This window comes from Mauremys reevesii, linkage group 5 (genome assembly GCF_016161935.1).
Source record: "Mauremys reevesii isolate NIE-2019 linkage group 5, ASM1616193v1, whole genome shotgun sequence".
NCBI lineage: Eukaryota > Metazoa > Chordata > Testudines > Geoemydidae > Mauremys > Mauremys reevesii.
The window spans coordinates 123,763,645-123,907,823 of record NC_052627.1 but is presented as its reverse complement, the minus strand read 5'-3'; the positions used below and the strand labels follow the sequence as shown (position 1 = coordinate 123,907,823).

At 41.1% G+C, this 144,179-nt stretch overlaps 3 protein-coding genes and 1 long non-coding RNA gene across 7 annotated transcripts; 1 reads left to right on the top strand and 3 right to left on the bottom strand.

Moving 5' to 3' along the window:
- The first annotated feature begins 49,601 nt into the window (after positions 1-49,601).
- Positions 49,602-53,962, top strand: LOC120405699. The gene is made up of 3 exons (XR_005598788.1): positions 49,602-49,736; positions 52,186-52,258; positions 53,816-53,962. It is a non-coding gene; the product is annotated as an uncharacterized LOC120405699 (long non-coding RNA).
- On the bottom strand, positions 53,778-83,204 carry RNF212 (ring finger protein 212). Its single transcript, XM_039539400.1, has 12 exons — positions 82,953-83,204; positions 78,613-78,674; positions 73,224-73,298; positions 69,901-69,957; positions 66,104-66,162; positions 65,091-65,155; positions 64,933-64,993; positions 63,597-63,642; positions 60,936-60,999; positions 58,199-58,271; positions 56,794-56,990; positions 53,778-53,938 (listed from the first exon to the last, which is right to left on the bottom strand). The coding sequence occupies exons 1-12, from the start codon at positions 83,062-83,064 to the stop codon at positions 53,901-53,903; spliced, it is 909 nt and encodes a 302-aa protein (XP_039395334.1). The 5' UTR covers positions 83,065-83,204; the 3' UTR covers positions 53,778-53,900.
- A 5,779-nt stretch (positions 83,205-88,983) lies between these two features.
- Positions 88,984-94,415, bottom strand: LOC120405698 (transmembrane emp24 domain-containing protein 11-like). The gene is made up of 5 exons (XM_039539401.1): positions 94,286-94,415; positions 92,999-93,099; positions 92,011-92,136; positions 90,298-90,444; positions 88,984-89,133 (listed from the first exon to the last, which is right to left on the bottom strand). The coding sequence occupies exons 1-5, from the start codon at positions 94,413-94,415 to the stop codon at positions 88,984-88,986; spliced, it is 654 nt and encodes a 217-aa protein (XP_039395335.1).
- A 14,882-nt stretch (positions 94,416-109,297) lies between these two features.
- On the bottom strand, positions 109,298-126,636 carry SPON2 (spondin 2). 4 transcript variants are annotated; one of them, XM_039541247.1, is made up of 10 exons: positions 126,556-126,630; positions 125,713-125,865; positions 125,074-125,181; positions 123,584-123,792; positions 117,180-117,243; positions 116,265-116,491; positions 115,664-115,887; positions 115,142-115,333; positions 114,453-114,627; positions 110,298-110,907 (listed from the first exon to the last, which is right to left on the bottom strand). In XM_039541247.1, exons 6-10 carry the CDS (start codon positions 116,485-116,487, stop codon positions 110,729-110,731), a joined length of 993 nt encoding a protein of 330 aa, XP_039397181.1. In that variant the 5' UTR covers positions 116,488-116,491; positions 117,180-117,243; positions 123,584-123,792; positions 125,074-125,181; positions 125,713-125,865; positions 126,556-126,630; the 3' UTR covers positions 110,298-110,728. The 4 variants fall into 4 exon arrangements, with proteins under 4 accessions (XP_039397180.1, XP_039397181.1, XP_039397182.1 ...); XM_039541248.1 differs by lacking the exons at positions 125,074-125,181; positions 125,713-125,865 and having other exon boundaries at positions 126,556-126,636; XM_039541246.1 differs by lacking the exons at positions 117,180-117,243; positions 123,584-123,792; positions 125,074-125,181; positions 125,713-125,865; positions 126,556-126,630 and adding exons at positions 109,298-109,343; positions 116,667-116,721 and having other exon boundaries at positions 110,690-110,907.
- Positions 126,637-144,179: the final 17,543 nt, after the last annotated feature.

Below are 144,179 nucleotides of genomic sequence, written 5' to 3'. Positions count from 1 at the left end.
AGTGCAGCACCTGGAACCGTACAATGCTCCAGCTGAGGCCTGACCAGTGCCAAGTAGAGTAGGACACTTATCTCCCACCTCGTACACACAGCACTCCTGTTAATACAGCGGTGAAGGGGTACACTCGCTGCAGGTGCACCTCCTTATGGCCAGGTGGGGTGTAGTGGCTCTCTCCCTGTATGGTGCCCCCTGCTGACGGTTGCTCCAGCATTGCAGTGGGCTCTTCTTCCTGCATGTTTTAGTCCACCCCTTCTGGAGTATCAGAGAGTCCAACCAAGCTATGACCTTACCGCAGATCTTTTGTCTGTCTCTGGGCTCTGTGGTCCTTACACCTCTTAGCTCAGGGGGTTTCACCCCATCTTCCTTAGTGGCTGGTAGGAGAATTCCAGCCCTCCCTCTACTCTGGGTTCCAGCCAAGGGACCCTGTAGCTGGCAGCCAAGGTCTGCTCTCTCAGGCTCCTTGCTGCCTCCACGGACTGCTTCCTACCTCTTCTGTCCCCCAGAGATTGACTGCAGACTCTCTACCAGCAGCTCCCTTGCTTTGTCTTTGTTTGGTTTTTGGCACAGTGGCCTCATCCCACAAGGCTACGACTACCACTTCCTTCATTCAATTTTTAGCCCTCCCACTTTTCTTTTTTTTTTAAATAGCCTTTCACTCACTTTAGTATCCTTAAGGAAAGCCCCCCTTTCTGCTACAACCCTCCTGGCTTTATAATCACCATCCAGCCATTCCCCAGCTGGGCCTCATTATCAATCAAACCCAGCTTTCTCTCAGGACCATGTTAACCCCTTCCAGGCCAGTGTGGGGTAGACATCCTATAACAATACCCCTTAATGATATTAGTCTTTTTAGCAACCACTTCATATTATTGATTCATATTTCTTTTGTGATTCACTGTAACCCACAGATTTTTTTCAGAAGTGCTGCCGCCTAGCCAGTTATTCCCCATTCTGTAGTTGTGAATTTGATTTTTGCTTCCTAAGAGTAGTACTTTCCACTTGTTTTTATTGAATTTCATCTGGTTGATTTCAGACCAATTCATCTATTTGTCAAGCCCATTTTGAAATCTAATCCTGTCCTTCAAAGTGCATGCAACCCTGCCAGCTTGATGTTAGCCACAAGTTTTATAAGCAGACTTTCCGCTACATTTTTCAAGTCATTAATGAAAATACTGACCTGTACCAGACCCAGAACTGACCCCTGCAAGACCACAGATGAATGGTGCCTCCCCATACTGGGAGGGCCCACAATCTAAAGGGGAGGACATGTGATCACCCCACATGTCCTCTGTCCTGTGACAGCCCCACCGACCTCTGCCCAGTCTGGGGACGCCATGCTCTCCCCGTTCTCTCTCTCCCTGTGCCTGCCCCCCGCACATTTGGCCACTCTCCCTAGTGGGATGGAGCCACCTCTGCCTGAGAGAGCCTGGCTGGGAGGCAGCAGCAGCCCGCAGCCTGAATGGGCTGTCAGGGACAGGGGCCAAGTATGCAGGGGACTCGGCCCCTGTCCCCAGCAGCAGGGCCTGGGTCGGGGCTGGCCTTCTGCAGCCCCAGCTGCTGGGGACAGGGGCTGGGTAAGCCAGATCCCCCCCCCCCCATTTCTGGCTCACTCATCCCCTGTTCCTAGCAGCCAAGCCCGTTCAGGGAGCGGGCTGCCGCTGCTTCCCAGCCAGGCTCTCTCAGGCAGAAGCAGTTCTGTCCCACTACCCACCCTGCTGCCAAGGAGAGTGGCGGAACGTGCCAAGGGGGAGGCACAGAGGGAGAAGGACAGAGCGCCTCTCTCTTTCCCGCCCCTGGCAGGCCAATTGGGGGGGGGGGGGGATTTGACCTTCCATGACCTCCAAATGTCACCTCTGCCTTGAGAAAGCCACTTCACCTCTCTGTGTTCCCCCTCACATCCTTTTTTAAAATCTATATAAAGTATAAACTCTTGTACTCTCTCTTACTCTGTGTTTGTACAGCACCTAGCACAATGGGGCCTGATCTCCACTGGGAACCTAAACACTGCTGCAATACAAGTTGTAAATAATGCAGATTTTTTTTTAAATGAACCTGGAGAGACCAACTTATTTCTTTACAACTCAGCCAGGCACCTGACAAGAAAAAAAATGGGGAAGAGGCTCATTTACATCTGTTGTCTGCACCCACAGCTCGTGTGTTTTGAGAAAAATGATGCTGCTTGTTACATCACTCTGAAATAAATGTTCAGCTACATTTTGGAGAATGTCTAGAAGTTGGTAGAAACCACTGTGTGGGAATGAAACTGGACTACATTGAAGGCTTTCTATGTATGGCCTCTTTCCACTTTCTCTTTCAGACTCTCTATGTTAAAGAGAAACCAGCCTGGTCAAGTTCTTTAGGACCACTACTACTTTAGGTAAAAAAGTGGCTAGAGAGACATCCTTTAATTTCCCCAAATATGGGCGAGTTACCCGTAAATCTGCTAGAAGAGAACATCTAAATGGATTCTTAGTCTTGTGCTTCAAGTCTACATTTTGCTGGAACTCTGCAAGCCTGTGAAGCATTCTGATCCTTAGAAGTACCTGTAGGTGCCTTATACACAGACCAACAACTAGAATCTTAGACCCACCTCAAACATTCAGTTTCTGTTGTTATAATGCAGAGGCAGTGACTAGCTTTTCTTGAGAAAACTATGCAGAGATAAACAAATGCGTATTCGTTACAGGAAAAATAAATACACAAAGAGAATTCTCTCAATTCAGATGGGGCTCTGCCTTCTGAAAAGCAGCAGCTCAGGCCTCCACAAACTGCTACAACTCTATGCGTCAAACTTGGCTTGAAGGGACTACTTCTAGGGGCAAGAGGCTTGTTAATCTTAATAACTCTGCTGGGACTGCTAATAAGAGTGTCAGCTATCAGATGTGGACAACTGTTAACCAGGAATTGACTGAGTCAATAAGCTACTAAACAGCCATCAGCAACAACTTTCAGTTAGTATCAGTCTGGGTTGGATTTGACTATATTCATCTGTTGTCTTTTGTCTTCTACTTAGGGTATGTCTACACTACGAAATTAGGTTGATTTTATAGAAGTTGCTTTTTAGAAATCGATTTTATACAGTCGGTTGCGTGTGTCCACACTAAGCGCATTAAGTCGGCAGAGTGCGTCCTCACTACTGTGGCTAGCATCAACTTACGGAGCGGTGCACAGTGGGTAGCTATCCCATAGTTCCCAGTCTCCACCACCAATTGGAATTCTGGGTTACGCTCCCAATGCCTGATGGGGCAAAAACATTGTCGCAGGTGGTTTTGGGTACATGTTGTCAGTCGCCCCTCCCTCCGTGCAAGCAATGGCAGACAATCGTTTCACGCCTTTTTTCCTGGGTTATCCATGCAGACGCCATACCATGGCAAGCATGGAGCCCACTCAGCTCACCGTCACTGCTGTTGTTGCATCAGAGAGGCTTTGAAAACCAGTTTCATGACTTGTCAGGCTTTGGTGTGACAGTTGTGCATGTTTCTCCTTGATGCAAACCTGCCCCCTTTGTTGATTTAAATTCCCTGTAAGCCAACCACCCTCCCCCTTTCGAAATAAAGTAACTATTGTTTTGAAACCATGCATTCTTTCTTTATTAATAAGAAAAAAATATGAGATAATGGACAAGGTAGCCTGGGTGGGGTGGGATGGGGGAAGAGGGAAGGACAAGGCCACATTGTTTATTGTAGCCACACTGAAAATCAAACTGTTTGAATGACAGTCTTCTATTGCTTGGGCCATCCTCTGCAGTGGAGTGGCTGGGTGCCCGGAGCCTCCCCACCTCTGCCCCGCATTCTTAGGCATCTGGGTGAGGAGGCTATGGAACATGGGGAGGAGTGTAGGCAGTTATACAGTGGATGCAGTGGGGGTCTGTGGTCTTGTTGACTTTCCTGCAGCTCCAACAGACACTTCATCATGTCCTTTTGCTCCCCTATTAGCCTCAGCATTGTGTCCTGCCTCCGCTCTTCGCGTTCACTTAATTCTTTCCTGGCCCCTGCCACTGAATTAAGCTGTGCCCTATCACTGCGGGAGGACTGCATGAGCTCGGAAAACATGTCATCGCGAGTGCCTTTTTTTTCACCTTCTAATCTGCGATAATCTCAGGGACGGAGATGATGGGGGGGATGTAGAAACATTCTACGCTCTACAATTTTGGAGGGACTGCATGGTCACCTGTGCTGCTGAGTACGTCACACTGACCAAACAAGAAATGAAATTCAAAAGTTCCTGGGGCTTTTCCTGTGTACCTGGCTAGTGCATCGAAGTTCAAAGTGCTGTCCAGAGCGGTCACAATGGAGCACTCTGGGACAGCTCCTAGAGTCCAATACCATCGATTTGCATCCGCACTGCCCCAAATTTGACCTAACAAAGTCAATTTTAGCGCTACTCCCCTCACCGGGGAAGAGTACAGAAGTCAATTTTAAGTGCCCTTTAGGTCAACAGAATGGGGTTGGTTGTGTGGACGCATTCATTTTTAAATCAACCTAACGTAGCTAAATTCGACCTAACCCCATAGTGTAGACCAGGCCTTGTAAACTCCATGGGACAGGGACCACCTTTTAGGTCTGTGTTTGTACAGCACCTTGTGTAATAGTCTACTATTCCATGACTAGGGCTTCTACATACAACAGAAACACTAATAAATAATTAACAAATAAACAAAATACTGTTTTCAGTCTCCTCCTCAAATAGGCTAGCTCAGGGAAGACTTGTGCAAGGTATCACACACAGAAAGCACAGGGCAGAGCTGGGTGACAAAACATACTGTTCTGACATCATATCCCTGCTCACACCATCTTTTTAAAAAGTACACATCTTTGTTATGCAACAACCTATCCTACTGGAGATTCCTATGCTTCAGGGAGGAGGAAATCAAGGGCCAAGCCTTGGAGTCAATGGGAATTGCAGATACTCAGCAACACTCAAGATCTGGCTCAGGGTGCATCAAAACAGTGACATACCCAGTCTTCCTTGAGATAGCCCAGCCTGACCTCCGCAGTGTCCAGAAAGTCATGTTGGCTTACTCATGAAATGGCATCCGTGCCAGTCTTGGAGGTGCCAGTGAAATCCAGTGATTATAGCAAGTCTTCTAGGAGTGAATAGGTATAAGAACCAAAAGGCATCATTAGAAACTATTGTAAAAACCAAGAAGATTTAATATTGGGAGTGAAATCCTTTCTAAAGAAAGTTTTTTTAAAAAAAGGATGTCATTCTTTATTAAATTCCACTGCCTGATTTAAATCTTTTCTAGAATTTAACAGAGTGTTATATCCTACCTATGGAATTCTGTAGAAAGGTTATTGCTTGCAATTACTTTCTGTAGGCCTAACCCATTTTTCCTTTGTTTGGTCAAACAACAGTTATGATGGAATTACTATGGGGAAGTGATGTTTGTGACAGTCTGTATTGCTATGTTCGCCCTTTTTGCAAAACTAGGATAAACGTTGTACAAAGTATGTTGTGTGAGGTATCATTTGAAAACTCATAATTTTCTGATCATTATTGTCCTGGTAAAATATGTGTTGCAACATTGTATGTAAAGTTATAAGATTCTACTATATAACATTACTGAGACATGTTCCAGGTTTAGAAAAGCAGGCACAAACCAGTTCCTCAGAGACAAAAGGCAAAACTGACGCCTCAGCCAGATGTCAACAAAATCAAATGGACTATCACCTGGTTAAGTGGCCATTCCTTGGCAGGAAAAAGGGTGTGAGCAAGAAATGTACATTTTGGCAAAGAAACAGCTGAAGGTTCCCGTCCCAATAGACTTTCTGACTCCTGAACCTCAACTGGAGATAATTTTCAAAGAGAACTATAAGAAAGGGAAAAGACAGCTCAAAATACTCCTCCCTTTCTCTCTGCCCATGGCATCAACAACACCTGAAGGACAAGGAAATTATACTGAACTGGGGGCTGGGTCCTGGCTGAAAGGAATCCAGACAGTGAGACTGCCAATGAAGCATGTGGTGAGCGAAACCCTTTCCTTTAAATTAAGTCAGCTTGCTAAATTAGGTGCTAATTGCATTTTACCTTTTATTTTCTTATAATCAATTCTAACCTTTATGCCTCATTACTTGTAATCACTTAAAATCTTTCTGTAGTTTATAAACTTGGTTTTTTGTTTGAGCTAAACCAGTGTATTTGGATGAAAGTGTTTGGGCAACTCCATTTGAGTTAACAAGATTTGTGCACATCATTTTCTATTAATGAGATGATGGACTTTATACGAGCCTGTATTGTCCAGGACAGAGCTGGGCAGTACAAGATGCACATTTCTGGGGGAAAGTCTGAGACTGGGAGTTTGCTGGTGTTGCCCTACAAAGTATTACTCATTTGAGAAAGCTGGGAGTGATTTACATGCTGGAGGCTGTGTGAGAGCTGACCACGAGTGGTTGCTTTTACAGCGAAGAAGTGTAAGAGGACCCCAAACTGGAGACTTGAGGGGACCCAACTGTCCATGTGTCCAGATTATCGCCTGGGTAATGACACAGTGACCACACAAATGATTCATTTTAGGATGCTTTGTGTCTCTCACTAGCAAAAAGCAGATTGCGGGGGAGGAAGAGGGGGAGGAAGTAATACCGCTGGTGAGTATCACATTTCTTCATTAGAATTTAACAAACAGAATAAATGACAAGTTCAGCATGATGACTGGACACACACTGGACATTTTTTCTTGTCATGAGGCTCTCGATACTATCACCGGTTATTAATATTATTTTCAGGTGCTTTCTTCATCTAGTGTAGTTTAAGAATTCATTACCATTTTGGAATGGGTCTCTAATCTCACATCAGCAGGACATGGCCTTCTGCTTCTGCACACAAGGAAAACCTTTGTCTATTATTTCTTTGTTCCTTGGTCAGAATGAGTGCACTTAGGGAAAGGTAATCAGAATATTCCTAGATGCCTTAAATACTTTAACATGGCTTTGCTCTTTATGGTTGAAGAACAAGGAAAACAGAGAGACGCAGAAAGGGACAGTGCATATTATGAAAGAGGCATATTAAGAACGGTTTTCTTTGCTTCTAGATTGCATCAGGAAATCAATCCCCAAAGTGATCATTGAGTGTGACAATGGAAGTAGGTGTATATATATATATATATATATATATATATATATATATATGAATGGAATGGCAGCTGGTGGCCTTGTACAGAAGCAGGTGCTTTCAAACAGTCTCCAGATGGCACTTATGCACCCTCTGCCAAACAGTATGTTTTATCAATTGCACCAAAGAAAGTGAACCTGTCATCATTCAAGTCACTCATACAGGGTTTCCTTTCACTGTCCTGGAATCATATGACTCCATTTCAGATAGGCAACAGTAAGAAAGCCACCATGCAAAGAGCAACTGATTTCTATCTGTCACAGTGGAATGGTTTGAACTCCTTTACTTCAGTTCCCTTGAAATGGTGGCACAGTGAGCGAATGGAAGAGCTGGCAGTCCATTCAGAGTAACGTGAAAGGTAATTTGCTGTATCTTCCCACTCAGATAAGAATAAAAGAATGGCATACTGAATCAGACCAATGGTCCATCTAGCCCAGTATCCTGTCTTATGATAGTGGCCAGATACTTCAGAGGAAGAAACAGGGCAATTATCAAGATAAGGATAAAAGATGAAATTCAGTCTTGGCATAAGTGCATACATCTTCTATTGATTTAAATAAGTGCATGCAGTTTGGGGAGAGGTGAGAGTGAGTGAATATATGAGTGAGTGCTTCTGAGGAGTTTGGAGATAGCATCTGAATAATGGGGGGGGGCATGGATCAGCATTCATGTCGTGCTCCCCGTCAGTGCCCGGCCCAGGCTGGGGAAGCTAATGATCTAAGCAGCAGACCAAATTCCAGGATGAATCTTGGTCATGTGCCAGCTGAGGCACATCGTATAGATGGTATGAAGAAAAAGAAGAAGAAGTAATGAAGTGTAGAGAGGTAGTGAATGTGAGTGATGGTGCTTTCTGGTTTGTGAGGAAAAAAAGAGGGTAGGATTGATGGGAGACTTGAGAGAACAGGAAAGATGGGAAACATATACTACAAAATCACTAAGTATTCAAAACCATTTCACCCACTAGCCATGCTATCTCTTAAGCAAAAGGAAGATATTAGTGCACAGATCAAAACTAGTAAGTAGGTAAAATGTTTCTTGAATTACGTGGTGGTACTCTGTACCTCAAAGCAGCACCCTGGAACCTCCATATTCACCCCATCATATAATTATGATATATTTCGTAAAAGGCATGACATGTAAGATATCATATGAAAGGCTATGATCTGCTGAAACTCATTGTTCTGTCAAAATATGTATATCATCAGTGTGTAGGAAGTTATGAGATTTTGCTGTATGGTTGTTACTGAATATGCTGTAAGCTTGTGAGTTGTCTACTGCCAGTTCTCCAGTGACAATAAAGGAGGTGATCCACTCCCAAGAGGGTGTTAAATGACCATTAATCAGCAGAGGAGTTGTAAACAAGGGGTTTACAAGGCTGTAAGAGAGCTATGCAAGCATCAAATAGTGAGGGATTGCTCAACTCTGTGACTCAGCAAAGCCCACCAGGACATGTCTGGACTACTGTTTTCCAGGCACCTGGACTAAGGATATAAAATAGCGGACAGTGGCATCATGCTTTTACCTTTCTCCTCCCTCACCTATGCTGGAAGCAACAAGAATGCTGGGAAGACAAAGACTTGAATTGAGGAGACAAGTCCCAGGATTAAAGGGGAAGCCTGTGTATTAAGAACTATAACCTGCAACATCCAGTGCAGTGAGAAAAACTGCTTGATCCGAATACTGCCTAGCCTAATAAGGTTTAAGATTTAAACTTTGCACTTACCTTTTATTTTCTTTGGTAACTATCTCTGACCTTTTGTGCCTACCACTTATAATCACTTAAAATCTATCTTTCTGTAGTTAATAAATCTGTTTTATATTTTACCTCAAACAGTGTGTTTTGGTTGAAGTGCTTGGGAAATCTCAGCTCAGTTTACAAAGGCTGGTGTGTGTCCTTTCCACATTGAGGGAGGAGCAGACTGGGTAAAAAACGTACATGGGTCAGGATTGACACGTGCAAGACGGTACAGTTCTGGGGTGCAAGGCTGGGGGTTTGGGAGATTTGCTGGTGCCTTTCTCTGAGTGATTCATGAGTGGCTCAGGGAGCATGCTTGCAATTTAGCTGAGTGTGGGGCTCCACATGCTATTGTGCTGAGTGATACCAGTGCCTGGAGGGGTTTGCTGCTTGTCACTATATAAACATTGTGAGAGAAAACCCAGACTGGACAATCCCAGTCCCAGGTTGTACCCTGGGGATCCCATCACATACACAAAAAAGGGGTTTTGTTTTATTTTCTTACTGAAACACTATACAATCTTGTAGAAAATAAGAAACTCATTAACCAAATGGCCAAGACTACATGGCTTAGAAGAACAGTGATAGGCTTTGTAATGTGTATAGTGAAGGTCATGGGATAATATCTTGAATGTCTCTGGTGACAGTACTAATCATGATACATTATTAGTGATCATTTATTTGGATTGGATAACATGAAAATTTCCAGTGGACCCAAACTTGGTAAGAGCTCCATTGTACTGGGTTCTGTACAAACACATGGTAGGATGAGGTTCCAGAGAGCTTACAATCTAAATAGACAAGATAGACAAAAGGTTGGCTCAGAGCGAAAGACAAACAAGGAACTCTGGTGAAAGAAGTGGCATCAGTTAACAGAATTTATCTAGGACGAAGGTTAGGAATTGTGAGGAGTGGAAGAGGGAGAGGTTGAGAGCAAAAAGGCAGGAGCAAGGGTGCAGTATATGATAGCTACAGGAAGCGGGAAGAGAGAGGAAAGACTGAGTGTGTTGCTTAAAGGAAAAGAATAAGTGAAGGAGGGGGAGAGAAGGGAGCAGCTGGAAGTGGCAGGAGGGGAGAAGCCTGATGCCCAACCCTTGTTTCATTGGGGATGATTTGGTGGAGAAGGGGACAGGATGACGGCTGCAGAAATGGAGTCAGGAATGGAGAGATCCAGGTTTCAGTGAAAGCCAGCAGATGGAGAGAGAGAGAGACATGAAAAGGCTGCGAATGGAGATGGACCCAGCATTCCAGAGGGAGGAAGAGAAGAGGAGGGGGATGGGATTGATGATGTGAAGGGAAAAGCTATTGGGACAGAGGTGGAAAGGAGGGGGATGGAGAGAGGGCCAGGACTGGACGAGATAACACCCAAGGATAGTAGGATAGATATTTGAGGGTTGAGTTGGGTCAGGGGAGGAGGGGTGAGAGGGAAAAGAAGGTGCTCAGATACCAATGTGGTGGGAATAATATAAAAATAATTGAATAGAGTAGGCAGAGTAGAGGGACCAATGAATGAGGGAAGAATAAAAAAGCTGGTGGGGAGGGAGAAGAGGAAGGAGTCAGTGATAGAAATGTTCTGTGATGAGCACAGTGGAAGGGTACTGGCAAACTGTTATCCAAATAGTACCAGAAAAACAGGAAATTAAAAAAAGGAAAAAGAAAGAAAAAAAAAAGACAGTGAATACAGCAACAAACCAGCGAATGATTGTAAAGCAATTTAAATAATAGGTTAAAACAGGCAAATGGTTATCTAAGTAGCCAGAAAAAGCATATTAATCTTAAAAGCACAGAAGCACATTAAAGACTGTTTCTCAGCAGGAACCATAGGAAAATAGGCCAGTTTTGTTTTAATGAACCAGCCCCAGGGAGCCTTTCATAAAATATAAAATAGAAATGTTGTAAGAGTATCTAAAATAAAAATTTACACAGGGTATGGTGCCTTTTATTTGCAAATGACCTAAATGATTATGTGCAATATTTGGCCATCTCCATAGTAAGTGCTGCATTATGGTTATAGGAACATGATGCCTTTGTATGGGAGGAAAAATTCTCTGAATGCAATTAAAAATTCATGTAACATGTCCTAAAAATATCCCCCCACCACCCCAAAACCTCTTTGCCAAACAAAACAGGAGAAGATATTTGCCTTTGACAGGAATATTGACCTAGACAATGTTCCTTCTCTTTCCCTCGCCTTTTTGATTTTTTTCCAACCATCTCCACAAGACTCATTCTTTCTGGTGATTACAATGGAGAGAAGGAAAGGTGTTTTCGGGGCAGGAGGAGGTAGGGGCATAGCACACCCCAGAACCCAAATGTTGTTAACTATGGTGTGATTCTCATTTACACGAGGCCCCTTTACACCACTCTGGCAGCATTAAGGGGCCTTAAGAGTGTAAACATATTTATGCTCACTTTAAGGTCCCTTTAAAACTGCCAGAGGAGTGTAAAGGGGCCTTAGTGTAAATGAGAATCAGAGTCATAGAGTTTAGTATTGAAATTCTTTCAGAGTATCCAGAATTTCTTCGATAATGCCTCACTTACATGGATATGGTGGAAGTCAAACTTAAAACATTTCTTCCTTTTTAAAAGATTGTATCCATCTGAAAGAGATGCTTAAAATGGGGAATGCCACTAGAACCAGTGATAGGTGTCCAAATTCACCAGTCCAGTATCTGCCTTGTACTGCTGCGGTGATGCAAAGCACCTGAAACCCTGGCTTAAAAATTAAGACCAGTAAATCTGGTCACTCAAATGCACCCACTGTAGCTGTGCTGTGAAAGCTAATTCAAACCACCTGGAGTCTCCCTACACTGGACATTGTTCGCCTCTTAAATCTGTTTTACACTGGTGTGTCTATTGATTTCAATGGATTTATTCTCAGTTTACATCATTGCAAGAGGAGTGCAGTATAAAGAGTATCATAAAGCTCTACTATTATTCCCTGTAGGAGATATGTTCCCATCAGAACAGCAACCGGATACCCAAATACTCAGTAAGAAACCAGGTTAAATTGTGAAATATAGAATGCTATGCCTCTGAATTTGAAGGAAGTGAATTTTGTGGCTAACTAGTGACCCCAATGATTGGTTAAGAAAGAGGATTGATGCATATTGGAGTAACATCCAGTCCTCAGTCAGGAGAAAGGAAGGCCATGATGAGTGAGCTGGATGTCTGAAAGAAAAACATTTGGTATCTCCTTATATATGGATAACAGCTCCCATATTGCTAAAATTGTGATTCCAGTAAGTAAGCGTCCAGTTTGGGTTTTGCTTTGGTACATGTTTCCTCAGTAAAATAACTTTGCTTAATAACTGTTAAATATTATATTGTGTTACTGCTATGGTGGCAGGGCTAGTTGCACCTCCGTCCCCTTTCATTTCTTGTCTCTCTGAGTACACCCCTTCAGGTTTTAGGCTTTGGGTCTTTACCCGTCCTGAGGTGGAAATTCTCCTACCCTTAGACTATGATGTGCATCCACATAAAAGGGCACTCACCTCTTAGGCACTTTGAGAGGTTGGGTGTGGTACCTTCTCTTGACCCTGTTGCCCCCAGGAGGCTGCCGGCCAACCGTAGCAGGTCTTCAGTGACGTGATACTCCAACCAAGCCATAAAGTTTGAATTAACCCTTTCTGGGGTATTAAAGAGTCCAATAAAAAGACAATCTATTTGCCCTCAGTAGGGTCTTCAGCCCCAGCCTTAACCATTTTAATGCAGCCATTTGTTCAGGCTCCAAAATAAGCCCTATCCCCTTCTTGGTGTTTACGTCACTTTACCTGTGGTCAATAGGGGAACCCAGTCCATGCACTATTTCAGGTTCCAACCAAGGGACCTTTTAAACAGCAGCTACGTATTACTCAACTGCAGTTCTCTGCAGCTATTTCCTTGGGCCTCTTCCTACCAGACTCTTATCTCCAGCCCTATCTCAGGAACAATGTATGCAGGTCCTTCTCTCTCTGCAATCCCAGCTATGTAAATTCAGCCAGCCATAAACTGTGTCTAAATGTTGGGCACCTTTGGCCAGGGAGAAGCACCCTTCTTCTCCTCTCTGATCCCAGCCAGGAACTAAACTCCTAAGGCCAGGCAGCTCCTTTTATCTGGCCCAGCTCCTCTAGCCTCTCTAGCCCTTGCAGGACCAGGTCTCTGTGGTTTCCCAAAATGGCTGCTCCAGAGAGTCCTCTTTAAGCAATCAGGGAGGACTCATATTCTCTGCTAATTTCCTCTCAACTCATTACTTCTTGGGGTGGAGCAGTAGGCCTGTAGGGTCCCTAGTAGGGAGCTGCAAAGGCAGAATGCACCCCATCACAATCCACTGTTCTTAACCTGGAGTTCCAACTGAGTTGTGATTTTTCCCTTGGGAAGTCTGTGCCAAGAGGTATACAGTGAAAGAACAGCCTTCTTAAAACAAACTGTTGTTTATTTAGCTGTAGGAACAAACGGTTAGCGAAAAAAGGACTTCAAAACAAACTAGAAGCATGTCTGTCTTGCCTAGAGTTCGACCATATCAATATGGTGACCTGTGCAGGCCTATCTTCTCCAGCCACCTCCAGCAGATTCCTGTGTCGAAGTCTCATTTCCCCCCCTCTCCCATTGACTCCCTCTCCTGCTGTGACAGTGTTCTTTAAACCCTGATATGGTTCTTTGTTGTCCTGTGTTTGGGGGATCTGCTCATAACCAGTTTTTTAGGTAGGTCGGAGACAGAGGCAGAATCAAAGCTAACAGTTCTGGCATTGTCCCATAAGAACTCAAAGTGTTTGCTGATATGTGGCTATCTTGAGCCATTCTTCTCCTTCCTGCCTGTATTTCAGACAGATCTCTAATGAGTTAAACCAGTATATTCCTACCGTAAACATCCGAATAACCAGATCAACATACAGTGTCAATATATAATCACAGGGCAGCTCCAAATCCATCACAATCACATTTCAATATTGTTTTTGTAGTGAAATGTCTAGTCATGAAATAATTTGTTTAAATATTAAAGCTTCTTACATTTTATTTATTTGGATTTCTAAGGACAGACAAAAAAGGGGCCTACTCTGAGTTCTAGGGGCTCTGCATGTCTATTTTAAAATACAGTCAATAAAACCTATAGACAAAAGCCAGCAGTAACCCCAACCATGCAGCGGTAAGTAACCTAACCTTACAGCAAAGGAGAAATGAGGAAGCAGGCCCACTCCTAACTAGTGACCCTCAAGCAACAAACCTTTCCCTGATCCTAAAATATCAGCTTTACCACGTGCCCAGAAGATCAAGAAATATTTGCTCTCTTAGACCAAGGGAAGAAGGTCCCAAATCAGTGGGTTTTCACAGAGAAAGCTGTCAGCAGGCCCTTCATCTTTCCTTATTATTTTTTATTTATTAGCAGATCTAATACATTGCTACAAAATCATTTTTATAAATCTAACTTTACAATTCCACCAATAATAGTCTTGGTGCCTATACAAGTTCCAAAATACAAACTGGCCTTCAGAAATCTGTAATACTAAGGTGATGGCCAACTAGTAAGGTCCTAGTTTAACCCTTTCTCCTATCCTTAGTATTCAAAGAAAGTTCTCCGATTGTGTGGTGAGCGATGATTATTTCCCGGGAGATTCCAGGTTCTAGGTAAGTATCCATTTTCCTTTGACATTTTCTAAACAAGGCATTTCAATTTTTTTATTTGAAATGACTTTTCATTTTGAAATTTTCTTCAATTTTCTTCAATTCAAAATATTTAAAAATGCTCAACATTTAAATGGAATGTTTTGTTTTGGGTTGAATGAAACTTTTCATATGGCCCCCCAAAATTTCTTTTTATTTTTCAATTTGCCAGAAATATCATTTTCAGTTTGACCCAAATTATTTTTTTAAATTTTTCAACAAATTGAATTCACAGAGCTCTAAACATTAATGTCTGGTAGCACCACTTCCCCTTTGGTCAACGTCGCTGTAGAGCGGCCTGTTTGACACTTGGCTTGCACCTTCTCTTTTCCAGTGTGGCAGCGCTAAATTGAATCCTCTCTGTCTGCTAATCTCAACTGTGGTAGTACGGAACAAGAAGAGAGGATAAAACTGAGTTCAGGCTGACGTAAGGTTTAGGAACCATCTTTGCTTCTTCTCTCTGGGTATGTCTACATTGCAAAGTTGTTGACAAAACTTTTATCTTTCATGGGTACTTAAAAAGCCCTCCCCACGAAAGACAATAGTTTTGCTGATGCAAGTGGCAGTGTGAACGTGGCTTTGTCGGCAGGAGTGCTCTCCTGCAACAAAGCTAATGCCGCTCGCGGGGCCGGAAGTATTTTGTCGGCAAAGGTGCCGACAAAGTATCGACAAAGAGCATTTACACATTCTGACTTCTAGCGACAAGGCTGTGTCCCTTGTCGCTAAAAGCTGCATGGTGTAGACAAGCCCAGAGTCTCCGTCACTTTTTTTGTCAGTCCATGGCTGGTGGGCCCTGTGTCTTAGAGCTCAGCTCTTAAAACAGCCTCCTGAAACCTTTCCCCTCTGTCCTCCAGTCCTGGGGGTTTTATTCTGTTTCCTTGAAGAGAGATGGGGGGAAATCTCTGGACTGTGGGTCATTAGGTGTGAATGTCCCAGCCCTGCAGGTTTCCATTGTCTCTTCTGGATCCTCCATTTACATGTGCAGACTTTATTCAGTTTGTTAATGACTCTGGTCTTCAACTAGGCTGGTATATGAATATACTACTTCATCCCTTCCCTTTATGCTCAGTACATAGCAATGTAAAGCACAGAGGGAAACTGAGGTATACATAAGAATCATAAAAACATTATCAAAATTCCCATGTTCCTCACAAAAGGCATGAATCTCTCACCAGAGAGTGAAGTTCTCATCAGAGAAAAAAGTCTGCTATCTCCTGGCATGATGAAAATGAAAAGTTGTCCTGGTTACTGCTGATAATTGACCATCAAACAATAATTGTGAATTAAAAAGGAATGAATCAATCTTTATATTATTTGTATCACATCTGTGTGTGCATTTGTTTTAAACAGCGAATCTTGTATGTCATAGTTATGTTACATAAAAACATCTATTGAGCCAATTAAACGTTTTTGGTTAAGTGAAAGGATGTAATATTCTTTCTGTGAAAACCAAGAAGCCTTTCCTGAGGATGGCATAATCCTTTCATGAACAAAATGTCAAAAAATGCAGCTGTTTTCATTGTACTGAATAGCAATTTTCACCCTGGATCACGTGTATAAGTATACCTCTACCCCGATATAAAGCGGCCCGATATAACACAAATTCATATATAACGCGGTAAAGCAGCATTCTGTGGGGGTGGGGCTGCGCGTTCCGGCGGATCAAAGCAAGTTCAATATAACACGGTTTCACCTATAACGCGGTAAGATGTTTTGGCTCCCGAGGTCAGCGTTATACCGGGGTAGGGGTGTACATGCAAATGTATTTTTCACTTGCAAATACTCACAAAGTGGTAGCTTTGCACAGCTCTCCTGAGTTCCTTTCCTCCATCCTCTCCATAGCAGCTGAAATAATAATCTTGTGGAACTAGGTATAATTAACACTTCATAAAGCTTATTTAAATGTGTTTCTTGCATCACCTTTAAGGACTGGAGGTATCTTTGCCTATAAGTAACGATTTTGTATTTTTTACCAAATACAGGGCTGTGCAAATATGTTTGTATGGTAGCTAATGGTCCAGTACTGCTTTTAGCTGGACTATGAGACCCTTTCTCATTATTATTGTATTCACCCACAAAAGGTGCCACAGGATTCTTTGCTGCTTCTACAGAGTATAAAGTTCCCAGTCTTACACAACACCCTCAAACTTAACCCTTGACCACGTAAGGCATCAGGATTGGGCCCCAAATCATTATGAGTCTGCTCCTGTTCTCACTGAATTTAAAGGGAGCAGGATTATGCCCGGTAGGTTTGTTTTCACTGCCACTGCATCAACAGTAGAGACTGAGTCCTTTACATTTTATAGCTTTTTATTTTTAGCTTTACTATTGGGTTCCTTATTTTTCTACATGTTGTGCAAGACAAGGAAAGAAGTAACAGCCAAGAGCTGCTAATTCAGGAGCAGTTTGCAATTTCTAATTGTAAAACAGTCTGTCTTTTTTCCTGGCAATATTAGTGTTTTGTGATTTTACATATACGTGAAATATCTCATGCACATGCACAGAAACACATCTTGTTCCATGATCCACCTTCAAATTGAGATTTCCCATAAATGTGAAGTAAAACTGTTCCACACAAGTGAATAAAGCACAAACACAATTGCAGCAATGTGTTTCTTACATTTTTCTGGCAAATTATAGAGGTCTGCTTATCAAATTTATGATGTTCTGCTCCTGTAATAAATAATCTGTGAAACCATTAAAACTCTGTTTCTCATATGTCATTTACTATGGATAGACAGAACACATGTGCAAACATAATCTCCTTCACAAAGCCAGATACTGTATATAAAACTTCATGGCTTTCATTGTTATCTGTTTATAGTATTCACTGAACCCAGGGAATTAAACTGTTTGATACATATTTGAGGCCTTGAAAAACATTGGTTTTCTCCAAATAGGCACAGTTCAAATAAGTTATCCTTTAAACAGATTCATTTGAATTTTGACACAATACCTCTTCCCATCAGATCTTCACTTGGAGCCTACATACCTGCTAACTAACTCCTTGCCACAAAAGCAAACAAATGAAACAAAACCACACACACTAGATTTTTAATTTGCATAACATTATATACATTTACATAAAGTGCTCTCTGTTGGTGACGGAGTTCCAGCTTCTCCCAAAATGCCAAATAATTCTGTTCCCCTCCAGCCTCATATCTGCCCGTCCCCTACATACGTCAGTTAATTATGCACCTCTAGCACTCCTGTCACCTAACCAATTTTACATCATCTAGCTCTCATATCAACTGTGCACTCCCATAAATAAACAAGGCAGACAAAGGATGAAAAAACGAAGAACAGCGAGATTAATTGACTTTCCCAAGGTTACATTGGAAGCCCGTGGTAGAGCCAGCAATAGAAGCCAGATTGCTTGAGTCCCAGTGCAATCCACAAACCATAAGACCAACCATCCTCTCTGCAATGAATACTGATGCTTTTGCAAATATTCATTAATTCAACCAACAAGAATGTTGCTCTTTCTGCCAGCAAATACCATGTCTCACAGCAAAAAACTGCAAAATTGCACTCTGAACAAAAATTGGCCATTTTCTCCAAACCAAGTTGCTGTCTCTCTCATGAAAGTTGCACTTCATTGTCATGAAAAACATATCTTCTTCTCTTGACCACATTAAATTATGAATTTTCACTGGCGAGAATATTTTTACCCAGCTCTATTTTTGACCAAGGTAGGAAGAAAGTTCTGTGGTATAAAAGCCTTTTAAAATCATAATACTCACTAATCTCTTGCTACATCAATCCAACTATTTTCCTTGGAGGGAAACAAACATTCTTGCAAGTACAACAGATGACATATGAAATGATAAAAGTGCCCACTGGGTAAATGAAAGATCTCCTTTCTTTTCTGGAACATGCAGCTTTATAAGTCTAATGTGAAGCTCCGTACTATGCCAGATACATTTGGAAAATATCCCAAGTATAATTTTGAAACTCTGCCTATTTAAAAGTTTTGGCAACTTTAATAATTGCTTACAAAAGCTTCAGCAAAATTGCCATTTTCATGAGGCTTGCTCTGCCAGGAAGTGACAAAGGCAGCCTATGCCGTCAGTTTACATCCTCCTGTATTTAATTTAATAATGTGAGCCAAACTTATAGCAATCAATATTATTTTACCAGTCTAAAAATACGTAGTAGGTCACTCTTGGGGTAACTCTACTGAAAAGAGTTACACATAGTGTAAATCTGACCCAATGTCTTTGGCCATGAAAAAAGACAGGAAAAATCCATCTCCATATGCAATTAATGCAACTAGCTTATGGCAAAGCTTATGATTTTTCCACACATATATTACAGCTAACTGACAACTAAGTACAGTTGTGGAACATTGTGAAGATAGCTGGAATCAAATGTTTGGGATAAGACCAATTAATAAAGAGATCATCTGTGCTCATATCATGTTCCTGCTGAATGCCCCCATCATATAGTAGCTAAAACAAATCAAACCAGGGATTAAAAGATTCCTGTCCTTAGCATGCCAAGTAAACATAAAATTTTTCCCCATGTTTCCCCCATATGGATTTCTGATGCAAAGATGCCAATTATGGTGATGGCTTCTGTGTTGTGTGTCTATGCATTAAGAACTGAGGCCACTGAGGCTATGTCTACAACAGGGATAAAAAACCGGCGGCTGGCCAGGATCAGCTAACTTGGGCTCACAGGGCTTGGGATTCAGGGCTGAAAAAACACTTGGACTGAAGCCCAAGCTCTGGGACCCTATGAGGGTGGTGGGTCCCAGTGCTCAAACTGCAGCCCAGGCCCAAATGTTTACACAGAGATTTTTCAGATATGGAGCCTAAGCCCAAGTCCTGACCCGGGCCAGCCACAGCTGTAAGGGTCTTTTATCCCTGTGTAGATGTACCCTAAGTCACTTCTCATAGGCCCTGAACAGCAACCCTTTGATCACTGCCAACCTATAAACACATTGGCAACAGTGCCTAGAAGTAAAATACTTCATTTCCTGAAGCATAGCCTCTGAAACATCCTGCTACTAGGCTGTTGGGTTTTTTTTAATGTTCTTGCTCCAAAGCTGTTTGTAGTGACAATTAATTTAGATACTTTAAGTCATGACTTAGTCCAGTTCACAAACCTATTTTTGAATATTACTTTACAAAAAAGGAAGAGAGAGCTCCACTGCAATTTATTATTATTTTTCAACACCTAGCGATTCAGTCAAGGTTTTCAAGTATGGGTTATAGGAGATAATATAGTCAGATTGTTACCAAAGCCTGTTGCTTTGGGGTACACTCATTTATTAGGGTTACTCTCCTGGGGGGTTCCTGTAATTCTATCAATGTACTGCTTGTGTCACTTGTGTTTTCATACAGAGCTCTACTTCTCCCTGCTTCAAGTTCCCTCCCAATGGAGCTATCCTGCAGGACCTAGGTTCCTCAGGGCTGGGTTCTTCCAGCCCCCCCCCACTAATACGGCGTGCCTGAGTGGACCGGGTCAATCAGCACTCCCAAGCTGACCCCTTATATGTCCCTGGACTCAGCAGGCACTACACTGGAATAGAGAACACCTGAGCAGGCTGGGACAAGCAGCACTTTTGATCTGCCACCCTTATATACCCCTGGGTCAAACAGCACTTCCAAGCTGCCACCCTCCTATGCCGATGTTCAGCACGTCCCTATCTCCATTTTCACATTACAATTGTTCTGGTAGTAACCCACTTGATGAGCAAACCCCACAGGATTTTTGGGCGCTGCAGGGATCTTTATCTTAGGTAAGAGGAGCATTGCTGCAGAGCAAATGGGGAAGCCAAAAACACAAAATGGTGGGGGTGTGCGTAACCAGCTTAACCATAAAAGTTATTTATTGCCAGGTAATAACCATACAAGGAGAGCTAAACAAACAAAACAGTTACAATCTAGCTTAAATTTGATTACAAAAGCCAGGTTTAGAAAACTATACCTGATCACACAAGTCAGCATTATAAAGCTATATCTAGAGTAGAAAAAAACAGAGAGAGAACGCAAGTTGGGTTCTCACCACTCCAAGAAGCTTGAACTGGTTGAGGTTCCCAGGTGGTGATGGCAGCTGAGGGTCCGGAGTGCTGGAGACAGGCAGAGTCCCCAGCATGATCAGTCAGGAGAAGATGAAGTCCCAATGGAATTGATGCAGATTGTGGATCTAGGCATCAGAACACTTACCTGAGCATGGGTAGTGTTTTTTTTTTGTAGGGAAACAACAGTGGTTTAAGGGAGAACACTAAATTTGTTTATGGGTAAACTGATGGCTCAGGGGAGTATACCAAAGTTGTTTTGTTCAGGCTAGACAATAGGAACTGATCATTTCTGGTTATGGGTGGTGTTCATTCAAGGGATGTGATAGACCCAGGCCAGTTGGGTATAGCAGAAGGCAGATATACTGGCCACTGGATTAACAGTTTTCTGTTCCCTGACTGACCAGAGCAGGGGCTGCTCCAGGCTAATGAGAACACCTGACTCTAATTAACCTGTAACGAGTCAGGTGAGGCCATTCAGTTAATGTGACCACCTGACTCTAATTAAAGCCCTGCTGATACTATAAAAGGGCTCACTCCAGTCAGGCAGATGAGAGCCAGGGAGCCAAAGGAGAGGAAGTGTGGCTGAAGGGCTGGTTACTGAAGACAACCTCAAACCATTGTTAAAGGAGCCCTAAGGTAAGGGTGAAGAAGGGAGAAGCAGGAGAGCTGTGGGGAAGTGGCCCAGGGAAATGTAGCAACTCTGGCAGTGAAAGGTTGGCTGCCAACAGCTGCTACCATTAGGGTCCCTGGGCTGGAACCCGGAGTAGAGGGCGGGCCTGGGTTCCCCTCAACCCACCACTACAGGAACAGCTCCTAGAAGGGGAAGTCAGGTCCCTGTCAGGACAGGAGGCTGAACAGAGACTGTGGGAGTTCTCTCACCAACCTCCTTGCAGCCTATGATGAAAAGGGCTCAGTAGACTGTAATCCTGGCCCTAGAGAGAGAAGGGCTACGTGGATGGTCACAGTGAGCCACTAAGGCTAGCATAAACTGCCTAGAAGCGCAGGACCCAGGGGTGCAAGGTCAGAGCTCTGCCACAGGGAGCTCACAATGCAATTAGGCTGCTTCAGTATTTTGGATACCAGTAAAGGATTTATTACTAGAATTGATCTGATAAGCATTGAGCTGAGTGTGTGCTGGCGGGTTCATTAACATCTGGAGCAGAGATTCCCCATCATGCAGTGCTTCCCTGCTTTTCTGGTCCCAGAGTTCTGTGCAGTTCTTGCCTTGGAATTTCTGTTCTCCATTCTGTTTGCTAATGGAAATGTCTCCCTGTCCCATCTTTGAAGCAAATGTGGCTAGGGAAGTTGCCTTAATCCTGTCACCCTGGTCTGGAGGGGTTTAGGTGTGTCTCCCACTGCCTTTTTGTTGCTTTTTGTAAGGCTTTCTTCTGATCAGCTTTGGTTCAAGCAGAGGCTTAGTGAGTCAGACGGGCTGGATACTGTGCCTTGGTTCCCCAAGAATACAGAGCTGACAGATAATAAGTCTGCATGTCAGAATACTTAGGCCCAAGTTCAGTGCTTCATTGGTGAAATTTTTAGAGGGTGTAGAACCACAGAATAGTAACAAACCTGCAGATTAAGACAAATAATTGTGATATTTAGCAGGTAGTAATGAAAACCACGGATATACAGAAGAGGGGAAAATAAATTCTGTAAGATTTTACTGAATACATGTAGCATTTGGAAACAGATAATTTGTGGCGTGTAGCGAGGTAAATTTCCCTGGTTTCTCCTCAAATAGATAAATCACTCTCCACATTTTGAGAGTTAAATATAGGGTTACAACTGATATTCTTCAACATTCAAAGACATTTTTGGCTTCACTGGTTGATTGCAGAAGTCTCTTTAGACATGATGGTACTTGGCTAAGAAACTTATTTCAATAAGGTGTTAGCCCTCAGAGCAAAATGCCTTACAAACTCTCCTGCTTTTTGCAGTTTCATATACTACTTGCTCAGAAACTAGTTGTGATCTTTTCTATCTGTCTTATTGTGATGAATATGACACAGTGGATTAACGCAATAATTTTCCATCTTTGGGATCATGAGTTAAGTTATTACTGTCTTACTCCTTGTACATGTAAGCAGAGTCAGGATGAGCACTAACTTGACATCTGGTGGTGAATTATGGCGAGTGTGGAAAAGAACTTAGGGGACTGATCTTGTTTGCATAGGCACACCCACTCCACCTAGCATGAGTCTACGGCAGCCCAAGATGGTCCCTTTGACAGCTGTGGGATCCCTAATTTCTCAGTTATTGGGGTAGGAGGAATAAAGTGTTGTTACCCTGATTATGTGAATGAAGGACTATGAGACTGTTTTATGACAGAAGGTCTCACCATAAACTAAGTAGCACTCGCTAGACAAGGGACATGGGTTTCAAAACCCAGTGAATTGAGAGAGGTTGGAGACAGTTGTGTTTACCTGATGGTATGGGCCCCTTTTTGAGGGCCTAGCACACCAATTGCACCTCCTTCCTCTCCACTGTTAAATAGCAGAGCTAATTTTGATTCCATTAGGAGTCTAGCTAGAGACTGCTGAGCTGAATTCACTTTGGGCCAATGGTGCACCAGCACTAGAACTCCCCTACTACAAGCTGAAATCACTAAGAGCTGAAACCACTAAAAGAGCTAAAATTACTGAGCTGAGATCACTGAGTGCTGTGTTAACTAGTGGGGGAGCCTGAAGCTATATTGCTAAGCGGCTGGCAGAGCAGTTTGCAGGACAGTTGGAGTGGTAAGCACAGCGGAGTGGAGCTGAGCAGTTTGCAGGAACAGCCGGAGTGGTTCATGGGATGGCTGGTGGAGTGGAGCAGCTTGTGGGACGGTTGGAGTGGCCCACGGAACAGCGAGTGGAGCGGAGCAGTTTGTGGGGATGGCTGGAGAAGCGGAGCGGCTGATGGAGCAGAGCCGTTCGTGGTGAAGGCTGCAGCAAACCTCCACGGAGAGGCGGGGCAGTCGGCCTCACCCATGTAAGGTGCCCCTTAATACCCCATGTGCCCCCCCCCAATGCCACCAGGCTGGGGGGGGGGTGTAAAACTCTGCAGATGAACTTTTGAACTCTGGGGTGGCACTGACCAGGGACAGAGACTTTTGGGTTGTTGGACTTTGGGGTGATTTGGGACTTAAGACCCTGAGGGGAAAAGGACATTGCCAAACTTACTTGGACTTGGGTCTTTTGCTCATGGTTTGTGTTATGAATCCTGTTTGTGGTGTTTCCCCAACGTAATGGCACATTGTTTCCCCCCTTTATTAAAAGGATTTTGCTACTCTCAGACTGCGTGCTTGTGAGAGGGGAAGTATTGCCCTCTAGAGGCACCTGGAGGGGTGGAATGTAATTGTCCCAGGTCACTGGGTGAGGGCTCGAGCTGATTTTGCATTGTGTTATTGAAACGGAATCCCTGGATACTGAACCTGGCCCTTAGAATCATAGAATCTCAGGGTTGGAAGGGACCTCAGGAGGTCATCTAGTCCTTGTTGCTGCCAACTCAGAGGGGCAGAAGGGTTACATACATATCACTAAACCGACACAGAATTTTGCACAATTGATTATGGCTGGCTATTTTTTATGCAAAGCCCAGAAACAATAAGCAGGGATGTACTATACTGAGCAACTGAGCTCCATTGGCACAGCTAGTTTTTTACTACTATGGACTATCATATTAATGAATACCCTCCCACCCCAAACTCACACATTGGGCCATCTTCTATTCTGTATTTCTGCTGTAATTCTAGAGTACTTCCATGGATTTAACTGGAGTTACTTACTTTGGATTTACATCCATTTAACTCTATCAGAATCTAGCCAACTGTCTGCGGGTTTGTTCAGAGTATAAAAGAGGGCAGAATCTGGCCTACTATCTAACTGTCTGTTTTTTAATTAGACAACTCTCAGCCTCTCTGTATTACAAAGAATACACTGTGCTTGTTGATCAAACTCTTAGAATGTCTTACTTTTTAAAAACAAGACCCTCTTTCCTGGCATGTCTGATTCTTAGGTGCCGGTATGAAACTAAGCTTGGATGTCAATAAATGTTGCCAGTATTTTCTCCCCATTTAATGCCCAGGTTCAGAAAGAGTTTAGAGATTTAATTTGTCTTGCTCAGTTCATATTACAGTTAAACTGGTTCCATCAATGCATTGTGTTCCATGCATAAAATGGTTTAGGGTTTAAATTTAAAATTTGAATGAGCATCAGAAATCACAACACTTCATATCTCAGACTAGATTAGTTCAAACTTTGCTAGGCGATGAATACAGGAACATGGCAACTACCATACTCTTGGCCAGAACTGTCAGTGGACCATCTAGTTCTGCATCCTATCTCTGATAGCATTTAACACTAGCTGCTTCAGAGGAATGTGCAAGAAATCCTGTAGTAGGAATTATGCAATAATCTGTCTGCAGGGAAAGTTCCTTCCTAACCCCCAATTAATTAGAGATTAGTTTACGCCCCAAAGCATGAATGTTTATATTCCTTCCAAAACTTTTTTAAAAAAATTCTTACTACTATAACTTAGATATTTGTGTTACCCATATGTACCCTTTCCCCCCTAGTGGTGGTCTTTTCATATCTCCCTATTAACTGGCATGACCATGTGCAGTACTAGCTGGACCAGTAAAAGATATTACCTCCCCACTTTGTCTCTCTAATATCTTGGGAATGAAAACTCTGCATACAACATACAATATGTTAGTACTATCACGTTCTTCCTCCTTGCACTGACACAACACGTCCTTCTCCTGAGTAATCTTCTATCACTTGTTAATCACTGCTAATTGTATCAGAGGGGTAGCCATGTTAGTCTGGATCTGTAAAAGCAGCAAAGAGTCCTGTGGCACCTTATAGACTAACAGACGTATTGGAGCATGAGCTTTCGTGGGTGAATACCCATTTTGTCGCATGCATCCAACGAAGTGGGTATTCACCCACGAAAGCTCATGCTCCAAAACGTCCCTTAGTCTATAAGGTGCCACAGGTCTCTTTTCTGCTAATTGTACTTTTTTCCTTACTCTATTGTTGTGTATTAAGGTCTGTTGAACTACTTTAGTGTCTGGGCCCATCACTTTTCTTAAACCACCACTCCCCAGTGACTGGGAGGGTGGCTGTGAGCAGTGGCAAAGAATGGGAGAATCAGAGAGGGGTTTTTGGGGGGAAAGATACTAAGGTTAATGTGTACACTACACAGCTTTTAGCGACACGGCTGTGTCATCACAGCCGTGTCGCTAAAAGTTGAGCAGTGTAGCTACTGTTTGTCAGTTCTCCTGCTGACAAAAAACTCCTACCAATGAATAGTGTTTGCGTTCATAGAATCATAGAATATCAGGGTTAGAAGGAACCTCAGGAGGTCATCTAGTCCAACCCCCTGCTCAAAGCAGGACCACTCCTCAACTAAATCAGAGAGCGCTCCTGCCGACAAAGCCCTGTTCACACTGGTGCTTGTTGCAGCAAAACTTTTGTCTTTTGCGGGAGGGAGGGTTAACACCTCTGAAAGACAAACGTTTTGTCGTTCAATTGCCGGTGTAGACATAGCCTAAGTTTATTGGGGTTTTGTGCAGAATGGTGTTGGGAAAGAGTGTGAGGGAGCAACATTTGCCAATCAATACTTAAAAAGTGAAGTGCATGTTACTGATAATGTTGATAATAAACACCTCTCTTTGTATATAGTAATACAAAGGTCAATTAAAATCCATTCATCTTAATACCCTTGACACAGCTGCTAGACCTATCGTTTCTAACATCCATAAACAAGTAAATCTATATCGAATAAGCATGTCACAGCCTCATAACACAAAATGAGGTTTAAGCCAAAGTAAGTTTGATTTAAAATAACAATGGGCAAAACTGCTGCAATTATGTTTAATATAATTATTTATTATCACTAGTTAGATCCTAACCAATATCCATATTTAGCAGGCACAGAATGTCAGCTTGAACTTTAATAAACTTTCAGGGACTGACTCATCAGTGGATTTATCCCAGTGTAAAACTGGAGTAACACAGCCGTGAATCAGGCATCATTCCATAGTATGGGCCAGGCCGTCAGCTTGTGTAAATCTGAGTAGCTTCAGAGACTTCAGTGGCTATAACAATTTATACCAGCTGAGGGCCTGGCCCTTTATCTTTTACTTAATTAGAGTAGACATCAAACATTGTACCAAAATGGATTTTACAGTGTGATTCTCTGCTAAACGAAGGTCTAAAGGTCTTTAATTTTCAACTTGCGTTCAGTCGCTTACATGCCTGATAAGCACTGGGAACTATTTCACAATAATTAAACAGCTTTTGTGGGGTTTGTTATGATAAAGAATGCAAAGTCTCCCTCATATTATGATAAGAGTACACCTATTATAACAAATGACATTTAATATCTAGAATGACACAGCCGTGAATACAGGGAATATCGTATCTACCAGATGGCTAAAGGGTCCTACTGACATGAAATTAGCCACATGTGCCAGCTTTGCAAAAAAGAACACTTTGTTTCTGCTTGGCTTTGGCACATTTTTAATCCTGGCTAATTTAACATTAAAGCTACACTAGTTGTCTCAGTTCCCCATTGTTAAAGCCAGCGGGATATGCCAAAAACTGTAAAGAGAGAAAACTTTTGCCTAAACAAATAATACTGTCACTTTGCATAAGGACTTAATCTTGTTAATGAGCAACAGGTAAGGCGACTGCCCTGACAGAATAAATTTTTCAGAAACAATTACATTTAACATATTGCATGCTGATATCCAATACAAGACGTGCACTGAAATCTTAACTTCACTATTATGCAACAATTCATACTTAGCTTATGTTTTGCCTTTACACTGATTATAACAGTCAGTCTATTTACGTAACCATGTATCAAAATTGCATGGGGGTCACTATAGGTAAGGTTGCGTCATGATATCTGTTAAAATGTCAACATTTCAAGTCCTCTAAAATCAATATGCTGAGTCAGATTTCTTTGAAATTAGTTGTGTGTCAGGAGGGATCAGAACAGCGTTAATAACCCAAATTTGGAGTCATTTGAGCCAAGGGTTCCAGAGATGTAAGCCCCACATAAAATAGCCATTTAAAAAATATATACATGGTGGGGTTCTGGTGTTTTTTCATTTGTTTCCCCAAAGCTAGAGATGGCACTATTGAGGTGCTGTGGGTTAAAATGGCATCAATCTGCTGAGTTTTATCTAAGGTATTGCGTGGCACTCATTAAATCTTTGGGGGATCCAAACTGAGAATGGTATTAAAGAAAATGTACACTTCTACACTCTGCATGCTCCAATACAGAAAAACAGCTAGATGGTTTCCATTGCCACCATTTTAGATGCTTTAAAGCTTGACTCTTGCAAGTGCTCTACAATCTGAACAGTTAACTTGATTGCTTTGAAATTTGGTATACCTCATGGGGGTGCAAGGTTGCATTATTGACTCAAATTTGGCATCATTTGACTAAGGGGTTCCTGAGTTACAGATCCTCCCCCCAAAAAACAATTTCCATCTACGGCCTTGTACTGTTAAACTGAGAGGTCCTAATGACTGGATGAATCGTGATTGCTGTAAGCTCACCCTTCAATTGACTTAACTAAGGACAAGTTAATCACACACCACCACCTAAGAGAAAGGAGTTGGCTGGATGTTGCTACAATTTGTGAATCATGGGTGACATATTTTATTTTGGTGCGAATATAATCAACGTCTTTAGTGGAAAATAATTAGACACGTGAATGCTTCCTGGGAGGGGAGGGATGGTCAGTGGACAAATAAGAGTTTGGGGATGCAGTGAGAGGAGGTGGATTTATAGAGGGATGGATATAGAGGAGGTGAGAGAGGGTAGGGGCTCAGGTAAGGGAGACATGGCACACCTCAGCTCTGCCAGCTCACCCCAGTACCCTATGCATTCCACAGCTTTGTCAGGGCACCCCCCCTCCAGTTCTGCTAATGCTCCCCAACCCCCATACACTCCCCAGATCTGCCAGTGCACCCCAACTACCCTGGATGCCAAGCACCCTGCAGCCTCAGCACTGCCAGTGTATCCCGACCACTCTGCACCACAACTTGCCTGCATCTCCAGCTCTGCCAGTGTACCCCAACCTGCCTGCACCCCTCAGCTCTGCCAGTGCACCCCAACTGTTCACCCCAGCCCCTGCACCCCAAACTTCATACACCCTATAGCTCTGCCAGTGCACCCCTGCCCCATGGCAGTTAATGCAGAATTAAGGTTGCTTGGTGGTATGTCATACCCTTGCGGAACATTTTGTTGAGCAACGTCTGAAATCCAGGAAAGACAGTTAAAGTTCATTCATTCTCACCTACAGGATTCCATCCAACACCATTAAAGGACAAAAAGGGGAAAATTAAGCTTGCCCACACCACCTTCCCTCTGTTCCCCTGGAGCTGAGAGTAGCCTGTGAGAACTATTTGGATACACTTTACATGTAGTCAGTGTGTCAGGTGTAGTGTACCTACACTAAATGGTGGAGGCAGTAGCTGGGCCTGCTTGGTAAAGGTGTGTTTGTGATACGAGGATGTGCGGATTACTTTGGGATGTGTGATAGCTACGATTATGATATGACGAGATAATGTTTTGCATTCTCTGATGTGCGTGAGCAAAGGAAAGAGCTGCGTGTCTACCTGCAGGCTCCAGTATGGAGCATTTAAAGGTGGAAATGTGCACATTATATAATTATCAGGGCACCAGAGTTTTTCAGCAACTGTGTGTTAATGTGTTTTTTGCCATTTAATTTATAGTAGAGATGGGTCAAGGAAACAGTGTTCCAGTTAGTTTATAACAGGATTTTCAGTTTGGGTTCTAAAATGAACCAGAACTCAGGTTCTGGCTCCATGATGTCAAAATCTTGTAATCTGTTCTAATGAAAATTCAGTCTAAATGATGGAAATCTTGCAAGATCAGCTGAGTTTATATGATTCTGCCACCTGGAATATTGGAAATCTCACAAGATCATCTGTTTTTGCATGATTTCTTCTACACTGGGCTTCGAATGAACTGGATCTGAAAATCTGACTCCTTTTGGTTTTGGGTTTGGCCTGGATCCAGAACTGTAGGGATGAGTTAAGATGTGTGGTGTATAAAAGGAAAATTCTGCAAAACACATAGTTTGTGGAAAAGCTCTGCTCCATCTTATTTTTAAATAGGAGGCATTATGTAAAACTATCACTGAAAATGAGGTACAATAGGTAAGTAACATTATTTCAGCTTCTTAGATCAGAATTTGTAGTAGCATATGAACACAGTTTTAGATTTAACAGCTTAAATGTAGGAAACTTATTACAGAAAAGCTACTTGTTTTAATTGTATATTTTTATTTTTTCTTATTTGTATAGAACCAGCAATATCGTATGTGCATAACACCTTCAAAAGATGAACCTGGGAGCTTAAATTCATAATCTTTAGTGGACTCAAAAGAGACACTGATTTTATGTCTCATTAACAACCTGATCTACTAACCCCCCTTTGTTCTATGACTGCAGAGATGTTAATTGCCCACTTCATCTTGAAAGGTCTCTTGCAATATGTGTTAACTCCTTATGATTAATAATCTGTTCCACCTTGTATTTAGCTGTGGCTTTCTGATTACCTTTCCCAGACCTGAAGAAGAGCTCTGTTGGGTTCAAAAGCTTGTCTCTTTCACAAACAGAAGTTGGTCCAATAAAAGACATTACCTCCTCTACCTTGTCTCTTACAATGTATAGGAAGTAGTGGTGGATTAGCCACTGGGCCAACGGACCCCATGCCCAATTGGAGGGTCCCGGAAAAATGGGAGCCTCTGTGCCCCAACATGCTCCACCCACATGACACTTCTTCCAGGGAGTGGGGTCGGCGTGCGGGAGCTTGCCTCACTCCACCCACCTGAGGAGCAGGGTCGGGTGCAAAGGCTTGCCCTGCTCCCTGGGAGTGGCAGGAGCACCAGGCAGCAGAGCAGGGCAAGCCCCCACACCCCGACCCCGCTTCTTGGCTGGAGTGCCAGGGTGGGGAGCTGGGGTGGGGGGCGGGACTGCAGGCAGAATGGGTGGGAAGGGGTCCCCACTTGCTCTGGCCCAGGGCCCCACAAAACCCTAATCCATCCCAATAGGAAGATAAGGTCACAACATATTTATTCATTTCTCTTGGATGCACATGGCAAAATTTTGCTCTCTGTGTTGCTCCCATTGAAGGCACATTCCACATCACATTTTGCCTGTCTAAGTGCATGTCTACACTTACAATGCTGCAGTACCAGTACAGCTGTACCACTGCAGCACGTGTGGTGAAGACACTCTGTCCCAACGGGAGAGAAATCTCCCGCAAACATAACACTGTTAGCACTTATGGAATATTCATACCCCCGAGCAACATAAATTTTGCCGACATAGGCAGTAGTGTAGACATAGCTGTAATTTCCCTTACTTTTTGAGGCGAGGGATGGAGAAGAAGAGATAGAATATGTGTGAAAGAGGTATCCATAGGCTATGTCTACACTACCACTTATGTTAGTATAACTTATTCAAGAGCATGAATAAGTCAACCCCTGAGCAACATAAGTTATACCGATGTAAGCGCAAGTGCAGACAGGTCTAGATAACACTTACTCCTGCCATGAATGCAGGGGACTGGACTAGATGACCTCTCGAGGTACCTACCAGTCCTATGATTCTATGACAGTGCTACATTGATGGGAGAGCTTCTCCTGCCAACATAGCTACGAGTACTCATTGGATTCATTAAGCTGATGGGAGATCTCTCTCCTGTCATCTTAGAGCAGCTACACTAGAGAGTTTACAGTGGCACAGCTGCATCTGTGAAGCCATAGCCATAGAGGAGAAGGCAGCTTGAGGCACCCGGCCTACAACTTCTATCAGTTAACTTTCCAAATATAATTTTTCAGTTCTTAGAAAAAAATAATTTTTTAGCTGAAAACCAATAACATTCTGGATATGGGATCTTGAGTTTTTTTCACAAAAAGTAAAAAAAAAAACAAAAAAAAACCCCCACAACAAACAGATTCTTTTCACTCAAGAAATTCATTTACTCAATATTCCAGTTTCTGTTGAAAACAAGTTTCACTTCCTTAGCACCTTTGAAATCCCTGCTCTAATTAACTTTTTTAATTGCAGTTCATTTTAAAGTAATAATTAACAATAGCAATTAAAAAAAAGTGAAATAGAGATATGTGGGATCTAAGTATATATGACAGACTAGGGCCCTAAGTAGTGTAGATAGTTGGCACCTCAAGAAAGGATGTTCTACTGCTACACCTTAATCTAATTTTCTTCTAGCCTAACTAAGTCATTTTGACAAAATTACAGTAGATCACTCTTTACCCAAGTAATCAGCACCAGATTATAAAGATATAAAGATATAATCAGACTTTTTGGAAACATTTCAAATGTAAGCTCCATTAGCTACCAACTCACAAATGTTTATCTCTCTTGTTATAAGAACCCAGTTGCCAGAAAATTGGTTAATTATAAAATTATCTGGCAAGATGTACACATACATATCTGGCTAGATGCCAAAGTCCACAGTGTTCTTAGATGCAACTAAAACTGACTCCCATGGTTCACTCAAAAGTGACCTCTACAGAAATTAATGTTTTGGATATTATAACACATTTTTGTTGTCCTTTAGTAAAAATAATTGTTAAGAAGCAAATAAATATACACCAAGCATTTCTGCCCAAAGAGTTCACATTGAGTAAAATTCACCCTTTGCAGAAGGCCAGTACAAAGCCTATGCAGAGAACCAGCAAAAGGCCCATGCACAACTTTTGTCGCGCGCAATCTCTATTTTGATGCTTGCGTGGGAATTAAGTGGTGCATATGCCTTTTGCTGGCATTCTTTCCTTGAGTAAATTTCATTTTCTAGGTATCAGATCCTCACCTGGAATTAATTAGCAAATCTTTATTGACTTTAATTAAACTACACTAATTCTCACCATCTAGCCCTGAGTGTTTAATAGAACAATTTAAGTGGTTGGTCTTGTATTCTTTGCTCAGCTAGAATGTTCACTCTCTTGGGCACATGTAGAATTCAGGACTGACTTCTATGTAAAACTGGACAAAACACAAAAGAAATTGCAAATGATCAGTCCAGGGAAAATATATAAGTAGTATGGTGATGTTTCATTAAAAGTGGTCAAAACAGTAAGATGATGTTATATCTGGCATGTTTAATAAATTGAATACCCATTAAGTAATCATTTAGGTAAAGCAGAAGAATACTGATTAGCATTTCATGAAAAAAACTCAATGTATTCTACTTAAACTTTTGTTTTTTATTAATGATCTTAATTAAACTTTTTGGAAACAGGCAGTATTTATGATTTTTGGAAACTAAATGAAACACAGCAGGGATCCCAGTTTATTGCCTACAAAACTATTACTCTTTTAAATGTTCTGACAGGCACAACTAGGTCTTATAAAAGCTATTTCCCTCCATCACCACCTCTCAAACTTTCTGTTACCATTTTAACAACCAATTTAGAAGACTTGCAATTACCTCAACAACACATTTTTAGAAGGCCAATTTTCTAACTGATTTTCCTTCAATTTATTGTCAAGAAAATTGTTACTATGTGAGTTACAATTTCAACTGGCAGACAAGTTTTCATCCTATATATCTGTAGTGTTTACTTTACCGCTTACAAGTGGATGAATAATGTTTGTAAGTCTGTCATCTATTGCAATAAGATTTTTAAGGAGAGAAATATTTTAGAAAAGAAAATTGACACAAATAAAGAGTGGCTGAGTTGTAATTTAGTGAAATGTTTGTGCATATGAACACTAGTTATGAAGCCATCCTTTGGTCTGGTTTACAGAACCTGAATGGGTGAAAGTGTTTTCACTACTTAAAGGCTGCAACAATTAGTAGTAGGACTTAGGCCTTGGCTACACTGGCGCTTTACAGCGCTGCAACTTTCTCGCTCAGACATGTGAAAAAACACCCCCCTGAGCGCAGCAAGTTGCAGCGCTGTAAAGCACCAGTGTAAACAGTGCCCCAGCACTGGGAGTGTGGCTCCCAGCGCTGTAAGCTAATCCCCTCGGGGAGGTGGAGTACCTGCAGCGCTGGGAGCGCTCTCTCCCTGCGCCGGCGCCACAACCACACTCGCACTTCAAAGCGCTGCCGCGGGAGCGCTCCAGCGGCAGCGCTTTGGAGTTTCGAGTGTAGCCAAGCCCTTAGAAAGCCTATCTTGAATGCCGGGGAAAGAGGCGCAAAGGGGTTTTAGGCACCACAACAGAAGAATGCAAAAGAGGCATAGGCGGAAATGGCATTCTGCTTCACAGACAAATCTCTGCAAAGTTTTCAAAACAGCTGCCTTTCCACTGGCTAGACTGAACTCTTTACTCAGTGAAACCAATGGGTCTAGTTGAGAGTAACTGCTCATCGATACGAGGAAAGCATTCATAGTTTGGATCCTTATTAGTATTTTAAAAGGTTTGGGGTGTGGGCAGAGAGAGCTTGTGACCATGGACATATCTCTTCTGATTCCCTACCCTAAAATGCAATCTCAAGTATGCCACAGTCATGTTGTTCAAATAGTTACTCCAGCACACTTGCAGGAGCAAGTGAAGATATATGCCTGTAGTGGCCACTAGTGAACAGGATGGGGATGATGGATACCAGTTGTTCAGGTGTTTGTCTTACACACACACACACACACACATCTTCGGCCCTGAAACTGCGCATGCATGAAGTATTTGAAAAACAAAATTATTTAATTTGACTGTGTTTATTTTATAATTCCACCTTTTCTGTCAAATGTGAGGACTGCATGTTATTATTATTTCATGTCAGATTCACTGACATGAGAATAAAAATGAGAAGATAAAAGGAATACCATTAAGTATGCATGTATCCATGTAAAAAGTTTCCCTACATTTTATTCACATACTTCCTACAACAGTTAGAAAAAAAATGAAAACTGATAAAAGACCAACTAAAAGGCATATTTCATGAATACAGACGCTAAAGTTTTCTTTAAATTTCACTCAGAGTGCTGTGTCAAAGAACTGACATTGTTATACACGGGTAATTTAGCACTGAAAATATAGTGTGAGTATTCAATACTACAGCCACTTACCTTATTAGTTTAGAGTTACAGTTACACCAAAAGCAGAGAATATGAAGGAAGCATACAACTGGCAAAATGGTTCCTTCCCCAAAACAGATAAAAGACCCTGTATCTAAGAAAAATATGCAAACCAAAGTACGGTATTAAAGGCTAGAACCTTGCTAATTCACACTTCACTAATCTAGGCACCCTATAGTTCTCACACACACACAAGTCACGGTCACATCTCAGCAAAAATTTAATAAGCGTATTGTAGTGTCATAGCATTACTAAGGCTTCGTTGTGTTTACAAAATATATGCCATCCATTCACATGAATTGTTACCATAAATAATGAAAGCTAAACGACACTTGTGAAAAAAACTCAAAGTCCTAGATATGTTGAGGTGCATGACCCTTGCTTTTTAGCTCTGTCCATTTATTCAATAATTTGCAAAATTCAGTAATTTGCAATAGGTCTCCTGGCCATTAGTGTGAATTAGAAAGGGTCTCCTGTTCAGGGGTATGTGGGAAGATGGAGATAACCATTCCAGAGCTCAAATGACATCAGAAAGTTTGGTGTTTTCATGTGAAACTCCCTTTGAGCTACAAAATACCCAATTACATCTCCACTTGCACGGGTGCAATTCAGGGGTGAAAGTAAGTTAAAGGAGTTACTGGTACACCGGAGTCCTGAGCAGGGGCATGGCCCCAGCTGGAAGAGGCGTGACCTCAACCAGAAGAGGCGGGGCCTTTAAATCAAGATTTAAAGGCCCCAAGGCTCTGGCTGCAGCTGGGAGCCCCAGGGCCTTTAAATCACCCCTGGAGCTACCAGCTTCAGAGGCGGCTGGGAGCCCCGGGACTCAGGTGCGATTTAAAGGGCCCAGGGCTCTGGCAGTGGAGCTCCGGGCCCTTTAAATCACCGCCAGAGCCCTGCTGCTGCTACCCCAGGGCTCCGGCAGCAGGGTTTGGGAGGCGATTTAAAAGGCCCTGGACTCCAGCTGCTGCAGGGAGCCCCGGGCCCTTTAAATCACCAGCCTGGGGAAGCCAGTCCAGTCTGGCACGGTGTACCGACTCTCGCTGGTACACCATACCAGACCGGACTGGCTTACTTTCACCTCTGGTGCAATTCCAACAGATGTCACTTGGAGCTGCACTCAAATAACTGAGGGCAGATTGGGGCCAGAAGTACATCAGATGCCTGATAGGACACAGACATTAACCTGAAAATATCAAATACAGTAAGAACTGTAGTCACTGTTAAAAAGTCAACATTGCTATATCTAATGAGAAATAACCACAGTATCTGATACCACAGTGTGGCTGGCAACCATTACAACCATTTTATGCCTGAAAAGGAAGAACTGGTACTACTGCCCTGATAAAGAGCAGGTGTGAAACCACAGAAAAATCTCTTTTCTATGGAATGGATGAACAGACCCACACATGGGCAGAAGACAGGATTAAAAAAACAATGCGATAATCCCAAAGCATATAAAAACAAAGTTCATGGCCTATGTGGATGGCCTCCAACTAGTCTCTGAATCACTGAAACCATCTTTCTTTCATCCTGGGACCTAAAAGGGCCTGTAGCGGGGTGGTCACCCACTCCTGCCCTGAGGGGCTTAGAACAGCCCAGCAGAGGGCTGTGGCTGGGGCAAGCCGCTCCCAGGCTGATTGGGGAAATAGGCACAGCTGCCTTCAGAGAGAGAGGGGTCTTGCTGCTGGGAAGCTCAGGATGCCTAGAGTGAGGCAGGGCTGGGGAAAGGCCAGAGGGGCTGGGGGAGCTCCAAGCTGGCAACTCCCCAGGCTGCAGGGCCTTGTCTAAGGCCCCATAGAGGCAATGGGTTGCAGAGAGAGGCAGCAGGTCCAGACCCAACCTTGCCTATGATGAGTGGCTGACACTGCAGTCTGCCCCAGAGCGCAGGGGCAAGTTGGTGACTGGCAGTAGCCTATGACTGAGGTGAGGTAGGAATAAGGGGTGGGGTTCCCCTGGGTGGGGAGACTGAGGGGTGTACAGCCACAGGGCAGCACCCTGATAAAGAGGCACCAGAGTCAAGGGAGGGACATGGGGGGGCCAAGCAGCAGCGGGATATCGGCCTGCAGAGGGTGCTCCAAGGCTGAGAGAGCTAATTCCCGAGCCGACCAGCAGGAGGCGCCACAGGGGTGAGTCCCGCACCGCTATAGGGCCTAACATAGACAAATGGACTATTTGATTTGGGAGCCCCTTGGAACCATAATTCTCCAGGGATGATAAGATTTAGAAAGTTGAAAGGATTCAAAGTAAAGTAAAAAGTGTCTCTGACCTGAATATTATCAGCCAATATCTTCTCCTTTTAGGAACTCTCCTGTTGCCAAGAGGATTAAGGGAAGCTAAAATTATTTCCTGGCCTTGGCCAGGGTGAATGGTGGGAGTGGATTTATTAGGAGACAGCTTCTGTTTAAGTCTCTACAAGAATAGGAGGCCAGGGCTAAAGGCACACAATGCTGATGTGCAGGTAGAGTACTCTCAGCCCATTTTAACTTTTCTTTTATCCATGTTGGCCTGGGGAAGAAACAAAATAGAGTTCTGCCTCAGAAACCATGGAAGGAGTGAACTACTTCTTCAGATCAGAGGCAGATTAAGTACTAGCTGAGAAAGGGAGTGTGGATGGATGGTGCCAAAAAATGCTGCATCCTGTTTAGTTACTCTCTTTTATCTCTTCACAAGATTGATAAAATCTGGCAGAACCTGAGAGTACTGGCATGACTGGCAGAACCTGAGAGTACAGAAATAAGCGGTGGCAATTTGGCATCTTAATCAGCTTGATTGTACAAAATGCTACTTGTCAGTGAGTTAACACTTGCCTAAACATTTGTCTGCTGCAGACTTCCCCTCTATTACAATAAATAATTGAGAGGATGCCTTATATGGTATAAGAGTGTCATTTTGTGAGAAAGGTAAGTGAGAAAACTACACACGGAAACTCAAGTAATTTGGTGCAGACACTGCAAATAACTGCTCTACCTGTAGCACAAGCAGTAACCCCAATGACATCTATTAGCTCATGATATGTCAAACTAATTTCTTATAAAAATAATACTCTTTTTTGTTTACATGTATTTTAAACACCCTTGGTTTATTGGAACTTTCCACCAAGTGAAAATGGATAAGCACCCCATCATTCCTTCCCAAGAGAGTGGGTAAAAGGGGAGGAAAACTCTATAAACTTCTTTAAGAGTTTACTCCCCGCTTGTTCTATTGGGGGAACATGGCTCCCCTAAGATTACTGGGAGGTCTGGTTCCAGGCTGGCTGTGTGACATCCTCGGCCCCACTCCCTTAGCAGTGCTCAGTGTAGCCATGCTGACAAGTCTCAGGCAGTTGATAGCTGCTCCTGGGAAGTGGAATCTACCTTAAAGGAAGATTCTCCAGTACAGAAGACATGAAAAGATAGCACAGCTGGGGGCCATATTATTTTTCTGTGTGTCACTCTAGGGGGTTGATGGGGACTGCCTAGCCTGGCCACTCCCCCCACAGATCCCCAGACCCATGAACAGACTGCTATGGAAAAGATTCTGTGGATCACAAGTAGGCCCTAAGTTTGGTTTTGCTCTGAAAAGTGACCCTCTAAAACTGGCATGGTGCAGCTCCACATTTATCATCTGTCAGCAAGCTCCAGATCAAATTTTCTTGGTTAACAAGTAAAAAAGTGCTTTTTTCTAACAGTCAACCTGCAAACTCTACCTGAGACTGAAAACTCAAGCAGTGTTTTTTTCTGGCTTCTGCATCCTCTACAGTACTAAAGTAATTTAGTTAACAATTCTGCTGATAATATGCAAGGCAGAATAGAGTCAAGCTCTTGCAGCTGCATGACTAACAGGGAGAAAAATGGTAAAACTAAAGATTTCAGTAAAGAAGCAGATATGCTTTCCATATATAGAGAGTTCAGATCTGTTGATTACAGGTTACTCACCTGTAACAAGTTGTTTCAGATAAAAGCTTGTACAACTCCACTTGGGTACACATGCACTCTCCATACTTTGCTAGGATCCTTGGGTAAGCTTTGGCTCTTGGCGCTGCGTATGGGCTTCCTCATATTACCAGATATTTGTGGCATTGCTTGTTTGGACCTGAGTGTATAAAGAGGTGTGGTGCTATCCTGTTCCACTACCTGGAAGTCCATTACCTAGACTGGCATGGGGGACAGGGCAGGTCATGTGGATCTGCACATGAAATCAACTAAAAAGCCCTCAGGATACAGGTGAGTAACCTGTTCCTCTCTACTGAGTATTGCCTGAACAGATCCCTATTTTTTCTTTGTTTCACCCACATTACATCTTGTCTTAAGCTAACGGCCAGCCTTTTAAAGGTATTAGGACCCCTAGAAAGGCAGGCAGATGCCTAGTGGGATTTTCAGCAGCACTTAGGGCCAGGTTCTCTTGAAATCAGTGGAAGTTAGGCTCTTGGGCCGGATGTTTACAGGTATTTAGGTGCCTAAAGATGCAGTAGGCACCTTATGGGACTTTCAAAAGTGCTCAGCATCTAGTCCCCTTTGATTTCAATAGGACTTAGGCAACTAGGCAATTTTCAAAATTTCACTCCTACTGCATCTTAAGGTACCTAAATGCCTTTAAAAAATCTGGGCCTCAGATCTTAAACTCTGTGGGAATGGTCATTTACTATATATCTGTCCAGTGCCTAGTATAATGGGGCTATTGGTGTAACTGTACAAATACAAATAATAAATATTATGCAAAGGGCACCATTTGAAACTTTTTACTAGGGCTGTCAATTAATCGCAGTTAATTCACGTGATTAACACAAATTAATTGTGATTAATCACAGTTTTAATCGCACTGTTAAACAGTAGAATACCAATTGAAATTTATTAAATATTTTGGATGTTTTTCTACATTTTCATATATATTTATTGTGTTGTAAATGCAATCAAAGGATTTTTTTTATTACAAATATTTATACTGTAAAAATAATAAACTAAAGAAATAGTATTTTTCAAGTCACCTCATACAAGTACTGTAGTGCAATCTCTTTGACGTGAAAGTGCAACTTACAAATGTAGATTTTTTTTGTTACATAACTGCACTCAAAAACAAAACAATGGAAAACTTCAGAGCCTACAAGTCCACTCAGTCCTACTTCTTGTTCAGCCAATTGCTAAGACAAACAAGTTTGTTCACATTTACAGGCCCTCTTCTTACAATGCTGCCCTCTTCTTATTTATAATGTAACCAGAAAGTGAGAATAGACACTTGCATGGCACTTTTGTAGCCAGCATTGCAAGGTATTTACGTGCTAAATATTTGTATACCCTTTCATGCTTTGGCCACCATTCCAGAGGACATGCTTCCATGCTGATAACACTCATTAAAAAAAAATGCGTTAATTAAATATCTGACTGAACTCTTTGGGGGAGAATTGTATGTCCCCTGCTCTGTTTTACCCACATTCTACCATACATTTCATGTTATAGCAGTCTCGGATGATGACTTGTTCATCTTATTCATTTTAAGAAAACTTTCACTGCAGATTTGACAAAACACAAAGAAGGTAACAACGTGAGATTTCTAAAGATAGCTACAGCACTCAACCCAAGGTTTAAGAATCCGAAGTGCCTTCCAAAATCTGAGAGGGACTAGGTGTGGAGCATGCTTTCAGAAGTCTTAAAAGAGCAATGCTCCAAGGAGGAAACTACAGAACTTGAACCACCAAAAAAGAAAATCAACTTCCGCTGGTGGCATCTAACTCAGATAATGAAAATGAACATGCATCGGTCCACACTGCTTTGGATTGTTCTCAAGCAGAACCTGTCATCAGCATGGATGCATGTCCCCTGGAATGGTGGTTGAAGTATGAAGGGACATATGAATCTTTAGCACATCTGGCATGTAAATACCTTGCAACGCTGGCTACAACAGTGTCATGAGAATGCCTGTTCTCACTTTCAAGTAACATTGTGAACAAGAGGTGGGCAGCATAATCTCCTGTAAATGTAAACAAACTTGTTTGTCTGAGCGATTGTCTGAACAAGAAGTAGGACTGAATGGACTTGCATGCTCTAAAATTTTACATTTTATTTTTGAAGGCAGGTTTTTTTGTACATAAATTTTACATTTGTAATTTCAACTTTCATGATAAAGAGATTGCACTACAGCACTTGTATTAGGTGAACTGAAAAATACTTTTTTTTTACAGTGCAAATATTTGTAATAAAAAAAATATAAAGTGAGCACTGTGCACTTTATATTCTGTGTTGTAATTGAAATCAATATATTTGAAAATGTAGAAAACATCCAAAATATTTAAATAAATGGCATTCTATTGTTTAAAAGTGTGATTAATCGTGATTTTTTAAATCACACAATTAATTGTGATTAATTTTTTAAATTGCTTGACAACCCTAATTTTTACCTTACTGGATTGTTCCACTCCAAGTTTTTATGGGAAGTGCCTGTGGCATCATCAAAACTAAAAATAGAGTAAAAAAAAATCAATAGTTGAACTTTACACTCTACCCTAAACTATACTACAGTACATAAAGGAAGAAAATACACGCAATAAGATGTGTGATTGAGAGAAAGCAGGAAGAGGAAGCTGGGGAGGTTCTGATCAGATGCTCCTGTCTCTCAAAGAAACTGAAGGACAAGGTAGGGTTGTGGCTCTTGAGATCCACTTGAGCTCACACCTTTGTTTGAGTACCTCAGATAAGTATGAGACTTCAGAGAACTGCCCATGCAAGTCAAGTTCGTTCTTTTGTGCAGGGAGCAGCTAAAATCCTGGATGCAAGGCATAGGGAAGTGTTGGTACCAAGAGTAGCACTATAATGGTGGGTGTAAAAAAGAGTACTTTTTTTTTTCTGCTGATTGGTTGGCTGAGTAAATTTGCTCCTGTTTAAATCGTTGTTTAAATGTTGCTGGGTATATTGTGCTGTTTTAAAATTCACTTTTAAGATTTACTTACATCAAAATAAATACACATCCAAAAGGAGTTGGAGTGAGGTTAGGGCCATGCCACAGGGTATGTCTACACTATGGGATTATTCCGATTTTACAGAAACCGGTTTTAAAAACAGATTGTATAAAGTCGAGTGCATGAGGCCACACTAAGCACAGTAATTCGGCGGTGTGCGTCCATGTACCGAGGCTAGCGTCGATTTCTGGAGCGTTGCACTGTGGGTAGCTATCCCATAGTTCCTGCAGTCTCCCCCGCCCATTGGAATTCTGGGTTGAGATCCCAGTGCCTGATGGGGCAAAAAACATTGTCGCTGGTGCTTCTGGGTACAGCCTCACCCCTCCCTCCTTGAAAGCAGTGGCAGACAACCGTTTCGCGCCTTTTTTCCTGGGTGAACTGTGCAAACGCCATACCACAGCAAGCATGGACCCTGCTGAGCTCAAGACAGCAATCATGGAAGTTTTAAAGACCTCACGCATTCTCGTGCAGTCTATGCTGAACTGGGACCTGCAAAGCCAGGCGAGGAGGAGGCGGCTACGGCAGAGTGGCGACGCGAGTGATGAGGACATGGACACAGAATTCTCTCAAACTGTGGGCCCCTGTGCTTTGGAGATCCTGCTGGTAATGGGGCAGGTTCTAGCCATGGAATGCTGATTTTGGGCCCGGGAAACAAGCACAGACTGGTGGGACCGCATAGTGTTGCAGGTGTGGGATGATTCCCAGTGGCTGCGAAACTTTCGCATGCGTAAGGGCACTTTCATGGAACTTTGTGACTTGCTTTCCCCTGCCCTGAAACGCCAGAATATCAAGATGAGAGCAGCCCTCACAATTGAGAAGTGAGTGGCAATAGCCCTCTGGAAGTTTGCAACACCAGACAGCTACCGGTCAGTCGGGAATCAATTTGGAGTGGGTAAATCTACTGTGGGGGCTGCTGTGATGCAAGTAGCCAAAGCAATCACTGAGCTGCTGCTATGAAAGGTTGTGACTCTGGGAAATGTGCAGGTCATAGTGGATGGCTTTGCTGCAATGGGATTCCCTAACTGCGGTGGGGCGATAGATGGAACCCATATCCCTATCTTGGCACCGGAGCACCAGGGCACCCAGTACATAAACCGCAAGGGGTACTTTTCAATGGTGCTGCAAGCACTGGTGGATCACAAGGGACGTTTCACTAACATCCACGTGGGATGGCTGGGAAGGGTTCATGACGCTCACGTCTTCAGGAACACTACTCTGTTTAAACGGCTGCAGCAAGGGAATTACTTCCCAGACCAGAAAATAACAGTTGGGGATGTTGAAATGCCTGTAGTTATCCTGGGAGACCCAGCCTACCCCTTGATGCCATGGCTCATGAAGCCATACACAGGCAGCCTGGACAGTAGTCAGGAGCTGTTCAACTACAGGCTGAGCAAGTGCAGAATGGTGGTAGAATGTGCATTTGGCCGTTTAAAGTCAGCACATTACTGACTCGCTCAGACTTCAGCCAAACCAATGTTCCCATTGTTATTGCTGCTTGCTGTGTGCTCCACAATCTCTGAGGCCTGGTCTACACTAGGACTTTAATTCGAATTTATCAGCGTTAATTCGAACTAACCACTCAACCATCCACACCAGGAAGCCATTTAATTCGAACTAGAGGGCTCTTTCACCCGGCAGGTGGTGTGGATGCTAATTGAACTTAGTAGCTCGGAGCTATCCCACACTGCACCACTCTGTTGGCGCTCTGGACAGCAGTCCGAGCTTGGATTCTCTAAATGACCCGCGAAAATTTGAATTCATTTTCCTGTCTGGGTGGTTTGAATCTGACGTTCTGGTTGCACATCACCTGCAACGATGCAGAGCTCTCCAGCAGAGGAGTCCGGGCAATCCCAGAATAGAAAGAGGTCCCCAGCATGGACTGACAGGAAGTCATGGATCTGATCGCTGTGTGGGGCGAGAGTCTGCGCTCTCGGCTGCACTCCAAGCAGCCGCGGCAGACCTTCGAGAGAAGGTCAAAGCCATGAAAGAGAAAGGATACAGCCGGGATGCGATGCAGTGCGCGTGAAAGTGAAGGACCTAAGACAAGGGTATCAAAAAGTCAGCCCACCAGTGACGGTGGACTCCGAGGCGGAATAGACAGTTCCTCCTCGATGTTCGATCGCCATGGGGAAGATGAGGAAGGGTCTTTTGAGGACGGCGCAGGCGCACAGCGACCCCTCCTCCTTTCCCTGACAGCCAGGATCTCTTCATCACCCTCACAGAGATGACTCGGAATCAGGGGAAGGATCAAAACATTTATTTTTAAGAAACAGGTATATAAAAATAGAAATACTATATAAAAATTTTTAAATATCAAACTATACAAAAGTAGGTCAACACATATAGGAATCGAGCAATAATCCTCTGGGGAACAGTTCAAAAGCTCTCAGAGCAGCTGGAAAAGCCTCACATGGCAGCATATGGTCCTGGTCTGTGCAGGGCTTCTCTTAGCATCCGCTCAGGGTAATGTCGTTCTGGAAGTGCTGCATCTAATTAGGGAATTAGTGTACTGTTACTATTGTGAATGGTAGACTTTTACTTTGCATAAGAATGACCTCGCTTAACAGCCACGTGTTGGAGGCCACAGAGGAAAAGCATACAGTGATCTTTCCGTGCACTGGGCGGGAGGGGCTGCAAAGGCTCATCCTTTCTGCTTTGCACATTGCCTTTAGCAGGAGAGCACAGCTAACCACTAACTGATAAGCAGTATGTACTGTAAGGCTTACCAGGACTTTGTGCAAGAGGATGCAGCTGTCTTTATTCGAAATCTCGGACTAGTTCTGAGATCTCCTGAGACTTGGTTCCTCTTTGGTCTTGTTAACTGAAACTGACTAGACTGTGTTTACTGTTGGCAAACGTATGTGTTCAAGAAATCACCTACAAAAGACTAGGGACGACATGTTCCAGGAACTGATGGCCTGCTGAGGCAGCAGAGCAGAGACTGTGGAGGAGACCCTGTGTCAGCAGCATCACACACACATGGAGGGGAGGATAGGTGGCGGCAGGAAGACCAGCAGGCGACTGTAGATGTTCTGCAAGACCGCAGGCAGGAGGAGAGCCCCCTGCAGTGCATCTGCAACCGCCCTCCAACGCCAGAAGTCCTGTCCTCCCTCACCCAAAGTTACGCATCAACCAGTCCCAACTCCAAGTTTAAACCCCCACTGTGTACTACATTATTAAAAGCGGTTTGGTGTTACTCACTGTTTGTCAGAAGACTTTCTGTGGGTGTGTGTGTAGTGCATAGCCCACAGTGCCATGGTACAGACTTGGGTGCAGGGTCAACTGCAGGGCACACACAGACTGCAGTCACTAGGCACCAGGGACAGTCTGTGTTTCTTTGATGTGTATGCTTGTCCAGGGTCCTGGTGCCTGCCATCCCGAATGTAAAGGCAGCTTTCCTTCACATGCACTTCCGACCGTAGCCAGATCCTCCCGGTGCCCCCCCCCCCAAAAAGAGCCCTCATCCAGGGCAGATACCTCACCCTTCCCCACCCCTCACCCCCCCCCCCCCAACCCCCCCACGTCCCCTATCCAATCCCACCCCTCATCCAAAGACCCCCCCCTGCCACAGACCTATGTAGGAGCAGGAGGCTATCCGTCAACCGTCCTCTTTTGGACAAGCGGTCTGTACATCAGTGCACACTTACCCAGCACAGAATGCTTCCATGTTTTCAAAGAAACAGAAATGCAAAGTCAACGAAAGATTTATTATTAATTACTGAAACATGTCCTTAGTTTTAAAACGTCCTTTGAAGTGGAAACTTGGTTTGTGATCAGGCTCTCTTAAAATCAAGTGGACAGTCACAGGTTACCCTGCTCTGTCTGGCTGATCGTAAACAGCAGCCAGGCGATTTGCTCAACCTCCCGCTCTCACAGAGATTGTGGAGCACACAGCAAGCAGCATAACTACGGGGATATTCTTTTCGCTGATGTCCGAGCGAGTCAGTAAGCTCGCCATCTCCCACCACCATTCTGCACTTGCTCAGCCGGTAGTTGAGAGTTCCTTCTTCACTGTCCAGGCGCCTGTATAGGCTTCATGAGCCAGGGCATTGATCACTGTAGGCATCTGCACATCCCCAACCGTTATTTTGTGGTCCGGGAAGAAAGTACCTGCCTGGGCGTCTAAACAGACCAGAGTTCCTGAACAATGAACCTTGCCCGCCCACCCGCGTTGATGTTGGTAAAACATCCCCTATGGTCCACCACAGCTTGCAGCACCATTGAAAAGTAGCCCTTTCGGTTAATGTACTGCTGGCCTGGTGGGCTGGTGCCAGGATAGGGATGTGAGTCCCATCGCCATCTATGATGACCTGGACATTTCCGGAGTCACTACCTTTGAGAGCAGTTGCTCAACGATTGCGTGGGCTATTTGAATGACAGCAATCTGCACACTCAGGGCTGCTCGCATCCTTGTGTCCTGGCGCTTCAGGGCAGGGGACAGCAAGTCACACAGTTCAAGGAAAGTGCCCACTCTCTGTCATCCCAGACCTGCAGCACTATGCGGTCCCACCAGTCTGTGCTTGTTTCCCGGCCCAGAATCGCGTTCCACACCATGAACGTGACCCATTGCCACCATGATCTCCACTGCCCGGCGTACCTGGTTTCTGAGAGGTCTGTGCCACTCTCCTCATTCTCAGCAGCTGACTGTGGAAGAGGTGGGCGATAAGGTGCGAGGAGTTGACAAGGGCAACGATAAGGTGTGCAGCGATGATGGCTCCATGCTCGCAGTGCTGTGGCGTCAGCGCTGTAACCCCGACAGACAAGGCGCGAACAGATTTCCAGGAAGAGAGGAGGCGTGATTCCCAGCAGGCATTGCGAGCTCTACCCAGCATTCCAATGGGCAGCGGGGACTCGGGAACTGTGGGATAGCTTATTTGTGTATTTAGTATGGATACACAAATTCGACTTATTAAGGTCGAATCCACAAATTCGACTTAAGTAGATTCAAAATAGTCCTGTAGTGTAGACAAGGCCTGAGAGTAAGGGGGAGACCTGTATGGTGGGGTGGGAGGCTGAGGCAAATCACCTGGCCGCTGATTACATGCAGCCAGACACCAGGGCGATTAGAAGAGCACACCAGGAAGCGGTGCGCATTAGAGAAGCTTTGAAAACCAGTTTCATCACTGGCCAGGGTACAGTGTGACTGTTTGTTTCTCCTTGATGAAATCCACCACCCCTTGATTGACTCATTCCCTGTAAGTCACCCACCTCTCCACCCCCCTTCGAACACAGCTTGCTTTCTAAGGAAATAAAGTCACTCTCGTTTAAAAATCATGTATTCTTTATTAATAAATTATAAAAAGGAGAGAACTGACAAGGTAGCCCGGGTGGGGTTTGGGAGGAGGATAGGAGGGAAGGAAAAGGCCACTAAAAAAATTTCATAATAATGACAGCCTTTTGGTTGGGCTGTCCACTGGGATGGAGTGGGCAGGTGCACGGAGCTTCCTCCCATGCGTTCTCACTCGTCTGGTGGGTGAGGAGGCTAAGGAACATGGTGAAGGGGGAGAGTGGTTATACAGGGGCTGCAGCGGCACTCTAAGATCCTGCTGCCGTTCCTGAAGCTCCACCATACGCCGGAGCATGTCAGTTTGATCACGCAGCAGCCCCAGCATTGCATCCCACCACCACTGATCTTCCTGCGACCACCCCTCATCTCGAGCATCTCTCCTTTCATCTCGAGCATCTCTCCTCTCCTCACGTTCATCCCTCCTGTCCTCATGGTCACTGGCATCTTTCCTGTACTTTGATATCACGTCCTTCCACTCATTCAGATGAGCTCTTTCATTGCGGGTCACTTCCATGATTTCCGAGAACATTTCATCTAGCATCTTTTTTTCCCACCGCCTTATCTGAGATAGCTTTCGGGACGGAGTAGGGAGGCTTGAAAAATTTGCAGCTGCATGAGGGAGGGGAAAAAAGGGAGAGAAGTATTTAAAAAGATGCATTTTACAGAATAATGGTTATACTCTTTCACGGTGAACAACACTATTAATCTTACATAGCACATGTGATTTCACTATAAGGTCGCATTTTGCATCTTAATATTGAGTGCCTGCAGCTCTGGTGTTAAAGATCTCACAGACGCAGGTCCAGGCAGCAGAATTCGGCTTGCATGCGGCCATGGTAAGCCATTGTCTTTTCATCTTCTGCAGCTTTCATATATCCAGCGCCCTCCTTTCCCAAATAGCAAGCAAAGCCCGTTGAGTGCTGCTTCTTGCCTGTCAACGTGCAGCAGCAGAAACCAGCCCCCCGATCCAATTATCTGGGATGATCGCTTTACCCCTCCCCGCACCGCGTAGCTGGTATCATGGAAGATCACAGCTAAACACCCTCCTCCCCTCCCCCACTGCGTGGCTGGTAGCAGGGAAGATCCCTGCTAGCCGAACGCGAAAAAGCTTAGCGCCAATCACCGCCCCCTCTTCCCCTGCTTGGCTACCTCCAGGGAAGGATTTCTTTTAAGCCACAGGCAAACAGCCCAGTAGGAATGGCCATCTCTGTCCCCTTAATTAAATTCCTGAATTTCAACCAGGTTACCATGAACGATATCACTCTCCTGAGGATAACACATCGAGATAAAGAACGGATGTTGCTTGAATACCAGCAAACACTGGGACCATACGCAGCTAGGCTTTGTCATGCAATGATACCAGATTACTTGCTACATGCATGGCGTGGTCAAGTGTCCTACCATGGAGGACGGAATAAGGCTGCCCTGCCCAGAAACCTTCTGCAAAGGCTTTTGGAGTACCTCCAGGAGAGCTTCATGAAGATGTCCCTGGAGGATTTCCGCTCCATCCCCTGACATGTTAACAGACTTTTCCAGTAACTGTACTGGCCACGAATGCATCCCAAGTCCTCAGGGCAAATTAATCATTAAACGCTTGCTTTTAAACCATGTCTTATATTTACAAGGTACACTCACCAGAGGTCCCTTCCATGGCTTCATTGTCTGGGATAGTTGCTTGGGATGGCTGGGAGGTAATTCCGTCAGGGTGAGAAAAAGCTCCTGGCTGTTGGGGAGAACGGAGTGCTGTGTGCTCTCTGAAAGCTCTTCCTCCTCCTCATCTTCCCCGTCCGCAGAATCCTCAGGCATGGCTAAGATTACCCCCACCTCGGAATCCACGGACAGGGGTGGGGTAGTGGTGGTGGACCCCCCTAGAATTGCATGCAGCTCAGCGTAGAAGCGACATGTTTTCGGCCCTGCCCCAGACCTGCCATTTGCTTCTTTGGTTTTCTGGTAGGCTTGTCTGAGCTCCTTAACTTTCACATGGCACTGTACTGAGTCCCTGGTGTTGCCTCTCTGCATCATGGCCTTGGAAATTTTTTCAAATGTTTTTTCATTTTGTCTTTTGGAACGGAGTTCTGTTAGCACGGAATCCTCTCCCCATACAGCGATCAGATCCAGTACCTCCCATGCAGTCCATGCTGGAGCTCTTTTTCGATTCTCAGGAGACTGCATTGTTACCTGTGCTGATGAGCTCTGCGTGGTCACCTGTGCTGGTGAGCTCTCCACACTGGCCAAACAGGAAATGAAATTCAAAAGTTCGCGGGGCTTTTCCTGTCTACCTGGCCAGTGCATCCGAGTTCAGATGGCTTTCCAGAGCGGTCACAATGGTGCACTGTGGGATACCGCCCGGAGGCCAATACCGTTGAATTGCGGCCACACTGACTCTAATCCGACATGGCAATACCGATTTGAGCGCTACTCCCCTCGTCGAGGAGGAGTACAGAAATTGGTTTTAAGAGCCCTTTATATCGAAATAAAGGGCTTCGTTGTGTGGACAGGTGCAGGGTTAAATCGGTTTAATGCTGCTAAATTCGGTATAAACGCGTAGTGTAGACCAGGCCTCAAATACCCCATCCTATATTTAGTAGAAAAGGAAGGCCAGTGCTGGAAAAAGTGCACGTTACACTCCTTTTAAAAAGTAGTGGAGCCACCTCAGGCCTGGTCTTCACTGGGGCGGGCGTGTGGGGGGGAAATCTATCTAAGTTACACTACTTCAGCTATGTGAAAACCGTAGCTGAAGGCGAAGTACTTAGATCTACTTACTGCAGTGTCTTCACTACGGTAGGTCGACTGACACTCCCTTGTCAACTCCGCCTATGCTTCTTGCTCTGGGGGGAGTACCGAAGTTGAAGGGAGAGTGCTTGGCAGCCGATTTATCGCGTCTTCACTAGTCGCGATAAATCGACCCCCGCTGGATCTATTGCTCAGGAGGTAAGTGTAGACATGCCCTCAGAGTGCTCACAACTGCCACTGGATGTTCCTATGGCTAGTACAGTACATTTTCTCACACACACGATTGCAATTGACAACTGAAACTCAAAAAACCACAGTTTAGCCCTTTTGTATAATTTGTATTTAAGTAAGGAATAAAGAGCTGAAATACAAAGAATTGTAGCTAAACAGGTCAGACAAAAAACCCTTAAGTAATTCAGGCTGACCCCTGCATTTTTCAAGACTATACACTACATCATTCACACCAACATCTTATCTCATGTATCCTTGAATATCCACAGTGATGGTGCCTTGACCCTATCCCCTGGGAGTCTACTCCATTGCCAAATTATTCTGTTAAGAATGTTTTCCTATATCTAGCCTAAATATTTCTCTCCTTCAGGTCATTGCTCCTTGCCCTACCAGTGTCACTAATTCTCTGCTTCCATTACTATTATTACCTTTAACGTATTTGAAGACTATAGATCATGCTCTCTCAGAGTATTTTTTCTGAATTTAAATATAGTTCCTTCAGTCTCTTCTTGTATGTTTTAACTTCAAAGCCTTGTATCATCATGTTGCCTTTCTTTGTATAATTTCGAACTTTTTCTAAACATTCCCTGAACTGAGAGGACCAGAACACTTCACAGCTTTTATACTAGCTAGCCGTGAATTGCCTACAAAAATCTGATGACTGAAATTATTTTGTTTAAAGGTAATTTAGCACCCTCTGGTGTACCATTGCTCTATTGCAAATTTCATTTTATATGAAGGAAAGTGAAATCTCCAGAGCAATAATACTGTATAAGTTTTCATGTTAATGTTTGTGAAGCAATAGTTATGGGTGGTTCAGCAGTTTTATTATTTATATTTGTATTTAGGAACTTATGGCTCCTTGGAAAACTGCTCAGGACTGCAACATGTGGCTAAAAGTTAAACTTCCATTGACTTCAATAGGAGATGCTTAAATATGAGCATAGTGTTTGGACATTTGTGTACAGTGTATTACAGAGAACACTTCCTTTTTTTTTTAAAGAAATTCTTTCAAATATTTTAATCATTTTTTTGTTGTACAATGCTTAAAAAAACACAAACAAAAAATGACAACATGGGAAGTTAACAACTTTAAAATACTCCTTTTTTCTTTGCTTATGTCACACATGGTTTCCATTTAAGAAAATTATTTTTGCAAGTAATTAGTCTGTACTGTAAATTAGATCCACTATGATGTTTTCTTTTAAATTTCATATGACCTAGTTATAAACTCTTGAATAATGCACATACACAGTTTAAGTTCTCCTCAATCTTGAACCAACAGGCACCAATCAAGAATATTTCCCAAAATTTGCAGTCTCTCTATCAATGCCATTTATTAATTTTGACTCAAACTGGATTTCCCTTTCCTCTCCCTCTAAACTCATTACCACTGCTGTAGGTTTCAGGGTTGGATTGGCAGCCACCAAGTGGACTAGATAGCTTTTGACCAACTTACAATATTGAGTATCAGAGGGGTAGCCGTGTTAGTCTGGATCTGTAAAAGCAGCAAAGAATCCTGTGGCACCTTATAGACTAACACGTTAGTTAGTCTATAAGGTGCCACAGGATTCTTTGCTGCTTTTACAATATTGAGCAATTTGCAGCAGAACCATACATAATATGAGCACCCCATTCTATTCCCAAATCCCTATCAATGTCAATGTAAAAAAAAATTCCCAAAACCTTACCCCAATCAGTGTTTTGATTTTGAAAAGAGAGATGTTCCAGGAACTCCATGAAGTCCAATAGGAACTTAGCTATTGCTATTGACTTTATGTGGAAGGCACCCAGATACGTCAGGACGAGCAGCAGTATAAAACCCTAAGATAGATACTACCTTAGTAAGGGACCCCAGACTGTTAAAGTCTTTTGAAAATATCCTATGCTTGCCACTTGGTGCAATATGGCACATTTCATTAAATTACTTTTCAGAAGTATTAGTAAGCTCAAGAGATAAATTCAAACTGTGTGGGTGAGCATTCCTATAGAAGTTATGCTGCTGCCTGGGAAAAGGAGTGAGGAAAGAGAGGACCTCAGGCTGCCTCCTGCAGGCTGTGTGTTTGTTGGGAAGGGGAACTTCATGTTGTGCACCAAAAGTTTTGCTGCTGCCTGAGGGGAAGAGAAGGCTCACAGGCCTTCCTCGCTACATGCTGCCTTTTAACAAGTGGGGGCCAAAGAACTCTGAAGGGTAAGAAGATTCACTAAAGGAAACCAGTAGGGCTCTAGTGCTACCATTCAAAAGGTACAGGGGGACAAGCTCGGTTGAGGCACAGTTTAGTTAGTTTACTTTTATAATGAAAAATGACTATGTAACTACGGTACCTTCCTACTCACACAATCTGCTCCCTGTGTGTATTCAAAGTCAAGCTGATTATTTTATGACAAAGTTTTTACTATTTTTAATTACTGTCAGCTCTGCAGAATCAACAGCTCTAAGAGTGAACTGGATTCTTTCCAGGTGTGTTCAACATCAACAAAACTGCCAAGTAAGTTCCATTTGAAGAGCCAACTGTGCAATGTCATTGTGTTCCATTCTGCCCTCAGTTGCATCTGTACAATTCCCCAGAAAGCAATGAAGTTCAACAGTTATAACAAAGGGCAGAATTTGGCTTTCAGAAGCCAGAAAGAACATGCTTGACTTTCAGATCCCAGGATGAGTTGGCAGTGAGATGAGATGGCAGTTCAGAAAAATATATTTTACTCGTCATCTGAACTAATCCAATGTGGAAATCATTGAAACCTATTTAGTATGGAAGCTTGCAATGACATTTTTATAACTTCACCTCTCAGAGGTATTGTAAGCAGATTGGAAGGATGTACATTAATTGTCATTGTAATCATTAGTTTTAGTGTTAATATCTTTCCAAATCATTCACCTTGGGATAAAATCCTGACTGAAGGTGAATTATTTGGGAATCTTTTCTGCTATTTGTGTTAGAGGAGGGTGGGGACAAAATTTTCTACTGTAAAATAGATTAACATAATATTAAACACACATTTCTGAACATGTCTGCAATAAAAAAATTCTTAAATGTGTAGCTTGAAACTTGCTATGTACATAAGCCTCAATGAAGCCTTTGCTTGGTTTGAAAAAATGTTTTTTTAATGTATCAGTTATGAGCAATAGAAAATTGTGTATTGAATTGAAATGTGTTGACCCAGATGTGCTTAAAATTGGATGCTGTCAAAGTTGGAATTGAGATTTTTATTCAAACCAGGATAGCAGTTTGGATCCAAATTCAGCATCTGAACTAAAATGGTGGAAATTTCATAAGAACAGTGTCCTTCCAAGACCAAAAACTGTTCTCAAAAGACCTCTATCACCCAGGCACCCTGCTGGTCTCCAGACCCCCATTCATTATTGCTGTGTTTTATCAGGGTAGCAGACAGATCTCCAGTCTCTTCATGAGAGTAACTGCTGCTCTTTACCCACTTTACTCTGTCTGGCAAGTGGGGAGTGCCAACCAAATCCAATGGTGGACTTTGTGGAGTATTGAATCTCTTACTTCATTATACTCATGGGCACAGCAGTGTCTGCCAGAATTTAAAATCCCAGAAAACTTGTTCATTTCTCTAGGGGAAGCCAACAGTGTTCTTTTGAATAGGAATCAAGATCTGGTATCCTGGATTCAAATACCACCAAAGATTAAGATGTTAGGATCTGGAGTTTTGATCTAGACCCATCTCTAATACAGAGCCTGCACACAATAGTGTATACATGCACAAACATTTAAACAAATATGCACTTTGCAGCTACTCATATACATGGCTAGTTTGGTGATTCAGAGAATTTATAAGCTCTCACCAACAGAAGAGTACTTTAAAGATGTTCTTATTGAATATGTAGTCATGTTAGTCTTGATGCCTGGTTACAAAAGCGTGAATAATTATGCAATAAATTTTTGGTCAAAGATTTTAAGAACAGTAAAAAATATTCCATTTCCATTTAAAAGAACTGTGGATGTTAATTAGCAATATTATTTTAAGAGTGCTTTCACCAGGGTGACCTGTTTGTTGTTTTATTCCAATATTACATTTTACAGATATTACATGTACTCCCCGATGTACACAAACTAGTGGAGGGTTTCTCCAGATGCTTATTGAACAATACAGATTGCAGACATTTGCTTATCTTTCTACTGAACGTCCTCCAAGATTAGCAGATCCTATAATAAGGAAGATTTAAAAATATAAAGGTATAAATTTTTTTACATAAAGTTAAAGAATCATTTCATTCACTTGTTTAAGTGCTTTTAGAAATCTATTAAGAAAAATAAGAATAAAAATAAAAATGAAAAGATTATAAATATTAATATAAAAACAAAGGAACACATGTTGTTGTGAGTTTTGGCATAGCTGTTTCTATGTATGCAAGTGCAAATATGGTAAATGATTTTACAGGGAACATGAAAATGAGTCAGTGTACTTGTGAGCAGGATTGAGCCCCATACTTAGAATTAGGATTCTAATTGTTTAAAAGACGCTAGGGTAAGACTCTCAGTTATACTGGCATAAATTCAGAGAAACACTATTACACTACATTTAAATGACTGGATTTACACCAGAAACTGAGATCAGATCCTTGTTCCTATAGTTGAACTGCAAGATATCTTTCCATTATTACAAGTCCAGTTTTCTACCCAATCCTCTATCACCCATTTTTCCTGAATCCATCAAATGCATATGTCATTTCACAAGCCAGATCATAGCCCATGGAAGACATTTCTGGGGCAAATTGCATAATGCCTTTGGAAGATATGGGGATTCAAAATTAAGGTGAATTTAATTCCTCTTTCTTTCTTTTTGGCTTGTCATATTTCCAAAACTGCTTGGCCTACAAACTCCAAAATTTTCTGCCTATTGGTCTTGGGACAGAATAGTGCTTCTTACTAGCTTTGGGAAGGAAGCTTGCAATTTTACATGAGAATTGCAATTTTTGGATATATCATAAATAGGGCTGTCATGCGAATAAAAATTTAATTGCGATTAATCATTGCAATTAAAAAAATTAATCACAATTAATCACACTGTTAATAATAGAATACCATTTATATATATTTTTGGATGTTTTCTACATTTTCAAATGTATTGATTTAAATTACAATACAGAATACAAAATGTATACTGTTCACTTTATATTTTTTATTACAAATATTTGCACTGTAAAAAAAATAGTATATTTCAATTCACCAAATACAAGTACTGCAGTGCAATCTCTTTTTATAATGAAGTTACAAATGTAGAATTATCTACAAAAAATAACTGTATTAAAAAACAAAACAATGTGTCCATGCTGATGATGGGTTCTACTTGATAACAATCCAAAGCAGAGCTGTTCATTTTCATCATTTAAGTCAGATGCCACCAGCAGAAGGTTGATTTTCTTTTTTGGCAGTTTGGGTTCTGTAGTTTCCGCATCGGAGTGTTGCTCTTCTAAGAAATCTGAAAGCATTCTCTGCACCTTGTCCCTCTTAGATTTTGGAAGGCACTTCAGACTCTTAAACCTTCAGTCGAGTGCTGTATCTATTCTTAGAAATCTCACATTGGTACCTTTGCATTTTGTCAAATCTGCTGTGAAAGTGTTCTTAAAACGAACATGTGCTGGGTCATCATCCAAGATTGTAATAACATGAAATATATGGCAGAATGTGGGTAAAACAGAACAGGAGACATACAATTCTCCCCCAAGGAATTCAGTCACAAATTTAATTAATGCATTATTTTTTTTAAAGAGCATCATCAGCATGGAAGCATAACCTCTGGAATGGTAGCTGAAGCATGAAGGGGCATACAAATGTTTAGCATGTCTGCTATGTAAATACCTTGCAACGCCGCCTACAAAAGTGTCATGCGAACTCTTTTTCTCACTTTCAGGTGACATTGTAAATAAGCAGCAGTCAGCAGTATCTCCCGTAAATGTAAACAAACTTGTTTGTCTTATCAGTTGTCTGAACAAGAAGTAGGACTGAGTAGACTTGTAAGCTCTCAAGTTTTACATTGTTTTGTTTTTGAGTGCAGTTATGTAACCAAAAAAGCCCTACATTTGTAAGTTACACTTTCATGATAAAGAGATTGCACTACAATACTTGTATGAGGTGAAATGAAAAATACTATTTCTTGTTTATCATTTTTACAGTGCAAATATTTGTAATACAAAATAATATAAAGTGAGCACTGTACACTTTGTATTCTGTGTTGTAATAGAAATCAGTGTAATTGAAAATGTAGAAAAACATCCAAAAATATTTAATAACTTTCAATTGGTATTCCATTGTTTAACAGTGCGATTAATTGCAATACATTTTTTTAACTGAAGTTAATTTTTTGGAGTTAATCATGTGAGTTAACTACAATTAATTGCCAAAAAGGTCAGTGGTAGTAACTTCTTATTCTAGTTTTTTGCCTTGGAATAATTACAGATTTCAAGGGATTAACTAAGGGAAAAAGAAATACATTAAAGTTGTCATCACAATAGCAACAAAGAGTCCTGTGGCACATTTTAGACTAACAGATGTATTGGAGCATATGCTTTCGTAGGTGAATACCCACTTCGTCAGACTCATGTAATGGAAATTTCCAGAGCTCTGACGAAGTGGGTATTCACCCACGAAAGCTTATGCTCCAATACATCTGTTAGTCTATAAGATGCCACAGGACTCTCTGTTGCTTTTTACAGGTCCAGACTAACACTGCTACCCCTCTGATACATCACAATAATGTCTACTAAATTATTATATAGATTGAATTTTTCAAAACTGGGACTTCACTTAAAAGCAAATATTAAAATTATTAGATTTAAGATTTTCTATATCTTTATTATAATATGATTATACAAATTAAAAAAAAAGGTGTATTCTCAACTACTCTAAATATTGTATGGAAGGCTCACATTGTGTTGATATTATACCCCAAATTTTCCAAAATTATAACTTGTTCATTGCATAATCAATAATTTATATTGTACCTAGAAAACTTTTCAAGGCAAATAATTTAATTTTGATAATTCATAGAATTTACTTGCCTACATGTTGCCTCTGTAGAAGACTGGAGATGGTGATTGGATGTCTTGTTACAGATGCCTGTGAGGAAGGTGGTGTACATGCGTACAACTGAGGAGTTCTGAAAGCAGGAGTATCCCATAAGCCTATTCTAGTACTTTGTGAGCCAGATGATGAAGAGAACGAATGTTCGTTATGTGGTATTCTTACTGGTGTTGACCTGTTAATGCAATCAGTGCAGTTAAAAGATCTGAGGTATTTTTATACTTCAATAGATTTCAAAAATTGTTGAAGAAATTCTCAAAGTTTACATTTTAAAGGAAAAATGTATTATCAGTTATTGCACACTACACGTGTATTATTTATCAGAATGTTAGACTGTTAGGTGAAATTTTTTTCAAACAACTGAAAGACAAGACAAGGGAGAAAGTGATGAAAGAGGAAAAAAAGACATTTTTATATTTGTATTATGTATTTTAATATCAATCTGAAAATGTATAATAATATGAAATTAATAGGTAGCAGGTTTAAAACAAACATAAGGAAGTACTTCTTCACACAACGCACCTCCAAAAATATAACTGGGTTCATAAAAGAATTAGACAAGTTCATGGAGGATAGGTCCATCAATGGCTATTAGCCAAGAGAGTCATCTTCTGGGGTGTCCTCCAAGCCTCTGACTGCCAGAAGCTGGACTGGATGACAAGTAACAGATCACTTGATAATTGCCCTCTTCTGTTCATTCCCTCTGAAGCATCTGGCACCAGCCATTGTGGGAAGACAAGATACTGGGCTAGATGGAACATTGGTCTAACCCAGTATGGCCATTTTTCTGTTCTTATGATTCAAAACTATGGATGCAATGCACTTGCATGGTCTGGAACCATATCACATTGTTCTGTGATTTCCACAGTTCATGCAAGTTAAAAAAAATGAGGCTTGTCAATACAGAAACTTCAAAGCGAGATGTAGGTGCTGCAGGAAGGGGTTCAGGTGATTCAGTGGGTAGCACTGTTCTCTCTGAGTAATTACAGAAGCCATATCCCAAGTATAATGAATGCAATATTGTGCTGGTGGAAGTGTTGCCTTTCAGATGAGACATAAAACAAAGATTTTGGCCACTTTGTTTACATTAGAGACAGATTTTTGTGTGAAAATACCATGATTGAAGGTGCAAACAGCTATATATGCTCTAACTACCTGTGCAAATTTTGGAACCCATAGTTTCAAAATCAAGCCCTCCAACAAGAATAAAAACATGTATAAATTACAGTTAGCTTGCACGATATCTTTTCTTTTTTGGAAAGGCAAAATACACAATACAGCCTTTACACTACATAGATTTATTATGAGGAAAGGCAAGATTTAATTTCATTCTCTTTAAAAAAAACTGTAACATCTTGAAAAGCATGAGCTGTATCTAGTTACCTTAGAGATCCTGCTATGCTATTTTGACTTGCTGTTAGTCCCGATGATTGATAACCTTTATAAGAAATACTACCTATAATGAACAATAGGTTTAAAAACAATATTAAAAATTATGTTCTTATGTCCTCCCTTTACTGAAGCTATCCTTTTTGGGGACAAAGGTAAGAATCTTAGTTTATATACTTTGGGCCAAATTCACCACAGGTTTATGCCAGGTGGAGAGCGCTGATGACAAAAAGTGAAGGATAGAGGTAGGCAGTTTCTGGCTGCAGAAAGTGACCACAACTAGTATGTGTATGAGGGAGTAACACAGTCTTAAAATTGTGTAGAGCTGTGTGAATAGCTAATTTTTCACTTCACTAACTATATCAAAAATTTAAAACAAAATTTTATTTCAGTTGACCAATTTTTTTTTGCAGTTTTTCAGTAAATAAAAAAAAGTTTAAGGGTTTTTTCAATTGAAATAATCTGAGAAATTCTACATCAATTTGTGAAATGTTGACCAACCCAAATCTACATATTTTGGTAAAAAGACGTTTTGGCTGAAAAAATTGGCCCACCACTTTTGTTTCTTTTTCCTGCTGTTGTTAATTAAAATATTAAAATAGCATCCACCAAGCTGCTAACCCATTAGGGGCTCTAAACAGGAATACTCCCCCCACCCCTCAAAACAAATAATAAAAAGCGAATCGGGCTCCCCTTGAGCTGCTCAGGGCCACAAGCAATTGCTTAGTGTGCTCATACCTAGTGCTGATTCTGATTTACATTTATGCTCAGTTTTATTATTTAATTCATTTCATGCATTTATTTATATTTAAACATCATGACAAAATGCTTATCCAAAGCTCTATACCAGGGGTCAGCAACCTTTCAGAAGTGGTGTGCTGAGTTTTCATTTATTCACTCTAATTTAAGGTTTCGCACGCCAGTAAAACAATTTAATCTTTTTAGAAGGTCTCTTTCTATAAGTCTCTAATATATAACTAAACAATTGTTATATGTAAAGTACATAAGGTTTTAAAATATTTCAGAAGCTTCATTTAAAATTAAATTACAATGCAGAGCCCTCCCGGACCTGTGTCTAGGACCCGGGCAGCGTGAGTGCCACTGAAAATCAGCTCGCATGCCGCCTTTGGCACGCATGCCATAGGTTGCCTACCCCTGCTCTAGACATATAGACATCTTGAAAGGAAAAATGTAGCTTCGGAGGATCTGAACATTTAAATAAAATATTAAATAGATTATAAAAATCATTATTGATTACTGATAAGTAGAAATAAAAGTATGTGTATTACAATTACAAAATCATGTGTACTGCACACAAACTAAGGACTCAATCCGGCAAGGTGCTGAACAATCTAGCCCTGATCCTGTGAAAAACTTAAGCATGTACAGAACTTTAAACATATGAGGAATGCCATTGAAGCCCTGGGAGTCTTCACCTTTGCTCCAGCTTTTTTACATCATGTAAAATGGCTAGAGGAGTGAAAAGGGCCCCTAAAAATTCTATATCCAGCTGGTGGAGGATTACCCTGGTGCAGGAACTGCAGAACCCAGCCGTACGGCTGCCTCCTGAGGACTTCCCCAGAAGCTGTGGTATAAGGAAGCATGCTGGGGATAAGGCTGGAGGTGAAAGGGGCGTGCTGGAGATGGGTCTACAGGACACAGCACTGTGGAAGATCTGGGAAACATAGCATACCCCAGGAAGGTTTCCATAACATAGACATGCCTCCAGGGTTGTCCAGTTTACCTCAGGGACCTCCCCAATGCCCAACCCCAGAACAACCCAGTATTGGGAAGCTGCAAAGGTGACTTAAAGCCACCATAGCCCAGGGCTGCCCAGAGGGGGGCAAGTGGGGCAATTTTCCCCAGGCAATTTTCCCGCAGGGGCCCCCACGAGAGTTTTTCGGGGCCCCTGGAGTGGGATCATTCACTTGCTCCGGGGGCCCCAGAAAACTCTAGTGGGGCCCAGACCCCCGGAGCTTCCTCCGCTCCGGGTCGTCGTCAGCAATTCGGCGGCGGGTCCCGCTTCGGCGGTAATTCGGCGGTGGGGGGCCTCCGCCATGGGTCTTCGGGGCATTTCAGCGGCGGGTCCTGGAGCGGAAGGACCCCCCGCCGCCGAATTACTGCCAAAGCGGGGCCCCCCCGCCGCCAAAGACCCCAGGCCCCCTCAATCCTCTGGGTGGCCCTGCCATAGCCATTCCCCATTCTCACCTCACCCTTGTGCTAGGAGAAATCAACTCTTTTGAAGCTTCCAATTTGGACTGTCTTACTTTCATTACCAAGCTTCATGTTTTCCTTTTCACATCAAATATCTGTACTAAGACAATGTTAATCTGTAATAACTAATAAGACATTATACTAATCAAGTAAAAGGCTGTGCATGCACCACAAGTAAATCACTTCTGTTTCTGAGCACTATATTAGTTTAATTGTTCTCCAACTATTAACAATGGTTATTTAGCAAACATTACTTAGTTTAAGGGAGATCACCCACTGGCCAAAAAAGATAAGTACTGAGCAGACCACTTCATTTCTGCTTCTTAACTAGCTCCTTCTTACTGGACTGATATCTCCACAATACCTTTTTTACAGGTCAGAGGGCTCAAATCAGCAATCCATCCCTATTCAACAAATCACTCAAGCATGTATTTAACTTTACACATATGCTTAAAACTAAGCATTATAGATATATAATACATTATGTCTAGTCAGGTACTTAAAAAAAAAATCTTACCCATACGTCCATCACGAGGTGGGCTTATCAATGACAGTCTTGTTGGACCAGTCACTGTCTCAGGCTAAGTGCATGGAAAGGTATTAATAATAGAATAATACATGTGCTATTTATTAATGCACTTTAACAATAAATTATAGATATTCTATAAAACATTAGGGTAAAACATTTCAAATATTTTGATAAATATTGCTCAAATGTGAGACTACGCTTCATGCATAGTGACTTAATGCATAATGGTACAGGCGTATGCAGCATTCATGTAGTTTGAATGTAGTTCAGCACATATATATGCTGCCTTCATTTTCAAAATGATACCCATTCAGTGATTTCTATTTCCCCTCTATGCCTCATTTCTCTACTCAATAGCCCTCTCAGAATCCTTTTCTGGCAACCAGCATTTACAGTAATTCAACAAAATAGCTCTTTTCAACTGGGCATCAGAGATATTTTCATTTGACATATAAGGCTATAAAGCAAAAACTCTCAGACAAAATACTGGAGATAGGGTTGATAGTATATATTAATAACTTAAAGATAAAAAAATTACAAGACTGTTCAGCCCTTATGTAAGATAAGAACAAGGAAAGATTGGAGGCTAGTGCCACTACAGCAAAAAGTTAAGGTTGTCTAGCTGTCTTAACTGCATTTGCATCCCTTAAAATGTTGAGATTTCTTTTAAGTGTAACCTTAACTCTAAAGTTCCTGCATAAGGATGATTGAGGATGATTACAACATTCTTGTAATGTTAACATATTGGGATTCATTTCAGAACAGACTTCAAGCATTTTGCTATATAACTTGGCAATGGCATGATGTGGCTAAATCCCTAATTATTGTATTCAAAGGATGGACTATTAGAAACTAACTGCTAGAATTTAACAACTAGTGCTTCAGAAAAACATCCTTGTTCTGAAAAACATGCAAGCACTTAAACGTGCTGTGATAAATTGGGGGTGGGGGGAAGTAGCTCCCTTTTATGGACACCCAGCCAGCCAGTTAGCTATAACATTCTTCGTGGTAGCTGCTCTCTACTTGCTTTACCTGTAAAGGGTTAAAAAGTCTGACTGCATTCATAGGAGAGCATTCTGCATTCTCCCGGAGAGCAGGAACACGGCTGGAACAATGCTGTAAGAGCTTGCACCAGGTATGAAAAATCATCAAATCATACCCAGAAGCTACTTATTTGAAATCCCAGATATGTAAGTAGATCAGGAAATGTCTAGAAAGATGCAATTAGGTTTATCTCTTTTCATAGAATCATAGAAGATTAGGGTTGGAATAGACCTCAGCAGGTCATCTAGTCCAACCCCCTGCTCAAAGGAGGACCAACACCAACTAAATCATCCCAGACAGGGCTTTGTCAAGCCAGGCCTTAAAAACCTCTAAGGATGGCGATTCCACCACTTCCCTAGGTAACCCATTCCACTGCTTCACCACCCTCCTAGTGAAATAGTGTTTCCTAATAGCCAACCTTGACCTTCCACACTGCAACTTGAGACCATTTGCTCCTTTTTCTGTCATCTGCCACCACTGAGAACAGCCTATCTCCATCCTCTTTGGAACCCCCCTTCAGGTAGTTGAAGGCTGCTCATTCTTCTCTTCTGCAGACTAAACAAGCCCAGTTCCCTCAGCCTGTCATGTACCCCAACCCCTGGATCATTTTCGTTGCCCTCTGCTGGACTCTCCCCAATTTGTCCACATCCTTTCCGTAGTAGAGTGGGGGATCAAAAGTGGACGCAATACTCCAGATGTGGCCTCACCAGTGCCGAATACAGGGGAAAATCACTTCCCTTGATCTGCTGGCAATGCTCCTACTAACACAGCCCAATATGCCGTTAGCCTTCTTGGCAACAAGGGCACACAGCTGACTCATATGCAGTTTCTCATCCACTCTAATTCCCAGGTCCTTTTCTGCAGAACTGCTGCTTAGCCAGTTGGTCCCCAGCCTGTAGTGGTGCATGGGATTCTTCCTTCCTAAGCAAAGGACTCTGCTTTTCCATATTGAACCTCATCAGATTTCTCATGGCCCAATCCTCCAATTTGTCTATATCACTCTGGACCCTATCCCTACCCTCCAGCGTATCTACCTCTCCCCGCAGCTTAGTGTCATATGTTAACTTACTGAGGGTGCAATCCATTCTATCATCCAGAACATTAATGAAGATGTTGAACAAAACCGGCCCCAGGACCAACCCCTGGGGCACTCTACCTGATACTGGCTGCCAACTAGACATCAAGCCGTTGATCACTACTTGTTGAGCCCAACAATCTAGCCAGCTTTCTTCCACCTTATAGTCCATTCATCCAATCCATACTTTTTTAACTTGCTGGCTAGAATACTGTGGGAGACCATATCAAAAGCTTTGCTAAAGTCAAGATATATCACGTCCACCACTTTCCCCATATCCACAGAGCCAGTTATCTCATCATAAAAGGCAATCAGGTTGGTCAGGCATGACTTGCCCTTGGTGAATCCATGTTGACTGTTCCTGATTTTATTTCTTTATGGCTTGTGGAATCAGCCTTGACACATGCTTAAAAATAAGCATGTACTCAAGCATTTTCCTGAATCAGGGCCTGGGAGTCTAAGAGTTGCTTTATACAATAATTATCAGAATATAGGAGAACTCAGGTTTGTATACATAGAAATGAACTCACTTTCCTCATTGGGGAAGGTACAGGGTCAACCTCCATGGATTCTATCCTAGTAATGCAAAATAAATGTGCATGTTGTAATAATAAATAACAAATGTATTCTAATTAAAATAATATTATTTAAAATTATGTTATATCCTCACATTCATGAATGACAAATAATATATTATTGCAGTATTTATTTTACTATTTTAGTTAATATAAATAAATTAATTTACAGCTCCTTCATTTGTATAGGCAATAATATTATTCTGAAATATGAATAAAATGTGTTGTTTTAAATGATATCAGTTACAGGTTATGAGATATGCTCTGCTGTGAAAACATGGAGAGTTATGATTGGGATTTTGAAAAGAGCCTAAAGGAATGAGGTGCCAAATCCCTTTGAAATTTAATGGGATTTGGGCACCTAACTCTTGTAAGATCCTTTGAAAATCCCAGTTTGTGTATAAATGAGAGGAAAGCAGATTAAAAACAGAATTAGAATCAGATATGAAAAATATGGCCAATATCTTAAAAAGTGATTAATAATTTGAGGTTCCTAACTTGAGACACATTAAGGGGATCCTGATTTTCAGAAAGTGCTGATCTCCCACACTCTGAAAATCAGACCTCTAAGTCACTTCAAATGGACCTCCAAAAATTAAGTGTCTCAAAATCAAGTGACTCCACTTTTGAAAATCTTGATAAACTTTTAAAGAAATTAATGCTCATTGTATTGTCATGTACAACTTATATATTAGAAATGCAGATTCTGACATGATATTGGTCTCTCTCCGACCAAAATCTTCTCTGAATTATAAGTTGTGCAATTCCATTAAAGACAGTGTGGGGTTTGCACTGAAATAAGTCCATAAAGAATTTGGCTTTAAATTATTTTAAAGATTGAAACGAAAATATAGGTAGGAATTATGGTCCCAATTCAGCATGGCTTAAGTAAATGCCTAACTTTAAAGATGTGAGTAGATCCACTGAAATCAGTGAAACTACTCCGATGCTTATTGTTGGGCATATGCTTTAATACACTGCAGAACTGAGACCTATACCAGTAATACAACAATATTTAGTATTTAGCAGATTAAACTAATTGCATCCTGAATTCATTGACTACTGTACCATAAATAGCTGTTGTTCTCATCAACTCTTTAGTCTCACTACTGAGGAGAGACTAGATACTAAAATTAGAATATATATTAGTGTTTGGGCTCATAGCCAACAAGACATGTACTCTTCTAAAGTAATAATACAAAGTAAATATAAGAGGCTTTGGACAAATACTAATTTTAAACCTCTTATTGTTCCTAAGGTTTTCAGTGATAATTAATAGATCTGTACCTACATTTCTGAGGTTGATGGGCAGTTGGGATGAAGTATGTATGGAGAATATCCATTCTGTTTTGCTGAAGGAATTAAAGTAATTAAACTGAATGTTAGAGCAGTGTTACAATCAATGATACATATTTCATAGTTAATGTTTTAAACTAGTACTTCTCTTACTGGAAATGGGATTTCTAACTGTAGAGGAAACTGACGGTTGAGTAGTTTGTTGGGGAGGCCTCATGCTAAATGCAAAACAAAAGTTACAATAAACATAAATTAAACAAAAAATATGTTTGAGTTATATAACTACCATCTATTGCTCTTTTAACATGCCAAAGTTGCTCATAAAAATGCATACGATTAGCTATAAAGTCTATTGTATGTGTATTATATTGTCCACACCAATCCCTCTATGCATAGCAATATCTACTTATGGTAACATCTGGCAGACTATCTTATTAAAAGGCCCAATATTAATGTACAAATAATTGCAATTAACTCTGCAACCTTAGTTTTGTGAATTTCCTTAGGCTTTTTAAATAAAGTTTTCAAGAAAAAATATTGACATGCATGTGTTTATTCATTAACATATCATCCTGCATATGGGATGCAGGAGGCTCTGATGTTAGTGTTTCTGAACTTCTAATGTCCACTGGAATCCTTGTTGAGTACAGAAGCTTTATTCAAAAAACCATAAGTCACATGGAAAACTTGCCAGGCTCATCAGACTTTTTGCAAACATTTCTAGTTAACAAGGTGAAGTTTTAAAAATTGACTTTAAAAGGCCACATCATATAAAAATGCTAGTCTCATAGTACAGCAAGTAATTTTCAAATGTACATCCATTTAGATCTGAGTCATTACCTGGTACAAGCATAAGATATGGACAGCAAAAAAATGTTAACTTCTTAGAATACTTATTGATTTTAATATTAAAATAAGAAGCTTGTTTCCTGTCATGTTATGTTCGTGTGGGAAGAGGTAGGATAACAAAAAACATCCTTCATTCATTCATTTCTAGAAAGCTAAATAATAAATTAATCTACTCACGCAAGTATGCATCATAGGAGAGAGAGGCAAATAAGCATGATTCTTTTTGTATTTTAATTTATATAACTTCTTGTTAAACATGCAGTATTCCAAATACAAAGCATACTTCATACTTATCTTTGCTATGCTAAGCCTCTTACCATTGAATCTGATGTATCTGTTGTGTTGCCTTCTTAAGAGATTCTTCTAATTTTGCAATCTATATGACATAATCAAAGATTTATAGAAATTCCACAATTTGATTGTCAAATACATATTTTATAGAGAGTTTACTGACTGAATCACATTTATTCTTAGATACTATTGCCATACCAGTACACGGAAAGAGTCAGCATAGTAGTGAGTATATGGATCTATTTTATTTCTAAAGATCTACATGTCCGTGTTTTTTGACCGACATAAACTTAAATTTTGATTCTAGAATGCACTGACATGTTACAAAGCTCTTGTAAAGTGATACTGAGAAGAGAGTTTAAAGGAAGTTTGTTTCTATCTTTCTTCTAATTTTTGTCCCTGATATAAAATTGGAGTGAATAAGAATGAAAATAACTGAAAAGGCCCAATATAAAAGTCTTATCATAGATTTCCTTTCTGAGATCTGAAATGCAATTAGCTTTTTAGAACAGGGCCGCCCAGAGGGGGGGGCAAGAGGGGCAATTTGCCCCAGGCCCCGCGTCCCGCAGGGGCCCCCACGAGTGTTTTCTGGGGCCCCTGCGGTTCTGGTTGAGCTCCCGCAGGCATGCCTGCGGCGGGTCCACCGGAGCCGCGGGACCACGGCACCCGCCGCAGTCACTCGTCCCGGGCTCCGGTCGACCTCCCGCAGGCATGCCGGCGGGAGCTCAACCGGAGCCAAATGCCGCCCCAGGAAAGGAGCCGCCCAGCGCCTGCTTGGCGCGCTGGGGTCTAGAGCCGCCCCTGAGCGGGGGCCCCCCGCCGCCGAAGACCCCGGGCCCCCGGAATTCTCTGGGCGGCCCTGTTTTAGAGTCCTTCTTTGTACTTTGACTTGATTCAAAAAGAATTTTCAAGAGATACAATAGATTGTATTATACGCACAAAATACATTAAAAGAACATTATTAAGGTTTGCAAAGTCAAGCACACTAAAGGTTACAAATCTGCTAATGAACCATGTGCATGTAAATATATTTTTTTCAGTTTGCTTTTGTAGATATCTAGGAAATCAAACATTCAATAAAAACTATGATAAAAGAAAATTATTAAGGCCAGGGGCCTATGGAAAAATAGTATATAATCAGGTTAAGTGTGTCAGGTTAGTCACACAGAGACAGAGGAAAAATGGACGTGAGCAACAATAAAAAATTTATTGGTAAAAAAGAAATGTAGAGTGTCTCCAGCCTTCAGTAAAGATGTGCTGCAGTATTCTTAACACAGCACCACTTATTAATTAAACATTATAATGCAGTGTAAGCTTTCCACCACAACTACCCTTATTTTTTTCTTTTTCTGCTTTTTAACCATTTTAAAACCATGAAACTATTTTTTAAAACCAACTACAAATTTCAACGTGTCCATCTGCTATTTACTGTCCATTCTTAAATCATACTGTTTGTTTTAACTATACAGTCAGAACGGGTAGCAACTTGGTGACTAAGCTGCCTTTTATTTGCAGCAGTTTTCTCTGGCAGCTCTGGAATAGGTGAATCATCTCCTCCTGGTTCTGCATCTGCAGCTTGTAGAGTTTGCTCTGTTGATTGTTCAAACTCTGGAACAAACTGAAGATGTCGATAATTTCTGTTGAACGCCTCACTATCTGACTCAACAGAGTATGCCAGGGGTCGGCAACTTTCGGCACGCGGCCCATCAGGGTAGTCTGCTGGCGGGCCGCGAGACATTTTGTTTACATTGACCATCCGCAGGCCTGGTCCCCCTGCAGCTCCCAGTGGCTGCGGTTTGCCGTTCCAAACCCGTGGGAGCTGCTGGAAGCTGTGAGCCGCAGGTACGTGCTGGCCACCGGTTCCCAAAGCTCCCATTGGCCAGGAACTTCGAACCACAGCCACTGAGAGCTGCAGACAGTCAATGTAAACAAAACATCTCGCAGCCCACCAGCAGATTACCCTGATGGGCTGCTTGCTGAAGGTTGCCGACCCCTGGCATAGACTAAGACCCTAACCTGCATCTCCCCATTCGCCTTGTGGAGTTCAGCTGGGATGAAAAATCATGCACACTGTTTCTTCCAATATGATGGTCTGTTAAAGATGAAGCTCTCTCATGCATGAGGAATTATGATGAAATTCTGCAGTTTCTACTGTTACTCTGACACCACGTCAGCTTAGTCACACGGAGACAGAGAAAAATGGATACTAGCAACAACAACCTTATTGTAAAAAAAAAATGTAGAATGTCTCCAGACTCGAGCACTCAGAGATGTGCTGCAGTAATCTTCAAACAGCACCACCTAGTGACTAAGCATGATAATGCAGTTTAAGCTTCCATCACAATCATGTAATTAAAGATTCTATCATAGTTTATATGCATAAATAGGTTGAATTAAGGTTGTACAAACAAGCTTAATTCTGGCATTTCCTAACTTTGGAGTGTTTGACTTGCAACCTTAATGATGTTCTTTTAACATAGTTTTTTGTATATAATTTCCCAGGTTTCTATAAAAGCAAACTGAAAAAACCTCTGCTAATGGAATAACTGGTAGCAATAGCAGGTTATCCTCTGTGACACCCTATACCCTATGTGACACCCTGTACCTCTTTTATATGGTTATTATGATATGTTTTGTAGAAAGTATGCCTTGTGAAGTATTATTTAAAAACTCATAATCTGCTGAACATCATTGTAGTATTAAGATGTGTGTAAAATCACTGCATTTACAATTATGAGATTTTTAATATATGATTGTTACTGAAATATACTGCAGTACTGAGTGACTCCCACAAACTATTTTCTCAGAGAAAAAGGCACACTGGAAAGCCAGCAAGGTGCTAAAGAGCCATTGCTTCCTTAATCAGACATTCCCTGTGGCGGAAGGGAGATGTGAACAAGAAAGTTACAATTCATCTGAAGGAAATCTTGGAGTTCACGTACACAATGGAACTGCCTGGCCCTATGACCCAGCAAGGATTTTTCCAGCACAAAAGAGTTGGAGTATAAGAAGGGGAAAAATTCCTCTAGCCACCTCTCTTCTCTCCACCTTATATCACTCTGCTCATAACATCAATGAATACCCAAAGAACACTGAAGTAAGGGGAGTGGTCACAGGCTGAAAGAAAATCCAGCCTGTGAACTGAGAACTGAGAATTGCTTGCAGCATCTGGTGGTCCTCAGAGTTATTCTTTGGAGAGACTTTTGGGAAACTGGCAGATTATAACATCTCTGCTGCCATTTGGAATTATAGACAGTGACTCACCTGTCCATATATTATACCTGCTTTGACCTCTCAATAACTCTCATTTCCTTTTCTTAGCTAATAAACCTTTAGTTAGTTTACTATAAAATTGGCTACCAGCATTGTCTTTGGTGTAAGATCTAGGGTACCAACTTATCTGGGTAAAGTGATTAGTTTATTGGGACTGGAAGCAACTTGACTGTGGTGTGATTTTTCGTGTAAGTAACCATTTCATCACAATGTCCAGTTTGTTTAGGTGGCAAAGTAGACTGGAGAGTCTCAGGAGTCTGTGACTCCATTGTAAGACTAATATAGTGAGCCAGCAGTTCACATTTGTTACTGGCTTGGTGAAATCTAATTATAGACTACACTGCCAGTTTGGGGTGTCTGTCCTGTTTTCTGACAATCTGCCCTGAGGTAAGCATTCATGGTTGTGAACCACTCCAGACACCATGACAGGTGCTAACAACTCCCTCTTAATAAGTAGGAAAGTCCAATCAAAATTTGTTTTCTAAATATAAACAAAGAAATAAGGCACACAAAACAATCCTCTTTCTCACCCAAAGTCAAGCTTAGTTACCTTTCCTCTGTAGTATGCTAATAAGCGTCTTCTGTGTTTTTCTTGAAATTCTGAAATCTAAAAATAAAACTTGTGTAGTAATGGTTTTCAACTAATCATATGGACAAGTTGAAATCACTTCAGTTATAGTAGATGACATTTCTACAAGATGAAGGAAAAAGAAACTGAAGTAATTCCCATTTTTTAAATTTTTATATGTATTTTATATAAAACATTTAGGTCCAGATCCAATAAAAACACTCTCCAGTTATACACCAGGGTGGCAACTAAAAACTTGTAAAATGAATATGTTTGAATTTGGAGTGGCCTGCCTAGAAGATGGTGGCCTTATTTTATTGAGTTTGTTTTTAAGACCATGTTCAATGACAAGGGAGAAAAAGAGGAAGTGTAGTTTTCCTACAGTGTTTGCCCAAAATGTATTCAATATAGAGTTAAACACAAACAAATAAAATGGCAATATAAAACATACTATGTCTTGTAGCTTGTCTTGTTAAAATATAGTCCGAGTGTGATGCATGGCTAGAAAGGGTTTAACATCCTACAAAATAAATAACCCTCAAAAGACATGTGGGGAGATAATGTTTGTGTTTTTGTGTATTTACATATGTATGAATAGGGTCAACAATGTAATCAACAGTCCTGTCTTTGCTGTATTCTGATAATTCGGAGATCAAAAGAACATCCTATCATTTAAATGAATTGTAAACATGGGATCTCTCAGTATTCATCTCTCTTTGAAATGTACTGTGAATGGTGGAGGAACAAGTAAATGGCCTTAAGTTAATTCGTATAGCCAAGTACCAGTGATGGACTTCTTTCAAAGTCATCCTAATTACCTTTTGTTCCCTGAGGAACTCTAACTTGTCAAAAGACATGAAATTGTAAAAAAGATCTTTGGGTCCTGATTCTGTCATCTCAGATCTGCTCAGGCTTCATCAAGGGAAGTTTGAGTTGCAAGGCTGAGGTCCCAGTTATGCTGCTCCACCCTGAATGAGATATTTGGACATTGGACTATAACCTATGAACTATTTCTAAAAGAACTCTTTGCAACTACAATTCTCACCACCTCTCCTATGGATCTGTACCTAAATGAATTGAACTCATGTCTGTATGTATATTGATCTTTTAACCATACTCTCTCTCTTTTGTTTTTTAATAAAGTTTAGTTTAGTTAATAAGAATTGGCTGTGGCATGTATTTGGGTAAGAGCTGGAATATTCAATAACCTCAGACATAATGTGTCCGATCCTTTGGGACTAGTAGAACCTTTTATTTTATATGATGAAATAAAGATTTTCATAAATTGTCATATTTGACTTAGGTACCTGGATGGAGGCCTGAGACTGGATCACTTTAAGAGAACTGTGTTGTTTGGACTTCTGAGTAACCCATGAAGTAATAAAGAAGATGTTTTATGATGGCTGGGTAAATCTAAGTATTGGAACATCCACCAGCTTTTTGGCGATTGCCCCATTCTTTGCAGTTCACCCTAATTGAGTGACCGTAGTTGGCCCCCACTAGGATCCTGGTCACAGTGAGACATCCTACTTAGTTGTTAATACTACTTTAGTCAGTAGTAACTCTTGCTGAACTCAAAGAATAATTTCAAACTACTTGGAAACTGGCATATTGTGGCAAATCTCACTAATATGAAGTATCAGAGTATAAATTTACACACAATAGTATCAGTTTTATTTTTACAGTTGGGTTAAACACATAATATATTTTTCCAGCAGCTGGAAAACTAGGCCATGCCAGGTATATGTTGTTTTTGCTTTCAGAACTCATTAAAAGGCAGTACAAAGAACACACAACCTAGCAGTGAATTTCACAATCTTTTTTATTAAAATAGCATTTTATTTGGGGCTTGACAAATCCGATTGTCAAAATACTAATGTGGCTAGGATGTGATCTGTAATGGTCAGTGCAGACAGCACTTCTATCGTAGGTGGAAATGTATCTTTATCTTAGGTTTAAGTTGTCTTATTTTTATATTATGTTGTTGTCATAGTTGTGGGGGAGGGGCAGCTAGGAGGAAGTTCAGTCCTGTCTCTGTGTGCTGGAGTTGTTACTTGCAGTGTTCCAATAAATACTTTTATTTCTATATTACAATGCCTAGTCTGTGAGGCCAGGCTCATGGTGGGAATGGGTGTAAGATAAACTGTTAACTGTACATATCAGCTGGGCTGGAAGAGAAACAAGTGACTATATGCTAATTTTTTGTGACCGTGTCAAAATGGCATGAGGTGTTTTGGCAGTAATGTATTAGGCACAGGAAAAAACCAAAGGCTTCGGTTGCTGATCAAATGTTACTGATAAAGAGACTGTGAATATAAAATAGAGGAGAAGCAAAAATAACCAACCTCTCTGTGCCCCTTACAGGGAAAAAAGAAATATATTGTACAATAAAAAACAGAATTCTAATATATCCGGATCTTGGGCTCAGTACCAAGGCCATGTGCCATGTCCTAAATGAAACTTGGATTTTGTCACATGAAAATTCATTTTCTGGGAAATTAAGAAAGCTAAGAGTTTACTGGAAACTATTGAACAGACATCTGAATGACTGTATTTTGATTCTGACTGTAGTCTTGAAAATTTCTGAATGGATTCTGAATTATGCACATTGAAACATTTTCTATAGACTATTCATCTAGACAGCATCCAAATGCTCACATGAGTTTCTACATCATATTTTCCTTCCCCATCCCTTTGAAACATTTTTTGGTTTGTATTTTTTTTTTTAGCCATAGCATATGGAGCCAACAGTGATTTAAATTTACCTGTTTAATTTCTGATATAGCTAATATTTGATACTTTTGCATTGCAAATATTTATGTGTCATTAAAATAACAAGAAGTAGTGATAATTAGTATGAGATTAAGACATAAACAGTAGCTCTGATGCTTTCTTAACCACCTTGGAACTGTGTACTGGAGAAAGAAAATGTGGAAGTTGAACTAGTCATACAATTTTGCCCTTTACACTGAAGTTAATAGAAGCTGCAAGTGGTTAGCACTTTGAAAATCAGGCCACAATGAGTTGGTCAGTCCAAAAATGCCCCAAACCACAAAACGGAACAAAAATCAACTAGCTAAACAAACAAAAAAAAAACAGAGAAAAGAAATGAGGAAAACTGGAACTGCTAGACCAACAACTATATTGACAAAGGGGAAAAAATGGGTTAGGAATGAAGAGAAGTCAGTTTCTAAAAAAGAAGAAAAAGCACACCTTTTATTTTATATGATGAATCCACAAAAAAATCTGGATTCTGATTGACAGATGGCAATCAAATCTTGCAAAACAAGTTTTGTAGGACTCACCTGTGTAATTTCTCTTGAATATTTTTTGCATAACATATCTATTCCCATAAACAGTGACTGAATTTCGGGATTTGTCTGCAGAGAAAGAGTAACTAAATGTTACCAAAATTAATGTCTACAATATAGCATTGTAATTTTTTAAAAGACAGAATTAGTGGCTGAAGAAAATGTAGTGGATATCATAATTAGGGTAAAATTTTCAAAAATATCTTTATGACTAAGGAACTTAGGTTCCATTTTCAAAAGTGACTTATGTACTTAGGAGCCTAAATTTCATTGACTTTTAATAATTTTACCCTTGGTACTTAGAAAAGCTTTAAAATATAGCATTACATTAAATGTTCCATAAACTGATTGATTGAACAGTTGTACATGGATAATAAAAGCTAATGCAACAAGTTGTAGGGTGGTATCCAGTAGGAAGATGCAGGGATTAAGTCTGGTTTCATTCAGTATCTTTTTAATATCTGGAAGAATTTTTAATAATATATTTAAACACTATAGATAATCTATTAAACAAATGTGCTTCATATATCTAAGAGTGAAAATTTAAAAGTGAACATTCATGGAGATTAATATATGAAGAAGTGACAGTTTTCTTATCCTAGAATTTGTAAGTGAGGCCCCTAATATAACACAATGGTTTCCTGACATTTTAAAATATGCTGCATAATTGTGTTCCATATTTTAAGCTCTCATTCAAAAAGTAAATACCTCCATATGGTGGCAAAGAAAACCCTTCCTAATTGGAACTGAGTTTAAAACTGATGTCTGAAGAGCCTGAAACAAGAATTCTGAGAGAAGTGTGAAATATTTTCATTCTTCTGTAAAGGGTGCTGACTCTGAAGCCGAAGGACAAATGGCCTACATAGCCATATGAACTATTTCGGAGCTGAGCATTTCAGCAGAAATTACAAGCTAATGTGACTATCCACTATTGTTGGATGCAGTAGCATACATTAAACATTTTGTAGTGGGACAGCTACTTGCTGAGGTGGGTAACTTCTCCCCCAAATTTTAAGTCAGCTCTGCCCCCAAAAAGTTGGAAAATTAGAGTTCTATACATTCCCCAGTAAGAAAATCTCAGCTGTCTCTTGAATGCCAAAAGAAAAAAGCCACCTCTCACAGTTACTTTGGTGCCAAAATCTCCAGCTATTCCCTACTCCATTATGAAACCTCCTGAATTTTACTAAAAAACATCTACAGTGCAATTAAGTATTTTCTCTTAAGAAAATGTGGTGCATTTTAAAATTTGGGAGTAGTGTAGAATAAACTGAACTTAATATCAAAATAAATAACAATACATGATGATAGCTTTCTCTGAAATGTTTCTGGTTCTGTGTTCAGGGACAACTAGACAGGATTTCAATTCATGGATGAATAGTTAATATAAAGAAGTGGGACTGTAAATTTATTAGCTGTTGTAACTTTTTAGGGGAGAGACTAGTCTGAACAGAAACATAGTGGAATGACAAATACAAGTGGGATAATGGAGCACTTGCCTATCAAATATAAATGAAAGACAGACTAGATTGTAGAGGCTGGTAAGTAGTGCTATTAAAGAAAGATTTAATAGACTCTGAGATATAATTTCTTTGATAAAATGTTCTTTCCTGAAGCTTCTGCTGGGGCAGTGCCCCTCCACACTGCCTCCTAACATAATGACGTGGTTGACCCCCTATTGTTTTACCATGTAAATTATGAAGCAATTATCTAGTTCTCATTGAGTGGACATTTTGTATACCTATATAAATATAAACTAATGCACTCTAACCTATCTTTTATTCAAACTGAAACCCGTGCTAGCAAATCTAAATGACCTTTATTCACCAATATAAGAAAATAAAATTTCATCCAGTGAGCAACCATCGTATTCATACAAGTGCAGTATGCGTATTTAAAATGTATTTTATGGACAAGCGATACAATTTATTTGAGGTTCTAGCAAAGAGAGAGGTTCTTGAATTCATGCTAGAAATCTATTAAAAGATATGGACGCAAATGAAGAACTCCACTAGAAAGAGATTTACAAACCATCAAAAATAAGGGTTTCTAACAAATGTTTAGATTATTATTGTATAAAGCAATATTGGATGTTTTTATAATATCCCAAAATAATAAACACTGAGGCTTTGATTCAGCAAAGTACTTAAGCCTGTTCTGAAATAATGACCAGTTTGGTGACTGAAGTACAAAAATAGTAGAAATGTAAAGCTATAAATGACAATCATGCACTAATTGAAAAATGTGACCCTTCTACTACCCCAAATAAATAATGTAATGAGGAGTTTTAGAACATTTATAGGGTCCTATTTTGATTTAACTGAAGTCAGTTGGGAGTTTTGTCCTTAATATCAATGGGGTCAGCATCATACCAATAAAACTTACTAGCCGTTTTTCCTCTCAGGTCCCTAAATTATGGAGCTCAACCATTTTTTTTTTTGGTGTGTGGATGCTTAATTATCATTCCCACTGATTTACTTAAGCAAGACTTACTGATCACCACTAGTACCTTTTTAAACGATACAGTAATTAGCTACCTTTCAGTCCTCCAATACAGTAGCAGGTTTTAATGAAACAGTTAATCCTTTTGTTAACTGCTCAGCCACTACACTCTTGAATTCCTTTAGAATGCTTGATGTCTTCCATCCAGTTCTGGTGATGCATTCCAATTTAAGATTGAAATCCTGGCCATACTGACTTCAATGGCAAAACTCCCATGGATTGCAATGGAGCCAGAATTCACTATAATTCATCAAAAACAACAAGGAGTCCAGTGGCACCTTAAAGACTAACAGATTTATTTGGGCATAAGCTTTGGTGGGTAAAAAACCTCACTTCTTCAGATACATGGCATCTCAATCTCTGACAGTGATTCATTAATGTTACCTGAAAATAGTGGGTGTGACCTGGGCATGTAACTCCCAACATCATTTGTGGTGAAACTGATGCTAAGAAATAATGAAACTTCTCTGCAATGTTCTACCCATCTTAATTACTCCCTGGTAGTCCAGCAGACCCATGGATTCTTGCAGGCTTCCTACTTATGATATATATTTTTTAAAATTCTTATTTGTTCTTAAGTTTTGGTTATTTGCTGTTCAAATTCTTATGCTTCTTAATCTCCATTTTACATGTTACCTGCCAGAGTCTGTCTCCTTCTGCTGGCTTCAGTTGGGCTGGATATCCATTTTTGAAAAATAACTGTTTTGCTCTAACAACATTCTGTGCTTTGCCATCTAATTATGCATCCTTTTTTTTGGTCTGTATATGCATGCCTACTCTAACTCTATTTTGGTATGCTTAAATAGCCTCCATACTAAGTCTAAGGATTTTTGTTTTTGTCTTTAAGAACATAAGAACGGCCGTACCGGGTCATCTAGCCCAGTATCTGTCTACCGACAGTGGCCAATGCCAGGTGCCCCAGGGGAAGTGAACCTAACAGGCAATGATCAAGTGATCTCTCTCCTGCCATCCATCTCCACCCTCTGACGAACAGAGGCTAGGGACACCATTCCTTACCCATCCTGGCTTATAGCCAGACCTTAGGATCTTTTTCATTAGCTTCCTCAGTTAAACCATTTTGAAAGTTTAGTATCATGATGTTGAACTTAATTATCTTGTGATCAGCTATTATAATGAGCCTTAGTGATTCATCTATTGTTATTCCTTGGCCTGATACTTGTGTGTTGCTTAGGACTATGTCAAGAAAAGTCTCTCCTCCTGTTATAGAGGACAGTAGTAAAACTATTATCATATATTTACATTCTTATGACCTGAGTTTTATATTCATACATATTCTACTCAAAACTAATACATTTTAGTTCAATAGATTTTATATTATTTTTGGTATAATGGTACTTCCTCCACCTCTATAACCTAATCTATCCTTATTGTATGACTTAGATCCTAATAATAGAGTATTCCATAGGCTTTTGTTTGTCATGCCACCAAGATTCAGAAATGCCTAGGTCATAAAGATCTTCTTCAATTGTCAGACAGTCTAGTTTACTTATTATTTCCCTTTAAGCATCACACATTGATGTTGATATTGATATCTACACACATTTAGGGTGGGGTTTTCAAAAGCACTTAGTGTTGACTTAATTCTGCCCCACTGAAGTCAATGGGAGTATTAGCATTTCTAAGTATTTTTGAAAATCACACCCTTTGAGTGCCAGACTGCTTTATCTGACACCCTGTTACTTTTCTGTAATGTGCCTCTGTGATATCATCCTGCCCTTTCTCCAGTTCAGCAGTATTTTTCATTCTATATTTTATTCATAAATACAGAGTTACCTTTGTATTATTGACATACTTAGTAGATGTATGTTAACCTGCTGTTAAATACTTCTAGGGATACTAAACCCTACTACAAGGCCCAGCAATGTAATACCGATTTGAGCCCAACTCTGCCTCCGTTCCAGGCTTGTAGGAATGCTTGTAAGAATGCTGTTTTCACTAAGCACGTTCATGATGTCCCCCTTACCCTCATAAGGAAGGTACGTCTTTACTGGGCTGGTAGTTAGTCAGGGAGGCATTATAAAGTGCCTCCACAACCCAAATATAAATTTAGCTAAGGAGAAGAAAGTGTCTAGGCAAGAAGAGGAAGGATTAACTTTTCAACCCCATCGTAACAAAAATAGGAAGTGGGGGCTGCACAATCCTCTGGTGAGTGAGGGCAAGAACCCCTATGAAAACTTCTATTCAACTCTATTCCCACAAAGGAAAATAATACAGGATTGAGTGGATTATTGAAAAAGGGAAGGCTTAGGGTGACCAGATAGCAAGGGTGAAAAATCGGGATGGGGGTGATTGGCACCCATATAAGACAAAGCCCCAGATATCAGGACTGTCCCTATAAAATTGGGCCATCTGGTCACCCTAGGAAGGCTAAACCTAATACCCATATATCTAAACAGTGCTTGAACTGTCATGAATTTTTCTTCCAATCCAAGAGCAAGAGTAACTGGTGCAAGTTGCACACTTTTTGTGGAGGGCAAAAAGGCCACACTCAGTATAGTGAACTGTAGAGCACAGGAGGACAGGGTTAATTTACCTGAAATCTGATAATGACATGGAACTTTCTACTTTTTGACAATCACCTCTAACCTTTTACGTTAGTCACCAACTTGCTTCTTGAAGAAGTTGTACTGATTTACTGCTGACTTCTGGGGTGTACACACTCCAGGCTATATATAGTTGTGTCTGAAGAAATCCATAAGTGTACCCTATATAGTAACAGAGCAACTATGACTACTGTCAAAACGTTAGTGAATGTCCATGTACAACTGACAAACAAAAGGAAAGTATATTGTAATGAAATAACTCTACTGTTAAGGAAACTACAAATTAGTATAAAACAAATATTATGAAAGCCTTAATTTACCTTTTTAGAAAGAAATATTGTACGGCAAGGAGCTCTACAAATCAAACATTCATCTTTTTTGCCTGTAAAATAAAAATGAATGCCATAGGAGTGTATGTCATACAGCATATGCAACTTATTTTGATGCTTAGACCTTGTTTGTTTCAAGAATCAAAGAGGCTGTACATAATTGCAAATAAAATCGTATAAAGAGTTTGATTTTTCAAAAATGTGAACACAGTTGCACAAGGAAAAATGTGAAATGGCTCCCACACCTGAATCCTACAGACACTTATGTATGCAAGCAACTTTATTCACAAGAGTAGTCTCACTGAATCCTGTTGTTTGAGTACTTCTGTTGACTTAAATGAGACTACTCACATGCTTAAATTTAAGTTCATGCTTAAATGATTTGATGGATAAGAACTAACCAGAGGTATGACTTTAAGATATTTTGGGCCCAATTCTGCCCCCACTGAACTCAGTGGGTGAAATTTGTGAAGTCTTGACTTCAACAGAATTTCACCCTTTGTGTTTTTTTGTCAGTGACTTCAATAGAAGCAGGATCAGACTTTATTCCTAAGCATAAAAGTAACCATTTTCTAAAATATGTCTTTATTATTTTAAACACATTAACAATAGATTCACACAATCATAATATTTAAATACACTCGTTATCTTCCTTGATAGCTATTCTATAAATACATAAGACATATCTAGTCAACTATTTGCTTACTGCCTAACATGTTGAATATCAAGGTTTATAATGATATTTGGAGATGAAGAACACTGTAAAAATGGTATTATAACAGGTAGAAATGGTATCTGAATTCACACCAGTTAAAACCTACACTCTATCAATTTTCTTCTCACTCAGACTTTATTAAGAAGGGACAGATGTGGGACACATTTTAGTTACGTTCAGTTACTGGGGCTGCACTTTGGGCACCTTCCTCTTAAACAAAGCCACTGATTACAAGTATCAGAGGGGTAGCCGTGTTAGTCTGGTTCTGTAGAAGCAGCAAAGAATCCTGTGGCACCTTATAGACTAACAGACGTTTTGCAGCATGAGCTTTCGTGGGTGAATACCCAGAAGTGGGTATTCACCCACGAAAGCTCATGCTGCAAAACGTCTGTTAGTCTATAAGGTGCCACAGGATTCTTTGCCACTGATTACACTAGCTAATTCTTGAAGAATTTTTGTTTTTTTTTCATAAACACTCAGAAGAACCAGAACTGTTGAAATGACATCACAGTCTAACAAGGAAAGAGAAGAAATGCCATATTTTGTGTCTGTCTGATTATCAGTAGGGGTGGTATCCATGAAGGTACTTCAGTGCCTAAACCTCAGACTTCGGTGCCTAAATCCCAGTTTTGGCTTTTGTACAATCCATAGGCACCTAAATTAACTCAATGCCTAAGTTTTTCAGAGTAAACATTTTCTAGGCACCTGTGTTTCAGAGTCTGGGCATGTGCACTAATGCCTCCCTCTATCTGTCCAGCAGTCTATGTGCTGCCTAAGCCCCAGAGCAATTTGCAAAGCAGGGGGAAACAGGTGCACACAGAGACCATTGACTGGATGAGGTTTGGTTCAAAATGCATACACAGGACAAGCTGGTGCCTGCCTTATAATGTTTAGCAAAGTGGCTAGAGCACTCAGCTAGGATGTGGGAGACCTACATTCAATTCCCCCTTCTCTGCCAGCTGGGGAGAAAGGGAGGGTTTGAATAGGTGCCCCTATTCAAATCCTCTGTGGAACATGCTCTCACCACTGAGATATGACATATTCTGATGTGGGTGACTCCCTCAGTTTCTCTTGTTGAAGCTGTGGCACTATTGGATAAATAATGAAAGAGTGTCTGGAGCCGGTGCACCGGAGCCAGGGTCTCCACCCCAACCACTGGACAAGAGAGTCATTCCCAGGCTCTCTCTCTGGCCCAATGACTATTCCACTGCGGATAAATACTTAAAACATAATTGGGCCATTTTGTGTGGAGTGAGGTGCCTAACTCATTCCCTCAAAGAGGCTTAGGTGCCTAAGCTGCCTCACTCCAGTGGTGTGTACCAGTTCATGGACCACTAAGCAGAAACAGGCTTCTTTCTCCCTGCAACCTGGACTTGCGTGCCTATCTCTGAGAGGGGAGCAGGGCCTAGCACACAACTTTCTGGTTAACCTCTCCCATTGGCTAACTTAGGCAGCTCTTTGCCTGCTCTGCTGGTTTTTGTGAATTCCATTCTGAAGTGTGTCTCTCTCCCCATTTATTGTTGAAGGAGCCTAAGCACCTAACTCAGCTTTGTGGACCACAGAGTTGCTCCTGTGATTTTCTAGACACCTAAGCGTTAGCTTCTGTGACACTGAGTGTTGCAGCACCTATCCCGTATTTTTCCGTGTATAAGACTATACTTTTTCCTAAAATCGTTAGACTAAAAATTGAGGGTCATCTTATACACGGAAGTAAGCCGAGGAGAGAACCGCACGGTTGCGAAACTGCCCATACCCAGTGATGAGCTGCCAAAATCCCAACCCCTATCCACCCCACCACCCCTGAACTCCCCTGCCCTCTCTCTAACACCCCCTCCCTGCCCCCTTACCATGCTGCCTGGACGTGGCTGGCGGCGCTACAGCTGGAGCTGGGAGCGCGGAGCCCGGCTGCGTGGCAAAACAGCAGGAGCCGGGCGGCTGGAGCCACGGGGCCAGGCAGTGTCCGGAGCCGGGCACGCGGGGCCTGGGCCGGAGCCAGGCGGCCGGGGACACAGGCCCGGAGTCGGGTGGCTGGGGACGCGGGGCCAGGGCAGGAGTCGCGTGGACGGAGCCGGGCAGCCGGGGACGCGGGGCCGGGGCAGGAGTCGCGGGGCCGGGGAGGGACGCGGCAGGAGCCGGGCAGGGCCACGTCCGGAGACCAGCCGGGGCGCATGGCCCTTCTCATTCCCTCTACCCCTACCTCGGTGTACTCTTCCTGGGCCTGAGCGAGAAGCCTGCTTGCTTCTCAGCCCTCCCAGGCTTCCCGCGCTCACAGCTGGTATGTAAATGTTGCCTACGGTAATTACTAAATAAAAATGTGTTCTGTTTTATGTTTAAAATATTGATTTCTGAATTTTGGGTTAGAAAAGTGGGGGGGTCGTCTTATACACGGAAAAATATGGTAAATCTCTTTGTGGATCCCACTTTATGAGCTTTATATTTCCAAGATAAATCTGCCTCCCCTATGCTTCTGCCACAGCTCCTAAATATATATTGTAAGGCTTCCAAAATCTAGCTGATAGGGCATATGCATAACATGGAGGTATAAAAATATTGCAGGAACTCCTCCTTTTTAAAAGGTCCTGCAGCTCTCAAACAGTAACAATTTAAATGAGGAAAATTTATAATAATAATACTGTAGTGGGGTTTAAAATGTCTGAAGCAACTAGCAAAATCTATCTTATAACGTCATTCCCATATGTTGAAATCTGTTCTAAAATTAAAGCAAAATTAAACGGTGCTTCAGAGTGAATGAGACAGTGCATGTCTGCACCTTAATCTGAATCAGTATTAGTTAAGGTCCTAATACTTTGGAAACATGCCTTATGCATCCTAAAATCTGAGGCTTTAGTAAAAAGTCTGAGGCAAGACAGATATGGTCCCCACATTCACTGCGAATCAGGCAGTGAATGTGGGGACCATATCTGTCTTGCCTCAGACTTTTTACTAAAGCCTCAGATTTTAGGACGCATAAGGCATGTTTCCAAAGTAGTAGGACCTTGACTAACACTATAGTCAGATAAGGAGTTTTTAAATTCTTTTTTAATTTTAATTTAGAAAACATTTAATATTTGTTTTAACAATACCTAGGGTAAGAAATTTATGTTAGGTGATTTTTAAAAAAAGGAAACTCTCAGGCTTTTCAATTTCAGTGGACAAATATCATGCAGCCCTATGATCTTTTGATTATATGAAGGTGGAGGTTGCGGGGTGGGCGGGGGAGGGGGAGGTGCACACATTCGCCTCATAAAAAGACCCAGTGGCTAGTCTGCTGTGTTTCACACTAATTAAGCTCACACTGCCCTTCAGCTACAAGCTAATTTGCTAGTGTGGCCAGCATAGGTGCTGGAACTAGGGGTGCTACTGCACCTCCTGGCTTGAAGTGGTTTCCATAATATACAGAGTTTACAGTTTGGTTCAATGGCTCCCAGCACCCCCCACTATACAAATTGTTCCAGGACCCCGGTGGCCAGTCGGAAACATGGCACAGCTCTTGCTGTGACCCTGATGGGTTGACGCGCCACCAGACCTGCCACCCTCGCTCCCTGCCTGAGCCCTTAGGCCAGGGAGCCGCGTGGCCTGGGACAGGGCACGGCTCCCTCTCGCGATAGGCTGTTACCTTTCTGAAGACACGGCTCACAGATAACATGGCCGCAATTGGTGAGGCTGAACCTTGGCGTGGCCGTTCGGGGCTGTCGGAAACACACGTTGCAGAACACCAGGGCAGCCATCTTAATGGGGGAGCTGGGGCGCTAATGTGCCCGGAGAGCCCAACCACGATGGAGGCTGTCTCGTCTCCTGGCCTTCCATCCGCTGCAGGCAGCATTTGGCAGCTGCACCCGGAGCGGTGGCAGTTCGGGGTCGGAAGTGAGTGGCAGTTATGAGGGGAGGGAATTCCAGCTGCCAGTCACCTGCCCCTCCCCCACCCAGAGGGCAGTGAGCATGTGAGGGGGGATTCACCAACCCCACCCACCCCAAGAGGGTAGTGAGCGTGTGAGGGGGAATTCACCCCCTCTCTCCCCCCAGACAGCAGTGAGTGTGTGTGTGTGTGGGGATTCACCCGCTCCTCTCCCCCAAGAGGGCTGTGAGAGTGTGTGAGGGGGGATTCATCAACCCCCCCAGCCATGAGGGTAGTGAACATTTTAGGGGGGAGTCACCCATCCCTCCCCAACAAGAGGGTGGTGAGCATGTGTGTGTGTGATTCACCCACACCTCCCCCCCCGCAAGGGCAATGAGTATCAGAGGGTTTTTTTCCTTACTCCCAACAAGGTGGTGAGCAGATGGGGGGGATTCACCCACCTCCCCCGACAACGGGATGGTCAGGGGGAATTTACCTGACCTTCCCACCCTACAGGGGAGGAGAGCCAGGTGAGGGGCAGAGATTTTCCCATCCTGCTCCTAGCACCCAACAGTGGTGAGAAGGGCAGGATTTATCCACTCCTCACCCCTAACAGGGCAATGAGGTGGGATGGATTTACTCACCTCTGCCCAACTACCAGGGCGGTTTATATATAAACATTGCCATCTGATGGCATACCAGAACAATAGCATTCATAGAATTCCTGATATCATTCATAGGTTTGTGGGTTCAATAAGATCGTTAATATTAGAGCTGGACAAAATTTTTCCGACAGAACAGTTTTCAATTAAATCAAAACATTTTGCTGGAATGTATCAATTTCATCTAAATTTTTGGGTAATTATCAAAATGTTTTGTTTCTATAATGGCAAAACATTTTATTCATGTAAATTTGAAATATTTCATTTTGACTTAATCATCTCATTTTACTTTATTGTTTCCACTATAGTATAATATAGCTGAAATGAACATTTTTTGACCTTAATAAAAATGAAATGCTCTGGTAAAGTCAAAACAAAATATTTTGGAATCTATCATTTTGTGCATAATTCTGAGACTTTGACTTTTCATCCCTATTTGGGATAAATCCAAATTTCAAAATCTCAATTTCCCACAGGATGGAAATTCTGGGGGGTTTTTTTGTGGTTTTTCTTTACTAACTCTAGTTAAAAGGTACCACAAATTGTTTCCTGTGTGCAGCTCTTAACAGAGATGAGCATGCAAATACTGATTTTGTCCATACATGGCCAGATAAACAAATCACGTACTGGCACAAATGTATTCCTTCTATTACAAATCAGGCTTAAATGATATTCAAGAATCATTCTCTTTTACCTGCAAGAATCTGAGCTCAGGTTCCTTCTGCAGCTAATGATATCACTAACAGTTAAATCATGCTAAGAAAGGCATTTCACTGGTCTGCTCAGCTGCATGTGTTGTTGATAATATCAGCATATGCATGGGAAACACAGATCCCAGAACTGAGGTCCTGGAATGTATGAGACAAAAAAATAATTACTTTTAGAATACCTTTCTTAATTTTCAGAATAGCGGTGGAAACTATTAGTGATTTAAGATCAGTTAAGTGCATTCTAATCAGTTATATGCATTCCTTTTTCATTTGTATTAATGGTGAAAAGACAACAAAAATAAAAAGTCCTGCAATTTGTCTCAGTTCCAAAAGTGCTTTTTTTAGGAATATTTTGTATTATGAAAAAAGACATCATTCATTGCATCTATTTACTTAATTTTATTAAGCACCTGCTGATTTACATCTTTCAATAACTGCATTTCAAAAATATAATTTTAGAAACTCCCCAGTGATGTGTAACAATAGAACAATCAGTTCGGGTTGGACTAGATGACCTCCTAAGGTCCCTTCCAACCCTGATATTCTATGATTCTTTTAAAAGGAAAAATACTAGAATGTTCAGCTAATTAAGCAATCTAAATAGCTGAATATAGGTAGTATTTTATAATAGAATTTTATCTAGACAAACTTGTTAAATCAGTAGATGGGTACAATAATCACAACTAGAGATAGTAAGAAAATGGTAAACTTTTCCATGAAAACTTTTTTTTAATTTTTGAGGATTTTTTGTTTTTTAAGTAAAAACTGATTTTAGGGGTTTTTTTTACATTGAGGGGAAAAAAAGGCATTTTTGTTTTAAAGAAATTTCAATAGAAAATTCTCAACCATCTCTAATCACTACTCTAAATGCTGCTCTGAATATAAGATAGAGAAATGTGAGAACCATAAACTTACCAGGAGGAATTGGTCAGGCTTTTAGGTTGACCTGCTGCTATCCAGCATAGGTTCTCAAAGGTTTTGGATCCATATTGCTTATTGAAAGAAACATGATTCAGTATCAATTTGTAAATCTTATTAAAAATCTTAAATTAAAATAGAATCAAGAAAGCATGTCACCAAAGCTAAGATATTAGCAATACTAAACTAAACTAAGAATAAAACACTATCATATCATAATCTAATCAAGCCAGGTAGTCTTGGACTGAAGTTAAATCATCAAATTAATGCCAGAGATGTAATCAATCCTTATATAACTTTTAAGAGGGAGGCTAAGAAGGTGGCTGTCCATTTATTTATAAATCCCAAAGAAGGAATTTTACTAACATCAATCAATGGTTAAATAGCTTAATACAAAAACCAAATTATTATCTGTTTGAACCACAACCTTAGAGCCAATTATAAAACTTCCTTCTTAGCCTTCAGTTAGTATGCTGTGTCTAACCCAGTATGCTGTGTCGAGACCCAAAAGTGGGTCACGGCCCTATTTTAATGGGGTCTCCAGGGCTGGCTTAGACTTGCTGGGACTCAGGGTCAAAGCTCAAGCCTGAGGGCTTCAGTGGGGCTAAGGTTACAGGCCTCCTGCCTGGGGCTGAAGCCTTTGGGCTTCGGCTCTGGCCCCCCCAGCCTGGGACAGTCAGGCTTTGGCTTTGCCCCCATCCCTGTGATGGCTGGGCTCGGGCGGGCTCAGACTTCAGTCCCCCCTCCTGTGGTCCTATAGTAATTTTTGTTTTCAGAAGGGGGTCGCAGTTTAATGAAGTATGAGAACTCCTGGCAACCTTTTCTCATCCAACCAAGTATTATAATATACACTTTAACAGAACACTCTATAATAAGCCAATGTTTAACAATCGTGTTTACCAGAAATTACTGATGGCAATCCTAATAGCTCTAGACTTCTAAACAGAACAAATTTCAATGAGTGTCTTTATAAGACAATATTTAGAGCTCTTTAACCTGGAAAATGTTTCTTTCTGGCACCTTCCCTGTGTGGGCTTTATAAGTGCTCTCACACACACAGCTCTCAGCAAATAATGGATTTTTTTGGTTTGGGGGCTGGACCAAAAGTCTGGAACACCCCTGTGCCTCCCTGAAAAAAACAGGTCTCATTCAAACCCCAATTTTTAAAAAAAATTGTTTTCATTCAATCGAAACACACAGAAAAAAATTGAATTTAGAATCAACCAAAATGTTTTGAGTTGACCCAAAAAAAAAACTTTTGGGTTTTTTGATTTGTTTCGAGTTGACTGAAACATTTGGGTTTACACAAAATGATTGATTTTCCATACGTTTTTCATTTTGATTTGACTTCACAGGTGGTTTTCACCGTTTTTGTGTGGGTGTGTTTTTTTAAAACTGGTGAAATTTAAAAATTAAATAAAAATAAAAATTTAAAACGTTTAAACATTCAATATTTAAAACATTAATCAAAACTATTAATTGAATTTCACCCAAATTAGGCAAATAGTTTCAGATCACCCCCCAAAAATGCATTTTTATGTTGCAAAACAATTAGTAAAAGAAAAAAAATTGCCTAGCTCTACACACACGTGTGCACACAACCACACTTTCACATGCTAAAAATAAAGGATGGAACAGCTTCTGGAGAATTAAAAACAAAAGACTAAACAATACAAAAGGATGAAATATGATACTTAAAATTATAGAGAGGTTGTGTTTTCTGGACTTTCATTGTGTAGGAGCTGGAACTGCAGACAAGTTGCCAAATGGTGATGTTCCGCTTGCACAGCACTTTGCACTAGTAGACCTTCTTTGGGTGCAGGGAGAGACTGGTCAAAGGTAGAAATAGCCTGTTTCTTGATGTCATAACTTCCTCTCTCTAAGCTGATCAGTTCTGGAGACTCTGGAACATGAGTTTTTCCTCAGATGGCTCATTGATCTGAAAGTTGAGGCTTCTTGGCCTGACCTTTTTATTCTTATGGTTTACAAATTTCTCACACTCACTTTTCAGTACCTACCTTCAAGGTCTATGGACAAATCAGGGGTGAGGCCTACCTGGGACCCAGGCAACTTGTTCTTATCAAGTCTTAATTAGGACATAATTAGCAAGCATCAACTTAGAAAAGTCCAGCTTAAATCACCAGTTTTAAAAATATTTAGTATATTCCATATCCCACAGACTTAGTCTGTCTCCCAAAACAAAAAAAATTCAGACTTAGAGACTGCTTGGGTTAAATGTTTTTAAAAGATGTATGGGACACATTTTTAAAGCTATTTAGGTACCTAAAGATGCAGATACTGGGATTTTCAAAAGTACCTAGATCCGTAATTCCCATTGATTTCAGAAGATAAACTTTCTGACCTATAACCATTGATTTCAATAGGAGTTTGGTTAATATGAACTAGGTTCCTATTAGTTCCTGCTAGTAGGGTCTACATGAGGGCAGACACATTGCACACTGCCGTTCATACCCCTTGCCCCCTGTAGCACACTGTGGGGCTATACACACAAGCCCAAAAGCTTGACAGAGAAAAATTACTTTAAAGCTGATCAGGATGAAATCCATTTGAAATATATAACTTTAAATTTTATATAAGGTCTATATGTCCTTACAAGCTATTTTCTTCACAGAAGGGAATAGGACATAGGTTAGTAAGGAAGTAAGTTGCTAGGTGTTTGCTGTGATGGGAGAAGCATACCACCTGTCTTCTGCTTTTAAATCAAATTCTGCATAAACTATAACTAAATAAAATGTGTCAAATTATAGAAGCAACTCTCTCAACCCATTTGTTAATCCAATTGGAGGGGAACTACATGATTAAGTCATACACTGCAAAGCTCCTGATAAATCCACTATGATCACTACTCAAAAGTAACATCTGTGGCCTCTTAATTAAAATAAGAATAGTTTTCCAACAAAGAAACACACTGAAGAACTGAAACTGTATGAATAATCTTACATATAAAGTTGACAGTCACAAATCCTGGGATTGCCAGGAATTCTATAATCCAGTCAGACTGAGTAGGATAGTTCTCACCTGTGATAATTTATATAATTATTCAAGATTATTTGGGGTGGGTCTGAAAAACAGCCAAAAGGCAGGATTAGATGTATATATGTATGGTGCTATTCAGATTAAGATATAAACTAAATCTTTAGAAGGAAATGGGGGAACGGATTCTGCAGAAAGAACTGGGAGGAGAGACCCAACAGTGTGAACCTGATAGGGGAGCAGGAGGTGGGAGTGGTAATTATTGAGACTGGGAGGCATGAGTGATGCTTGAGAAGAGTATATTTACAATTCCTCTCTCCCGCCCCTCCCAATTCATGTACTTCATATTTTCTTGTAATATTTTTCTTACCAGAGGATTACTGTATTCAGCTACTTGAAAACTAGTTTAATTTCACCTTTTTATGTAAATAAGACAATAGTGCATATTTTTGCATTTTGTGCTTTATTAATGTAGACATTATGCATTATATGTTGAATAATTTAGAAGTGTATTCACTTCTATCAGTCTTAAACAAGCTTTTTAGCTATAAAGAAATCTTTAAGACATTTCATTTGCCAGACTCCAACTAAGATAAGGATCAATGTTTGTGCAAGAGCCCACCGCAGCATATTGCTGTTCGTTTCTTCACTTGTCGATCGAAAGTACTCCTCACGTTCCTGTTGAAAAGAGGGAAAAGGCATCATTATTTGATTTAAAAAAATCTAAGTACAGTACTTGATGCTGCTACCTGGTACCAAGGCATGTGTTATCTGTCCACCTACTGGAGAGAATGAACAAGCTCTATACGATGTTCTCTTCTTAACTATTATCAATTTGATGAAAATAAGAGTTTGAACTTCTTATCCATATTACTATAAGAGTTGCAAATCACAATTTGAGCACTGAACAACAGGTTATGTAAGGTTGGCTATTGTGCTGCAGTGAAAGTGTGAGCAGAAGTTTCATATGGTCACAGGTTGGGCTGAGCATTAGGTATAGCTCTTTAAGCACATGCATACTTCCTATTGAAGTCAATGGGACTAAAACACATTCATAATGTTAAACAAATGCTTACATGCTCTCCTGAACAGGGATGGACTTATGCACAGACATTTTTTACCTGAATTGGAGCCACAATAAGGCACTTAGGACCATATATTTAAAGGTATTTAGGCATCTGAAGAAGCAACTAGGTGCCTGGAACTAGATTCACAAAAGGGACTGTGGCTGGGATGATTTAGTTGGGATTGGTCCTGCTTTGAGCAAGGGGTTGGACTAGATGACCTCCTGAGGTCCCTTCCAACTCTGATATTCTATGATTCTATGGAAGGATTTTACCCAGTCCTTCTAAAACAAATTCACCTTTAGGTTGAGATTAAGTATTGAGAATCTCAGCCCATAATAGTAATTTATCACAAAGTTATGAGCATGTGAAAATAGAATTTAAATGAAAATTTGATGCACATACAACTTGAATTATAGCAGTTATGACCAGCAAAACTAAAATTAACCAAATTATTTAATTAGTGGAAAGTACTGTAGAGTAAAACTGATGATTATATAAAGATTAATTAATAATTAATTCTTAGCTTATATACTGTATTTTGCTTTACAGCTGCAAAGTGTTTTACAAACCTTAATTAATATGTATTGTTCAGTTTTAAGTAATAATTTACATACTGTGGTCCACTTTGGTTAAATATTAATAGTACTTTTAATAACATTTAATTAAAAATAATACTACAACTAAATATTGTAATATGCCACCCAACATTTAACTTTCCAAATCCAGATGTTTCCATGCATTATTCTTTCATATTTATATTAGGGAACAAACATACTCTGTGATAGTTTTGTTCTTTGGATATGTGATGAATTTGCTCAATTAGATGTCTGAGTCTAAAGTTAACTTCATTAACTTTGTCCTTGGCTTGAGCGATAGCTTCATCAAGAAAATGCTCTCCAACTCTAATGTCCAAGTGGATACGCTATGAACACAATAACAACAATTATTAGTCCCATGAATTTATGGTGTGGGTATTTAAAAAAAAAAAAGTCGCCAGAAACAAAGTGAGGCATAAATAACAAAGGTTTCTTTTTAGCCTTCTTATAGGAATGGTATTTAACTTATTTATAGATGTCCTTACTAAAGAGATAAGGTATTTAAAATGTATATATTTCAAGGTTTTAATCTTTAATTACACAAATTTACATACTTTGCTATTAGTGTTGTATTTTATACTAATGCTATTGATTCAATCAGTGTGAACTATTTATTATACTGTGTCCAACAAAGAGCAAAAAATGAACATTCTTAGGGCTACCCACTCTAATTAAAAATTGATACCATTATCAATCCTTTTTTTTAATACTCTTCCCTCTTAGGTTGTAGCTGAAGCAAAGTCAGAAACAGAGATAATGAGAGTCAGTCCTAGGTCTTCCACCTGGAATACTATAGCACTTCCAGTAGGCTATTAAATATGCTTCTAAAGGCAATTTTCTCCATTTATTTCCAAAGTTTAGCTTGGTTTATATTGATATAAAGAACAATACATATAGAATTCATTTGTGGCTCTCTCCCATAGATTTTAACTTTTTAAAGTTTATAGAGGTATTGCTCAAAGACACTGGAGTGACAGAAATGTAATAGCTTTCAGATAAATAAGCTTTTGTACCTGCATTTGTGTTGATAAATCTTTCCCCTTATAACATTTCATCATATTAATCAGGACTTTGAAGCTTTACATAATCAAGGTGCTGTACAAACATTAATTAATCTGCACTGTATTACACTAACTGTGCCCTGACTCCTTGGACATGAAAGAAAAGTCTGTTTCATCTCTTCATCTTCTGAGCTCCAGCATTATCTTTTTCAGTCACTAGGATATGTCATATATTGGCTAAAGCAGGGGTAGGCAACCTATGGCACGCGTGCCGAACGCGGCACATGAGCTGATTTTCAGTGGCACTTCACACTGCCCGGGTCCTGGCCACAGGTCTGGGGGGCTCTGGATTTTAATTGAATTTTAAATGAAGCTTCTTAAATATTTAAAAAACCTTATTTATTTTACATACAACAATAGCTTAGTTATATATTATAGACTTATAGAAAGAGACCTTCTAAAAACGTTAAAATGTATTACTGGCATGCAAAACCTTAAATTAGAGTGACTAAATGAAGACTCGGCACACCACTTCTGAAAGGTTGCCAACACCTGGGCTAAAGAGTCATTTGCCAATCTCTGAGATAATTCATCAAAGCAAGATTCTTCTGGCTTCAAACACTGACCACAGCCAAAATAATACAGGATGTTCTGCATGGGTGGAGCTCCATTGAATTCAGGAAGTCCAAAGGTCCACCTACGTGGAATTGCTTTGCAAGATCAAAGAGCAACATTGGACACATGGATCCACTGAGATACTTTCATAATCCTTTAACTCTTGTCATTAATTATGCTCCTAGACCTCTATATTGTATGTTCATTTGTCTTCCAGAGCCTGTGGTTTAGATAGGACAGATATCATTAAAAAGAATATTCAAGAAATACTCTTACCAGTTTACTTCCTCCAAATGAGATAAGCTTTGTGGAGTTAGACTGCAAACAGATATTATGCTCCCCAGGTAAGTGTGACGTAAAAGAGAATGTTCCTTGTGGACCATACAATTTTGACAACAGTAGCTGTAACGTGTTAAGTGTATTTTTTTAATTTATGAACTACAGATATTAACATAAAAATATAATGCTGTGCATCATACCTCAGAATATTTTAACATTTAAAATTTAATATTAATTATATTATATTATTAATATAAATACAATTAACCTAACTTTCACATTTTATTTAGGGAATAAAAACTAGAAAAAATGTGGTCTACACTGAGAACTAAAAACTTATCTATAGACACTAAACTAAAGTCAAATTTTTCAAAAATGGGTATTTAAGTGTAGCTCCTAAGTCCTTACTTTGGCACATAAATAAGTAGCCTGATTTTCAGAAGTGTTGAACACTCAGTGGCAATGAAGGCAGTTGTTGTGGATTGCTGGTATATACATCCTGATGGTTAATCTAATATTTTTGGTTTAATTTATCATCTCCTTCCTTTCTCCATACACAGCAACTGACTTTAATACATTGCTTCAGTAGTCAGCACAAAACAACATTGACTAATATTGCTTTTTCAACTGTATTTTAAGTATTCTTTGATGGCAAGCTTTTCCCAAATCTAGTATTAACGCAAAAGGCCTTAGCCAAAAAAGATGACTAAAATCAAGGTGCTAAACCCGTATAGATACATGAATAAATGGCCTGAATTTCAAAAGTACTGAGTACCCTTCTTCTCTTATTGACCTTAATGACAACCAACACGTGCTCTGCACTTTTGAGAATCAGATCACTTATTTAGCTGCTTAAATATGGATTAAGGAACCGAATTTTAGGCACCTATTTTTAAAAATATTGTCCGTTCCCCTTAGATAGTATGACCTTCCAGTTCAAAGAGTCAGTACAAATGTCTCCAAAAATGTGAATATTAAGTTTTACCTTCTTAGTAGGAGTTGTAATGGTCACAAACATTCCCAAACCAGGAGCAGATTCAAGAAACCTGCGTTCATGCATGTCCCATTGCTGTACCTTGTAACTCCCTGAGAAGACAGATACAAATCTGTTAATTACAAGTTAGTATATAAAATATCTTTCACTTTTTTCATTTCACATCAAGTCACTATAAAAACAAAATTAAGTACAAGATAACCTACATATTTAATAGAATTATGATTTTTTCCAGTTCACCATATAATTAGATTGTGGCATTTTGCACCACAATGGAGTGAGCAAGAAGTTACACACTAGTGTAAGAAAAGTGACAATTTATTATCATTGCCTTGCATGCTCTGGCCTGGTTAGCAAGCCATGGTACATGGCAGATCGTCCCAAAAGTTCAGGTATCCATTATTCAAATTACGTTTGTATGGCTATCTTTCATGCACTTGTGAACAACAAGCTATCAGCTCTTTGATGGTTCCCTGGCAGTCTTGCATATGTCTCCTTCTCAAATAAGGGCTTTTTGCTTTCTCATTATCTGGGAAGATTTTAATGAACTCGGTATAAAACACCTAGTGAAATGGTCCTTTTTTTTTTTAGCAGGTCTTGAATGAGGTCCTGACCACTGGTAAACAGAAAATGCAGATCTCACAATGGTGGGGGAGAGTGGCAAAACCGTGCTGTAATAGGAGCCCTGGGAGTAATGGTTGACTAAACCAGAATTCATCTGAGGAAGCACATACTGCAATGGCATCTCCAGCACTGTAGAAATAGGTGCCTTTTGTGCTTTCCATCTTAGCTCAGCCAGCTCTGGTCAGTGCAGAGGACTCTTGTAGCAACCTGCATGGAACCTGGAGGGACTAGCACAGGAGATAGAAGGGAAGAGTTTGGAGAAGGCATCGGGAAGCCATTCTGTGTGCACATAGCTTGAATGCTAGCTGCTGTCACAGCAATTCTGTAACTAATTCTCTTAATAAAGAGCCAGTTTAGATTCAGAAACATGGAGTCCTCTCATGTTATTACTCAGCATGCAATACACGACACAACTGTAACACTCATGGCGAGCATGGAGCAGTGGCTATAGTGCATTTCCATATTGTGACTGGCCCTCGTTTTGGGAGTAAAGAAGGAAATGCTCTTTGAGCCCTGCTCACCATCACCACCACTCATTCCCCTAAGCAGGGTCAGCCGCACTGGCATTATATATCAGGCTATCAGTATTAAACTTCATAGATTAACATTTTAAATATTAAACACATTGACCATCATGTAGCAACATCTACCTACCAGTAATCAAGGTATCACTTGGAATGTCTTCTATTATGCATTTCTCCTCTCTTTCCCCTGAATGAAAATACATAGCAGGTGAGACAGCAACCCAGAAGCTCAAAAGAATTCCTATTAAGTGGCTCTTCATGATTTTGGTGTATCCTTATTGTACTACTTTTGGAAATGATTAGTTAGAAATGAGCACAGCTCTGTGCTCACTCCTTGTTTGCTGTTTATCGGTGTGCTTTTGAGAAAAAATGTGAGAAAAGACATCTGGTAGTTACTTCAGTTATTTATATATGTGTATGCGCCACCGAATGAGATAAGGAAAAGATAATTTGTGAAGTCTTTCCTAGCATGAAAGGAGCAAAATTTTATTTGTGGCTCAGCTATATGAAGTTTTATAGGACTAATTTATAATTCTTTGTGTATGTGTGTATGCATGCACGCACTCTCTCTCTCACACACACACGAACTACATTAGGACTGAAAGTGCCACAATGGGAAAATGCCATACTTCATGTTTTTCTGAGTTGTATGTTTGTGGTGTGTTTGTCAGCTTTGACAGTTACTGCTGGGTTTTTAGTCCAACAGGTCAGCTGAGTATTCTGTGTGTGTGTGTATTTAAAAATAAAATCCAGCATAGCTGCTTTCATAGTCAATAAGATGGCCAGGATCACTAAGTAGTGGAATGTCCCTATCAATGGATGTTGTCATTATGAGAAATCAAAATTGTTTGGGGAGGGGTGTAAATAAATTAAATTTCTCTCTTGCTCCTAAGTTCAACAAAAAAGAGAAAAATAAAGATTAAAATAAACTATTCTCTGCTTCAAATTCCAGCATCACTGCACTCTCTGGGATAATTTCTGTCTATTGAGTTGCCTGGCAACATCTCAAAGTTTTGCTGTGTTATTATTTCTGTTCATCTGTCAAAAGGGATCTCTGTTGTGTATGTGCTAATGATCAAAAACGCCTTTTTCAAGGAAAGGTCTCCTTCTATGGCACAGGATCATTCAAGAAAAACAGTATTTTCCATGGAAAGGATGTATTTTGCAGTGTAATGGAGCTTTACCTTTTGCTGGGGCTTTGCTCAGCCCAGGACAAGGCAAACATTTTTGGCAGTCCTCTTTCCCTGCTTGTGTGTCTCTGTGCTCAGCTGGGGTCTCAGTCACCACAGGACTCAACTCTGTCTCTTGCTTCCCCATTATGAGTAGGCAGTGAGTTGGCTGCCATGGTCATAGCTTGAGGAAAGCTATTTTAGGGCCCAATTCAAAGCCCACTGAAATCCACGGAAATATTCCCATTGATTTCAGTGGGCATTGGATTGGGCCATTGATGTTCAAACACAGCCTGGCAGGCAAGGCATTGCTAGGCAGGATGCACAATAATTTAGTGTATTCTTCTCACATTCAGACACTCCAGATGTCTTCTTTTTGTTGTGCCTTCATTTAATGGGAAGAGAATCTGTTCTCTTCCCATTAAATGAAGGACCTCTATTCTATGAGGACCTCTATTCTATGCAGATGAAGGACCTCTATTCTAGAGGACCTCTATTCTATGCAGATTCTTATACCACATTCATCATAGAATCATAGATGATTAGGGTTGGAAAAGCAGCAAAGAGTCCTGTGGCACCTTATAGGCTAACAGACGTATTGGAGCATGAGCTTTCGTGGGTGAATACCCACTTCGTCTCATGCATCCAACGAAGTGGGTATGCACCCCCGAAAGCTCATGCTCCAATACGTCTGTTAGTCTATAAGGTGCCACAGGACCCTTTGCTGCTTTTACAGATCCAGACTAGGGTTTGAAGAGACCTCAGCAGGTCGTCTAGTCCAAACCCCTGGCTCAAAGCAGGACCAACCCCAACTAAATCATCCCAGCCACGGCTTTGTCAAGCCGGGCCTTAAAAACCTCTAAGGATGGAGATTCCACCACCTCCATAGGTAAACCATTCCAGTGCTTCAACACCCTCCTAGTGAAACAGTTTTTCCTAATATCCAACCTAGACCTCCCCCACTGGAACTTGAGACTACTACTCCTTGTTCTGTCATCTGCCACCACTGAGAACAGCCTATCTCCATCCTCTTTGGAGATCCCCTTCAGGTAGTGGAAGGCTGCTATCAAATCCCCCCACCCCACTCTTCTCTGCTGCAGACTAAATAAGACCAGTTCCCTCAGCCTCTCCTCATAAGTCATGTGCCCCAGCCCACTAATCATTTTCGTTGCCCTCCACTGGACTCTCCAATTTGTCCACATCCTTTCTGTAGTGGGAGGCCCAAAACTGGATGCAATATTCCAGATGTGGCCTCATCAGTGCCGAATAGGGGGGAATAATCACTTCCCTCGATCTGCTGGCAATGCTCCTACTAATTCAGCCCAATATGCCGTTAGCCTTCTTGGCAACCAGGGCACACTGTTGACTCATATCCAGCTTCTCATCCACTGTAATCTCCAGGTCTTTTTCTGTAGAACTGCTGCTTAGCCAGTAGGTCCCCAGCCTGTATCAGTGCATGGGATTCTGCCATTCTAAGTGTAGGACTCTGCACTTGTACTTGTTGAACCTCATCAGATATTTTTTTTAGTCCAATTCTCCAATTTGTCCAGGTCACTCTGGACCATATCCCTACGCTCCAGCATATCTACCTCTGGTCCCAGCTTAGTGTCATCCAAGAAGTTGCCGAGGGTGCAATCCATCCCATCATTCAGACCATTAATGAAGATGTTGAACAAAATTGGCCCCAGGACAGACCCCTGGGGCACTCCACTTGATACAAGCTGCCAACTAGACATTGAGCTGTTGATCACTACCCGTGGAGCCTAACAATCTAGCCAGCTTTCTATCTACCTTATTAGTCCATTCATCCAATCCATACTTTTTTAACTTGCTGGCAAGAATGCTGTGGGAGACCATATCAAAAGCTTTGCTAAAGTCAAGGTATATCACATCCACTGCTTTCCCCATATCCACAGAGCCAGTTATCTCATCGGGTTGGTCAGGCATGACTTGCCCTTGGAGAATTTGTATTGACTGTTCCTGATCGCTTTCCTCTCCTCCAAATGCTTCAAAATGGATTCCTTGAGGACCGGCTCCATGATTTTTCCAGGCCCTGATGTGAGGCTGACCTGTGTGTAGTTCTCTGGATTCTCCTCTTTTTGAAAGAAGGGCACTATTTTTGCCTTTTTCCAATTGTTTGGGACCTCCCCCATTCGCCACAAGTTTTCAAAGCTAATGGCCAGTGGCTCTGCAATCACATCAGCCAACTCCCTCAGCACCCTTGGATGCATTAGGTCCAGCCCCATGGCCTTGTGCATATCCAGCTTTTCTAAATAGTCCTTAACCTGTTCTTTCACTACTGAGGGCTGCTCACCTTCTCCTCATACTGTGCTGCCCGGTGCAGCAGTCTGGGAGCTGACCTTGTCTGTGAAGACCAAGGCAAAAAAAGCATTGAGTACTTCAGCTTTTTCCACATCATCTGTTATTAGGTTGCCTCCCCCATTCAGTAGGGGTGCCACACTTTCCCTGACCTTCTTCTTGTTGCTAACATACCTGTAGAAACCCTTCTTGTTACCATTCACATCCCTTGCTAGCTGCAACTCCAATTGTGCTTTGGCCTTCCTGATTACAACCCAGCAGGCTCAAGTAATATTTTTATACTCCTCCCTAGTCATCTGTCCAAGTTTCCACTTCTTGTAAGCTTCCTTTCTGTGTATAAGCTCACCGAAGATTTCTCTGTTAAGCCAAGCTGGTCGCCTGCCATATTTTCTATGCTTTCTGCACATCAGGATGGTTTGTTCCTGTGCCCTCAATAAGGTTTCTTTAAAATATAGCCAGCTCTCCTGGACTCCTTTCTCCCTCATATTAGCATCCCGGGGGATCCTGCCCATCAGTTCCCTGAGGGAGTCAAAGTCTGCTTTCCTGATGTCCAGGGTCTGTATTCTGCTGCTCTCCTTTCTTCCTTTTGTCAGTGACCATCTCATGGTCACTGCTGCCTAGGTTCCACCCACTTCTACTTCTCCTACCAATTGTTCCCTGTTTGTGAACAGCAGGTCAAGAGGAGCACAGCACCTAGTTGGTTCTTCCAGCACTTGCTCCAGGAAGTTGTCCCCAACAGTCTCCCAAAACTTCCTGGATTGTCTGTGCACTTCTGTATTCCTCTCCCAGCAGATGTCAGGGTGATTGAAGTCCCCCATGAGAACCAGGGCCTGTGATCTGGAAACTTCTGTTAGTTGTCCAAAGAAAGCCGCGTCTACCTCATCCTCCCAGTCTGGTGGTCTATAGCAGATGCCCACCATGACATCACCCTTGTTGCTCTCACTTCTAAATTTAAGCCTGTTGAGAGTCTTTGGGTTTTCTCCAGTTTCATATTGGAGCTCTGAGCAATCATACTGGCCCCTTACATACAGTGCAACTCCTTCACCTTTTCTCCTCGACCTGTCCTTCCTGAACAGTTTATACCTATCCATGACAGTGCTCCAGTCATGTGAATTACCACATCAAGTTTCTGTTATTCCAATCACAGCATAGTTCCTTGACTGTGCCAGGTCTTCCAATTCTTCCTGCTTGTTTCCCAGGCTTCTTGTGTTCATGTACAGGCATCTAAGATAACTAGCTGATTGCCCTACTTTCTCAGTATGAATCAGGAGGCCTCCCCTGTTGCACCCTTCTCGTGTTTCTTCCCAGTATCCCACTTCCCCACTTACCTCCAGGCTTAGGTCACCATCCCCAGGCAAACCTAGTTTAAAGCCCTCCTCACTAGGTTAGCAAGCCTGCCTGCTAAGATGCTCTTCCCTCTCTTCATTAGGTGGATTCCATCTCTTCCTAGCAATCCTTCTTCCTGGAACAACATCCCATGGTCGAAGAATCCAAAGCCCTCTCTCTGACACCACCTGCATAACCACGCATTTACCCAGTGATGAGCTGCCAAATTTTTAACAACCGGTTCCCTCCTCCCTCCAAAATTTTAACAACGGGTTCCCTCCTTCCCCCCCCCTCGGGGGGGGGGTCGTGCCCCATCCAACCCCTCATGTTCCTTGACACACACACTCTGAGACCCCTGACCCATCCCCCCCTTCCCTGTCCCCTGACTGCCCCTTGCCGCCCCACCCAACCCCTCCTCTCATTCTCAATGGCCCCCCAGAACCCCTACCCCATACAACTACTCCTTCTCTCTGTCCCTGAGTGCCCCCACCACCTCATCCAACCCTGCTCTTTCCTGACTGCTCCCCGGGACCCTTGCCCCCATTCAATCCCCCTGTTCCCTGCCCTCTAACCCCCCCACCCCCAAACTCCCCTATCCTCTCTCCAACACCCCCTCCCTGCCCCCTTACGCGCTGCCTGGGCGTGGTGGGCCGGGACAGGAGTCGCGCGGCCGGGCCGGAGGATGCGGAGGGAGCCCGGCGGCCGGAGCCAGGTGGCTGGCCGAGTGGAGCCAGGGAGGGCTGCGGCCAGAGCTGGAGCCGGGCAGCTGGGGCCGCCACCACGCCCAGACCCGCGCTGCTGGAGCCCGGCCCCTTGGCAAAACAGCAGGGGCGGCTGGAGCCACGGGGCCAGGCCGGGCTGGAGGTGGGGGGCCGTGTCCAGAGCCGAGCATCCCGGTAGGTGGGGGCACGGCAGGGCCGGGGGGGTGTGCGGCCGGAGCCAGGCGGCCGGGAAGGGGTTCAGGGGGTCGGGGGACACGGGCCGTGCTGCAGCCGGTGAGGGTCGGGCGGGGACCCGGGGCGGGGGCCGGGCAGGGTCGCGGCCGGGAACGCGGGGAACGCGGCCAGGGAGGGTCAGGCGGGGACCCGGGACGGGGGCTGGGTGGCCGGGCAGGGTCGGGGCCGGGAACGCGAGGGGGACGCGGCCAGGAGGGTCGGGCGGGGACCGGGGAGGGGTTCGGGGGGAGTCGGGGATGCGGGGCCGGGGAGGGTCACGGCCGGGGGACGCGGGGCCGTGCCGCAGCCGGGGAGGGTCGGGCGGGCACCCGGGGCCAGGCAGGGTCGCGGCCGGGAATGCGGGGCTGGGACCGCGGCCAGGGAGGGTCGGGCGGGGATCCGGGGACGGGGGCCGGGGCCGGGCAGGGTCGCGGCCGGGGAGGCGGGGACGGGCCGCGGCCAGGGACCGGCCAGGGCACACGCCCCCCCCCGCCCCCAGTTTCCTACCTTAGCGTCGTCTTCCTGGGCTGGGGAAGCCTGCTTGCTTCTCAGCCCTCCCAGGCTTCCCGCGCGAACAGCTGATTCGCGGGAAGCCGTGGGGGAGGAGAAGCAAGGAGGAGCTTCATGGCAGGAGGTGGAGGCAGAATTCGCAACGGTTCACGCGAACCGTTTGCTAAAATTAGACGCCGGATAGAGAACTTTAGCATCTGGTTCTCTGTCCGGCATCTAATTTTAGCAAACGGTTCGCGTGAACCGTTGCGAACCGTCTGCAGCTCACCCCTGCATTTACCTTGACAATTCAATGGTCCCTACCTGGGCCTTTTCCTTCAACAGGGAGGATGGACAAGAACATGACTTGTGTCTCAAACTCCTTTATCCTTCTTCCCAGAGCCACATAGTCTTCAGTGACACGCTCAAGGTCATTCTTTGTAGTATCATTGGTACACATGGAGGAGTAGGAAGAGGTAGCACTGCTTGCAGACACTTCATCACATCCTGAATTCTAGCTCCAAGCAAGCAGCATACTTCTCAAGTTTCCCAGTCTGGATGGCAGATGGAGGACTCCATCCCCCTTAGGAGGGAGTCCTCGACCACCACAACCCGTCTCCTCCTCTTGGGAGTGGTGGTCATAGAACCACCATCCCTAGGACAACGCATCTCATGCCTTCCAGTCAATGGGGTCTCCTTCTTGAGGTCAATGGTAATTGGGACAAAATACAACATGGTTTTACAAAAGGTAGATCATGCCAAACCAACTTGATCTCCTTCTTTGAGAAGGTAACAGATTTTTTAGACAAAAAAAATGCAGTGGATCTAATTTACCTCGATTTCAGTAAGGCATTTGATACGGTTCCACATGGGGAATTATTAGCTGAATTGGAGAAGATGGGAATCAATATGAAAATTGAAAGGTGGATAAGGAACTGGTTAAAGGGGAGACTACAACGGGTCATACTGAAAGGTGAACTGTCAGGCTGGAAGGAGGTTACTAGTGGAGTTCCTCAGGGATTTGTTTTGGGACCAATCTTATTTAATCTTTTTATTACTGACCTTGACACAAAAAGTGGGAATGTGCTAATAAAGTTTTCGGATGACACAAAGCTGGGAGGTATTGCTAACACAGAGAAGGACCGGGATATCATACAGGAAGATCTGGATGACCTTGTAAACTGGAGTAATAGTAATAGGATGAAATTTAATAGTGAAAAGTGCAAGGTCATGCATTTAGGGAGTAATAAGAATTTTGGTTATAAATTGAGGACACATCAGTTGGAAGTAAAAGAGGAGGAGAAGGACCTTGGAGTATTGGTTAATCACAGGATGACTATGAGCCGCCAATGTGATATGGCGGTTAAAAAAGCTAATGCGGTTTTAGGATGCATCTGGCGAGGTATTTCCAGTAAAGATAAGGAGGTGTTAGTACCGTTATACAAGGCACTGGTGAGACCTCATCTGGAATGCTGTGTGCAGTTCTGGTCTCCCGTGTTTAAGAAGGATGAATTCAAACAGGAACAGGTACAGAGAAGGGCTACTAGGATGATCCGAGGAATGGAAAACCTGTCTTATGAAAGGAGACTGAAAGAGCTTGGCTTGTTTAGCCTAACCAAAAGAAGGCTGAGGGGAGATATGATTGCTCTTTATAAATATATCAGAGGGATAAATATCAGGGAGGGAGAGGAATTATTTAAGCTTAATACCAATGTGGACACAAGAACAAATGGATATAAACTGGACACTAGGAAGTTTAGATTTGAAATTAGATGAAGGTCTCTAACCATTAGAGGAGTGAAGTTCTGGAACAGCCTTCCAAGGGGAGTAGTGGGAGCAAAAGACATATCTGGCTTCAAGACTAAGCTTGATAAGTTTATGGAGGGGATGGTATGATGGGATAGCCTAATTTTGGCAATTAATTTATCTTTGATTATTAGCAGATAAATAGGCCCAATGGTCTGCAATGGGATGTTAGATGGGGGTGGGATCTGAAGCCTGGTCTACACTACGCGTTTAAACCGGTTTTAGGAGCGTAAAACCGATTTAACGCCACAACCGTCCACACTAAGAGGCCCTTTATATCGGTATAAAGGGCTCTTTAAACCGGTTTCTGTACTCCTCCCTAACGAGAGGAGTAGGGCTAATATCGGTATTACCATATCGGATTGGGGTTAGTGTGGCCGCAGATCGACGGTATTGGCCTCCGGGCGGTATCCCACAGTGCACCACTGACCGCTCTGGACAGCAATCTGAACTCGGATGCAGTGGCCAGGTAGACAGGAAAAGCCCCGCGAACTTTTGAATATTTCCTGTTTGCCCAGCGTGGAGCTCTGATCAGCACAGGTGGTGATGCAGTTAAAAATCAAAATAAAGAAAGAGCTCCCGCATGGACGATGCGGACGTGATCGCTGTAAGGGCAGGCAAATCTGTTCTATCAGTGCTCCGTTACAGAAGACGAAATTCAAAATCATTTTTTAAATATCTCCAGACAGATGCCATAGCAGGGACTCAGCGCACTGCTGCGTGACAAGCGTAACGGAAAGCCAAAGAATCAAATGGACGCTCATGGACTGGAGGACTCAAGCTATCCCACAGTTCCTGCAGTCTCTGAAAAGCATTTGCATTCTTGGCTGAGCTCCAAATGCTTCTAGGGTCAAAAACAGTGTCCACGGTGGGTCAGGGCATAGCTCGGCAATTTACGCACCCCCCCACCCACCCCCAGAAGTGAAAGGGAAAAGAATCCTCTCTTGACTCTTTTACATGTCACCCTATCTTTACTGAATGCTGCAGATAGACGCGATGGTGCAGCACTCAACACCAACATCCTTGCTCCCCCCACGCTATGGCTGGCTGATGGTACAATACGACTGGTATCTGTTCTCGTCATCAGCCTATTAGCACATGGGGCAGTGCAAAAGGACTGGTAACCATGATGACCAGCATCTGTTAGGTCGATCAAGGGCGCCTGGTCCTAATTTTTCCTGGTAGATGGTGCAGTATGGCTGATAACCATCGTCGTCATAGCAACAGGGGGCTGAGCTCCATCAGCCCCCACCCTTCATGTGTAAAGAAAAGATTCAAGTGCCCCGGAACTAGCAGAGGGATGCTGGGCTCCTGTCCTACACACTCCTTACTGTCCTGTCTGGACTATCATAGCAGCTGGAGGCTGCCTTCCACTCATATCTCACTAACAAGTCACTGTGTCCTATTCCTGCATTCTTTATTACTTCATCACACAAGTTGGGGGACAATGCTACGGTAGCCCAGGAAGGCTGAGGGAAGAACGGAATCAACAGGTGGGGTTGTTGCAGAGCACCCAATGTGAATAGAATACAGCTCATAATTTCTGCAGGATCTGACACAGAGCAGCTGTGCTCTCTGGTTCTCTGATACAGTGGTTCTCTAGTACACTTGCCCATATTCTACGCAGGACTGATTCTATTTTTAGATACCAAAAAGGAGGGATTGACTCAGGGAGTCATTCCCAATTTTTTTTGCGCCTGGCTAAGAGCAGCCAGGGCACTTATGACAGCAGCAAATGGAACAGTGCAAAAGGACTGGTAGCCACAATCATCTTATTACCAATTTATGGATTGGTAGATGGTACAGTATGGCTGATAACCATCTCTGCTGTCATGCAAAAGCAAAAGCATGCTGCTGTGTAGCGCTGCTGAATCGCCTCTGTGAGCGGCATCTAGTACACATACGGTGACAGTCACAAAAGGCAAAACAGGCTCCATGATTGCCATGCTATGGCATCTGCCAGGGCAATCCAGGGAAAAAAGGCGCGAAATGCTTGTCTGCCGTTGCTTTCCCAGAGGAAGGACTGACTGACGACATTTACCCAGAACCACCCGCGACAATGATTTTTGCCCCATCAGGCACTGGGATCTCAACCCGGAAATGCCAAGGGGCGGGGGAGGCTGCAGGAACTATGGGATAGCTACGGGATAGCTACCCACAGTGCAACGCTCCAGAAATCGACGCTAGCCTCGGACCATGGACGCACACCACCGATTTAATGTGTTTAGTGTGGCCGCGCGCACTCGATTTTATAAAATCTGTTTTACAAAACCGGTTTATGCAAATTCGGAATAGTCCCGTAGTGTAGACGTACCCTGAGTTACTACAGAGAATTCTTTCCTTGGTGCTGGCTGGTGAGTCTTGCCCACATGCTCAGGGTTTAACTGATCACCATATTTGGGGTCGGGAAGGAATTTTCCTCCAGGGCAGATTGGCAGAGGCCCTGGAGGTTTTTCGCCTTCCTCTGCAGCATGGGGCACGGGTCACTTGCTGGAGGATTCTCTGCACCTTGAGGTCTTTAAACCACAATTTGAGGACTTCAGTAACAACTCAGACATAGATTAGAGGTTTGTTACAGGAGTGGGTGGGTGAGATTCTGTGGTCTGCATGGTGCAAGTGGTCAGACTAGATGACCATAATGGTCCCTTCTGACCTTAAGTCTATGAACCTATGAATCTCTGATCCCTTCCCTCAAACGACTCTTCCAAATCATTCTCTGCCATAGTACCTGTGCAGAGAACCTGAAAACAGTTTCTTACCTCTATCTGCATTGGGGATACCTGGGTTCTCCTCTTTCTCCTTCTGGAGGTCACAGGCTGCCAATTTTCTTCCCCATTCTGCACTGCCCTCTCGGATTCTTCAGCATGCTGTGCCTGCAATACCAAATGCTGACTTCTATCCTGAAAATCTTCATTTTCTCTGATGCAATGCAGGGTTGATACTTGGGTCTTTAGTCCTTTAACCTTCTCTTCCAATATGGAGACCAGCTTGCACTTCGTACAGACAAAGTTGCTTCTATCCCCTGGGAGAAAGACAAACGTGGCACATCCTATGCAGGTCACAACCACTGATTGCTCACTATCCATGTCTTTCTTCTAAGAGCCTCTTCAGATCTTGTATTTACTGCTCACAGAAGCCTGAAAGGCAAAAACACTCTGTGGGAACTCCCCCCAAGTGAGCTCCCAAGCGAACTCCGTTTGCCTGTCCTCTGTTCACCACTCACTCAGTTCACAACTGGCTGCTTTTTTATCAGGCTGCTGGCTCGTAGCACTTGGCCCAGCTCAAAGCCTTCCCTCCGATCAACCACTCAAGGCCCACCTGGAACAAAGTGCTCCCAATTCACACTTTTCAACCAACCAACCACACGATCAAACAGTCACACTTTTCAAACAAACACATGGTCAAACAGTCCCTGCAACTAGATCCAGTCAAACAAATGGTCACAGCAGACAGACACTTGGATATTCACCCCATCAGCTCACAACACAGCCCTCCTAAGGCAGCACTCACCATAGTACAAGAGCCCCTTCCAGTAGTTGGTTCACTCATGTTCTCCCCAAGCAGACAATTGTGCACTGGGCACACACATTTTGGTACATTTATGATAGAGAAGATAAGGAAAAAATATGCCTTGCATTTAGAGTGGAAGGTGGTGAGGCTTTTGATGGCCTATTGGAGTTCCTTCCCTAGTCTATGCCCAGATCTAAAAAAGCTCTGTCTCCTGCACAGACAAGCTTGATCTTTATTGCAGAAAGTTCCATTGTGCCAGAGGAGTGAAATTGTCAATCACATCCTCATCCCAGAGCTTTAGTCAGTCTTTTAGTTACTGTTGGCCCAGACCAGTGAGCCTCTTGCAGGTGAAGACTGAGACCTTGCACTTGATGTGGTATTCTATGAGAAGACAATGTAGGGAGTGGGGGATGAAACTGATGTGTTTGCAGTAGCCAGTGTTGCTGAGCAGACATAGCGCAACGTTGTGTAACTAAGCACTAAAGTATCAGAGGGGTAGCCGTGTTAGTCTGGTTTCTGAGCAGCAGCAAAGAAATGTGGTTTTATAGATTAAGATAACAGATTGTTTTGCAGTGGTGCTCCACTTTTTCTTTCGATTCTTGCTTTGATTGATGTATTTTATTCAGCCTGCTGCATCAATGCTGCTAATAGTCTATAAGGTGCCAACTATTTCTTTTGCACACTAAAGGTTTAATTCCCAAGTATATCACATTGCTGTAGTCCAGCCAAGAGGTGACAAACGTGTGAGTAACTGTGATTAGGTCCTTGTTTGCCAGGATGGGACAGAATCTCCTAGCAACCGGAGATGGTACAAAGCGCCACTCGTGGATGCTGCTATGTGAGATCTTAATATCAGTGAGGAATCCAGGAACATTCCTAAGCTACAGACTAAATTGGCCTATAGCGAGAGAGTACCATGAATGAAAGGAGACACTCCACTGCGGTTGCAAAACTTTAAAAATGCTTTCCTCTGCCTATTAACATAACCTCTGTCTTGCTTGGGTTCAGCTTCAACCTGTTGAGTTTTTTCCATTAACTGATGCCGTTCAAATAATGGGTCATCTTGGTGGTAGTGGTATCATATATTGTGAAAGACATGCAGAGCAGTGCATCATCTGCATATTGCTGGCACTTGGCATCTGACCAGTTCACTTTGTACCTGTATGTAGCTATTGAATAGAACAAAGACAGAATTGATCCTTTTGAGACTCCACAAGTGAGGGGTCTAATAATAGAGGTGCAGTTTCTTATCAAAGCTGCAGAGAAGTTCAGGAGGATGAGAGTCTGTCCCCTATGCATTGGCTGCAGCACATCATCCATCAGTTCCACTAAAGCCTGGCCTAAATCTAGATTGTGCCATAAGGTGAGGTGAGGAAAGAACAACCACCAGGTATAATGTAAACCCAGAGTAGTTTTCTGAGGCATATGGAGTTTCCTTCCTTCACTGTGCCAGCCCTTAATTTCCAGGAAAGGACACCTATCCATATAATTTTTTGCAGCCTCTGTCACAATCTGCAGATGACACACGTGGTTATCTTTGTAATGCCCTAGTATCACAGTGTCCTCTACAGTTTCCACAATATTCTGGGAGACAGTGCTTTCACAGTTGACTTACCAGGATACGTTTGTTTCACAATAGCTGCTTCAATCGTTAATAGACAAATACAGGCATTTACCTGAAGATTCCCTCCTCCTGTCTCAAGGGACTATCCTTCATCCTGATTTGTGTATACACACAGCAAGTATGTGAAAAGCAAAACCTTCAACACAGCAGATTTACCATACAAATAAATGACCATCTCCTGCATGCTAGGAAACCTGGTTATAAATGCACCCTCCTGGCCAAGATTGAGTCTGCTCTTCAGGCAGCTCTGGCCAACAAAAGGCATGTGCAGGAACGCATCAAGGAAACTCTCCGCTGGCCCAGGAGCACCTGTTCCACACCCCCTGGTGTAAACACACACACCGGCATAGTATAATGAATATAGGAAAAGGAAACGTTATTTACAGAAGGATGATTGGAGCAAAACAATGTGAGGGAAGATAGGGGGAGCAGTAAAACAGTGTTATATCCAAACACAAGGCTCCACAGGTCCAGTGGTACCACAATACAAAAGGACAGACACCAAGCAATGTGTCTACACTCAGAGTCCAGGAACGCTGGGCAGAGTTCCAGTATGGCAGTGAGTCTTGGGTGCCCCTGCTTGTCTTCGGCTCCAGTAACCTTTCAACAATAAACCCCTCCTGTCCCTTTTCTGCCGCTCTCTGCAAACCCACACAGAGCTACAGCCTCCCTCCTTATGTCCAATGCAAGGTGACATGCCCCAGTACTCATAGCCCCATCCAGCTCTGGGCAATTGTGATACTGAGTCTAGCTCCAGTTTGTCCTTCTCAAGTGATTCCTCCTTATCATGGTGCTCCTCCTGTCTCTTGTCTTGGGACATCCCTGGTTGGTCACTCTGTCCTGCCCAGGCTTCAGGCTGGTTCTCGGCTGCTTCATGATGTGCTTGTTATAGTCCTTCTCTCTGTAACTACAGACAGACCTACACTGTCACTTTACCTCTCTCCACACCTCTGGAACAACCAGCACTTCCTCTTGCTGCAGCAATCAGCACTCCCTCTGCCTCAGGACAAGGTTTTAAAGGGGCCATGCTCTCTAAACCCCAAGGGGGTTACATAAATGTCATAATGGAAGCGTTCGTTGAGTGCTTTTGAAAAACCAGCCCCAATTTGCGGATGCTGAGTACTTGAAAAATCTGCCCTTTATTATATATTTCATGTTGTTATAAGTTACAGCTGTTGTCATGAGATCCCATGGAAAATATTACAAGTTCCTTCTTATCCTCTCATTCCTAGTGTTTGTAACCATCACATATTATATTTTAACCTAGGGTTCTAGCATCAGTCCAGGAACACGGACTAGTAATAGGATTTGGAGCCTTTGGCCGTTTATCAGTCAACAGTTCAAATTCTGTCCAGGCCACTAATAGGAATGATGCTGGAGGCTGAATTCATCTCTTGCAGTGACATGGCTGTCTCACAGAGCAGGATGGCCCATTGAAATGGGGCAAAGGGCAATGAGAACGGATTTGGGAAGGGGCAAGAGAACAGAATAAAAGCATACTTCACAGGTATATTTTAATACATTTTAAAGTTGTTCTGATACCCTGGTGATGGATGTAATTGTTTATTTTACAGTTAAATAAAATAAAACCCAAAAACAGAAAATAAGGAAGACTTCTGTATAGAAAATAAAGAAAGAATGGAAAAGGACATAAATGTAATACAGAATGTGGAGAGACCTGAGAAAAGTTCCTTTCTTCCCCAAATCAGGATATTTGAGAGCTAATGAACCTGTAAGAATGTGGACACAGGAGGAACATGGAGAAAAAGAAGGTGTTATAAACAAGAATAAGTGAAACAAGGGGGATGGAGGACAGGAGAGTGATAATCAGAAGAATGCAAGGCATCCGGAAATGACAAAAGTTAGGTTTGTTTTTTTAAATACTTAGCTGTATTCAACTGGAGCCGAGTGTTTGTTTTAACTGTTTATTCAGTGTTTGGAGGACCAGTATGTACTATGCTGATACAAGTTCTAATTTCTTTAGGACTCGTCAGGATCCTCATCTGAGTCCTATAAAAAAAGTGTCAGAACCTTTAAATGTTCCTGTACTTAAAGAGAATGCTGTGTGCAGTGTCCCTTTTAGTGCACAAAAATGGTTTTCATAGATGGCATGTTTCAGAATGAACCTGCCCAGCCCCATCCAAGATCTTTCTTGTTCATATGTGTGTCTTTCTTATTTTTGTATATTTTCTAGGACAGGCACTGTAGACCTATAAACACCCAACTAGCTTAAAAGTTTTCTGTTGAACTCTTATATTTTAAAAATCCTTTTCCTAAGTTATAACTAAAAACTCTGCATAACCCACGTGCTATCATTTTTTCAACCAATTAGCTATTTGAGTAACAAAACTCAGTCTGGAACAGTTTTTGATATATTTTGTTTTGTGAAATCCATACATAATTCTGTTTTGAGTCATTTAAAAACAAATCTATAATTTCTTATTTATGCCTAAAAAATTTGTGATTTTTACATAAACAAATAATTCACATCCACATATGCTTTTAGAGAACACGGACACATTTATTTCATACACGTAGAAAATGGTATAACTTATAGTCAGCTGAACAGACTTTAAAATTTTTCACCAGTTATTTCCCAGTCAGTTTATTTGGTAGGGATCCACACCAAAGATCAGTCAGTTTTTAAATCTGAAAAGAGATTCAACTCAACTGAGTTCAGTGGCTCTCCATTAGTATACAGACTTTTGAGTGCTTATATGAAGCTTCTGTGATGAGTAGTTTGTAGTCTGCATTTTTCCAATGTCTGAGGAAAAACAAACCTCCTGCTCTGCATGCATAGGATTCAAGACCAGTTTACACAGTTATTTTATTGTCCTAACTATGTTACAATATCTGGTCACTCTGGTTTATGTAAGTGTTTTCCAAAGAAGTGTATTCAATTAAACATGATTAAAAGAAGTCAACATTAATGCCAATAAATTATAATAAAACAATTTACAGCAACATAATAATTAGCTTTATAGGTATAAATAAACAAATTTAAATCTACAAATTCTAATATTTAAGAATGTATGTGATAATCTGGATTGTATTCAAAAGATTTGTTAACATAAATGAACTGTGCAGTATATCAAAAATTTCTTTTCTGCCACTAGATGGCACTGCAAGAACTTACACAATATTTGTAGGAAGGAATGGATTCAGTGGATTTTGTTTTGTTTTCCCTGTAAATGATCAAGAACTGTTGGACTAAAATTAAGTAATTAAAAAAAACTCTTGATATCAAACAATAAAATCAGCATCAGTCTAATTAAACATTTCAATAAAACATTACAACATACCTGAATTATAAGGAATAGTGACTGACATGGAGTATAGAGTCAACTAAATCTAACCTTAATTTAAATGATCTAAATTCCATTGGAAAGGAGATTTCAGATACAATTGTCTGGTTCACATTCTGTTTCTTCATCCAGATTTGGACAAGGAGTTCCATTATTGGCAGGTTGAAGGCGTACATAACGAGTTCTTGTTTTGGTCCCTATCTTTCCACAAGTACCTCTGCAAAGACCCCAGGAAGACCACAGTGAAATCTCACAGTCCAATGGTGTTTCTGTAACATATATAAGAAGAGGTGATTTGACAGAAATATGTGCTTAAGGCAAACACATAGTTGGCAAAATGTTCAAAACTATTATCAAATTGTCCTTACTTATACAAATATAAGGCTGATGCTTGTTTTGATACATGAAGAATTTACTATCAGTTACGTATCAGAGAGGTAGCCGTGTTAGTCTGGTTCTGTAAAAGCAGCAAAGAATCCTGTGGCACAGTCTATAAGGTGCCACAGGATTCTTTGCTACTATCAGTTACATTACTATAAAATTTTAATTTTATATTAAAAAGATCTACTTGAAAAAACAGAATTAACATGATTTTAATTTTACATTCCTTTAATAAAAGCCATATGTTGTCTAGTAAATAAAGACATCTGTTTTCAGCTCCTGAAAAGGCAGACTTTTTTTACCGTAATGTAGAGGTTGTTTGAGGTACTGCATTAGTTATGGTATAATACTTATTTAGTTGAGAATTTAAAATGTTCTTTTCATGGAAAACTCTTTAAAATGAGCATGGTCTGAAAATAGAATTGTATTTTACTGTCATCTCACTACTAATAACTCATTTGCCCTTGCATGGCTTGCTGGATAATACCAGGATTAAGATTTTTATCAATTTTATTTATATACCCTGGGATGACTTTGTATATATTGTTCCTATTCATTTCATTTTCCATTTAAGTCCTATTCTATTCTTCCTCATGAGTAAAGAAAATGCTAATTCTTTTTATGGCTAAATCTTCTTGTAGTTAGTTTTTGGCAAGAAAAGGTAAAGCACCTTTTATATACACAGTCTCCCCTTTGCCAATAAAATATATTGTATAACTAAAAGCTTTTTAATACTAATATCCTTTAAATTTACTACAACCAAATACATCAGAAATTCTGTAAAGTAATACACACATATATACAGAATATACATATGAATGATATGTAAGTTATAAAATTCTCAAAGAAAATATACAGATACTCTCTCCCTCAGCAGCTGGGAGGAAATATGTCTGTAGTAACGGATCTCTATGGACCTTGAGTGGATGGGGAACATGGTTTGACCTTTGGTAATTAAATCTTTCCTTATGCTTGTGGAGTAAGTTTTTTATATGGATTAAGTTACTGGTATATACACAAAGTGGAGACTTCTGACTAGGAATGTCCAACAAATGCTTTACTTACAATGAATTGCTCTGATTCAGTATGTGTTGCTCTTATTTTATAATGTCTCCTGAATTACTAACATTTTTAATGGAGTAGAGAAATGGACTTGTATAGAAAACTTAAAAGAACTAAATATGTAGTTTGTCTAAACAATGACTATTATCTCATCAAATGTATTACAAATATATTACATAACTGGTTATAGTTGGTACTATTTACAACAGTGGTTCTCAAACTTTTGTATTGGTGACCCCTTTCACACAGCAAGCCTCTGAGTGCAACCCCCCTCCCCTTATAAATTAAAAACACTTTTAAAATATATTTAGCACTATTATAAATGCTGGAGACGAAGCGGGGTTTGGGGTGGAGGCTGACAGCTCGCAACCCCCCATGTAATAACCTCGTGACCCCGAGGGGTCCCGACCCCGAGTTTGAGAACCACTGATTCACAGTATCTTCTATGGGGATGCCCAGTATTGGAACACCTGAGGGTACGGGCAGAGGGGGGTTTTAACCTACACTGAGGCACATTAACTAACTTTGTGGGGAAGTTAATACAGCATGTTGCTCTAGCTAGCACTTCCAGTTATGGGGAAATAAATAAAAATTAAATATTAATTAAATAAATAGTCTCTAAAAATACCATATTGGTGACTTCCAACTCTTGGATGTTAAGCTTTCAGGACAAGACAAACCCATCTGTCTTAGGCTAGGGAGCTGAGACCCAAGAATGAGAATCCTGTATGATATCTTCAAAGTAGCATACTAAGGACGCAGTTCAGGAAGCACTTACACACGTTTTAAAGACCATCCCTAGTAAGGAAAGCACTTAAGTACATACTTGAGCTCCTTTCCTGAATTGGGGCCAGAGTAAATAGTAATCCCTTCCCAAATGTTGTGGAGGAAAGGATATTATTCTATGTGTGATTTGTGTCACCCAATTTGAATGATGGATGTTCAGCTCTTGTTTACTGAGAAAACATGTTTTAAACTAGAAATCTGCTTGTTTTAAATGTACAAGTCAGGCCTTATTAACCATGGGGAAGGTAAGTTTTCATTATTTATTAATTGTGAGGAAATTTGTGAAGCCTACCTTATGGTCCAAACTCCTGGCAGAGAGCCAAAGCCAGAGAAATAGACTCTTCAGTCCCAATCTGAAGCAGCTGGCATGCACTTGGGCCGTGGTTGCTACTACAGAATATGCATGGAATGTGTCCCACGGATCTCTCCCATGCAGGATTTTGGTCTCTGCACTCATTTCTTAAGAGGTGCTCCACATTCCCCTTTTCTACAATCCTGTACAGAAAGTCACCAGAGGGTGCCTAGAGTAAGCCTGCCCGGGGCTCTCTACCATCCATCTTCTTTCCTCCAGTAAGAGGGGATGTAGCATTTATACTTAGAATTTGTCACTAAGACTGGGTCAAATCAGTGCTATGAACCTTCTCCTACATGAGCACTAACATTCACAGACCGTTTAAAAGAAAAGAATGCTGTGATGGGATAAATATATTATTGTTTGAAATTAAATCTTGGCTCCACTTGAGCATGTCAGTAAAAAATTCAAACTCCCCTCGGGTATCTCGTTCTGTAGGTATCAGTTGCCATCATAATTCTATTCAAGCTGGTGAACTGAATTTTGTTTTCTTATTTCATATCACTATCAAAATACTTCTTACCAAGGAGAATATAGTAAATATAATTGCTTTGCTCCATTATGTAAGAACTCACAGGAAGGAAGCACTTTCTTTAGTATTTGCACAGGATTTGGGGAGCTGAGAGTCTGACAGAGTATCCCTTTCACACAGAACTGGTGGCTCTGTGGAAGTTCTATGGCTTGAATAAGACATGCTGTGGATCTAACCCAAATCTGCGGATCCCTGGCCAGACATGAAGGCTCCCCTTCCCCACCCCCGCATGTTTCTTTCAGTATCCTCTTCCTATGACATTTGGACTAGTTTATTGCCTATACTGTTGTTGTGGTCTCTGGTCTCTGTCCCAGAGGGCCCAGTTCTAATCTCACCTATGCTATGTTTACACTTGTGTAACTCGATTGGCTTTGGTAGAATGACTCCCAATTTATGCAAGCGTAATTGATATTAGAATTAGATCCAGAGTACAGAGGAATAGTTAATGCTGTTCCACATAGAAAAGGGTACAGAGAAATATAATAATTAGCTGTTATTTGACTGGGCATGCCCCCGTTTTCTCTGCAGCATTTTTGTAAAGGGAAAAGTTGCTGCTGCCTGTAGCAGGAATATTCTACATAACCATATTCTCTTCCACATGGCCTGCCAGATTTGAAGTTTTCTAAAATTTTGCTTCTCTCCTTTGCTGCTCAGTGAATGGGAACAAAAGGATCTAGTTGATCAAAGTACTAACCACTTACCTGAGACAGAGTCATCTATTTCATTGCCTACAGCAGTCAGGTTAGGCTGAGAACCAGGAAGACCCAGCTGGTTTCTTTTAAGTTTTACAATGGTTACTCGAGCAATAGGTGGCAAACTTTTTAGCTTGGGATAATAAAATGAGTTTGCTGGGTGACTTGGAGAGGAACAAGTGATCTATGAATTAAAAATAAAAGGAAGTTGATAGAAATAGTATTGCCATAGATAGAAGTTGATAGAAATAGTATTGCCATAGATAGATAGAAATTTTAAACAGAATATCACATCTTAATTATGTTTCTAGGCAAGTAAAACTCATATGAATTGGGGTTGCACAGTCTTTATGCATCCGAGCCACACAAAAAAGCTGTGATTTCTTGTCATGAAGATAATCCCACTAATTTTTGTGGAAGGATTCTGGGACTGAGATCACACAAGAAATTGTGGCTATTTTTGGATGGAGATACTGGATGGAGGGTAGTCAGCATGCACAATAATGCTTGGAACAGGTTGATGGAGGAGACAAGAAGTAAGTAGGGAATGCTGGCAGTGGCAAGGATACTGACTGGGGAAAATGGGTGCTGCACTAGATGTGGTATTGTTATAAGAGGTCACAGAGAGTAGTGCTTCAGCTTCTCTATTCTTTCCCACTCCCGCAAGCACTATATGTACACAACATACACACACTTACCTCTGTAACAGTATCCTGTGGAATAGTGGCAAAGTTTGGTGAGGAAAATGTGAAACCACTGTCTGTTCCAGCATCATATGGAAAAAGATCTACTGTTTCTTGTTCTTTCCAATGATCTCCTTCACATAGATTTAGACTGTCAACACCCACAAACCAATCAGGGCTAGGCACAATTCGTACAATAAAAGAAACCTAGGAAGTGAAAGAAAAACATCATAATAATTAACAGTCCCCTGCCAGTCTCTACAGGCTTGGGTAGCAGGAACTTCAGGGTCTGATTTCTAGTATGACAATGGGTCAAACATATTTCTGACTATTTTATTTGAGGGTTTCTAAAAGAACATATTCCAGTATGCTTTTTTATTTGATTTTATGTTCATAATGTTCTTTAAAACTGGATTCTTTTAGCAATTCCTTGCATTATACTGATAGCTATCAGTGGCATTTCAAATATCTCCTTTTGCATCCTGCTGACATAAAACTAGTAAGCGACCCTTAAAATGAAAATGTAAATGCACGTACTAAGGAGTGTCTTGAATGTGCTTCTAATTCCGTGAAGGTTTGTCCTGTACCACTGGAAATGGCAGGAGCTGAGAAGATTCCATGCACACTTTGAATTTTTTCTCCAGCTGCTTCTATTTCCTTCATTAATGTCCATGCTTCACCCTTTTCAGCAAAATCACGCACACCATTGCTGGCATATTCATCCTTTTTCCACATGGTATAGTCAGAACTATGGGTAACACCTATTTAAGGGAACACATTGCTCAATATAAAAGTCTGCTTTGGATTATCTTAATTGCTGCAGTTTCTCTGTTTTATTTCTGATGTGCAACAATTTGGGTATTTACCTTTAGGATTTTCTAAAACATTTAACTTATCACTGTTTACTTCTGCTGTAGCCGATTGAAAACTGAAGCCAATTGAAAACAGTTGTAGACTCTGTAAGTATTTTGGATGCTGCAAGTTCTGTATGTTATTGTTTATCTGTCAAGCTACATTAGTTTTGACTTTCATTTTACTAAAGGGAATTCTCAATAAATTCAAATAAAAAACAAACAAAAATGTAATCACAACTGTAGAGGGTTTTATCTGGTCTTGACACTGTGCACACGTCACTTACCTAGCAAGGAAGACCATTGTGCTGGAGGCCTATAAAGGGGATACTGCTTAGGGAAAGCAGCCTGACTCCATTTCCCTACAAAGGCTATGCTGTACTTAGCAACTTCCTCTGCTGTGCAAACAGAATCATCACCCACAGGCAGACAGCTGGTATAGCCTAAAATTGTTATAAGCAGTGTCCAGATAACTTTACAGGAACGGTAGCCAAGCATCAGGTTTTCCATTTCCCTACACATGGAAAGAAAAAAAAAAGTGTCCATGTTAGCCTTATTAGTCACTGTAGATTCAAAACTGAATAACTGTAACCCAATGAAATTTAATATAGCATAAGTTTTGAACGAGAAGAAAATACACATCCAATGCATTTAAAAACTTAATGTATCTAAGAACATATAGGACTTACAGAGTTGAAGTTTCCATGCAGTATGTTAAAAAGCCGTAACTCTATTTAGGACAACTGTTTCTAATGGAAAATAAAAAATATCTTAAACTTGTTCATGGTAATGAGTTTGAGGAAATATGTTTTTGATTTTCTTTTAGAATCTTATTAGAATCTTGAATTAATTAGACTAGTAAATGTTTCTGTAAAAACATTAATGATACATTTATTATTTTAAAGCTAAAATTAAATTAAATAAAGCATGGAGAAGTAACATAAAAGTTGAAGCAGAATTTTTAGAACAGATTTAAAGTCAAATACATTACAAATATAATATGTTACTTTGCAATCATATTTGCTACAAAAAAACATTTAAAAATTAACATAATTGCAAGCACCTTGCATCAGACTGAAACTCAGTTTTTTAAAATCCCGCGTTTTAAATGCTTTTGTCCTTAGAGAAAACTGCATAAACATAATTGAAACACTAATAGTTGTGTAATACAGTAATTCATTAGAAGAGTTTTGAGTACTTACTAAATATTTCCTCTGGAGCTCAGATACGGTGAGAGCACCTGCTTTTGCTGGCAGCTGAGCTGTTCTGCAAGAGAGGACAGTAGGAGTCTTGCTATTTATGCCTGAAGAGGGTCCCTTTGGTCCAACAGTTATCGTAACCTTTAGACTTTCCAGTTTAACAAAATGAATTCCATACTGTTGCTTGATTTTTTTAATGCACTACCAGATTCTCCTGTATGCCGGTTACTTCAGGTTTCTATTGGAAAATTGTGGTGCTGACTAGACACAGAATGTTTTTTAAAATTATCTCAGATTATCACCAACAACTCAGGTTTTCTGGTGACTTCATAGTTCTCTGTACAACTTATTAATGCTTTTAAGCTGTAAAAATGAACTGAGTCCAAAACTAAAATTGTTCTGGTGGAAATGCTTTAAATGAGAAGCATATTTCCTTGTAAGTTTTATTGTCTGACAGATGCTCCTTCCAAACATTTACAGAGAGCGCTCTCACTCTCACATACCATATGTACATGTTCAAATAAGAAGGTGAAAACAGCTAAACAAATCTAGGGAAAGAGACTTAAATCATTTTATATAGTAACACATATCTATCCTGCAAACACGGATTAATTTAAAATAGAACGTTATGTATCTTTGTTGTCAACAATACCGTACACTGTATGATGAAAGGGCTCTGTAATACTGTGGTTTATTTGGAAGGTGTGGTTTTTGGAAGCTTCTTTGACATTTGTCTTAGCTGTTTCCTCTTTAAAGTAAAAAAATCCTAGATAACCATCTTAGTAGTAGTTAAATCATATATATTCTTTAGTGAAGTACTTACACCCACATCACTAAACGTATTTGTTTTCTATGCAAAAAGCTATAAATACCAGGTACAGTTAAGTTAAACAGTTAATACTCATTTTTAATTCTTTCCCCACTGCCTTTCCAAATACCCTTAGGAAAAAAGGGCTTGTTAGAATGCCTGGAAGCGTGACTGATCAAGAGTCAAGTACACATCATGAAAAATGACCTGCCAGGAGACCTTCCCATTGAAATTGTGGGGTATCTAGCTTGAGCATGTCCTCTGATCACAAGCATTAGAGCATGGGACAAAGGCAATTATTCCTCAGGTAGCAAAACCCCCGTTATTATGGGTTTATAGGTTAAATCTTGCATTTTATATTCTGAAAGGAGGCTTGCAGACAGCCAGTTTTAGCTGAAAGGCACTACTGAAACTAAGGATAGATTGCCCCTTTCTTGGAAAACCCATGGGAAGTGGGAAGGAAAACTGAGATTTGTGTCATGAAGTTTACCTAGATTATTCTGCCTGGGAAGTGGGGTTTATAATGAGGCAGCTGAACAGTGGAGGTGTCAGCCATCAGTACCCACAATTCCTGAACATGTACATGGATTTCATGAAATTCACTGGAGGCTAGGGCCATCTGTGCATGGTGTGATCCAAGGACCTCTTGATGCTGACTGGCAGAGGGCACAGAGGTTCGTAAGAGTTACAAGGATCCCCTGGATCTGGTATTTACATTCTAGTTCACCAATGGGTGTCATGTAATGTTCTTCTTTGATTGATTGCAAATGTGTATTCCACAAAGGTAGGAACACACCTAGTGTGCCAAAAGCCAGAGAACTTTGCTGAGCATTATCCGCTGGGGCGACACACGCGCCCTTGGAACCCCATAACCTCTACCATGGCTATTTAAGGGCCACACCACCCCAACTCCCCTCAGATCTTTCTCACCACCTATGGCTTGAGTCAGAGCATTGTATGTGGCATAGAATCGTAGGATTGGAAGGGACCTTGAGAGTTCATCTAGTCCAGTCCCCTGCACTCTTGGCAGGACTAGACCATCTGTCTAGACCATCTCTGACAGGTCTAACCTGCTCTGAAAAATCTGCAATGATGGAGATTCCACAACCTCCTTGGGCAATTTATTCCAGTACTTAGCTCGTGTTTTGCTATCACAGTACTTTTTCTGTGAGTGCATGTGCAGAGTTATAGTAAGTTACAGTAGTACCTTTAGTTATAGTAAGTTACAGTAGTACCCTTAGTCATTTAGTTAAGGAGAATTTAGCTTGGTGCAATGCCCTTGCCAGGTTTTAAGCACTGCCTGTTGTGTGGGGTGGTTATCCCTAAAATCTCGGTACTTATTGTGCCTTGGAGATCCTCTGCCCAGTCCAGAGCAAGGTCAACAAATTCGTTGGTAATCTCGCCTCCCAAGCTTCCCCGGCTGGAGACACAGACTGATGTTGCTCCATCTGAACTGGTTCAGCCTGAACCGTTGTTCAAGAGCAGGTATTGATGCAGGAGATACGATTGGCTCCATTTTCTTCCTCTTCTTCCTCACCAGATGATTCCACAGTGCTGGATTTGTCTTCTCCTGTGTCTGAGGATTGTAAGTGTTGTCAAGAACTCCTGAGGCAAATGGCTACAGCCTGGGCATTCAGGATGAGTTTGTTCAGTAGAATAGCCATAAATTGGTGGACATTATTCAACTTTCAGCACCAGGGAGGGTAGCTCTCCCTATAAATAAACTATTTTGGAACCCACAAGACCTTGTGGCATACCCCAGCTTCCTTACCTCCTATAGCGAACCATACAGATAAGTGGTACTATGTCCCCATGCAGGGGTATCAGTGTTTTAAGTCCCATTTGGCCCCTAACTCTCTTGTTGTAACAGTGGCAAATGAGAGGTTGTGAAAAGGGAGGTATAAGTTGACACCTAAAGAAGTCTAAGAGGTTAGATTTAATGAAAAGGAAGATTTATTTTATCTCCTCACTATAGATGTGCATTGCTAATCAACAGGCTAATCGATAATAATATGTATTATCAACATATGACTTTGTCAACTGGGATGCGGTGTCCAAATTTACATATAAATTGCCAGAATCCTCCAGGGAAGAGTTTAAGGCTTTCATTGTGAAAGATCATCTAGTTATTAAGACCTCACTGCAATCAGCACCGGATGTGCTGGACACTTCCTCTAGAACTATGGCCTCACTTGTAACAATGAGAAGAGCCTCATGGCAAGGCCAGTTAGACAGGCAGAACTGCAGAGTCTCAATGCGTGTAGGGAGGAGGGGTTTAGATTTATTAGGAACTGGGGAAACTTTTGGGAAAGGGGGAGCCTATACAGGAAAGATGGGTTCCAACTAAACCAAAATGGAACCAGATTGCTGGCACTTAACATTAAAAAGGTCGTAGAGCAGTTTTTAAAACCAAGGCCTGGGGGAAAAGCCGACTGGTGCGGAGGAGCACATGATTTGTACATCCCTTAGGGGAGGATGTATTAATAGAGAATCTCTATGTCCTAGTGAGGACGAGAGGATGGAAAATGATAAAATACAGGCAGGGTCTGATCAGAAACAGTCAAATAAAAAAGAGTCCCATTCAATTACATTGTATAATGGCAGACAGCTAAAACGAGACAAGTTTTTAAAGTGCTTATATACCAATGCTAGAAGTCTAAATAATAAAATGGGTGAACTAGAGGGTCTCGTATTAAATGAGCATATCGATATAATAGGCATCACAGAAACTTGGTGGAATGAGGCTAATCAATGGGATACAGTAATACCACGGTACAAAATATATCAGAAGGACAGAACAGTTTGTGCTGATGGGGGAGTGGCATATGTGAAAAAGCATAGAAGTAAAATCATAAATGAATCAAACTGTATCATAGAATCTCTATGGATAAAAATTCCATGCTCTAATAATAAGAATATAGCAGGGATATATTACTGACCACCTGACCAGGATGGTGATAGTTACTGTGAAATTCTCAGAGAGATCAGAGGGGACATTAAAATAAAAAACTCAATAATAATAATGGGGGATTTCAATTATCCCCATATTGACTGGGTACATGTACCTCAGGACGGGATGCAGAGATAAAGTTTCTTGACACCTTAAATGACGGCTTCTTGGAGCAGCTGGTCCTGGAACCCATCAGAGGAGAGGCAATTCTTGATAAAGTCCTAAGTGGAGCACAGGATCTGGTCCAAGAGGTGACTATAGCTGGATTGCCTGATAATAGTGACCATAATATAATTAAATTTAACAACTCTGTGGCAGGAAAAACACAACAGAAGACCAGCACTGTAGCATTTAATTTTGGAAAGGGAAACTACACAAAAATTAGGAGGTTAGTTAAACAGAAATTAAAGGGTACAGTGCCAAAAGTGAAATCTCTGCAAGCTGCGTGGAAACTTTTTTAAAGACACCATAATAGAGGCTCAACTTAAATGTATACCCCAAATTAAAAAATATAGTAAGAGAACCAAAAAAGAGCCACTGTGGCTAAACAACAACATAAAAGAAGCAGTGAGAGGCAAAAAGGCATCCTTTAAAAAGTAGAAGTTAAATCCTAGTGAGGAAAATAGAAAGGAGCATAAACACTGGCAAATGAAGTGTAAAAATATAATTAGGAAGGCCAAAAAAGAATTTGAGGAACAGTTAGCCAAAGACTCAAAAAGTAATAGCAATTTTTTTTAAGTACATCAGAAGCAGAAAGCCTGCTAAACAGCCAGTAGGGCCACTGGACAATCGAGGCGCTAAAGGAGCATGCAAGGATGATAAGGCCACTGCGGAGAAACTAAATTAATTCTTTGCATCGGGCTTCATGGCTGAGGATGTGAGGGAGATTCCCAAACCTGAGCCATTCTTTTTAGGTGATAGATCTGAGGAATTGTGCCAGATTGAGGTATCATTAGAGGGGTTTTGGAACATGACCAAGACTCAAATGTGAAATTGCAGAACTACTAACTGTAGTCTGTAACCTATCATTTAAATCAGCTTCTGTACCAGAAGACTGGAGGATAGCTAATGTGACGCCAGTTTTTAAAAAGAGCTCCAGAGGTGATCCTGGCCATTACTGGCCTGTAAGCCTGACTTCAGTACCAGGCAAACTGGTTGAAACTATAATAAAGAATATTGTCAGTCATATAGATGAACATAATTTGTTGAGGATGAGTCAACATGGTTTTAGTAAATGGAAATCATGCCTCACCAACCTACTAGAATTCTCTAAGGGGGTCAACAAGCATGTGGACCAAGGGAATCCAGTGGATATAGTGTACTTAGATTTTCAGAAAGCCTTTGACAAGGTCCCTCACCAAAGGCTCTTACGTAAAGTAAGCTGCCACAGAATAAGAAGGAAGGTGCTCTCATGGACGGGTAACTGGTTAAAAGATAGGAAACAAAGGGTAGGTAAAAATGATCAGTTTTCAGAATGGAGAGAGGTAAATAGTGGTGTCCCCCAGGGGTCTGTTCTGGGACCAGTCCTATCCAACATATTCATAAATGATCTGGAAAAAGAGGTAAACAGTGAGGTGGCAAAATTTGCAGATAATACAAAATTACTAAAGATAGTTAAGACCCAGGGAGACTGCGAAGAGCTACAAAAGGATCTCTCAAATCTGGATGACTGGGCAACAAAATGGCAGATGAAATTTAATGCTGATAAATGCAAAGTAATGCACATTGGAAAGCATAATCCCAACTATACATATAAAATTATGGTGTCTAAATTAGCTGTTACCACTCAAGAAAGAAATCTTGGAGTCATTGTGGATAGTTCTCTGAAAACATCCACTCAATGTGCAGCAGCAGTCAAAAAAGCAAACAGAATGCTGGGAATAATTAAGAAAGAGAGAGATGATAGGACAGAAAATATCATGTTGCCTCTCTATTTATCCCTGGTACGCCCACATCTTGAATACTGTGTGCAGATGTGGTCGCCCCATCTCAAAAAAGATATATTGGAATTGGAAAAGGTTCAGTAAAGGGCAACAAAAATGATTAGGGGTATGGAACGGCTTCCATATGAGGAGAGAATAATAAGACTGGGACTTTTCAGCTTGGAAAAGAGACGGCTAAGGGGAGATATGATTGAAGTCTATAAAATCATGACTGGTGTAGAGAAAGCAGATAAGGAGGTGTTGTTTTCTACTTCTCATAACACAAGAACTAGGGGTCACCAAATGAAATTAATAGGCAGCAGGTTTAAAACAAATAAAAGGAAGTATTTCTTCACACAATGCACAGTCAACCTGTGGAACTCCTTGCCAGAGGATGTTGTGAAGGCCAAGACCATAACAGGGTTAAAAAAAGACCTAGATAAATTCATGGAGGATAGGTTCATCAATGGCTATTAACCAGGACGGGCAGGAATGGTGTCCCTAGCCTCTGGTTGCCAGAAGCTGGGAATGAGTGACATGGGGATGGATCACTTGATGATTACCTGTTCTGTTCATTCCCTCTGGGACACCTGGCACTGACCACTATGGAAGACAGGATTCTGGGCTAGATGGACCTTTGGTCTGACCCAGTAGGGTCATTCTTATGTTCTTATGTTATAGAACTCTACCATAGCTCCCAAGGTTCAACAAAATATAGAGGACTTACCCTTCGATGGTCAGTTCTTGTTTTCCAAAAAGACTAATGAGATGCTGCATTCCTTTAAGGACTCTCCGGCCACTGTATGTTCATTGGGGGTTACACCAGAAGTTAAAAGTCATCATTATGGAGCTCAGCAACAGCAGCAGCAATACTGTCAATATTCCCAGCAGTACTTCAGGCAGATAGCTTATCCTGCTAGGCAGCAAGACTTCTCCCTGAGGAGACACAAGACACAAAGGAGAAGGCCCTCTGGTTCCAACTTCAACCAACCACCAGCTCATCCTCCATCAGCTTTGGACAAACTGCCAATGTGACTCTCCTCTCAAGGGGAGCATACCAGTCGTTAACTTCCTGACCGTATTGCCTCCATTTGGGAACAGGCTGTCCCACTTCTACAGTACTTGGGAAACAACAACCACAGACAAATGGGTCCTAAGAACTGTGATCAGGTGATGTCATCCAATTCTTGTCCCCACCCCCCTTCCCACTCCTCTACCCTGTCCCTTTTCAGAGACCCCTCTCATGAGTCATTGCTTTGTCAGCAGATTCAGACTCTAAGATTCAGGAGCCATAGAAAAAATTACCCTTCAGTTTTGGGAAAAGGGATTCTACTCATGTTATTTCCTAATCCCCAAGTACAAGGGAGAGCTGAGACCTATTCTTGACCACCGAGGTATCAACAAGTACATCAAATATCAGATTCTATATGGTAACACTAGCTACAATCCTCCCTGCATTAGATCAAAATGACTCGTTTGCGATCCTTGATCTGAGAATTTCTACTTCCACATGGTGATTTTCCCAAGCCACATGAAGTTTCTTATAATGGCAGATCAACATTATCAATACACAGTCCTCTGCCCCATGCATATTTACCAAATGCATGACTGCAGCCACAGCCTCTCTCGTGTCTTCCCATACCTGGATGATTGGTTAGTGAGGGCAAGTTTGAAGACCAAGTCCTTAAACTTCACTTCATGCTGAATCTCATGAATTTGTTGGGACTGATTTTGAACAGGGGAAAGTCAACAGAAAAAATTTAGTTCATTGGGGCCATACTAGACTACAAGTTTGACAGCTTTTCCCCTGCACAAATGATTCCAAACAATTCATCACTTGTGTCTGTCCCTCCAATCTCGTCATTCAACTACAGTCTGTGTGCCTGGGCACAAGCATTTATTTAGTCCACCATGGGAGATCCACTTCAAAGCTGGTTAAAATCTGTATGTCTATCTCTGGAGTTCTCAGTCATTGGACAGCTTTGTCCGAGTGCCACTGGTGATCCTGTAGTCCCTAGAGGGGTGGACAGATCAAAACAATGTATGATAGGATGTATCCTTTGCCCATCCTCCACTGATCAAGACTACAGTTACTGATATCTCCACAATAGGTTGGAGACTGCATCTAGAGACTTTGAAAGCTCACTTCAAGCAGCTTTGTCAAGAAGCAATAAAGTTGTGGCTTTTTATGCATTATTCTCATGGCTGCCCACTTACCAGGGGCCAGAATCAGTTGGCTGATCAGCAGGAATTTCTCCCAGAATCATGAGTAGCCCCTGAAGTGCAGTGTTCTGAGGCCCATTTTCAGAGAATGGGACATCCTGTCTGTTGACATGTTTGGAATAAAAAAAAAGAAAAAGAAAAAACCAAGAAATGCCATCAACTTTGATCACAAGCAAGTCTCAATCCAGGCTTTTTAACCAACACCATCCATCTGAATTGGGGATCAGCACTGCCGTATGCCTTCCCTACACAAGCCACTCATCCTTCAAGTTATTCTCAAATTGAAGCAGATCATTCCAAATGGATACTCATTGTGCCAGCTTGGCCAACACTATGTTGGTTCTCCAAATGTCATAGTCTATCTGTTCGGCCTCCCACACCTCTTCCCCTCCTTCCTGACTCAACACCATGGTCAGACCCCCAACACTGAACACTCTGTACCTCGCGGCATGGAATCTGTGTTTAGATGAGGAGGAAGGTTGATGTTCAGAAGCACTTCAATTAGTCTGAATTAATAGTAGAAAACCCGCTACTATCTCTCCCTATTCTGCCAAGTGGAAGTGTTTTTTTAGTTTGGTCCAGTCTCAGGGAATTCAGCCAATGATAGCCTGCATTCAGGACATTTTGGATTACCTGATGCATCTTAAATCCTCAAATCTGTCTCTCAGCTTGTTGAGAGTCCACATAGCAGACATTTTGGCATTCCATCCTCCAATCAAGGGAAGTAAATTTCTTTTAACTCCATTGTAGTCCAAGTTCTAAAAAGTATTGTCAATCTCTTTCCGCCTGTGAAAGAAGCAGTTCAATTGTGGGACCTCAACACCGTACTAGCCGCCTTCATCAGACCTCCATTTGGGCCTCAAGCAACTTGTTCTCTGTCCCTTTTTCGAAAAGACAGCTTTTAGTCTTGCCATAATAGCCACAAGGAGAGTAAGCAAACTGCAGGCTCTAATGGCAGGGGCTCCAGGAACACAGTTTTTCAGAGACAAAGAAATGGATATGTTCCTGGAAGATAGGTCCATCAAAAAACAGTGACTGAAGTTAGAGCATGGATATAGAGCATGGATATAGGCCCCCCAGAAATGACGACAGACATACATCAAGAAGCTGGCTGTAGGCTCTGGTACTGATGCAGGTACCATTGAGACCAGTTCCAACTAAGGTATTAGACACTCTACCTTAGACACAACCTCAAACTTTATTGGTATCAGTGACACCAGAAGTCTATGCAGTAGTATGAGATTTCTTTTGCCTTTTGGTTCTGGACTCCCTTTTGCTGCAACAGGATTTGATTTTGGGATTACATAGGTGCTACAGTTGGTATCACAACCAGATGACCTTCTGGCACCGTCAACATTGCATGCAGCATCCCCAGCACCTAAAAAATCTTTCTGCACTGACCTTTTCTTCTAAGCAAACAGTCCTACTAGGACTTAAATCATCAAAATCTCCCTTTGTACTGGAATATAGACCTACCTTTAATGATTCGTCATCTACAGCATTAACTGGGGATGGATTCTTCTCTCAAGTACTGGAAAGACTTGCAGGGAGACTTCTTAGAATCATAAAATAGAATCACAGATTATCAGGGTTGGAAGGGACCTCAGGAGGTCATCGAGTCCTGCTCAAAGCAGGACCAATTCCCAACTAAATCATCCCAACCAGGGCTTTGTCAAGCCTCACCTTAAAAACTTCTAAGGAAGGAGGTTCCACCACCTCCGTAGGTAACCCATTCCAGTGCTTCACCACCCTCCTAGTGAAAAAGTTTTTCCTAATATCCAACCTAAACCTCCCCCATTGCAACTTGAGACCATTACTCCTTGTTCTTCCCACTGCTCGCCATCTCTTCAGTCCTTCACCTTCTATAGTTTCAAGGCCTTCTCCCTAATCATTCTTATGCTGAGTGAGGAAGATTTCCCCTTACCCAAGCTGTACTGTGAAGGTTTGGGGACACATCTCCACACTAAAAAGGTTTTCAGGAAGGGAGGCCAGGGTCACATGAGCATATAACACATCCATACATAGTTTACTGAATTACAGGGGGTGGCCATTGGCCCCTTCAGAGTCTGAGGCATCTACAGGAAGACCTAATAAGACCTAAGCTGCGCGGTCACACAGCCACCCAGGAGTGAATCTAGTGCCGCTCACCATGCAGCTCTTCAGCCACGTTGCTTCTGCCCTCTGCCTTGGAGCCCCTGGCAAGCTGCTCCCAGGGCCCTCCTGTTTGCTGTGCAGAGTGGGGAAAGGAGGGGCACTGATGTCAGTGTCCCCCTCCCGTACCTCTGCCTACCCATGTACCCCATCTCTGCAGCGTGGGGGAGAGGGGACAGGGCTCAGATGTTGTGGTCTGAGCCTTCTGGTGCGTGAGTGCCTTAAAGAGCGCATGGTCTCTCAGACTTCCCCAGCAGCCAGCACACACACACACTGTCTCTGACAAACACATACACGCTGTCTCTGACTGACACACACACACACACACACACACACACATTCTTTCACACTCGCCTCTCAACACATACTTGCATTATTGTTGTTACTTCTTGGTACTTCCTGCAATGCACATATATTCTCTGTAATTTTATTCTTTCAACGTGTGTTATTTTAGTTTTACTTGTCTATGCATTTCGTAATTTTGTTTCTCTCTTACACTTAAATTTAATTCTTTGAGTAGCGAGTTCTAAAATGCCTAACCTAGTATCATCTAGGTTTTTTGTTGCTCCTGGTGGCGCACATCCGCACATTACTTCGATATTGGTGCACAGAACAAAATTCATTCCGCACATAGATGGAAAAAAATTGAGGAAACACTGCTGGGTGCGATGACATTCTTCAATGGTCCATTGTTCGAGTGAAGTGTTCTTAATGGGACATCAGCACATAACTGTCTAGCCTGGATGTAAATCTACTTGCGGGGGAGGGGTGTCACCCAGGAATACAACATGTGTAAAATACAAGCATATAGCCAATATTCATAACTTCAGATACAATGATGATTCATACATACGCACAGGATAATCATACTTAGCAAATCATAACTTTTCCATCGACACCTTATATGACATATTTTGTACACAATTTGTTGTAATTATATAACAGTGATAGCAACAATGATACAAATGGTCATCTTTCTTATACACAGCATCACACTGGCGACCAACGTTTGGTCAATCAGAGGAAAACTCATCCAGCATTAGGTTGTCAGGAGACTGCTGACTATAGTGTCCCTGTGTCTTAGTCCCTTGAATAATAATTGGGCTAGACACAATCAGACTTTCTAGCTTTGTGAAAGGGTATCTCTCACAATGCTTAATTCAGCATTCCATAGTTGCAGAAAATTGTGGATTTCTACTCAAGAATAGCTATTCATGGCTGGAAAGCCAAGCATGCCAAATTTCTGTAGGTCAGCAGCTGGAGAAGAAAATTTGTGGGGGATCAGAACCTAGGCTTGCATTCCTTCTTCAGTTTTTATGCCCAGTTAAAGAGCAGCTGAAGCCTCATGGATATCTTTGAAAAAAAATCTTCCATTTAGAAATCCTTTTGCCTGTATACAATATTTTCTTGTTTTTTTTCTTTCCTCTTCTGCATCAGAACAGTATTTTGTTTCTTAAACTGATGTCTCCCTCCAGCATACCTATCTTCCACCCATATCCAGCCCTCTTTTTACCCTGAGTTCTTGAGAGCAAGAGAGTAGGCACACAAGAAGTTTAAGGGTTATTTCAACACAGGACTATGCCTACTATTTTAGCTTATATGTGACCATGCACAGCTTCCGCTCATTCTGGTGCTGGAGAGCAGCAATGTTGCAGTTCCTGCTGTCCACACAAGGTTTCGCAAGATCAGTGTTGGAAAATACATGATCAAATGATGTGTGGATAATTTGTGACTTTGCTGTAACAAACATTTAAACTCTAGTCATCATTTTAATTCTAAACCATTGGGTTATTTTTATAAACCTAAAATAGCAACAAAACAAGAAAATAGTTTAAAATATCCAGGACAGCTTTGTAAGAATAGCCAATATCGTGTTTAGTCAGTGTTTCAACAATCAATTTATACAATATGGAAAAAAATGTGTGAACACAGTAAGGCCAATTCTGCCATCAGTTACCTGGCTGCAGATCACATTAAAAGGTGCAAGCTCTACTTTGATCAAAGTAAGCTGAACCTATGAAATGCAGCAGGCGGAATGACATAAATAGTGATGATGACACTTATTATATGATAAAAATAAGGAAATGGGGATTAAATTAGATCTGACATTTCTTAGTTTTGTTTGCTTGCTAACATCCAAAGCAACAGAATGAGAAATCCACTTGTGGTTTTTATCCATATTCCTGAACTATTGTCACATATGAAAGATTTACAGTAACAATCCAGTTTGCTGCTAAAGAATGTGTGCTCATCCTTGAATATGCACAAGCTGTTTTAATAAGCCTATAAATATCTAGCATTTCTCATCTTCCAACAGAAACATAAATCTGTACTACTTAAGAGCACTTATACACCCATACCTTCTCTTGTAGTTACCATGGATACACATACTACTATGGATACTCAACAATGCCAAAAGGTTTACATTCAATCTGAGTCCTTCAGTCTGAGTTAAACAGTAAAACCTCAATAGGAGTGAAGTAAGCAGCAGAATATTTTTGTATGAAAATAATGGTGTAGTACTAGAGCCTTCTAAGAAGCACATCACATGAAAAGGAGATCCTGCGTTATGTTGTGATGACCTAGAAAAACTCTGGAATGAACTGAACATTTAGATGGCTCCAAGGATGAAAGCTAAAGCTTACAGAACTGAGTGAAGACCAATGGGACACTAGCTCCATATTTTTTAATTTGCTGTGTTTGAAAGACTAGAAGAGATGTGTTTTGCACAGTTCACTGAAGAAGAAAAAATTGCACAGAATTTAGAGTGTTTTCCATTGAAACTTAATTAAAATAACTTGACAGGATACTCAAAATAGCATACATCCACATAATGTAAACATGATCTAAAGATTAATACATTATTTCATGTCCATAATTTCTAGGTTGGACTTGGCAAACAGCATGGTACAAGGAAAATTTATTCCTTTTATTTTATTTATTTTATTCCATTATAGTAGCTTTCGCATTCACTGAACCAGTTAAAGAGGGTAATTGTTTGGCTTTTCATCTGCATCATTTTATATTTTTTTAAAGTTTAGTTTTCCTTGTTCAGCTTTTTCCCTCCGCCCTTTTCTCACATTCTCATCTTGCTAATGGATTTTCCTTCTTTCTAATCCTCATATGTTTGTAAATTCACTAGCTGAATCTAAGGCAGGAATGTCATTTCATGAGGTACATCAGAGATGATACTCTACAAAAGAGTCTGGGGGAAAAAAGCTAATTCAAAATGAGTTTGTGGTGAGAAATAACAGGGCAGAAAATAACTGTAAGATCATTCACACAGAGAAAAGTTGCTGAAGTTAAGGTATTTTTGTAGAAAACTTCTGTTTCATCTTCTAAAAACTTCTTTGTTGAAATGGAGTTTCTGGTGTTACATGTTGTACCTCGTTTTTGCTATTGAACCTTTATGCAGGGATAAGTAGGCATTAGATAATACCACTTATACACAAAATATACTATTTAGTAAAATATGCCAGTCCTTTATTTCTTTGGCACCACTCCACAAGACTACCAAAGCTAATCTATATTGCTAATCCACTCATTACCACAACACATTTCACTGTTGAACATCTCTTGCTTCACAGGCTAATTAAGTTTGTTGCCATCACTTTTTAAAGCCAGTCTTAAATACTATTATAGAAGAGAGGGATCAATATTAAAAAAAAATCAAATCAGTTTCAGACCTCAAATAATAATGCACTGTGGAAAATTAATTGGCTCTTTCATAGGCTCAGGATCTGGATACAGATCTAATCCATGCATAAAAGGGGTTTTATGCACCACTGTATACTGACCATCCTGTACCTTTTTAAGAATCAAAATCAATACAGAATAGAGGGTGAACCTGGAGTGGGGAAGGTTGGGCCAGTAACAGGGGGACCACACATTTTTCCTCGCTAGCTCTATGGAGATTACTCAGAAAAGGTAGTTCAGCTGTAGTCTATATTACATTTCTCTTAAGCCCTCTCCACACCAAGGAATGTCCCTTCAAGAGTGATTCTGGGGATTGTCATTACCAGAGGATGGCTTGCAAAGGGGGCCTGACTTGCCAAGGAGATCAGAGAGCTTAACAGACATAATTTTCTAGGATTATGCTTCAGGAGAATACCAGAAACTACTCTGTCCTCAGGGGAAGGTGGTGGTGGTGGTGGGGACCCAGAGCCCATTCTGTGGACATAAATTCCATCCCCTCAGAATAGTTTGTGAGAAACCTCATGAGGAAATCCTTGAGGAAACTTTCATCACACCAGCATCCCCCATAGATATTTTCATGGGACTGGATGACCAGGGCATCTTAACATGCTGTAACATCAGCTTTCATATTGATATTCATAAAAATTGAAAGGACTGGTAACAATATCCCATTGGATTTTTTAGATTGGAATAGTCTGCCAATGGTAGTCACATCGTTTAAGACATTAAAACTGGACTAAACAAAGTCCTGGAGCATATGCGAATATTTAAAAAAAATAAGAAAAAAAATTCAGGCATCAGACAAAGTCCATACATTTTGTATGTGGGAGGTTCTTGTTGGGAGTTTAGGGTCAGATACTGCATATTTATTTATTTATTTATTTGTCATCACTGCTTTACTTGGATATGAAAATGATCCAACATACATTGAGAAAAGTTAGAGCATTTGTTAATTCTGAACTGAGAGACCAGTTGAATAAGACAGTGGAGGAACTGTGTTATGCCATAAATTCAAAAGCATGAGAAGGTCTTAGAAGTGGTAAAGAAGAGGAGCAACTACAGTATCGTGTAACAGAAACTAAATATTGTTTCTGATCTTAGTCCAGCATCTTAAGCTAAAACAACTTGTGCTGCTTCAGAAAAAAATTATTGGGGAAATTTTTCCAACTGCCCGTTGCTTCCCAACAAAACTCAGGGGACTGTGAAAGAAGAAGTCATATTTTCTAGGTAATGATTTATGCCAGGCATTTATTGCCAGGTTTTTGGGTTTTTTAAAACAATGTTTAATTCTGAAATGGAAGAAAAAGTGGACTATCCATTAAAGCAATAGGCTGCATAATTCCTTGTAACTGTTGTTATTGTACTTTCAGTGTAGTTGTAATCATGTTGGTCCAAGGATGAGAGAGACACGGTAGGCAAGGTAATATCTTTTACTGCACTACCTTATACCTTCCACCAACAGAAGCTGCTCCAGTAAAAGATATTACCTTGCTTATCTTGTCTCTCTCATTATTGTATTATTACATATTTCTTAAGCAGCAATAGTACAAAATACTGACAATTTTGACTTTGATTTTAAGATGGCATTGCCTATTAGTGATAAAAACTGAATTTATCAAAGTGGTTTATGATTAATTGTATTTTCTCAGTGAGTTATATATATTGCAAGTAGAAACTGATGTTAATTTAAATTCCAAATTAAGCTTCAAGTGCTGCAGGAATTAGTTCTGATAACTAACCAAGTAGTTCTTACTTCTGAGTCATTTCTGAATCAATGTGCTGGTCTGGTGCTGGACTAGATTCTATATTCAGTTACTCTGATATAAATATAGTTACTTCAGTAGAGGTGCCCGAGGATTACAGCAACGTAACTGATCAGAATCTGGCCTGGTCTTTCATATGACATGTAAAACTGAGATCCTGACTTCTTTTGTCAGTAAAGATTCCATATCTCTTTTCTGCATAGTACACTCATACATCAGTTGTCCTGGCCAAACTGTAATTTAGATAATATTCTACCTCTGAGTTCCTCCTTGAGATTCAATTAAAGTGGATATATTTTTTTTAAACTTCCTGACCTAACCTGGTGGACACACTGTTTACTATTGCATTTCACTTTAGAGGTGGCTGCATTTTAGTGGTTGGGCAATGTAGTCCCTTCCACTTATATACCTAACATGTATGTTGTGAAGCTTAACAAAAAATGTTTGGAATGCAGCTGTAGGTGTCTTGGTCCCAGGATATTAGAGAGACAAGGCGAATGAGGTAATATCTTTTATTGGACCAACTTCTGTTGGTGAGAGAGAGAAACTTTCAAGCCACAAAGAGCTCTTCTTTAGATCTAGGGGTATGTCTACACTACCCGTTGGATCGATGGATCCCCGAGTGCTCCCCCATTGACTCCTGTACTCCATCTCCATTTAGTTGGGAATTGGTCCTGCTTTGAGCAGGGGGTTGTACTAGATGACCTCCTGGGATCCCTTCCAACCCTGATATTCTATGATTCTATGATCTCGGCGACAGGGGAGCGGCAGCAGTCAACTCACCGCAGTGAAGACACCAAGATAAGTCGATCTAAGTATGTAGCTGAAGTTGCGTAATTTAGATCAACCCCTCCCCCAGTGTAGACCAGGCCTAGGAAAGGTATTCCAAGCATCACAGCTACATGCAAGATGGAACAGATTGTTTAGCGTAAGTAGTTAGCACATAATTCTGATAGACACTAAAAATCATGGACTGAACAGAGACACTAGATTTATGGCTTATTACAACAATCTGTAACCCACTAATCCCCCTTTTTTCCTATGACTGAAGAAGTATTAATGGGTCACTCTACCTTGAATGATCCCTTAGAATATGTACTAACTACTTATGCTAAACAATGTGTTCCATATTGCATTTAGTTGTGACCCTTGGAATACCTTTCCCAGACCTGAAGAAGAGCTCTGTGTGGCTCGAAAGTGTCTCTCTCTCACCAACAGACGTTGGTCCAGTAAAAGATATTACCTCACCCACCTTGTCTTTCTAAATGTTTGGAAAGCACTTAAATGAAAAGAATAACTAGAAACAAAAAAGTATTAATATTTAATAACGGCTAAGGTTGGATAGGCACAAAGACTGGATAAAGAGACTTCAGTGATGATTCACACTGCCCTCTTCTTCAACCCCCTCCCTAGTTAGCCATGTGGACTATAATAGGTACCAAAATCTCTTGTATGTAATTGGCACGCCTCCAGTACTTAGATGAATGTAGACCAGTATGAAAATGCCTGAGTGCCTAAAATACCTGAAATTAGTCATCTAAACAAATAGCCTAATTTTCAGGGATAATGAGCACTCAAAACTGCAACTAAAATAAATCTGGGTTTTGTGTATACATGGAATGTAGGACCAAGCCCTTTGCCTTTTTTTTTTTTTTTAAAGATACAAGTAACCTAAATGGCAAACAATTTTCTAATTCTTCTTAACACATTTTGTAGGGGAAAAACAAACACCAGGAAAATCAACTTATCTACGGCACAATGTAATGTGTCATGATGTGAATTTTTTTCCCCCTTTTTTTCAAGAATTCCTGAAGAATCCTGTCTCCTGATAAGAGGCCTTGCTAGTCACTAGGAATTGAACTCAGTCTTCTCTCAGCATGTCCTACTTTTCACTTTGGCTATGTAGAAAACTGGGTCAAGCATTTGCTTTCCCTGTTGTTCCAATCCAGAGGCCAATGTCTTTAAAATACCTTGAAAGTGACTTTGGCATTTCTTTTGGCTAAACAGCTTTCAGTGGACTAGACTAAGTATGGAAGCACCCTGACTTTTTCCCTATTACTCCCCTAGGGAAGTGTCAGAAATACCAGGACACAAACAGCAGAATAATTTCGAAAAGTATTGATTTTTCAAGCTGTACAGCATCCCCAGCAGCAACATCAATGCTTCTACGCTAACAGCTATTCCAATAGTTATACAAATAGCGTTACATAAAAATACACATTCCTTGTCTGTACAACCAAGTAGCCCTTCCATGATCATCAAGCACAGGAAGCTGCATTCAGTGCTACTTATATGGAAATAGCTGTGCTTGATATGATTCCCCGCCCCCATCAAATAAAGTTAATTAACATGGCACTTACATCTGTGAAAATAATAGTGTTCTAAATCCACATGTGACTCTGCAAAGTAATTTGTGGGTAAAAGTAGGTATGTTGTGTCACTAAGCTGAGCCCAATATCACAGATGTAACTGCATAGTTTGGAATTATGTACATGCTTCCTTTGCCAGGCACTTTGGCAACACCATCAGTTTTTGGGAGTCAGACCGCCAGGGTGAATCTGAATGAACCACTCATTGCCAACCATTCTGTGGGTATCAAGCAGCTTCCCATCAGCTGCAAACACCTTGGGACATACCTTGAACTGGGATAAGTGGAAGAAAAGTATTAGGCATCTTTGCAGTTTCCAAAATAGCTGGCAAAAATTTGAAGTACCAATATAGTCTATAGGCATACAAGGGATCAATCAAATATAATAATTCTGCAGAACAGAAGGTTGTGGCATGTTTAAGGGAGCCAGGAATCTGGAACTCCATCCTCTTTTGACTGTGTACAATCAGCTATCTGTCATCCATTTAAAGTTGGAGGGGAGAGAGATGGTTAGGCTCTGCATCTGTGGTTACCTAAAGAGATGGGGGCAATATTATATTGATGCATAGGTATGCAATATTCAACACTGGTACTGTAACTCATACATTTACTCTGCTGAGATTTCAGTAGAATTCTATGGGGGCTCAGGTTAGGAGAGGATTTGACCCATTATGTGACTGGGAGTTTGCATGTGAATTTGTAGAATCACGACAAACTAGATATATGATTAACAGAGTGAAAGATACAGTTTGTTATTTGTCTGTGGTTTTGCCTATTATGTATTAGGTTCTTTCCAGACAGGCAAAAAGTTAAAAAAATCCCTGCCCCAAAGAGCTAACATTCTGAAGACAGACAAACAAGTAGACAAAAGTTAGTGGCAATGGGAAACGTAAGAGTATGCTATTAAATCTCTGTCTCTGACAGGTATCATTGCAAGTTAGAACAACATGTAGAATTTACCCAGCAAAGTGTGTTTCCAGGATCCCTTATCTATTGTAGCAGCTGCCCGTCTCCTGCTACAGAATCCAGCGCATAGCAAGCCTGACCAAGTAAGTTACACCATGAAGTCTTTATTAGTATTAGTTATCTTTATTTCTGAAGTGCTTTAGATGTACATGGTACTTTACAAATACAAGGTCTTTGCCCGAAAGAGCTCATAATTCAGGGTCAGACCGTGTGAGGCAAAAGGCGCCCTCAAGCTCTAGTGAAGACTGAGTTAAGGGCACCCAGCACCACCAGATAGGCTCTGTGTTAGACAATATACAAAAGAATGGATGGATATTTTAACATCTGTTGTTGATGTTTCGTACAATTCCTGTAGTTACTTCTTACAAGATTTTATAAAATAATTATCTGCCTAGTTTCAAACCTTAGTGCCCAAAGCCATACCATCTGAGTGCCTCCCACTATAAAGACATAATGGTGATCTCTCTCTCTCTCTCCCTTCTACGGAGATAAACAATTTTTTAAATATAAAATGTGCGAGTGAGCTGGTGTATGTACTATTGGAGGAAAACCCAAAGAGCTGGGTTTGAAATTTAGTTCTGAATGCAGTAGGGGTGGAGGAACACTTTACTCATTACAACTCTGTGGGTTCAGTCTGAGAGGAAGCACCTGATCCTAAACCATTTAAGAGCATTTCTGTTCATTCTTGCAGCCTCTTGAAGGCAGAATAGGTATTTGATGATCAATTCCCCTGAATGGGACAGACAGTTCCAATAGGATGAACTTCCATTGTGGACACCAAAGAACAGGTGCCCTCCCTGTACCTCGCCCTGGCCTGAACCCTGATTAGGAGAGATTTAGGCTGTTGGATGTAGATGGTGGTGTTGAAGGGTATTTTTAGCTAGCTTCTCATTTAATTTGCTTTGATGGTTAGAAACTGGGCGATAGTTTGCAAAGTTACTGGCATCCAGTGGCAATTTCTTTAATATTGTTCAGATTATTGAGTGTTTTAAAATGAGAATTAGATTTCTCTCTTCAAAGGAGTTGTGCAGTACAAAGGTTTGATTGTCACGAGTACGGGATAGCCACATCATTTACAAATGGCAAAGCAATAGTGACCCTGGAAATTCTGAGTTTCAACTATTTTTCTCCCTTTGCAGGTGGGGGGCAATTTGGCCCCTGTTAGGAAAAGAATGACAGCAAGATTAATACAGCCTCCAAATCTGGAAGACTTAAATTTAATGAAAGGATTTGTTTTAAAACATGGAAAAATTAGATATGCCAAACTGACTAATATCTAGGAAATGTTAGAAGATTAAACAAAGTAAAATATGAGTTTAATTATCAATTATAAAGTAAGAACATGTATTTTTTTACTTTAAATACATTTTTTATGAGATGGGACTAATATGGAATATTCGTTCTGAATCTTGTAAATCACATGCCAGGCTACACTAATGAGGCAGACGGAAGGCACATTAACTACTGTACTTATCCTAAAAGAATGGGTGAGGTGTTCTGTAACTTTCAGAGAAAACACTAAGGGGAAACAATTTTAAAATCCCATCTGCTCTAATTTATATATTCTGACTAGCAGGCAAACTTCTAATGATATCAGAAATCATTGTGGCATCTGGAAAATCTCTAGAAACAGATTAATTTTCTAGAGTTGATGTAAGCATATCTCCCATGTTAGCTATGCTATGTTGTGCAAGTCATCATTATACTTATTCTCGGTAAAAAATTTATATTAAAATACAGGTATAATGCCAGTAGTTTATATTTAGCAAGGGGAAAAGTAGAAAAGGCTGTCAGTTAAAAAAAAATCCTTTCATGAAGGAACATAGCAAGATAGTGTAAACTCCTAGTAATGGTAATTGGAATCATAACCACGGGCTTTGAAATAAAAAAAGAAAAAAAATGATATAACTAGAGAGGGAAATTATTTTTTACTTCTAAAATCCCTCTAGATACTTTGTATTCATCTGCTGAAGATCTACACTATGATTTTAATTTAAGTACTTCAGCATCTGCTGTTTGTATCCTCTATGTCTAAAATCCTGGCATGATATTCTGGTGCATGACAAGTTTATTAGGGCACTGCTGTAAACTCAATGTTGTTTTTCGCTATAAATTCTTCTGCAGAGGTCTCGTGAATAGATACTGACATATAGTCATTATTTCCATGTGTCAATATTAACCAATGTGTCTGAGGAAGAGACCTAATGGCACTCATACTGCTGCAGCAGATAACTCAGAGATAGGTGCTTGATTTTGTCTTTACAATGTTAGTAGAGTTTATTTCATACACACAGTATTTATATATATATATATATATAGTATAGTAAATTTGTTAGTCTCTGAGGTGCCACAAGTACTCCTGTTCTTTTTGCGGATACAGACTAACACGGCTGCTACTCTGAAACCAGTATTATAGCTGCAGATTCTGGAACAGATAAATTGGTGAGGTGACACAACATGAGACATTATTCAGGTTAGAAATTTTGTTCCACTGACACAGTAATTCAAATTAATGTGTGACATCTCTTGCAAGTTGTCATTAAATTAGAATGTTGACATGAGTTAATGTGATAGCATGAAATAATAAGCTTTGCTCTCTCCTAATTATTTGGGGTCCCTGAAGTATTCACCTCTTTTATTCTGAGGCAGTTTTCCTCTTTATAATCTCAGTCTCTTTCAACTCATCACATATGAGCAGGTTTAAATTTAATTTAATCTGATTCACATAAATTCAGAAAAAGAAAATGACATTTTTAGTTTTCATTTTCTCGTACAATAAACTATTTAAAAAGCAAGAAAGAGAGGCAAAAGAGTGGGTGGAAAGCAAGAAAGTAGAGGAGATAAGAATCACTTGTTTCCTCTCAAATCTGGTTCCAAGAAAATCAGAATATTTGCTATAAGACTCAGAAGGTAGGACCAGATTTTCAAAGTTGGACATGTGTTTACTGTTTTTGTGTTCTTCAAAGCAGAGTAAAATTTCTATGGAATCTAACAAATCCATTATTTAATTAGAATATTAACCCTTCCTTTCCAGCTGGTTGGAGAAGATATTATAGTCAACCCTCCCACATCTTTTCAGACCAAAAAACAAAACCCATACACATTGGCAGGCCTTGTAAGATGATAAGATGTTCTTAAAAGCAACTAAAGCCTGATTAAGCCACATGTGTTGCTGTGTCATTCCTAGGCAGGGGCGGCTCCAGGCACCAGCATAGCAAGCGCGTGCCTGGGGCGGCAAGCTGCGGGGGGCGGCCTGCCGGTCGCTGCGAGGGCGGCAGTCAGGCAGCCTTCAGCAGTATTTCTGCGGGAGGTCTGCTGCTCCTGCAGCTTCGGCGGCAATTCGGCGGCAGGTACGCTGAAGGCGCGGGACCGGCGGACCTCCCTTGCTTGTTAGTGGTAACTGACCCCACAAGCCTTAGCCGGCTCCAGCTTTGCTCGTGCTCCAGTCCTGCTCCTGGTCCAAAAGCACATGGGCTCCTGATTCTGGTTCTGACCCCATCCCTCAAGCTCCAGCTACTAGGCTTGACCTTCCCCATCACGGTTTCTAAAAGACTTAGCGTTGTAGACAAGGAAATGAAAACCCCATACCTTTTGGGGAGTAAGCCAATGTTTTAAAGAGCAGTAGAGCGGAAAGATGGTACAGTGGTTAGGGTTTCAGCCTGGATCTTAGATCAGAGACTCAAACATCAGTCTTCCATCACAGATTTAGGGCCAGACTCTCAAAGGTATTTAGGTACCTAAAGATGCAGCTAGGTGCCTAGGTGAATTTTCAAAAGTGCCTAAGCAGGTTGATTTAATTGATTTCAATGGGAAGTGGGCATTTAACCTGCTTAAGTGATTTTGAAAGTCCCATTAGGTGCCTAAACACCTTTGGGAATGTAGCCCTTAATCTCTGGGCCTCAGCTCCAGGTTCACTGAAGTTGATAGAATAACTTGTGTAAAATGGAGCTGTTAGTACTTCCCTATCTCAGAAGCATGTTGTGAGGAAAAATGCATCACATTGAGTAATGGGGGCCATGTAAGTACCTAGAGACAGATTATGCATTAATAAATCATGATTAAATATAGGCCAAAGCCTAAACTTGCATGCATGATTTGCTAATGAAGTTATAATCGTCTGTTCTAATTAAGGAATCAGTTGCACGTCCGTCTTTTGATAATAAATTCTAGTATGTCTTGCTAATCAATGGTATATCAGCTAATAAAACCTAGAATTTCTGACTTATGGTCTCATGTAAAAACTGCTACACCAAACTGCTTCCAAAATGTGACTGCACATTTCGAGAGACGGCCCCCTTTGCTTAGATTTATATCGAGACTTTTTTATCGATTCACAGACTTTTAAGGCCAGTTTGCATATGAAAATATCACATGGGACAGTGTCAAAAGCCTAACTAAAAATTAAGATATCACCTCTACAGCTTCCCCTATCCACTAGGCCAGTAACCCCATCAAAGCAGGAAATTAGGTTGGTTTGGCATGATTTGTCTTGGCAAATTCACATTAGCTATTCCTTATAACCCTATTATCCTCAAGGAGCTCAAAAACTGATTGTTTAATCATTTGTTCCAATATCTTACCAGGTATCGACTGATCTATAATTCCCCATGTCCCTTGCGTTCTCCTTTCTAAAGATCGATACTATGTTTGCCCAGTCCTCTGGGACCTCACCTATCCTCCGTGAATTCTCAAAGGTAATCATTTATGGATCCAAGATCATTTCAGCTGCCTCTTTAAGTACCATAGGGTGCATTTCATCAGGCCATGCTGACTTGAATATAACTAATTTATCTAAATATTCTTTAACCCGTTCTTTCTCTATTTTGGCTTGCTTTCCTTTCCCCTTGATGTTAATAATAATTGTGTTAAATATCTGGTCACAATTTACCTTTTTAGTGAAGACAAACAAAATAGGCATTAAACACCTCAGCCTTCTTGATGTCTATAGAACTGGAAAAATAAGTCAGATTAACATGGTTAAAAAGTTGCATCTTATTTCCATTTTGAATGTTTCTAACTTTATCTTCCAGCCACTTGCTATTGTTATGCCTTTGCCTGAAAGATTGAGCCCCTAATATCAGAATTTAGCTTTGTGGTAAGATAGGACGGGAGAGAGAATGATCACAGATGTTAGTCATGTTGCTTAATGATGTACTGGAAGGTGTTCAGATAATATGGTGATGAGGGCAATATAAGAACCTACAAAAATAGACTATTATCTTAGGTTTACCTAGTTCACTCCGTTTAGCTGTATTATAGACAGAAATATTAAGTAAATTGTAGTACAAAAGAAATTTTAAAAAGTAGTATTTTATAACAAAACAGTGTTCTTTTAAGTGAATTCTTCTGTGTTATAATAGTTCAACATCACTGAAAAAAAATTGCAAGTAAATATAAATTTAGTCCTGAAAACAAAGTGTGTGGTTTTCAGCTGTCTTTTTGGTTTTTGCTAACACATCATAAACTCATCTTAACAACTGGGATTCCCAGCGATTAGTCTACTGGAGTAAATACAGCTGCCAAAGCAAAATAATGTCTAGAATTCCATATACACAAAATTAACCTATCAATGGATGATGTATTAGAATTAATGAAACAGTATGTGGTTTCCAAACTCTGTAGAAAATTAACCAATTTTTTATCGCAAAGCTAAATCTGAAGAATTTAAACTTTTTTCCAATAAATCCACTTATTTAAATATCTACAATTTGTATAAAAAGATGATGTATTCGTACAGAATACTGTTTTTTTTTAAATATTTCTATTTCATAGGAGGTTTGGGGATTAACGCACAGAATAAATGAAAGATGATATTTTTCTACAAGAGGCATCTCAACATACAAGCACGTCATTCATAGCCCAACATTCCCCCACCCCCCAAAAAAGGTGTCATTAAGTCCAATTTAAGGATACATTCTTTGAGCCAAATGAAAGATTTCAGTAGATTGTGGCTTAACCATGATTTGGAGTCTTTATTTTTTGTGTAGAGCACAAGTTTACCCTGAGGGGGGAAAAAACAGCAAGATGTTTCTCATTAGAAAAGCCACATGGTTACTGCCACAGCTGCAGCTCTGGTTTCATTCTAGAGTTTAAATTCCCAAGAGACACAGTAAAGAACAGCTATAGCCAGTATGGCCCAAATGTTATCACCTCCTAAATATAAAATCGAAAATTGACACAGGAAGAAAGAAGAAGTTTGATTTCTCCACTAGAAGAAAATCTTCACTTCAGCAAAATAAGCAATGTTATATAGTTAAACCACTGTTAAATAAAACAAGTTTTTTAAAAAAAATTGAACTTTTCAAGATTTTGAAAGTTCCTTATTTTTCCATTCATTCCAATTGTGGGATGCATTTCCTATGTCAGGCTATCTACTTCCAAACCGGAGACCCAGGCTGATTCTGTACTATATCAGCAAAATGTCAGCTACCACTAAGAGACAGTTACAACTGTTTAATTCTTTTTTACTACAGAACCCATACATAAACACTCCACATCTATAGATACCCCATGTGTATGTACACGTGCCCGCCCCCAAACAGTGGTTATATCCATGATCCATGTTATAAATTATAGAACAAAATGATAAACTATTTATCACAAACTTTTAACCACCTCCTCTGTATTCTGCCCACTAATCCATCTCTCCTCAGACAATTAAAAAGCCAAACCTCTGAACACATCAAACAGCGGGGCAACCTCCACTGGTGGGGGTCTGTGGGACTCAGACAGAAACATAAAGGTGATTTACAGAAAGAAAATAATTGAATAATTGGCCTCAGGAGATTTCGGTTTGAAAGGGTTTTGTTCTGGGATGAAGACCATGGTCAACAATGCCACTCCTCTGACACAGTGGAATTTTCTATCACAATGATAAAGCTTGTCTACACTGGAGACAGAGTTTTCTCGGGGACCGTCTGAGACTGCGGAACAAACTCCTACAGGATCTAAGGACCACCACAGACTTTGCCAAGCACAGGACTCACTTATCCTAACTTGCCTTCTCTAAGCTAAAAACATAAGCCTCTGTGGCACCTCTCTTCCAAAAAAAACAAACAAAAATACCCCCAAGAAAAGTACTTATGTATACTGAGGGGAAAGGTACTAGCCAAAAGTAGGTCCAGGAGATATTGAAAATAGCTCATATTGAGCATCCTTTAAAATCTGTCTTCAGTAAGAAAAAAATCGTAGGAATGATCTAGCAATCAGCTTCTGTATATTTTGGTTTGATTGTCTTTCCACTTTTCCATTTCTATTACAGGTTTTCATGGTTACCACAAATCTCTCTCTAATGTATTTTGTCTTGTTCTGCTAGGCCTGACACTTCTATTCTTTATATGGCTGAGTCAGTCATTCTAGAGTCAGTGCCTCCTAAAACCATCAGAAGAGCCCCCCCTTGCAAATGGTTGATGTCAGTCTCTTATAGCACTACAAAGGCGGTATTAAATCTGTTATGACTAAGCACATAGGCAGAATTGGTAATTAACAGACAGCAGACCAGACTGTTTGTACAGCACCTAGCACAATGGGGGTCGTAATTTATGACTAGGGCTCCTAGTTGCTACAATAATAAGAATCTGGATCTTAGTTTCACCTGACTTCAATCAATGTACATGAAAGTAACCAAGTTCGGAATCTGGCCCAATCTTTTTGATCAGAAAAGAGAACCTTCATGGAAAGTAGAACAACTGGTCTTAGACTGGTTCTAGTGATGCTCTCTTGATCAAATGTAACTGTGAAGTTAATTCAGAGATAAATCTGCTGTACATTACTGCTGCAGGTATTAATTTATTTTGAACTCAAAAACAGCAGCAAAGAGATTCTGTATGTGTTGTATAGCAATTAAAATATTGAAACAATTTTTTAAAAGCCTGGAGGGGAAGAAACAGTGGAAAGGGAGAATGGAAGGGAAAGGATTTACTTGCCATATTTATCACAAAGTTTCCCCCTAACTGCACACTTTAAAGATGCCACTGGATTTTCTTTCATTTAATTGCTGCTCTATCAGTCTTTATTGTAATTTACCAGGGCATGAGTTTGCAGGAAAAATCATTGTTTTCCTTCTAAATAGGTCCTTTTCCTGTAAATCGTGGTGATGGCATAACTGTTAACAACTTTAGAAAGTGATACAAAATAGCTCCATTTACCTGGCATAT

What these genes read in the sequence shown, in the direction of transcription:
- RNF212 (XM_039539400.1), bottom strand. Translation starts at nt 83,064, where the DNA reads ATGGCTGCCCTGGTGTTCTGCAACGTGTGTTTCCGACAGCCCCGAACG. An exon ending in TGAGCCGTGTCTTCAGAAAG is followed by an intron (nt 78,675 to 82,952) that starts GTAACAGCCTAT and finishes TTTATTTTACAG; the next exon opens with GCAAAAAAGATGAATGTTTG. An exon ending in TGCCCATCAACCTCAGAAAT is followed by an intron (nt 63,643 to 64,932) that starts GTAGGTACAGAT and finishes TTGCATTACTAG; the next exon opens with GATAGAATCCATGGAGGTTG.
- LOC120405698 (XM_039539401.1), bottom strand. Translation starts at nt 94,415, where the DNA reads ATGAAGAGCCACTTAATAGGAATTCTTTTGAGCTTCTGGGTTGCTGTC. An exon ending in TTACAACTCCTACTAAGAAG is followed by an intron (nt 92,137 to 92,998) that starts GTAAAACTTAAT and finishes AACACGTTACAG; the next exon opens with CTACTGTTGTCAAAATTGTA. An exon ending in CATTTGGAGGAAGTAAACTG is followed by an intron (nt 90,445 to 92,010) that starts GTAAGAGTATTT and finishes TTGTGTTCATAG; the next exon opens with CGTATCCACTTGGACATTAG.
- SPON2 (XM_039541246.1), bottom strand. An exon ending in ACAATGGTCTTCCTTGCTAG is followed by an intron (nt 115,888 to 116,264) that starts GTAAGTGACGTG and finishes TCCCTTAAATAG; the next exon opens with GTGTTACCCATAGTTCTGAC. An exon ending in CACATTCAAGACACTCCTTA is followed by an intron (nt 115,334 to 115,663) that starts GTACGTGCATTT and finishes TTCACTTCCTAG; the next exon opens with GTTTCTTTTATTGTACGAAT.